The sequence below is a fragment of the Nicotiana sylvestris genome, chromosome 8 (assembly GCF_000393655.2).
Source record: "Nicotiana sylvestris chromosome 8, ASM39365v2, whole genome shotgun sequence".
Classification (NCBI taxonomy): domain Eukaryota; kingdom Viridiplantae; phylum Streptophyta; class Magnoliopsida; order Solanales; family Solanaceae; genus Nicotiana; species Nicotiana sylvestris.
The window spans coordinates 138,001,768-138,145,946 of record NC_091064.1 but is presented as its reverse complement, the minus strand read 5'-3'; the positions used below and the strand labels follow the sequence as shown (position 1 = coordinate 138,145,946).

Here is a 144,179-nt window from a genome sequence, read left to right as displayed (position 1 = left end):
AAAAATGAAGGTACAAGATTACTCCATTGTGGAGCAGTTGAGAAAGACGCCCACTTAGATTTCCTTGTCGTCATTGTTGATCCATTCAGATGAGCATCGTCGGGCCCTGATGAAAATTCTGAACGAAGTTCATGTCCCAGACAAAATTTCAGTGAACCATCTGGAGAAGATCACCAACAAAATATTTGAGGTGAATAGGGTCACCTTCTCTGATGATGAGTTACTTGTGGAAGGTACTTAACACAACAAAGCTATCTATCTTACGGTAAAATGTGAAGATTCTATGGTCACCAGGGTGTTAGTTGATAATGGTTCTAGTGCAAACATCTGCCCTCTCTCTACTCTAAACAAGTTAAAAGTTGATGATGAGAGGATTCACAAAAACAACATTGCATCCGAGGTTTTGACGGTGGAGGAAAAGACTCGGTTGGCGATATAATGCTTAAATTAACAATAGGACCGGTGGAAGTCACCATGGAGTTCCAAGTACTGGACGTAGTCGTCTCTTACAATTTGATGTTAGGTCAGCCCTGGATACATGCCTCCAAAGCAGTCCTGTCCACGTTGCACCAGATGGTCAAGTTCAAGTGGGATAAGCAGGATATCGTCGTGCATGGTGAGGAGAATTTGTGTGCTCACAAGGATGCCTCCGTCCTGTTCATTGAGGCTGAAGATGACAAAGGGCCTTGGGTTTATCAAGTTTTTGAAACAGTGCCAGTCGAGAAGGTTCCATAAGGGAAATGTATTCCAACTCCAAAGATAGCCTCTACATGCGTCATGGTGGCCTATGAAATGCTGAAAAATGGTTTTATGCCAAGTAAAGGTTTAGGTATCACCGTTGTGGGAACATACTGCTATTGAGTCATGCCTTTTGGTTTGAAAAATGCTGGGGCAACTTACATGAGGGCAATGACTACCATATTCCATGACATGATACACAAGAAGATTGAGGTTTATGTGGATGATGTGATCATAAAATCCAGGAAGCAGTCTGACCACATCAGAGATTTGAGGAAGTTTTTCCAAAGGCTCCGCATGTACAATCTCAAGCTCAACCTTACAAAGTATGCATTTGGTGTTCCATCTGCGAAACTATTGGGGTTCATAGTCAATTGGTGAGGCATTGAGTTGGATCTGTCAAAGATCAAAGCTATCCAAGAATTGCCACCGCCAAAGAACAAGACCGAGGTGATGAGTCTACTAGGGAGGCTGAACTACATCAGCAGGTTTATTGCTCAGCTCACGACAACTTGTGAGCCGATCTTTAAGCTACTAAAGAAGGATGACGCGGTCAAATGGACTGAAGAGTGCCAGGAAGCATTTGATAAGATCAAAGAGTATTTATCGGACCCACTTGTGTTGGTCCCGCCGGAACCTGGGAGGCCTTTGATTCTTTATTTGATAGTCTTGGATAATTCATTTGGTTGTGTATTGGATCAACATGACATCACTGGCAGGAAAGAGCAGGCCATCTACTATCTCAGCAAGAAGTTCACATCTTATGAGGTTAAGTATACTCCCCTTGAAAAGACATGTTGCGCCCTGACTTGGGTAGCACAGAAGTTGAAGCATTATATGTCGTCTTACACTACTTACCTCATTTCTCGCCTGGATCCTTTGAAGAACATCTTTCAGAAGCCTATGCCCACAGGGAGACTTGCAAAGTGGCAGATTTTGCTCACAGAGTTCAACATTATCTATGTGCTCGGACCGCGATGAAAGCCCAAGCATTGGCCAATCATTTGGCCGAGAACCCGATTGATGAAGAATATTAACCATTGAGAACTTATTTTCCCGATGAGGAGGTGATGCATATTGACGAGGTGGAGCAGGTTGAAAAACCAGGTTGGAAACTTTTCTTTGACGGGGCCGCTAACATGAAAGGTGTTGGAATAGGGGCCGTGCTTATTTCCAAGACAGGGCACCACTACCCTGTCACACCTCAGCTTCGTTTCTATTGCACCAACAACATGGCAGAATACGAAGCATACATTTTGGGTTTAAGATTAGTAGTGGACATGTGAGTCCAGGAAGTGCTAGTTTGGGAGATTCAAATTTGTTAGTACACCAGATCCAAGGAGAATGGGAGACACGGGATTTAAAGCTCATACCGTATCGACAATGTTTGCATGATCTTTGTCAATAGTTTCGATCAATAGAGTTCAGGCATATTCCAAGGATCCATAACGAAGTTGCCAATGCTTTGGCTACCTTGGCGTCAATGTTGCACCACCCGGATAAAGCATATGTCGACCCTCTGCATATTCAAGTTTGTGATCAGCATGCCTACTATAATATGGTTGAGGAAGAACTTGATGGTGAACCGGGGTTCCATGACATTAGGGAGTATATCAGGATGGGGGTATATCCGGTACAAGCCACAAATGATCAAAAGAGAACACTTCGGTGTTTGGCTAGTGGATTTTTCTTGAGCGGGGGAGTCTTGTACAAAAGAACTCCAGATCTTGGCCTTTTAAGGTGCATCGATGCTAAGCAAGCCATGACTTTCATGACCAAGGTACATTCTGGAGTTTGTGGGCCGCATATGAGCGGGAATGTTCTAGCAAAGAAGATTCTTCGAGCAGGGTATTATTGGCTCACCATGGAACGAGATTGCATCAGCTTTGTGCGTAAGTGTCATCAATGCGAGGTACACAGAGACTTGATTCATGCTCCACCATCTAAGTTGCACACAATGTCCGCATCATGGCCTTTTGTTGCTTGGGGAATGAATGTCATTAGACCAATTGAGCCCGCGGCATCAAACGGGCACAGGTTCATTCTGGTGGCCATTGACTATTTCACCAAGAGTGTTAAAGCTCAAACTTTCAAATCTGTGACCAAGAAGGCAGTGGTCGATTTTTGTTCATTCAAATATCATTTTTCGGTTCGGAATCCCAAAGGTGGTCATCACAGATAACAGTGCTAATCTTAACAGCCATCTGATGAAAGAAGTATGTCAAAAGTTTAAGATTACGCATCAAAATTCCACCCCGTACTGCCTCAAGGCGAATGGAGCAGTCGAGGCAGCCAACAAGAACATAAAGAAGATACTTCGGAAAATGGTGCAAGTTTCCAGGCAATGGCATGAGAAGTTGCCCTTTGCTCTGTTGGGTTACCGCACTACTGTTCGCACTTCAGTAGGTGCAACTCCTTATTTATTGGTATATGGCACTGAAGCAGTGATACCCGCGGAGGTTGAAATTCCATCCCTTCAGATTGTTGCCAAAACCGAAATTGATGATGATGAGTGGGTCAAAACCCGTCTGGAGCAATTGAGTTTGATTGATGAGAAAAGATTGGCAGCAGTGTGTCATGGCCAGTTGTATCAAAAGAGAATGGCAAGAGCATATAACAAGAAGGTGCATCCGCGAAAATTTGAAGTGGGTCAGCAAGTATTGAAACGCATCCTTCCACATCAGGCCGAAGCAAAAGACAAGTTCGCCCCAAATTGGCAGGGGCCATTCATTGTAACAAGAGTGTTGTCCAATGGTACTTTATATTTAACAAATATAGAAGGCAAATGTGTAGATATGGCTATCAATTCTGATGTAGTCAAAATATACTATGTATGATTTCTTTAGTTTGTCTAAATTGTTGTTTGAACTTGGCATATTTTGAAGATTGGAATGACAAAGGCATTTTATTCTGCTATCTAAATACTTTATCCCTTGATACCCTTTTGAGCCTTATTTATTTCCTTTCATACCCCTCTTTTGGAATCAGTAGCAAAATTCAGAAACACGAACGCAAAAGTTAAGTAAAGAGAAAAAGAAGAGAAAAAGAGAAAGAAAAATGGAAAAGGGGTAAAGAAAAAAAGAAGAGAAAAGTACAAAAAACAAAGCAATTCCTATGACATGAACTACGTTCGACCTGATTCCTTTTAAGGATACGTAGGCAGCCTCACGGTTCGGTCCCATCAAAATAAAATTCAAAAGTCCCCATGTAAAGAAACTGGGGCAGAAAGTTGTGGTTGTTGTAAGAGATCTAATTCCAAAAGTTGTAATTCTGAACCCATTCAAGCTATTTTTGAGCCTTTGTGATATCCTCTCTTTCTAACCCTATCCAAAAGCCCACATTATGGCCCAAATAAAGACCTTCCAATCAGTCTTCGAGAGATGCCAAGTCGATCAAGTAGAGGTGCGATTCATATCAAGGGCAACACTCCGATCTAAGTAGGAAAAATGAAAAATGAGAGAGTCTTATTAGTGAAAACCCTCACGGGCACTGTAAGGCGATAGAAAGTTGAGGTAAAATTAGAAAAAAATGAGAGAGTCTTATTAGTAAAAACCCTCACGGGCACCGTAAGGCGACTGTGAGTTGAGAGATGAATAAATGAGAGAGGTTTGCTGGTGAAAACCCCTTCAGGGCACCGCAAGCCGAACAAGGTTGTTGACTTTGCAAAGGAATCAGATTATAGGAACCCTAGACATAAAGTGTGAATACTGAAATAGGATTGACTGAATGGACTAGGATGATTACTCTGAAGTGCATGTCATGACCATTGATGCCAGCAACTTCACTCAGATAAGTCATTTTTCTCTTTCCTCCTTAAATAGTCTTTCTGTTTTGATTCTCTTCTCTATTCATAACTCTTGAAGTCATTGCATTTTATTACCTTTTGGGTTTATTACTCTAAAACTTTCTCAATGTTAGACTTGCTAAGCAAAAGAAAGAATCGCAAAGCTCATTAACAACTTCCAAATTGCATAAAGCAAAGTGCAACCACAACATGCCAAAAATAACATGATGCGAGATGGAAAATAAGGTGTTAGCTGGGGTTCAAATGATCAAGTGGTTTCGTGAATTGTGGGGAGAAACACAAAGGTTCATATGGGAAATACAGATATGATAAAATGGCATATTGACGATAGAAGCACTTGGGTCATTCAGGGTTTCGCGGTTAAGATTCAATCAGAAGGTGAAATAACTCTTTGCCAGTCAGATGCAGCTGAGCAGAACAAAGTATGGCAGTAAAAGGGCCACCTACAGCAAGAATGCCATAAACTAATCACCACATTTTCAAACTGACAAGATTTTTCTTTGATTGAAACAGGGGCAGGAAATTTCGTTTGTTTCGGAGAAACCCACCGTAAGGAAAGCAGGTGCCAGACAGGCTCGGCAATAAGTTCCAATACCCTCCTGGATAACAGGATTTAGTAAGTTTTGAGACCCTCACAAATGACAAGGTCTAACAAGAGGTCTACTTTTGGGAAGTATAATTTGGCATTTAAGTTTTTTTTTTTTTTTTACTTTTGAGATGAGGCTTGGTTTGAAATTTTCAGGATAAAGGAATTTAGTTTAGAATTTATTTTGATAACAAGAATCGGTTAACACTCACAAATGTTCCCAATATCAAATTGGAGCAAAAAATTTCTTTTGTTTTGTCTATTTTGTCAAAATCAGGCACCCACCTAGAGAACAAGGAAAGACAACACGAGTTTCAAGAATAGAAAGCAGTTCAGGTTCAAGCAATCAAGCCCCACCTGGAGAACAAGGGAAGACAGTAGAAGAGGACAAGTCAGGTTAGATAATCAGGCACCCATCTGGAAAACAAGGGAAGACAGCTCCAAGGAAAAGCAGTCTCAAGAGAAAGCAGTTCAGGTTCAGCAATCAGGCGCCCACCTGGAGAATAAGGGAAGACGACACAAGTTCAAAGGAAAGCGCGTCAAGCTCAGCAATCAGGTGCCCACCTGGAGAACAAGGGGGAACAACTCAAGTTTCAAAGGAGAACGGTGCGAGTTTAGCAATCAGGTGCCCACCTGGAGAACAAGGGAAAATAGTACAAGTTTCGAGGGAAAACAGTTCCAAATGCAAGAGAAGATGGTTCGAGTGTTTGCAATCAGGCACCCACCTGGCAAACAAGGGAAAACAATTCAAGTTTCAGAGGAAAGGAATACAAGTCAAATGTTGGTAATCAGGCGTCCACCTGGAGAACAAGGGAAAGCAGCTCAAGTTTCAAGGAAAAGCGGTTCAAGTTCAGCAATTAGGAGCCCACCTGGAGAACAAGGGAAAACAAGTCAAGTTTCGAGGGAAAAGCAATGCAAGTGTTGGAAATAAGGCACCCACCTGGAGAATAAGGAGAAGCAGTTCAAGTTGCAAGGAAAAATAATGCAAGTGTTGGAAATCAGGCACCCAACCGGAGAACAAGGAGAAGCAGTTCAAGCCTCAAGGAAAAACAGTTAAAGTTTTGGCAATCAGGCGCCCACCTGGAGAGCAAGGGAATACAGTTAAAATTTTGGCAATCAGGCGCCCACCTGGAGAGCAAGGGAATACAGTTAAAGTTTTGGCAATCAGGCGCCCACCTGGAGAGCAAGGGAATACAATTAAAGTTTTGGCAATCAGGCGCCCACCTGGAGAGCAAGGGAATACAGTTAAACTTTTGGTAATCAGGCGCCCACATGGAGAGTAAGGGAATACAGTTAAAGTTTGGCAATCAGGCACCCACCTGGAGAATAAGGAAAGCAGTTCAAGTTTCAAAGGAAGACATCACAAGTTTCAAGGGAAGACAGTTTATGGTAACAAAAGGAATACAAATCAAGTTTTGGTAATCAGGAGCTCACCTGGAGAGTAAGAGAATACAGTTCAAATGTTAGCAATCAGACGCCACCTGGAGAATAAGAGAATTCACTTCGGAATGCAATTCAAGTTAGCGACAAAGGAAGCTCATCTGGAGAGTACAAGTCAACAGAGCTGCAGAAACTGCAAGATCAAGTTTGAAGATGTGTAGATAGGACTCTTGTAATTCATAGATCATAGTTCAGTCTAGCTTCTTTTATTTTGTCTTGGTGTAATAAGGAGTTCAACAAGCAGTAGCAGTAGCAGCAACAGTGAAATCACAGCTTCCTGGTAGTCCCAACTATCAAAACTTCCCAAACTACATTGAGCTGATTCCTTTATAGCCAAGGATATGTAGGCAACCTCGGAAGCAAGATGCGGTCAAATATTTCAAAAATACTTCTCACGGAGTATTCAAACAGGCAAAAATCGCTCGTATTCGCTCACTTTATCTTTGCACAAAAACTCTTCATGTTTCCGAGCAAAGAGGGGCAGCTGTGAGCACGTGATTTTTGCCCTATATGAATTGCTACCATAAAATAAATATTTCCCATAATTTGCAATTTTTATAGATTTTTGTAGAATTTTGTTAATTATTTGCATTTTTTGTGCACATTTAATTTCCATTAAAAATCGTGAAAAAATACAAAAGAAAATATCATGCATTGCATTTAGGTTTGGTTTTACATTTTTTGGAATTAATTAGTAACTATTTCTTTATTAAAAAATGAAAATAACAAAAATATCTCATTTTACACCTTGTAATTTTTAGCTTATTAACTTTTTTATTTTCAAGTTAGGACTAAATAATTTTTATTATGATTAGTTTAATTTTTCAATTCAGATAATTTAGGATTTCAATTCTAGGATTTCATTAATTAAAAATTTTTTTAAAAAAAAGAGAGAAAGGGAAGAAAAGGGAATTTAAGAATAAAAGGTTGTTGGGCCAAAATTGTGGAAGCCCAAACCATTCTTCATCCCAAACCCATCCCAAAATCTGAACTTAAAACTACCCAATTACCCGCCCCACGCGTAGACCCACGCCCGATCCACCTGTGACCCGCCCCACTCCTATTTAATACATAAACCATGTTCTAACATTTTCCCCCCTAAACTAAACCCTAAAACTAGAGACTCAAACGGCGCCTATCTCCCATGCCCGGTTCTGTCTTGCTTCAACTCACCAAATCACACCCAAAATCTGGCGTTTCAACTCGCCAAGCTTGATGGTCCCCCGTTCATCTCTCTCCTCGTGGAATAACCGTTTCTGATAGATTCCCTCTCCCTCATATGCTCTCTTTGATTTATTTTGGATTTTTAGCCCTTCGGATGAAAATAAGGAAAAATGGGGAGCGTTGGATTAATTTCGATTTGATCCACTCCCTCCATTTGTCCGTTTTTTCATCAAAAGAGGGATAAAATTTCAGATTCGGGGAAGATATTTTTTTTGAAGATTTCTTGGAGAAGAGGGCAGAAGGTTCGAGAAGTTTGAAGGCCTATATAAGAAGGGTGATATTTTCAGAAAAGGGGGATTTTTCGGAGAGGATTTTAGAGAGATTTCGGAAGAAAAATTAAAATTAGGGTTCGAAATTTTCTTCTTCCTTTCTATTGTTCTTTTTTATTTCTGGTACCAGAACAGAGGAAAAACGTTACAGAGTGTTCTATTATTTCATTTTGATGTCGATTATTGTCTAAAATTTCGAAATCTCTAGAGTCTATCTTTTCATTTCGATTCTGGATTTTTGTGTAAAAATGGAAGTCATTTGAGAAGTTCGAGTCTGTTGCTACTCGAGGGTTGATTTTCAGCTGCTGGTTGTTTTCTTTTGGTCGATTTCAGTGTTGTGACTAATTCAGTTTTTATTTCTAGGTTCACTTCTTTTCCTTTCCTTTATTTCAGCTATGAAGCAAGTCATGGATGAATTGTAAAATGACTAAGTTTAAGATAACAGCTGAAGTTCTGTGTTCAATAGGCGTGTTATGGATTCTGATTCTTCTTAATGATATGTTTATACTATTTGTTTTCTGAATTAAATGGTTGGTTTCTATTTGGATAAAAATGTGAACGTAGAAATTATAAAATTAACCGGCTCATAAGGTTTTCATTTACAAGTTTCTATTCCTTCATGTCCGGTGTAGATGCAGTGTGTATTTGGCATGAGTCTCTTGCCTTCACTACTTTACTAGTATGGTTTTGAGTAGTTTTTCTAATTGAAGAAAATATGAGAGCTGGGGGTTTAATTGAGTTATAGATTACTCGACTCTATGTTATGAATCTAGTTGAAATTGTTAATTCCTTAAAGATTCAGCAGTGTTGAAATTTACGTGACCAGTTTTGTTTGATTTCACAGTATTCTGTGTTGTTTTGCCGACTTCATCGTATTGAAATGGAGGCTTACTAGTGCGAATTGAAGTGTTATAAGTTGGGGTCAAGTTTTCTACAAAATTGATTGGTCTTTGTTTATCTGATGTTCCTTTAAGCTGCTCATAACTATTGTTGTTTAATGGCGGATCTCTTCTTAGTTTGTGATTAGTTTTATTTTTAGCAGTTAGATTGGCTGATTCATAAGAATTTTCTTGTCTCCATTGTTTAGTTTTGGACAGCTTTCCCTTTGTTATGTTTGTGTATGAGGCGGGTGCATAGATTTGTCGAAACATTAACCTGAGTAATTATAGTTCCTGGTGTTTGTTTCTCCATTAAACCATGATATTATTCTGCCTTTTGAATTTCAACTTGAGTTAATTTTGATAGCAAGCTAGAGTTGTAGTAACAAAGTTTGAGGATGGTAGTGTTTAAGTTTAATGCTTTATTATGAATTTAGTGGTCATGAAGTTGTTGGCTCTTGTTCACCGTGAAGTTCCACGAATTGCCTGATTTAGGTGAAAACTAATTGATATATGCTGCCAAAGTTCTGAGCAAAGAAATTGCTTTAATTGTAAAGATAATCGTTCATTATGTTTAAAGGTTCGTGATATGCTTTCAACATAATGTATTTCTAAGAAATCAAGGCGGCAGTGGGCATGGGAATATCATTATTGCTCCCATCATATTTGGACTCACATTATTTCCTCATTGCCTTTCCTCTCTTTGTTTTCTTATTTGATGCATTTGTTTGGATGAGCGCTTCTGGGGAGTCAAGCTAGCCTCGCATGATTAATTTGACCTCCAAGGTTTGTTGGGCCATGGGAAGTGGGGAAGATCAAAGCCCATTAGTGATTAATTTACTCCCGCCCTTTAGGATATGAGCATGAATTTTTTGCTAGTAAAAGTGCTCCATAAGCACAATTGCCTTTCTTTAAATAAGTGGAGGTGCGCCATCCAATCACGTAGCCCATGACCCTCACAAATATTATGATTAGTTATTAGAAATGAACACTCATATAAAAGCCTTTAGGCACGTTTAAAATGCTATTGTGATTGTGTACACGTTCGCGTGACATAATTACAATTCTAAAAACTAATTCGGAGTATGCGTTCGCACAACTTCGATCTAACTTTCTTAATAATAAAATAATTTTTAATAGGCCGCTAAATTAAAATTAGTTCATATGGTCCGAGGTGTGCCATCCACAAGTTAATCATTCATGGCCCTCGTTTTAATCTTATGATCTAGATATAAAAACGACAAATGTTCGTAGTTTGCTTTAGGCCCGTTTAATATATCATTGTGATTGTGGACACGTTCGCGTGACATGATTACGATTTCTAAAAACAAAATCGGAGTATGCGTTTGCAACTTCGGCCAAACTTTATTAATAATAATAAAGCGTTATTAGTTGTGGACACGTTTACGTGACATGATTTTTGTCGCGCCAAACAAATGGGTACACATACGCGTGACCCGTTTCAAGATAATTTCTTAATTAAAAGAGGCAAATGCACATAGGTTCTAAAATTTGTAATCAAACAATTTAATAAGCCAAGTATGATCAAAGCGACCATGCTAGAACCACGAAACTCGGGAGTTCCTAACACCTTCTCCCGGGTTAACAGAATTCCTTACCCGGATTTCTGTGTTCGCGGACCATAAATAGAGTCAATTTCCTCTATTCGGAATTTTAAACCGGTGACTTGGGACACCATAAATTATTCCAAGTGGCGACTTTGATTTTAGTTTAAATAATCTCGTTTCGATTGTCACTTAAATTTGATAAAACTCCCTTATATCCCTCCTCGTGGTGTAGGAAAAAAGAGGTGTGACAAGAACTACTTAGGGCAATTACTGGGAAGTCAAAATAGGATCAAACAAGTTACATCACAGTAAATTTAGAAACAAACTTGTTACATACTTGATGAATACATTCATACCTATCCAATTAGTCTATACAGGGAGATAGGAGAGCATGTTCAAATAATAGGGCTAACAGCAAATTTGAACTTTCAAGAGGTTGATATCAGTAATACATAGGCTAGGCAGAATTAAAGAAATTAATCAACTCAAAACATGTCTAAATATGTCTCAAACTACAAACGTAATGGCATTTAGGTTTGAAGTAACACATTGAACAAATTCTTCAGAAATGAAAACACATGTGCAAATCAAAATGAAGTGATAAAGGCTTTGTCACTCACCAGTTAAATGAAAATTGAAAGAAAGGAAGCCCACAGTGTTGTGAATATCAACGAAAAAAAGAACCTAGAATTTCTGGCTTTGGCTTTCAGCCGGCCAGGAACCAAAGTGCAAAATAAGATTGTTTAAGAGAAAAAAGCACACAAGCCTTAATTTTGTAGTTTTCTTAATAATTCAGAGCTGTTTCAAAGGGGAATGGGGAGGGGATTATATAGTGTAGGAATCTAACACATATACATGGAAAGTCATCAGTCAAACACTAGAAAGGAAAGCACTCAAAATTAGTAAGGAAAGAGAGAAAACTTCAAAACCCTAATTTTAGGTGAAGTACAAAAATCGACAAAAATAAAAGGTAAAGAAAAATCACATGTTGCATAGAATAAGATGAACATAGACATGAATACTATTTACAATCAAAGAATCAAACCAAATTTGGTTCGATTTAAAAGAATGTTAAACCCTAATTTTAGGGTAAGTAAAAATCGGCAGAGAAGAACAAGCTTACACATAATAGGATACATATAGACGAGATAACATTTAAAATCACAAAATCGAACCATATTTGGTTAGATCTAAAAGATATTTGAAACCCTAATTTTTAGGGTAAGTAAGAATCACAAAGATACACGGAAATCATAGATATTCATACCATAAAAGAACAAGAACGAACACAAATGGAAAAGGTCAAGAAATTGAACCAGATTTGGTTCGAAGTTGAAGAGTCCGCTTGCCATGTTTAGGCAAGCAACTAGATAACACCATAGACGAGTAACTAGTAGTGAGAGGAGGTCAATAAGGTAAGTGAATCAACGATTGATTCCATTTTTGAGTCGGAATCAAAGAGGATTAGAGGTTACGATGCTAGGGTTTGCAGAGACGAAGAGAGCATTTGAAAGAGTTTAGGGGCGGCGGATTATAGAGAATAGTTTAGGGTTAGGGGGGTTTGGGTATAATTAAAAGGGTTAGGTTAGTTGTGGGCCGTTGATCTCTGAGATGAACGATCAGGATTTTAAAAAGGGGTTGGGGCGGGTTAATTAAATGGGTTACCGGTTGGGTTATTGGGTTAGGGGTCATTTGGTTTGGGATGGAGTATTGGGCTGGTGTATTGGGTAGTTTAGGTCCGAAAATAGGTTTAGAATTAGGCTAGTTTTTAAATACCCTATGGTTTAATAAATAAATAATTTATAAAAGTAATTAATAAATAAAAAAAATATCGTTTGTGCACTAAAATGATTAAAAATAATTACTCAACATTATAAAAATATAAAAAGTGTTTCTGCATAAATAGTGTAATTATACATTAATATAGGCTATTATTGCAAAAATGTGCAATTTAGCCTTAAAAATACAAATGTAATTATACAAATGCACTGAAAAATATTTAAACATTATGTGGATATAAATTATAAATTTATATGATTAAATCATCATAAAAATAATTTGAAGGGTAATTATTTGATATTTATATATAATAAAAACGCAAGAATAAATTGGTTTAAAGCCTTTAAAAATTTTCAAAAATATTTATGTAGGCTTATAAATCAAATGATGATGCCTATGCACTATTTAAAAAGTATATGTATATATATTTAAAATATGAGAGAAAAATTGGGTATCAACAAAGTTACCCTCGAGTTTTTTTATATCTTCATCTGTTCATCAATCCTTCAAATCTTCATAACTTGTTCTTTATATCCTCATAGTTCATATTCAAACCTTCATACCTTACCTTCAAACCTTCATACCAAATCTTCAAGTCTTCATATCGAGTCTTCAAATCTTCATATACTTAGATGGAAATGGCGAAGACCTCTCGACACCACAAAATATTGCACCGACGACTTGTTCCTCGGCCACTAGCACCGAGGCAGTGCCTCCGGTAGTAGCCCTGGAACCTCCCTTTACAGGTTTCATCCCTGGCGGGTACTCCATAAATAACAACTTTAAAGTCGAGAAAGCCTCCGCACAAGGAGATAAGGGTGGGGAAGTGTGGAGGTATGTTTGCTCCATTACCGAGGAGACGCTCAAAATTGTCCGAGAGGTCTGCAAATGGGAAGGCAAGGACATAGTCGTTCTCAGTCCCGATGAGGACATCATGACACATGTGGAAGGATACTTAAGTGTCTACACGTATCCTTTCACATTTGGTCCTGTTGATACGGTGGTTCTCGAGTTCTGTAAGAGGTATGAAATTTGCCTCGGGCAAGTTCACTCGTCCTTTTGAAGGATCATGACTCGTCTCCGCCATTTTGCGAACAATATGGAGGATCCACGATTCACGTTCAATCACTTTCTCCGAGTATACAACCCCCAAATCTTTCGAGGGGGTTAATCAAACTTGTCTGTCGGGCAAAGAAGGCTCCCTTCTCCTATATAGAAGAAGAAAGGGACCGAGGTTTGCAAGGAAGATAAAGTGAAGAAGAAAAAGAGATCCCTGACTCCTAGGATGCTCCTTCCAAGGTTAAGCAGAGAAAAAGGATTGTGCTCACGGTCAGAAAGAGCACCAAAAATGCTTTTGATGCCCGGGTCCTAGATTTTGAAGCTCTTCGTCAGCTCAAGGACTTTCTCGAGGATGACGAGGAAATGGAATTAGTCACACATGAGTCGATTGACGTCAATCAAGAATTGGTGGCCCTGAGGGGGATGCTAGTAAGGCTGAATCTTTCTTAGCTCGGGAGCCTGAAGAAGAGCATGTGGCTACTGCTTCGCAAGAAGCCCCTCCGATCCCGGGGAGGGCCGTTTCTGAAGGCGACGTCGTTATCCACATTCAAGAGTCACCACCTCGTACAAAGGCGACTTTAAATGAAGCTCGAGCTACCAAAGAGAAGTCGATCTAAGCATCCTAGGCTGTGGCCGATTCCATCAACTCATTTTTTGAGGGTGTTGATGTTGGTGTGTTGGAAGACTATGTTGACTTTGTCCACTTAGAGATCCCGAAAAGGCTCGCACAACCGGGATCAGGTGGGCCGAGTTTGAGCTCCAAGCTTGAGAAGCAGTTTCCTACCCCGAGGGTGGATGTCACGACCCAAAATCCCAACCCGTCGTGATGGCGCCTAACACACTGGTTAGGCAAGCCGAAACATGATAACAAAGGCAACAAAATAACGAAATTCATAGAAATAGCATAAGTCTGAGGTCTCATTACATTAAAGCTGCTAATACAAAGTAAACGCCCCCCAAAACTGGTAAAGTACGGAATCACGAGTTTCTACAACAGAATAAAAGTCTGAAACTGAACCATAAATACACTATCTAAACTGTAACAACAATATGAAAGGAAAAGATAAGTCAAACTACGACCAAGGATGCAACTCTACCTCGCCACTATCAGATATTCCAACAAGCAAGCCTACTGTTGATAATTGGTCCCCACGCCTGGATCTACACAATTAAGTACAAAGTGTAGTATGAGTAAAACTGACCCAATGTACTCAATAAGTATCATAAATAAACACGGCAAGGTAAGAGAAGCACAAATTATTAATGATACTAGCTATCACCTGCGTAATTTCATCCTTTAAACCGATACAGAACAATATTGGCATCAAATCATAAAGTTCAGTAAGAAAACATCTGTGTGTATATGTGTACAATTTCTCAAATACCCTACTCAGACATTATCTTGGCATTTGAGGTTGATATGCAATTAAATCAGATAAATGATCAAGGAAATTGCAAGTAAAGATGAAATGCAAAATCCATCAAAACACTGGCCAGAGTCCCTCAACCTTTCCATATCCATTCCAAACCACTAATAAATATTCTCAATAACCGCGTGTACACCATCAAGAGAGAAACATGAGAGGGTGACCCTAGGGGATGGATCCATAACCACACGCAAGCACGGCCAATTCAACGTGCTGCCAGCCCAGCATGATCACATGCTCAATATCATAACCCCTCTGACGTGGTCACAAGTATATCAGTACAATCCGTCCGGCGTGGTCATATGCATAAGAATACAATCCGCCCGGCATGGTCATATGCACCTATTCCAATAACATCATACAGGGCAAATAAACAAGTATATATGTATAAAACGAGTGAATAACAAATATTATGCTCCTGGACTGGTATAAACAACATGCTAAAGTGTAAGCATGTGCAAGTGTACGATCATAGCTCAAACCTGCAAATTTCATCAAAGAATAACATTTATGAGTTCATTCTGGAATTAAACCCCTATGTAGCCTCAAAACATGGCCCAAATAGTTCACAAAATGTCACAAATGTGCAAAGCATCATAGCTTAAGGTTTAACGGTCAAATTCTAGGCTTATGAGACCCTGAGTACAACCCGTACATGAATAAATAACCTCGGTATTCGCACATGGGTTCATCCCCACATCTCGGAATCCAACAAAATTTACAAAATCCGAAACCAATTCAACAATAAGTCCAACCATAACAAAATCATCCAATTTCGACCACAAATCGCCTTACAAATCCCCAAAATTTGGTTTATGACGTTTCTACAGTTTTTCCAATCCAAAAAACTAATTAAATGGTAAAAATAATGATAGATTCATGTAATTCAACCAAATCTGAGTTAGAATCATTTATCCCAATCAAATCCTTGAAAATCTCTTCAAGAATCGCCCAAAACCGAGGTCTCTAGCTCAAAATATGAAAAATGGGTTCAAACCCTCAATTTTGAAATTTAATAACTGTCGTCGAGAGGTTCCTCTTCGCGATCACGGGAATCCCCTCGCGATCACAAAGAACAAAATCACTGCCCTCCAAAAATAGCCTACGCAAACGCGAAGAACCAGTCGCGAACATGATAATTACCAGACCCGACTCTCCGCGAACGCACAACACCTACGCGATCGTGTATGCTTAAAGCTTGACGCTCCAGCTGATCACTTCTCTATGCGAACGTGTGAACCTCATCACGTCCGCAATGACCTGAGCCTCACAAAGATATGCGAATGCAGGCTTATTATCGTGAACGCGAAGTATAAATTTCCAGCTGCCCACAACAGCTCTTCCCGATCGCGTCCCTTGCTTCGCAATTGTGAAAGAATAAGCCAGATACAAAAATAGGTAGTCCAACAAAGTCTAAAATGAAGCCAAACTTGATCCGACTCACAGCTGATGACTCCGGGACTCCATCCAAACATACCAACAAGTCCTAAAACACGATACGAATTTAGTCGAGGCCTCAAATCACATCAAACAACATCAAAAACACGAATCACATCCCAATTCAAGCCTAATGAAACTAATGGATTTCCAACATCTACAATCGATGTCGAAACCTATCAAAACAACTTTGATTGACCTCAAATTTTTCATACAAGTCATAATGACACAACGGACCTATTCTAACTTCTGGAACCAAAATCCAAGCATGGTACCCACAAAGTCAACTCTCGGTCAAACTTCTCAACTCTCCAAAGTTCAACCTTTTCAACTTTCTCCAATTCAAGCCAAGATCATCTACGGACCTATAAATCAATATCTGACATGCTCCTAAGTCCAAAATCACCACACAGAGCTATCAGAATCATCAAAACTCCATTCCGAAGTCATTTATACATAAGTCAACATTCGATCAACTCTTCCAAGTTAGGCTTCCAACCTTGGGACTAAGTGTCCCAAGTCATTCTAAAACATCCCTGAAATCAAACCAACCACCTCGGCAAGTCAAATAATGACAAACAAACATAAATAAGCAATACCTGGGGTAACAGGGCTGCAATACTCAAAATGACCAGCTGGGTCGTTACATTCTCCATTTTTTAGACAAATATTCGTCCTCAAACGAGTCTAGAATCATGCTTTGAGTCTCAAATAGGTGTGGATAGCTGCTCCACATCTCCCGCTCGGTCTCCTAAGTAGCCTCCTCGATTGGTTGACCTCTCTACTATACTTTCACTGAAGTTATATTCTTTGATCTCAACTTTCGAACCTGCCGACCCAAAATGGCCATCGACTCCATATCATACGTCAAATCACCTTCTAACTGAACCGTGCTGAAGTCCAAAACATGAGATGGATCTCTGAAATACTTTCAGAGCATGGAAACATGAAACACTGGATGAATACTCGATAGACTAGGTGGCAATGCAAGCTTGTATGCCACATCTCCAATCCTCTCAAGCACCTCAAAAGGGCCAATATACCGAGGGCTCAACTTGCACTTCTTCTCGAACCTCATAACACCCTCCATGGGCGAAACTCTGAGCAATACCTTCTCTCCCACCATGTAGGCAACATCACGAACCTTTCGATCGGTGTAACTCTTCTACCTACACTGAGCCGTGTGAAGCTGATCCTAAATCAATATAAACTTGTCTAAAGCATCCTGAACCAAGTCAGTACCCAATAGCCTAGCCTCACCTGGATCGAACTAACCAACCGGAGACTGACACCGCCTCCCAAACAAGGCCTCATACAGAGCCATCTGAATACTCGATTGGCAGCTGTTGTTTTAGGCAAACTCTGCAATGGACAAAAACTGATACCAATAACCCCCGAAATCCATAACACAAACGCGTAACATATCCTCCAATATCTGAATGGTGCGCTCGGACTGTCCCTCCACCTGAGGGTGGAATGTTATACTCAACTCAACCCATGTGCCCCAACTCTCGTTACACTGCTCTCCAAAACTGTGATGTGAACTGTGTGCCCCAATCTGAAATAATGGACACTGGCACATCGTGTAGGCAAAAAATCTCTCGCGGATATAGATCTCAGTCAATCGCTACGAAGAATATGTAGTCCCAACTAGAATAAAATGAGCGGACTTAGTCAATCGGTCCACAATCACCCAAATAACATCAAACTTCCTAAAAGTCCATGGGAGCCCAACTATGAAATCCATGGTGATACACTCCCATTTCTACCCAGGAATATCAAGCCTCTAGAGCAAACCGCTCAGTCGCTGATGCTCATACTTCACGTGTTGACAATTCAAGCATCGAGCTACAACCTCCACTATATTTTTCTTTATTCTCCTCCACCAATAGTGCTGCCTCAAGTCCTGATACATCTTTGCGGTACCCGGATAAATAGAATACCGCGACCTGTGGGCCTCCTCAAGAATCAACTCACGTAGCCCATCCATATTGGGCACACAAATCCGAATCTATATCCGTAACAGCCCATCATCTCCAATAGAAACCTCCTTGGAATCACCATGTTGAACTGTGTCCTTAAAGACAAGCAAATGGGGGTCATCATACTGACGCTCTCTAATACGGTCATATAAAGAAGACCGAGAAATCATGCAAACTAGAACCCGACTAGGATCCAATAACATCTAACCTCACGAATTGATTGGCCAAGGCCTGAACATCTGATGCAAGTGGTCTCTCACCAACAGGAATATATGCAAGGCTACCCATACTCACCACCTTTCTACTCAAAGCATCGGCCACTACGTTGGCCTTTCCGGGATGATACAAATGGTAATATCATAGTCTTTTAATAGATCTAACCATCTCCCTACCTAAAATTTAGATCGTTTTGCTTGAACAAGTACTGAAGACTATGATGATCTGTAAATACCTCACAAGACACACCGTAGAGATAATGCCTCCAAATCTTTAATGCATGAACGATGGCTGCCAACTCCAAATCATGAACATGATAGTTCTTCTCATAAGGCTTCAACTGTGTAAAACATAAGCAATCACTCTACCCTCCTACATCAAGACATACCCAATGCCAATCCGAGAAGCATCACAATACAATATATAAGAACCCGATATTGATGACAAAACTAGAACTAGAGCTATGGTCAAGGGATTCTTGAGATTCTAAAAGCTCTCCTCACACTTATCAGACCACCTGAATGGGGCGCCCTTCTGGGTCAACCTGGTCAAAGGCACTGCAATGGATGAGAAACCCTCCACGAAGCGACGATAATATCCGACCAAGCCGAGAAAACTCCGAATCTCAGTAGCTGAAGATGGTTTAGGCCAACTCTAAACCGCCCCAATCTTCTTCGGATTCACCTTGATCCCCTCACTGGACACCATGTGCCCCAAGAACGCTATCGAACTGAGCCAAAAGTCACACTTAGAGAACTTAGCATAATGCTTTTCCTCTCTCAACGTCTGTAGTACAGTCCTCAGATGTTGTGCATGCTCCTCCTGGGTACGTGAGTACACTAGGATATAATCAATAAATACTATGATAAACGAATCAAGATATGGATAAAATACACTATTCATCAGATGCATGAATGCTGCTGGGGCCTTGGTCAGCCCAAAAGACATCACAAGGAATCGTAGTGACTATAGCGGGTATTGAATGCTGTCTTCAGAATATTCGAGTCCTGAATCTTCAATTGGTGATACCCATACCTTAAATCAATCTTAGAGAATATTCTAGCTCCCTGAAGCTGGTCAAATAAGTCATCAATGCGCGACAAAGGATACTTGTTCTTAATTGTAACTTTGTTTAACTACCTATAATCAATGCATTAACAGCCTATAATCAATTCACATGCGCATAGTGCCATCCTTATTCTTCACAAATAGAACCGGTGCACCCCAATGTGACATACTAGGCCTAATGAACGCCTTATCAAGAAGCTCCTAAAACTGCTTTTTCAATTCCTTCAACTCTGCTGGTGCCATACGATATGGTGGGATAGAAATGGGTTGTGTGCCCGGCACCAAGTCAATACCAAAATCAATATCCCTGTTGGGTGGCATGCCTGATAGATCTAGAGGAAACACATATGGAAAGTCTCACACTACCGAAACAGAATCAATGGTAGGAGTATCAACACCAACATTCCTCGCGAAAGCCAAATATGACAAACACCCCTTCCAACCACTCGTTGGGCCTTCAGATATAAAATCACCCTACTGGGAACATAGTCCAAAGAACCCCTCTACTCGATCCTAGGTTACCCCGGCATCGCTAGTGTCACGATCTTAGCATGACAATCCAGAATAGCATAACATGGGGATAACCAATCCACGCCCAGAATCATGTCAAAATCAACCATACTAAGCAATAAGAGATCGACTCTCGTCCCTAATCCTCCAACGGTCACCACACATGATCGATACCCACTGTCCACAATAATAGAATCACCCACCGGCATAGAAAATGAATAAACAAAGCTAAGGACTCGTGGGGCATATCTAAATAATGAGCAAAATACGATGATACATATAAATAAGAGGAACCAGGGTCAAATAATATGGAAGAATCCTTGTGGCACACTGATACAATACTTGTAATCATTGTGTCTGAAGAAATAACCTCTGGCATGGCAGGAAAAGCATAACATCAAGCCTAACCGCCACCTAATCGGCCTTTCCCTTTAGGGCGACCTCTAGCTTCCTAAGCCCCACACCGAGCTAGCTGAGCGGGTGGTGAAGCGACTGGTGTGGAAGTCATAGCCTGGGACCTCTATTGTGGAGCCCTACTCAATAACCTGGGGCAATATCTTTTGAGATGACTCAAATCCTCGCACTCGTAGCAACCTCTTTTGATGAGCTCCTAACCTTGATAACCTGAGGAACTGCTGGTAGAAACTTGGGAAGGCAAAGCAGGGTAAGAAATATGTGCCAGTAATGCATTGAAGGATGACTGACCCAAACGAGCACTATAGGAACCATGGCCAACTGATGCACCATGATGAATCGGACAAGCCATCTGAGTGGGCCTATAAGGATGACCCCTGCTGTGATGGGACTGTCCTCCAGAAGAAACACCGCTAAAACCACCCGAACCACGAGGCCTCTTGGCCTCCTCTCCTTGCGCTCCTGGTTACAAACTTGCTCTAGACGCCTAGCAATATCAACCACCTCGTCGAACCTAGCACCTAATGCAATCTCCCGAGTCATAATGAAACTTAGTCCATAGTTGAGGCCATCAATGAACCTCTTAGTCCTCTCTCTCTCAGTGGGAACTAACCATATCGCATGATGAGCCAACTCTAAAAATCTCATCTCATACTAGGTCACAGACATGCCCTCCTGGTGTAGCTGCACAAACTACCTACGCAACTCCTCCCTACGGGTCTTTGGAACAAACTTCTCTAAGAAGAGAACTGAGAACTCATGCCACGTAAGTGGTGCAGCACCGGCTAGCCTGCTCAACTAATAGGTCTCCCACCATCTCAAGGGTGCCCCGATAGCTGAAAAGTAGTAAATGAGACTCTACTAGTCTCCAGAATACCTGTCGTGTGAAGGATCCGTTGGCATCTGTCTAAGAAATTCTGGGAATCCTCTGACTCAGCCCCACTAAAAGTAGGAGGCCTGAGACTCCCAACCCGCTCTAGCCTCTTTTTCTCTTCGTCACTCATAGGTGGTCTGCCTAGGCTTGAGCAACTACAACCGGCTAGTCTAGTAATACCCCCGGTGTCTAAAGTCCTTGAACCACCTGCTCTAAAGTACGGACGGCGGGATTCTAAGCACCTTCCCCGGCTTGAGAAGTGGCTGGTGCAGTCTGAACTGAGACCACCTGAGCAAGGCTAGTGCGTAGAGTCAATATTTGGGCCAAAAGCCTCTTGAAGGCTAGGAATCACAATGGGCACAACTGGTGCTTGAGCTGGTCCCACCAGCTCAACCACATCTGGTATCTTCTCCTAAGCTGGAGCAACTGGTGGCTCCACGTGTGTTGCTCTAGTTGATGTACGAGGCTACGAGCTGCACATCGGCCTCTACAGCGGCCCGGCCTCTCGTAATTCTAGCTGGTGGTACTAGTGTTCGTTTGCTTGATCCGATAGCACATGTCCTCACCGTCTGTGAGAGAATAGAATAATAAAAGTTTAGATTCAGGAATCAACAAATTCGCACGACAATGATTCCAGAAAGCGAAGTTTTCCTAATGATTTGGTATCCTCTAGAAGATAATTGCAGACGTCTCCATACCGATCCACAAGACTCTACTAAACCTGCTCGTGACTCATAATTTCTATGAACCTAGGGCTCAAGATACCAACTTGTCACGACCTAAAATCCCAACCCGCCATGATGGCGTCTAACATACCAGTTAGGCAAATATAAAAATGATAACGAAGGCAACAAAATAATGAAATTCATATAAATAGCATAAGTTTGAGGTCTCATTACAATAAAGTTGCTAATACAAAGTAAACCCCCACCCCCAAAAAACAATTGGTAAGTACAGAGTCATGATCTTCTACAATAGAATAAAAGTCTGAAACTGAACCATAAATACATTATCTGAACTATAATAACAGTATGAAAGGAAAAGACAAGTCAAACGGCGACCAAGGATGCTGCTCTACCTCGCCTCTAGCAGATAGTCCAACAAGCAAGCCTATTGCTGATAACTGGTCCCCACACCTGGATCTGCACAATTAAGTGTAGAGTGTAGTATGAGTAAAACCGATCCAATGTACTCAATAAGTATCGTAAATAAGCACGGCAAGGTAAGAGAAGCACAAATTATTAATGATACTAGCTATCACATGTGTAGTTTCATCCTTTAAATCGGTACAAAATAATATTGGAATAAAATCATAAAGTTCAGTAAGAAAACATCCATGTGTGTATGTGTACAATTTCTCAAATACCCTGCTTAGATAATATCTTGGCATTTAGAGGTTATATGCAGTTAAATCAGATAAATGATCAAGAAAATTACAAGTAAAGATAAAATGCAAAATCCAACAAAACACTGGCCAGATTCCCTCAAACTTTTCATATCCCTTCCAAACCACTGATCGATATTCTCAATAACTGTGTATACAAAGAGAAACATAAGAGGGTGACCCTAGGGGATAAATCCATATCCACACGCAAGCACGGCCAATTCAACGTGTTGCCAGCCCAGCGTGATCACATGCTCAATATCATAACCCGTCCGATGTGGTAGCAACTATAATAGTAAAATCCGCATGTCGTGGTCACATGCATAACAACATAATCCGCCCAACGTGGTCATAGGCACATATTCCAATCACATCATACAAGAGCAAATAAACAAGTATACATGCATAAAACAAGTGAATAACAAATATTATGCTCCTGGACTAGTATAAACAATATGCTAAAGTGTAAGCATGTGCAAGTGTACGATCATAGCTCAAACCGGAAAATTTCATCAAAGAATAACATTTATGAGTTCATTCCGGGATTAAACCCCTATGTAGCCTCAAACATAGCCCAAATAGTTCATAAAAATGTCACAAATGTGTGAAGCATTATCGCTTACAGTTTAACATTCAAATTATAGTCTTGTAAGAGCCTGAGTAAAACCCGAACATGAATAAATAGCCCTGGTGTCCGCACATGGGTTCATCCCCATACATGTGCGCACCCTCGTGATCGCAAAGAACAAAATCACTACCCTCCAAAAATAGCCTAAGCAATTGCAAAGAACCAATCGCAAATGCGATACCCACTAGACCTGACTCTCCGTGAAAATACTCACACATACACGATCGCATAGGCTAAAATCTTGACGCTTTAGCTGATCACTTATCTACACGAACGCGTGAACCTCATCACGTCCGCGATGACCTGAGCCTCACAAAACTACACAAACGTGGGCTTACTATCATGATTGTGAAGGATAAATTTCAAGCTGCACGCAACAACTCTTCGCGATTGCGTCCCTTGCTTTGCGATCACAAAGGAAGAAACTAGATACAAAAACCAGCAGTCCAACAAAGTCCAAAATAAAGTCTAACGTGATTAGAATCACACCCGAGGCCTCCGAAACCCCATCAAAACATACCAACAAGTACTAAAACACAATATTAACTTAGTTGAGGCCTCAAATCACATCAAACAACATAAAATACACGAATCGCACCCCAATTCAAGCCTAGTGAAACTAATGGATTTCCAACTTCTACAATCGATGCTGAAACCTATCAAACCAACTCCGTTATACCTCAAACTTTGTACACGAGCCATAATTGACACAACAAACAATTCCAACTTTCGAAACCAAAATTTGAGCCTGGTACTGACAAAGTCAACTCTCGGTCAAACTTCTCAACTTTCCAAACTTCAACTTTTCCCACTTTCGCCAATTCAAGGCAAAATCATCTACGGACCTTTGAATAAATATTTGGACACACTCCTAAGTACAAAATCACCATATGGAGCTATTAGAATCATCAAAACTCCATTCCGGAGTCATTTACACATAAGTCAACATCTGGTCAACTCTTTCAACTTAGGCTTCCAACCTTGGGACTAAGTATCCCAATTTATTCCGAACATCCCCGGGACTAAACCAACCAGCCCGACAAGTTACATAACAACAAACAAATATAAAATAAGAAATATATAAGGAAACGGGTCTGTAATAATCAAAACGACTGGCCGGATCATTTCAGTGGACCCCGAATGAAAATTGACGATCATGTTCTCAGTGTCGGCGAACACCACCATGTTATCCGGGCTAGTCGGGGTGGCCATCTATCTCAGTTCCTTGGTAACCGAAGAATACCAAGTGAAGATGAAAGAGGTAGATGGGACAAGCCTTTTCAATGAGGCCTAGCAGGCGCTAATGTCACGACCCAAACCGATGGGCCTCGACGGGTGCCTGAGTCCTACCTGTCAAACACCCCTAAGCATGCGTCTAAGATATGAACCTGAATAACATCTGCTGTATTATGAAAATAACATACATGAAGGAAACCTGCCATCAAGGCATATGTATGTATATATGCAGAATATAGTGGGCGAGCCGGCAAGGCTGCTATAGACAACTATACATCCAAACTAAAAGCCGACAAGGCCACCTACAACCCGACTAGACATACTGTTTATAGACCTCTAATAGAAACATAACTGTACAAAAACGGGAGTGAGCCATGTCATACCTATATATATATATATACATACACACAAACGTATCGTACCAAAATCAAAGCAGCTCTGGATCAAGTGGAGCACGCCAACTCTCGTTAATCAGGAATCCTAAGAAGGGGGATTGTCAGCTTGCCTACCTGCATCTGCGGGCATGAAACACAGGCCCCATGAAATAGGGCGTTAGTACGAAAAATTTACTGAGTATGTACGACATGAAAATTAGTACGTAAAAGACATAGATGAAACATTGAATGAAAATTATTAATCTTTACCCACTTATTAGTTAACTAGGTAATGTCTCGTTATCCAGTAATAATCCAATTACCCGCATAATTTAAAAATTGCCCCAAATTACTTAAAATTCTATTTATTTTTAATATACTATATATATACTCTATACATTATACTAGCGTGGTCATATGGTACCTTCATGGTACTAGTTCATAATCATCGGGTACTATCGCTCGACTCGTATTTTATTCCAAATTTGCCACTTTCAACGAAACTCGTTTTCTTTAATTCGTGTACCCCTTTATCCTTCATAACACTTATTTATTGCTTGTTATAAATAACATAAATGTGTTAACATCAAGATGATCTCATCCCCGAATCTACGTCAATTAACCAAAGACGAAACTTTTAACATACAAAAACGCGAGATGTAACATCCTTCCCCCCCTTAGAAATATTCGTCCTCGAATGTTCAACTCCCCGAGACCTATATAACTTTGGCAGGGTCACCTTTGTAACAACACTACTACCAACTCTCCCTATAGAAGCTTAATAATCCAACACCGCACCAGACCACAGTTATCAATAACGACAATGGCCTCATAAGACCAACGACAATAACCAATAAAAGAACTTGTACACGTACCTTATGGTTATGATGTCTCCGTCGGAACCTTTTTTGGAGAAGGAAATAAGTAGAGATATCTAGACTTCATGTTTTCCTCGGCCTCCCAAGTCATTTCTTCCACATTGTTATTCCTCCAAAGTACTTTCACGGAGCCTACTTACTTATTCCGCAGCTTACGAATTTGTCGGTCTAGGATGGTGATCGGTATTTCCTCGTATGATAAGTCTTCTGTAATTTGTACATCATTCGTGGGCACCACTCGGGTAGGATCTCCAATGCACTTTCGTAACATAGATACATGAAAAACCGGATGGACATACTCTAATTTCGAGGGAATTCTAACTCATAAGCTACTTGGCCCACTCTCTGAATGATCCTATAAGGCCCAATATATTGTGGGCTAAGTTTGCCTTTCTTACCAAACCTCATCACACCCTTCATAGGTGATACCTTTAAGAATACCTAGTCATCAACCCCGAACTCTAACTCTCGTCGCCGCACGTCAGAATATGATTTCTGACAACTCTGAGCTGTCAATAGTAGATCCTGGATAAGCTTTACTTTTTCTATGGCTTGCTGAACCAGGTCTGGCCCATGTAATTTATATTCTCCAACATCGAACCACCCTATAAGCGACGTACACTTCCGTCCATAAAGAGCTTCGTATGGAGCCATCTGAATGTTGGAATAGTAGATATTATTATATGTGAACTCAATAAGCGGCAGACGATCATCCCATCTACCTTTGAAGTCTATTACACAAGCTCGTAACATATCCTCTAGTGTTTGAATAGTACGCTCAGCTTGTCCATCTGTCTGGGGATGAAAAGTTGTACTAAGACTTACTTGAGTCCCTAATCCTTTTTGGAAGGACCTCCAGAAGTTAGCTGTATATTGAGCTCCTCTATCCGAGATAATAGATACAGGGATACCATGCGGTCGTACTATTTCCTTAATATAAAGTCTTGTATAATCCTCTGAGGAATATGTAGTCCTAACAGGCAGAAAATGGGCTGACTTTGTAAGCCTATCAACAATCACCCATATCGAATCGAACTTAAGCTGGGTACGAGGTAAGCCTACGATGAAGTCCATATTGATTACTTCCTATTTCCAAGTCGGAATCTCCATAGATCTACCGGGTTTTTGATGCTCAATCTTTACCTGATGACAGTTAGGACACTGAACAACGGATTTTGCTATATCCTTTTTCATTTCATCCCACCAATATACTTTCCTGATGTCATGATACATCTTTGTCGCTCATGAATGGATAGAATAACATGAATAGTGAGTTTCTCCCATAACCTGCCGACGCAACCCTACAACATTAGGCATACATAATCGCCCTTGATATATGAGGACCCCATCTTCTATAATTTCAAACGGTGTTTTCTCCTTCTGAAGAGTGGTATCCCTATAATGAACTAGCACAAGATCCTCGTACTGGCGTTCCTTTACTTCAGTTACTAAAGAGGATGTTGTCGTATCCTGAAGAGTAATTCCAGTATCACCTGAGTCCAGTATCCGAACTCCAAAACTAGCTAGATGATGAACCTCATGGGCTATTTCCCTCTTTTATAGCCGTAAATACGACAGGCTACGGATAGATCTACGGCTGAGGGCATCGGCTACTACGTTCGCCTTCCCCGGATGGTATAAAATATCAACGTCATAGTCTTTAAGTAGCTCCAACCATCTCCTTTGACGAAGATTCAATTCCTTTTGCTTAAAGATGTACTGGAGGCTCTTATGATTCGTATAGATATCAACATGAATGCCATACAAGTAGTGCCTCCACATCTTTAGTGCATGAATCACCGTAGCTACCTCTAAATTGTGGGTCGGGTAGTACTTCTCGTGCTTTCTTAGTTGTCTAGAAGCATAAGCCACAACCTTACCATGTTGCATCAGCATACAACCCAATCCAATGCCTGATGCAATAGATAACATAACCATCGGTCCCTTCTGGAAGCGTTAGAACCAGTGTTGAAGTTAATTTGTCCTTTAATGCATGGAAACTTCGTTCGCAAGCATCAGTCTATTGAAACTTTGCTCCTTTCTGAGTCAACTTTGTTAAAGGTGCTGAAAGGGAAGAAAATCCTTCCACAAATCTCCTGTAATAGCCTGCCAAACCGAGAAAGTTACGAACCTCCATCGGTGTTGTGGGTCTAGGCCAAGTCTTTACTGCCTCAATCTTTTGTGTATCCACCCGGATACCTTCACCTGAAATAACATGCCCAAGGAAAGCTACAGAGTTCAACCAGAATTAAAATTTAGAAAATTTTGCATATAGTTTCCCTTTTTATAGAACTCTGCGCACAGTACGCAAATGATCTACATGCTCAGCCTTTGAACGAGAATATACCAATAGATCGTCAATAAATACAATTACGAACAAATCTAAAAAAGGCTTGAACACATGGTTTATTAAATCCAAGAATACTACTGGGGCATTGGTTAGACCGAACGACATAACCCGAAACTCAAAGTGCCCATATCTAGTCCTGAATGCTGTCTTCGGAATATCTTCATCCTTAACCCTTATCTGATGGTACCCGGACCTCAAGTCTATCTTTGAAAAACACTTGGCACCTTGTAACTGATCAAATAGATCATCAATTCTCGGGGCGGGTACTTATTCTTGATCGTCACCTTATTTAGTTGCCTATAATCAATACACATTCGTAAGGAACCATCTTTCTTTCTCGCAAACAACACAGGTGCTCCCCACGGTGACGTACTAGGTTTGATAAAACATTTTTCAAGTAAGTCTATTAGTTGTTACTTTAACTCTTTCAGCTCTGTGGGGGCCATTCTATAGGGGGGATAGATATTGGATGAGTATCTGGTAGTAGGTCAATGACAAACTCAATTTCTCACTCTGGCGGAAAACCCAAAAGTTCATCAGAAAAAACATCGGAAAACTCATTAACCACTAGGATGCACTGAATGGTAGGTGACTCTACTTCCATATCCTGAACCCGAACTAAGTGATAAATACAGCCCTTATTGATCATCTTCCTTGCCTTGAGGTAGGAAATAAATCTACCTTTTGGCGATGCCGTGTTACCTTTCCACTCTAAAATAGGCTCCCCCGGAAATTGAAATCGAACTATCTTTGATCTACAATAAACGTTGGCATGACAAGAAGCCAACCAATCCATACCCATTATAACATCAAATTCTACCATATCTAACTCGATTAAGTCTGCTACGGTAGGTCGACCATGAACTACTATTATACGACCCCTATATACTTGCTTAGCTATCACCGAGTCCCCAATAGGTGTAGATACCCCAAAAGGTCTAACCAATTCAAGTTTTATTCCAAACTTACCAGCAACTAACAGAGTAATGTATGATAAGGTGGGACTTTGGTCAATCAGTGCATATACATCATATGAGGAGACTGATAATATACTTGTAACAACATCAGGCGATGACTCCTGGTCCTGTCGTCCTGCCAACGCATAAATGTGGTTTTGAGGGCTACTCAAGCTAGATGCTCCGCCTCTGCCTCTACCACGACTCATTGGTTCTTGGGGACCTTGCCTAGGGGGGCGTACTGATGATGACAAACCAGCTGCAGATCCCAACGACTGAGCTATGCTTGCATCACCTCTCATTGGACAATCTCTCATAACGTGGCCCGGATAACCACAAGTATAACAAATACCTAACCCATACAGCACTGCCCAGTATGCTGCTTACCACATTGAGTACATCGTGGCAAGAGTGGCCTCATCTGATTTGACTCACCCCTATACTGAGAACCTAAGGCCCTGAAATTCTAACTAGACCCTAATTATGTAGAACGGTCAAATCTCTTACCGCCAAATTGAGGGGGCGCACTAGCCGAGGGCTGGGATGGATGCCTCGAGTACTGCTACCTCTGACCACCTCGAAACTCACCAGAAGGACCCGAAGACCTCATTCTCTTAGTCTGGGCCCTATCATGCTCACGATCGGCCCTCTATTTTTGTTTGCGCTCCTCTACACCCTGAGCGTATACCTGAATACGAGAAATATCCATGTCTAGCTGAAGTGAGACCGACATACAATCGTTAAACAAGTGAGGCTCTAATCCCATCACAAACCGGTGAACCCGATCCTCTATCTTAGATACAATAGTAGGAGCATACCTAGCCAACAAATCAAACTTAAGATTGTACTCCCGAACACTCATGTTACCCTACCGAAGGGTCAAGAACCTATCAACTCTGGCCTGTCTAAGCTCTGGTGGTATATAATGACGAAGAAAAGCTTCTATAAACTCCTACCATACCACTGAAGGGGCATCATCACCTCTGGACAATTCCCACGACTCGTACCAATTAACTGCAACATCTCAGAGTCTATAGGAAGCTAGCTCAACTGACTTAGTCAGAGTGGCCTTCATTACCCGTAACGTCCTCTGCACTCTATCAATAAATACCTGAGGGTCCTCGTTTGGATCTGCTCCAGTGAATACCGGAGGGTCTAAATTAATAAAGTCACGAACCCTCGCACTCATGGACCTATCTGCATGACCAATACCTACTTCCTGACGCCGAGCCTATGCGGCTACTAATCGGGTCAATAACTGAATAACATTTCTCATCACCTAACCCGGAGCATCCGGCTGAGGTGCTGAATGTACAGGGGCGGGCGCTGGAGCTGGTGCCCCTCGGAGCTCTTCTGGAAAGGGAGAGGTATGTAAAGTCTGAGATGGAACCTCACTATAAGACTCTCCCTGAGCCCTGGTAACTCATGGCGCTCGACTAGTAGTCTCACCAGCCATGGACTTTCCCTTCTAGGTTGCCGTACTCTTTGGAAGCATCGCTGAATACAGCATATTGTTAGGAATATGAATTCTTGTATCACACGATCTGAGATAAAAAGAGAGGATAACATCCTATATGTCCTGTAGCCTCCTATTTATAAGTGTGGTGCACAACACACCCATAAACAATACTTTACTAGACATGGTCTGTAGACAACCCTAGGACAGAACTGCTCTGATACCACTTTTGTCACAACCCAAACCGATGGGCCGTGACGGGTGCCTGAGTCTTACCTGTCAAACACCCCTAAGCATGCGTATAAGATATGAACCTGAATAACATCTGCTGCATTACGAAAATAACATACATGAAGGAAACCTTCCATCAAGGCATATGTACATATACATGCAGAATACAGTTGGCGAGCCGGCAAGGCTGCTATAGACAACTATACATCCAAAACTAAAAACCGACAAGGCCACATACAACCCGACTAGACATACTGTCTACAGACCTCTAATAGAAACATAACTGTATAAAGAGGGGACTGAGACACGTCGTACCCATATACATATATATATATATATATATATATATATATATATATACAAACGTATCAAACCAAAATCAAAGCAGCTCCGGATCAAGTGGAGCATGCCAACTCTCGCTGATCAGGAATCCTAAGAAGGGGGACCGTCAGCTTGCCTACCTGTACCTGCAGGCATGAAACGTAGGCTTCGTGAAATAGGGCGTCTGTACGAAAAATGTACTGAGTATGTACGACATGAAAATTAGTACGTAAAAGACATAGATGAAACATGGAATGGAGAAACGCATCTTTAAATCTGAATAACTTTGTAAATTCTGAAACGTTTATAATGTCATGCATGTGCGTATAAATATCGTACCATGCATAGGTATGGGTGTACATTATATCATCAAGCCACTGAGGGCATCCTATCATATCGTCTTGTCCACTGTAGGCAACATCATCAACATATACCAGTTGATCGGGTGGTGGTGCGTATATAACGCCGTAACTTTTTCCCATATCCCATATACATATATTTACATATATACGTGTATATAAAACCATTTGGTCATGGGTCAATGCACATGTATAAATGAGTGAAATGCATGAAAAATACGTAAAAATCTCAATATTCCTTCCGGATAAACTTTTTCAACTGCGTATTATTCTGAGACCCACGAACAGAAGATAATAATAATTTTCTTGGGGAATCAAGAATACATACACTACTAGTATCTCTATGAATAGAGTAATTTATAGAAACTATGCGTTTACTCATTTCTTTAGTATAATTTGGACCATGCCAAAAGAAAGAAGGGATGGCCTAAACATACATGTTCCTTGAATTATTTGCATGGAATGAAGCTTCTGCTTCTTTGAATTTGAACGAAATTCTTTGCTTGGATTCTATGAAATTCGAATAAAATGGCTTCTAATGAAGCTTTGAAATGCTTCTGCTTCAACGTCCTTGGTTTTAGGCCAAAGGCTGATTGTTGTTTGGAGCTTTTACAAGGAATTCCTACTAAATCTCATGAATAATTTACAAATATTACAAGTCTTATTAAGACTTAACTTAAGTCATGACTTGGTTACTTTACATAGTAGCCATCTAGCAAAAGTGACCAAGAGTCATCTTTTGCCATTGTGGCTTTATGTCATGTGGGAGGGTGGGTGAAGATTATTAATCTTTATCCACTTATTAGTTAATTGGGAAATATCTCATTATCCAGTAATTAACTAATTACCCGCATAATTTAAAAATTGTCCCAAGTTACTTCAAATTCTATTTATTTTTAATATACTATATATATACTCTATACATTATACTACCGTAGTCATATGATATCGTTATGGTACTAGTTCATAATCATCGGGTATTATCGCTCGACCCGTATTTTATTCCAAATTGGACACTTTCAACGAAACTCGTTCTCTTTAATTCGTGTACCCCTTTATCCTTCAGAACACTTATTTATTGCTTGTTATAAATAACATAAATGCGTTAACGTCAAAATGATCTCATCCCCGAGTCTACGTCAATTAACTGAAGATGAAACTTTTAATGTACAAAAAGCGAGATGTAACAGCTGAATTTGGTACAACCTCTTCCCTTTTTATTTTAACGGGTTCCCGTTGTCTTAACTGTTTTTAATAATTATCTCTCTTTATATCTCAGGCTTTGGTGCTTCATCATGAAATCTTTCACCAATCCAGTATGGAGGTGAGCCACCTCGAATTCGAGCTCAAGGACTAAGTCCGGCTAACAGAGATGTACTCATTGGGAGTAGAAAGACAAAGTCCTTAGGGACATGGTTGACCTCCTCGCCCTTCAGGCCGAATTGGAGAAGGCCCAAAAGGAGGCATCAAAGTCAAAATAGGACCATACGCTTATGGTTGAGAATGTAAGTGTGCTCGAGATTGATAATGAGAGGCTAAACGCCAAACTAACGCCACAACCTCATAGGTCCAGGAAAAGATAACTTTGATCGACCAGCTCAGGACCGAGATGGATGGGGTCAAGGCTTCAACCGATGAACTGAGAGGCAAAATGGACCGCCTAGCATCAAAGCGAGATTTTACCAAATAGGACTTGGCGTCGAACAAAGTGTAGCTCCGAGTGACAAAAGAAAAGGCCAACAAATGGGCTCAGTTGATTGAGGAACTCCAAGCACAACTCGACTCGGCCATCGCAGAGTGTGACGCTCTTGGCCAAGAGTATACTGCACTGAAGTCCAAATTGGAGGTGGATTCGAACGAGGTCGCGGAAGTCCAAGATATGCTGGCCCAATATAAGGCCGGTGTTAGATAGCCGAAGCCCAGATTGTAATGAAGGCTGAGTATGTGAAGTGGCTATCTCAGAGGGAAGCCCTCGAGGAGATCTAAGCCGATAAGGTCAATGTAGCGGCCAAGATTGAACAGAAGAGGTTTGAAGTTCAGGCCAAAGCAAAGTATCAGGCCGAAAGGGTCGGATAACGAGCTGGGCTATGATGAAGATTAGGCAAGGAATGCCTTGGTTAGTTTGTGTTATTTTTTGTACTTGTACATTTTGTACTTTGGGGCCATTTTCTCGTGCCTCTGTAAATATTTTTTTGTAAATATATAAAATTACCCTTCGGCTATATATTGTGTCCTTTAATTTTTCCGCATTTACTTTTTCTTAGGACATAGAATATATAACTTGTGTCTCGGACTTAGTATAACTAATATATCATCGACTCCTTAGCATAAATTTTGTCATGGCTCAAATCGTTCGACTTCTAAAGCCCGAATAAGGTCCGGGTCAAACAACGACTTTGAGTTACTTTGACTTCGAAAGATCTGACCAAAATAAAACAAAGTTGATTAATTTATCCGGACACAGTTAATCTTTATCGAAAGTGGCTCTTTCCTTGTCCATAATTCAAAACCGATTGATTTGATCAGATTGGTGTTGCAATCCATATTCGTGTACGTTAAGTCACGCCATAATTTAGTTGATGTAAATTAGAGAAGAGATTATCTTTGAGATGATAAAAATTTAATCCTATTGGTCTTAAATGGTACACGGGTGTATAAGAGTGGTTAACAAATAATAGAAGTTAGAAGTAAAATGAATCAAAGATGTTGTAACCCGTATTTTCGGGTAAACCTAGAGGTGCTTGATATGCTAAGAGGTTGTGTTTTAAGGTATTTGAATCATATAATATCCGTATAATAAGTCTTGAAGTCAAGTGAGTTATGAAATAAAAGTCGACAAAAAGGTGCTACAACTTACGTTCTTAATTTTACTTAAAATTTAGGTCTAACATTACCAAACTTTTCTATCAATGTACTTGGAATTACAGGACGATCCACCCACCAAATTGAATATCTACGAGTCTAATTTCCAATACATTAAACCGTTCATCAATACGACATCGGAGTAGAGAGATATTTGCATTTTTGCCCGAGACCGCACAAGCAGCTCTCTATGGGACCCACTTAGGCGGTTGAGATATATTGATATATTACCCTCCCACTTTCCCCTCGATAATTCAAGCCATTTGCGCTCATCGTAGGAGGAGGTGACAGCTAACTTTCAGATAAAGTTCTCGAGGTCGGGGACCGTGTGGGGAGTCCGCACAGTGGATGCAGAAAGGGTAAGGATGTTATAAGATGCGGAAGCTGAATATGAATAGACATTAGGAAGAAGAACTCCACTTAAAATTAAAGTTCCATTTCTCCGGGAACGGTATTTTATCCCTGGGGATGACATCCGAAGTCCTTACTCTGATGAATCAGCTCATCCAGCCTCGATCTTTGTCCTCATCGTTGCTAGCAAAGAAGTCTTTCTTTGTTCGATGTTGCAGCTTGATAAGCCATCGAAACAACTGGGGCCGATACAACCATATAAGATGGTTAAGGGTGAATTCAAACCCCTCGGCCTTTTCGGAAATGTAGCGCAACATGATTACGATGCGCCAAAAGGAGGGGTGAATCTGGTGACCTCGTATGTTTTGCAGAAGTCGATCTACCGGATCAAAGGGACCCAGTGTAAAGGGGTACGTGTAAACACTTAAAAACCCCTCCACGTGGGCAGTGATGCTTTCCTCGGGGCTCGGGATCTGAACCAGGACCTCGTCTCCCCAACCGTAGTCCCTCTTTATGGCTTTGAAGTACTTCTTCGATATCGAACAAATATATCGAGATACATTTTTGCATCGGCCTAGGATAACAGGGGGATTTTCAATATTGAAGTCCTTCTTAATCACGCAAGGGCCGGGGTGATTTCTTCAAGTGTCGGCAGCATCACCGGTTTGGCCGACCGGGAGGTAGAAAAAGACGACATTTTATCTTTTTTTGGGAACTGTTTTGGAAGTTTTAACCATGATTTAAAGCTAAAGAATACAGATGGCAGCAGAACGTGGTGTTTTACAAGAATTTGGCGTTTCCGGCGTTTAAAAGGGCGGTGGAAACGGACGGTGAAAGAAAAAGTTGAAGAAGAGAGATGATTAGAGTAATTGTGAACGAAGGGGTAAAGTTTTCAATTTAAAGAAGTAGCCTCGCATTTATAGATGAACGACGGTTCGGCGGTGCTAGTGGCCGACCATTAGTGGCATGCATTTAATATTTTGGGGAAGTGAACCGACGAGACGTTTCAGTCACTTTGAACGCCCACGTCACGGGAATGACATCATCATTAGAGACTCCAGAGAATCGAGGTTCAAATCGTTTCTTATCACCTTGCTCTAAGAAACGCAGGGACTATATGTATACGGTCGAAATCGGGCACACCCGATTTCATAGGCTCGAGAGATCGCCTTAGGTTCGAGTTCAAGTAAGCTCGAGTTTGGGGTCGACAGACTAGACTCGAGCTCGAGGACGGAATGCAATGCCCGAAGATAGGAGTGCGAGGAATACCGAAGTTAAGTATGCTCGACCCCGAAATTGTACCGTTATAGATTTGTAACAGAATGAGCTAGATTCCTCCCACGTCTCCAAGATCATGGCGCAAATCCCGAAATAGGATTGTACGATTCCGTACTAGGCGGTTAGACAGCTGTATCAAGAATTCCTTACTGTAAATAGAAATATACTTTATTTAGGGTTCTTCTATTATATAAAGGAGACCCCAATCATTTGTAACATCATTTCATCATTTGCAAGGATATACTATCCTACTTTTTTCTCTTACTATTCATCAAAATTGTCCTTTACGTTTATTGCTCTTACTTTATTGCTCTTAGTTCATCTCGAGGTCACTAAGCTCGAGGTCACCACTGCTTAGTAACTTTGGTTTGATTCACTTATTTCTTTCATTTCTACTTCATATTTCTTGATTATTAATTGGTATTGAGCTAAATCACATATCTTTAAAACCACAAATCAAATTTAATTGTTACTCATATTTTCGAGGCAAACAGTATGTTTCAACAACTTTCTTTGTTTCTTTTATTTCTTTTTTAAATTCAAATATGTAAACTTAAATTTATACTTTCATATTTAAATTGTAATGATTTCATTTTTAAACTATAGTGGTTTTTACGGACACCTCACGTAATGTTATACAAGGGAGAAATTTAAAAATAGCCAAATTTACAAGTGGTCATTCAAAAATAGCCATAATTTCAAAAGTAATCAAAATTTAGCCACTTCTTATGAAAAGATAAATTTGAACGAAAATACTGTTCAAAATCCAGAAAAATACTTCAACATAATATACTGGAGTTCCAGTATAATATACCGGTCCAGCATAATATACTGGAGTTTGGAGCACCGGTGCTCCAGTATATTATTCTAGAGTCAACAAAGTATACCGGTCCAGCATAATATGCTGGAAGTTCATACACAAGTGCACCGAACTCCAGTATATTATGTTGGACCGGTCTCTGTTCCAGCAAAATAGTGGCTATTTTTCGTTAACTTGGCAAATGCTGGCTATTTTTGAATGACTAATCCGAAAACTGGCTAGACCGTGCTATTTTAACGTTATATAGCATGTTAACAGAATCATGTGGATACTTCTGTTTTCCGACCAAATGGGACTAAAATATGTGTTAACTATCTTTACATTTGTTTTTTCTTGGAAAGGAAATTAATTAGTTGAGTTTAGGTCTCTGTATATTGACCCAGAAGTAGTTATCACTTTAGAAACAAATCAATGTTTTCTACTACCTGCGTTGCTAGATATATGAAGTTGGGTAAAATTACTTCAAATTCAATTACTTACTCAAGATTAACAAGCAATTTTGCGTGGATGCACCTGTCTTATGAAGATTTTGTACCTGATATTACAAACTAAAATCCAAAAGTGAGTTTTAATTATTTGACAAAAGACAATTTAAACTGTACAAAACACGAATTTTTTTACTAATTAGAAATAAGGGAAATAAGGTCTCTGAATTTACCCTAATATTTTATTAAGTAGAAAATTTCTAGTTACAAAATAATAGGCGATGCTATAGGATCCCAAAGTGATATTGTGCATTATGTCTTTTTATAATTTTAAATAAAATAATATTTTTTTAAATCTCTTATGTACAAAGGACTAATCTCTTTAAAAATAAGTTTGTATTGAGGTAAAAAATTTCCACCCAATAGTTTAGGCACATATGAAGCCGCCTGTTTCACTTACGTGTCATTAGTATAACCCGCCACGCGACATCTCTCTCTAACAATTTCCAAAGGGCAGCAGCCCCGCGGCGGGAGATACAACATTACATTTTACGTTACAGAGAAAGCCAGTTTCTTCTCTTCAACTATACCGCTCTCTGCAACTGCTGTCGAAAGGTGAATACATGATGTCACGTTTGATCAAAGCTCGACTTTCCCTCTCCAGATTCTCGTAAGCTCTTTATATACTCCTAATCTCCCATTCCGTCTCCACTTTAAAGTTAGTTTGAAAATTATAGGCACAGTCCTGGTTACTTCGTCCTTTTCCACCGTTTTACATGTTAAATTTTTTGGTGTTTATTTGTCCGAGGTAGTTAAAAAATTGAAGGCATATTGTCCAGCTATTGGAAATGACGAGCTCGTAATTTGGGTTTGAATTTGTTTGGTTTTGTGTATTTTTGAATTTTGCATTTTATCTTCTGGGGAAGTGTCTGTGTGTGTGCGCGAGAGAGAGCGTATGTTGAAGTATTTTGCATCAGTTGTTACTTCTATTTAATCCAATAATGATGAATAAATGAGAACACACTTTGAGTACTCAAGAAGGCCAATGAAGAGATCATGTTCAATGCACGTGACCTTTTCATACAAAAAGTAACCATGTTATGAGAGTCTCATTTTTGCATGATCTCTTTTTATTACTGTATTATATACAACAACTACTACAAGTTACTCAAACAAGTTGGGGTCGCCTATATGAATCTCATTTCTCCTCTTAAGCTCAACACATTTCATCATCATACTAGATAAAATAGAAGTTAAAATAATAGTAATGATAATAATAATAATAAAATTAGAAGTTCTCTAACCAGACTAAAACTTATTCTCAACTAGTAGATATCACCTATATACGTAGTTCTATAAGTAGGAGAAAAACGCACGACTAGGGAAAAAAGTGCGATATGTTCAGAACTGAAATAATATGTCCTAATTTGGGGGTTGTCTCTTCAGCATTACTCTTAAACATCTATTTCTAGATATTTGCACCGGTTGCTGCATTATTGGCATTTAGTTATGTGTACGTTGATGAATCCTCATAATACAAATATCAATACGTTATGTGTAGTATTTTTTAGTTGGCTTCTTTTCTTTGTTTCTGCTTCATTTCTTGGTCCATACTCCATTCATTCTAAGAGGAAGATCCTTGATTTAAAATTGATGAGTTCAAACCTTTAAGGTTTTTAGCATTGAACTCGTTATACTTTTAAAATTATGGGTTCAGAATTTGATACTTGTTGAAATTTTAGAGGGTTTTCATTATATATTTATTCTCCATGTTAAAAAATGTTAAAAATGCCGGGTTCTGATGAACCCGTAGTTTATAAATTCATCTGCCACTATGCATTTTTATTGTCAAATGGAACTCTAATTTATCCCTTTTTTTCGCGAATGCTGATGTTATAGTTGAGCTAATTTGCTAAGTTTTGAATAGGAGCATGACGTCATCTAGAAATCTTCTGTTTTTGTCAACCGAGTCTAATAAAACAGATGAGCCATTTAGAGTTGAGGAAGCAGAAACAGTAAATGTGCCTCCACCTCCAACGGAGAAGGTGCATAATGTTTCAAGTTTAAGCTGGACTGAACCACAGCTTCTTGCCTTCTGAAGTGACTATCTTACACTCTTTTCAGCTACTTGTGCTGGGTGGAAATGGATTTGTTGGCTCACATGTCTGCAAAGAAGCTTTGGACCGTGGTCTTACTGTTGCCAGTCTTAGCAGGTATTTCGTTTTTCCTACACAATCGCTTGTTTATATATGTAGCTGTACTTCTTAGTTGGATTTTATTTTATGTGGAGAATAAAGTACTGTAATGAGTCCATGCTTGCCACATTCAAGTTAATGAAGGAAAGAAGACAAAGAAAAGCTCTATTTTGGCAGTCTAGTAGCTAAGCTGTTTGTTTTTCTTTTATATGTTGAGTTGTTGGCTTGGCTGTCCTCTACACTCTATGTTTTTCTGATTGATCACTTCAAAGCTGAAGTAAGTACTGAGGCTACACATGGCGAACAATCAAAAGCTGATAATTTTGCTCTTCAACTTTGGATCCTGCACAACCTTTTTCGTGAACTAAAGCTTCGACTATAAATTGAGAAGGCAAACATCCCCATGACATTCACACGATCCATACTCGTTAATCTGCTTTTGCAGATTGGCTAGAGTAAAGAAATTGCATTACTGAAAAGAAATATGAAATCTATTGGCAGTCTACCTTACTAATCCAAATTTCTCCTACTTCTTGCCACCACCCATCTAAAGCACTTACTAAAAGTTATGATGAAATAATGAAGTAAAACATCTCAGAGAAACAAAAGGAAGGGAAACGGAGGTTCATCCTCAAGGCTGCTAATGGATGATAGGTAGAAGACTTGAAGGGAAGAAATAAAGAAAGAAAGCAAGCTTTCTTGCATCTGTATCTTGTTGAGATATTTGTTTGAAATGTCTTGGTCTGAGTATCCATGAGCTTTTCTGTCTCGCCCTTTGACTTCATGGATCAGAAGGTGGCGTTGGGTTAGGGATACGAGCATGGGAGAGAGATGTTAACATGGGGAAAAGTTGAAGTTGGGAGCAGAAAAGGTGGTAAAGGAAGGGTTGCAGAACAAGGAGCCAGGGAGAGAAGATATCAGGCGAAGGAGAATCATGTTTCTTAATGTGTGCTTTGCCTACATTAGAGTGATTAAAGACGTGTATGATGGAGCTAAGACACGGGTCATGATAACGGGAGGAGACTCAGAACACTTCCCGGTCGTGATGGGGCAGGGATCAACCCTTCGCCCGTTTTTGTTTTCCTTGGCGATGGATGCATTAACGCGACACATTCAAGGGGAGGTGCCGTGGTGTATGTTATGTGCGGATAATATAGTTCTGATTGACGAGACTCGAGGAGGTGTTGACGACAGACTGGTGGTTCGGAGGCAGACTCTTGAGTCTGAAGGTTTCAAGCTGAGCAGGACCAAGACGGAGTACTTGGAGTGCAAGTTTAGCGAAGTTACCGAGGAAGTAGACATGGGTGTAAGGCTTGATACACAGGTCATCCCAGGAGAGAGTTTCAAGTACCTTGGATCTATAATACAAGCTAACGGGGAGATTGATAAGGATGTCACACACCGTATTGGAGCAGGATGGATGAAACACATGCTCGCTTTCGGTGTCTTGTGTGATAAGAATGTACCGCTGAGACTTAAAGATAAGTTCTACAAGGTAGTAGTTAGACCGACTATGCTGTATGGAGTCGAGTGTTGGCCTATCAAGAATGTTGCAGAAGCCAAATGTATATAGTGTGAATAAATCACAACTACTATACCAAAAATTATGACAACCACCAAATAATAAATAAGACAATAAAACAACAATAAAGGGAACACCAGAATTTACGAGGTTCGGCTAATTTTGCCTACTCCTCGGACACAACCAATATTTTATTCCACTCCAAAAATACAAGTGAAATAATACTAAAGAGAGAAGATACAAATGCCTTAAACAGATGAGAAGGCAAATGAGAGGTGTGTTTCAATCCTAAACATTAGGCCTTCTTTTATAGGGGAAAAATCCCCCCAAACTTAACTCCCAACCAATGTGGGACTTTGGCATTTTGCCAAACTTCAACAAATCTCCACCTTGGCAAAATTCCACATTTTCAATTCTCTCTCAATAACAAATTTTGGTTGTGTCTTCATCTTCAATCTTCAGTGTTCAACAATGTTGATCAAATCCAAACAATGTTGAAACTTGATCGCAGTCACCACCTTAGTTAGCATATCAGCAGGATTCTCCGTAGTATGAATTTTCTTCACTGTGACTCCTCCTTCTTCTATGATTTCTCGTACGAAATGATACCGAACATCAATATGCTTCGTCCTTGCATGATAAACTTGGTTCTTCGCTAATTGAATAGCACTTTGACTATCACAAAAAATTGTGATACCTTTTTGTTCAACACCAAGCTCCTTTAGCAATCCTTGAAGCCAAATTGCCTCCTTCACAGCCTCTGTAATAGCCATGTACTCTGCCTCTGTTGTAGACAAAGCAACTGTTGACTGCAAAGTAGACTTCCAACTAACTGGTGCCTTTGCAAAAGTAAACACATAACCAGTAGTTGATCTTCGTTTGTCCATATCACCCGCAAAATCTGAGTCACAATATCCAATTACAGACTGATTGTCTTCCTGCTCAAAAACTAACCCGACATCTACAGTATTATGAATATACCGTAGAATCCACTTCACAGCTTGCCAATGCTCCTTCCCTGGATTGTGCATATATCTGCTAATAACTCCAACAGCTTGTGAAATGTCAGGCCTTGTGCAAACCATTGCATACATCAAGCTACCAACAACATTTGCGTATGGTACCTTTGACATATACTCTCGTTCAGCTTCATCCATTGGCGACATAATAGTACTTAGCTTAAAATGGGAAGCAAGTGGAGTACTAACTGGCTTAGTCTTGTCATCTATGCCAAAACGTTGAAGTACTCTCTTCAAATATTCCTTTTGAGATAAACAGAGTTTCTTTGAACGTCTATCTCTAATTATCTCCATGCCAAGAATTTTCTTTGCCTCACCCAAATCCTTCATCTCGAACTCCTTCTTCAGTTGAATCTTCAACTTATCAATTTCTTCCAAATTCTTGGAAGCTATCAACATATCATCAACATATAGGAGAAGATATACAAAGGAACCATCTTTAAGCTTGTGCAAATACACACAATGATCGTATTTGCTTCTCTTGTACCCTTGCCGCAACATAAACTCGTCAAATCGCTTGTACCATTGTCTAGAAGATTGTTTCAATCCGTACAACGATTTTTCAAGTTTGCACACCATATTTTCTTTTCCAGCAACTTTGAATCCTTCTGGCTGAGTCATGTAGATTTCCTCCTCCAAGTTTCCATGTAAAAACGCAGTTTTTACATCCATCTGAACTAGTTCCAAATCCAATTGTGCTACCAAAGCCAACATAATTCTAATGGAGGAATGTTTTACAACTGGAGAAAATACTTCATTGTAATCAATTCCCTCCTTTTGAGCATATCCTTTGGCCACCAATCTTGCTTTGTAGCGAACATCTACTTGGTTAGGAAATCCTTCCTTCTTTGCAAATACCCATTTGCACCCAATTGCTTTCTTTCCCTTCGGGAGATTGGCCAATCTCCATGTATGATTCTGATGAAGGGACTGTATTTCATCATTCATGGCAATCCTCCACTTATCTTCTTCTGAACTTTGGACTGCGTCTTTATAAGTGGTAGGAACATCATCAGCTACAATTGAGGTTGCACAAACAACCGTTTCTATGAGACGAACATGTTTCGTTATTGTTCTTTTTGGCCTGCTGGTTGCTATTGATTCAAGTTGTTGTTGAGGTTCCTGAGTTGGAATCTCCTCTACTGGCTCTCCTTCCAGAGGGTAATCTTCATTTGTTTCCTCCTCTGCTTCTTGTGTAGGAAAAATAAATTTTCCCTCAAACTCCACCTGCTTAGAAGCACCTTTATTTTGTTTGGTATCTTCTGTTACCTTATTTACCATAGATTCATCAAAGGTAACATCCCTGCTGAATATTACTTTCTTTGTCATAGGACACCATAAGCGATATCCTTTGACTCCAGAAGTAATTCCCATAAAAATAGCCTTCTTTGCCCTTGGATCCAATTTTGACTCCGTCACATGATAATATGCAGTTGAGCCAAACACGTGCAAAGAGTTATAATCTACAGCAGGTTTTCCATACCATTTTTCAAATGGTGTCTTGCCATCAATAGCAGCAGATGGTAGACGATTAATGAGGTGGCATGCATATGTAATTGCCTCAGCCCAAAATTCTTTGCCCAAGCCAGCATTGGACAACATACACCGTACCTTCTCCAGCAAGGTCCGGTTCATACGTTCTGCCACTCCATTCTGTTGTGGTGTATGTCTAACAGTGAAGTGTCGGACGATGCCATCATTTTCACAGACCTTATTGAAATGATCATTTTTGTATTCACCTCCATTGTCTGTGCGAATACACTTGATCCTCCTGCCTGTTTGATTCTCCACCATCGTCTTCCATTTGAGAAAAATTCTCAGCACTTCATCTTTGTTTTTCATTGTATACACCCACACTCTTCGAGAAAAATCATCAACAAAGGTTACAAAATAGTGCTTCCCACCCAATGAAGGTGTTTTGGAAGGACCCCAAACATCAGAGTGTACATAATCCAAAATGCCTTTAGTATTATGGATCGCTGTACCAAATTTAACCCTTGTCTGTTTCCCTTTGACACAATGCTCACAAAACTCCAAGTTGCAAGCCTTTACTCCTTTTAACAATCCTTGATCTGATAGAGTTTTCAAGGATTTTCCTCCAGCATGTCCCAAGCGCATGTGCCATAGCTTGGTTGCTTCTGCCTCTTTGTCGTCACTGGATGTCACTGTCACTGTCCCAATAACTGTACTGCCACGATAGCGGTACATATTATTATTCTTCCGATTAGCCTTCATTACCACTAGTGCACCGGAGCATACTCTCATCACTCCATTTTCTGCAATGATTTTAAACCCTTTTGATTCCAGGGCTCCCACAGAGATGAGATTCTTCTTCAAATCCGGTACATATCGAACATCTGTTAATGTTCTGATCATTCCATCATGGTTCCTTAATCGTATTGAACCAATGCCATATGAGGTAAGAGGGCTGTTATCCGCTGTGTGGACGACTCCATATTCTCCTTCTTGAAATTCCACGAACCAGTCCCTGTTGGGACACATATGATAGCTACAAGCCGAGTCCATCAACCATATGTCTGATGATGTTGATGACTCTGTTGTAACTAATGAGAAATCTGAATCATCACAATCAGCTACATTTGAATCCATAATGGCCTTTCCATTGTTATGTTTGGCCTTATTCTTCAACTTCGGACAGTCTTTCTTCCAGTTCCCTTTTTCTCGACAAAAGGCACATTCATCTTTGCTGGGTCTGGATCTTGACTTGGATCTTCCCTTCTTTGTCCTCGTTTGATTTTGAGGACGACCCCTCACAAATAGTGCTTCTCCTTCTCCGCCCTTCTGTTTTTCTCGCTTTCTTTGTTCATAGCTGTACAAAGCCGAACAAACTTCTCTGAGAGAAACTTCGTCATTTCCATGGAGTAGAGTAGTTTCAAGGTGCTCGTACTCATCAGGAAGTGACGCCAACAACATCAAGGCCAAGTCACCATCATCATAAGTTGTATCCATATTTTGCAAATCTGTGATCAACTTATTGAAACTGGTGATATGTTCATTCATCGTGGTACCAGGAACATAGGTGAAGTGAAACAGTCTCTTCTTCATGTACAATTTATTTTGACTGTTTTTCTTCAAAAATTTATCCTCTAGTGCTTTCCATAATTTACTTGCAGAAGTTTCCTTTGTGTATGGATATTTCTGCTCTCTAGCAAGGTAGGATCGAATGGTACCGCAAGCAACACGGTTGAGAATCTTCCAATCTTCTTCTCCAATAACATCTGGTTTCTTTTCTTCAATGGCCAGATCTAGCCCTTGTTGAAAAAGGACATCTAGAACCTCGCCTTGCCACATCCCAAAATGTCCGGACCCGTCAAAAATTTCTACCGCAAATTTCGCATTTGACACAATTCTTGTCATAAGCGAAGATGCCAATGATGACGTATTGTTGACACTTGATGTAGATTCTTCTTGTTTATTGTCTCCCATATTTGACACAAATATTATTTAATAGCTGACGACACAAATCAAGATTATTCCTTTCTGATGTAGAAGATCAGACTAAGCTGCAACCACAGAGCATACTCAGACAGAACCTTGACTCAGTTACCAAGATAAATCTTTTCTGATGTGGAAGATCAGACTATGCTGCAACCACAGAGCATACTTAGACAGTACCTTGGCTCTGATACCAATTGTTGCGGAAGCCAAATGTATATAGTGTGAATAAGTCACAACTACTATACCAAAAATTATGACAACCACCAAATAATAAATAAGACAATAAAAGCAACAATAAAGGGAACACCAGAATTTACGAGGTTCGGCTAATTTTGCCTACTCCTCGGACACAACCAATATTTTATTCCACTCCAAAAATACAAGTGAAATAATACTAAAGAGAGAAGATACAAATGCCTTAAACAGATGAGAAGGCAAATGAGAGGTGTGTTTCAATCCTAAACATTAGGCCTTCTTTTATAGGGGAAAAATCCCCCCAAACTTAACTCCCAACCAATGTGGGACTTTGGCATTTTGCCAAACTTCAACAAAGAAGTGTCATGTCCCGAAGATAGAAGATGAAAGTAGCTGAGATGAGGATGTTAAGGTAGATGTGTGGGCATACCAGGTTAGATAAGATTAGGAATGAAGTTATTTGGAATTAGGTGGGATTGGCCCTTGTGGGAGGATAAGATGCGAGAGGCGAGGTTGAGATGGTTTGGGCATGTTAAGAGGAGAAGCATAGAAGCCCAGTTAGAAGGTGCGAGAGGTTAGCCTTAGTGGGTATCAGGAGGGGTAGAGGTAGGCCTAAGAAGTCTTGGGGAGAGGTGATCATGCGAGATGTGGTGCAGCTGGAGCTGACTGACGCTAGATAGGAGGGTGTGGAGGTGGAAAATTAGGGTAGAAGGCTAGTAGGTAGTCGAACATTTCTCTTTGTCTGAGTTCGCTAGCATTAGTGTTAGTACGATATCCTTTTATTCATTCATTGATATTACTACCTATAATTTAACTGCTTTCTTGGCTTCGGTCTTTATTTTTATCTTGTTGTTATTCCTATTTGTTGCCGTTACTTTTTTCATCCGTTCTCCGGCCGAGGATCTAGCAGAAACAACCTTTCTGCCCTTCCGGCGTAGGGGTAAGGCTGAGTACATCCTACCCTCCCCAGATCCCACTTGTGGAAAATTATTGGGTTTGGTGTTGTTGTTGTTGTTATTTTTCTCTTCTTTCGGTTTTGAATATTTGAACAGGAGGTAGTCGATTCTTAGTATTATTAACAAGTACATCTTCAATGCAGGAAGTGTTTGGTGCATGCAACATGCACCTAACTCTTCTGTTTATATTAGATAGTCGTTTGGTTGCTCCAATTTTTTTTTTTAAACTTTAAATATGTTTAATTAGCAAAAAAAAAGGTTTGACGTAAAACTGCTCATTTCTTGTTAGGAAAAGTTAAAAACTTTGTTTGACTCTTTGCCTTTTATGTGAATCTTCCAATTCTTGAGATGCTGATGGTCCCTTGCATATACAATTGTCTGACAACATTCTTCCTCCAAGTTCGTTGGCCACTGCTGCACCTGTCAAACAAAGCTTTAGTAAAAAGTTTCATGCACCAGGTTGGTTGCTCTAACGGCACAAAGAAAGGTGGAAGTGGATGTAGGGTGCTTCTTAGCTAGAGTAGCTAGGGGGTGGGTTGTTATAGTGGTTAGGCTGAGTCTTCCTTAGACATAGTTATAGAATGCTTATATTATGTTAAGTGGCGGACACCTTTTCGTTGGGAAACACCATGATCATGAATGGCATAGTCACATAGCTTTATTTAGCTTCATTGACAGCCTCAATTTTTGTAAGACAGCATATTAAATTTTGTAAGAAGTTATGTTTCTTACAGACAAGTAAGAGGCTGATGTAGTCTTATGTTCTTTTCAATATTCCTAATATGGTTTCATCAGATATTTCTATGTTGCTGCCCATTCCGTTAAGTTTTGACACATTAAAGAGACCAACATATATTTACGCTACCTTATGTACCATAGCCCACTATTTGATTGATGAAAATTTTATTGCACTTATCCTTGTGTCCTCTATGCATTCTCTTCCCTGACGGAGTCTTTGTTTCTCTATCAAGATCAAAAGAAATAAAGAAATATTTTAACCTTGTAAAGTACAACAACAGAATATCTGAAATCACTTAAGGTTTTGTTTGTAATTTCTCTCAATTTTTCACACCTATTTGCAGGTTATTCTTCTGCTTCCTTTTTATTCCTAATATTAGAGCTATAGCATTTAGGTTATTGCATAAACCTTCACGATGGAAAGCTTATTCTGACTTTAGACGGTGCTAACTGTGTGCTTGTTGGGTCCTCCTTAGAATTCTTCCCCTCTCTTTGTTAGGCTGCAGTTGGTCGTGTATCGATCTCAATCTTTCTGCTCTGAAATTATTTCTTTTCCGCTTGTAGAACAGGAAGGTCATCAATACAAGAATCCTGGGCTAACAGTGTGACTTGGCATCAAGGTTTGCTATGTTCATATCTACTTTGGTTTGTTCGCCGGAGGGTCTATTTTATTTCTAGCTATGGATATGATGATGCTGGAGAGGATTTAATCATTTCCGCTTCTATATCCGACGGACAGGAAACCTACTTTCAACTGATTCGTGGAGTGATGCACTCAAGGGAGTAACTTCTGTTGTATGTACTGCCTTTGGCCTTTATCCAAGTATCCTTGTGGAACATTTCAATATCTAATGCAAACTGATGGAAAATTTTGCTACCTGTCTTTTCTTTGTTTTATGTTTATTTGTTTTGCAATTAGTATTATTTTTTTTGGCTTTTGGGCAAGGGAAAGGGACTTTGAAAAGGCTTTTTGTATATCCAGCAACATTTCCATCACTTGTCTTCACTGAAAGTATTTCTGAATAGGTTCATCAGTGTCATTTTAGTTTTCACAAGATGCTTTGTCTTTGGGTGTGTGTTTGGTGTGAAGGAAAATATATTCCAACTTATGTTTTGGTGTTTGGGTGCTGAAAAATATTTATGAGGGAGAACATTTTTCTGCCAAAGGGAAAGCGGACTTCCCTCACTTTTTTGATGAAGTATTTTTCTTCACAATTATCTCAACTCTTAACTACATATCACTGTTTAACCAATATGTTGATATCATTATCAATCTCTAATGCTCAAGATTATTATTTGAAACCTTACCAGATTTGCTATATTATTATCAAATTTTAACAAATATGTTGTCCCGAAAATATTCGGGAAAACATTTTCAGAAAATAAGTCATTTTCCTGATTTTCTTTTGAAAAGAGACTTTTGTTATGCCAAACACACACTTGAAACTGAGAAATCTTCCGGAGAATTATTAACAATTTTAGAAGCAAAGATGGTTTTGAAATATTGGAACATAGTATCTTGCCACTTATGTTAGCTTCTACTAAATATAATGGTAAGTTTAATCAAATACTGCTAAGGTTGAGAAATTTTGACGGGCCTTTTGTTACACATCGTATTGGAGCGGGGTGGATGAAATGAAGGCTCGCATCTGGTGTTTTGTGCCATAAGAATGTGCCACCAAGACTTAAGGGCAAGTTCTACAGAGCGGTAGTTAGACCGACTATGCTGTATAAAGCCAAGTGTTGGTCAGTCAAGAAATCTCATGTCCAGAAGATGAAAGTAGCAAAAATGAGGATGTTGAGATGGATGTGTAGGCATACCAGGAAAGACATGACAAAATTAGGAATGAAGTTATTAGGGACAAGGTGAGCGTGGCTCATGTGGAAGACAAGTTGCTGGAATCGAGACTGAGATGGTTCGGGCATGTGAAAAGGAGAGACACTGATGCTCTGGTTAGGAGGTGTAAGCGGTTGATCGTGGTGGGTCAGAGGAGGGGTAGAAGGAGGCCTAAGAAGTATTGGGGAGAAATGATTAGGTAGGACATGACACTACTTCAGCTTACCGAGGACATGACCCTCGGCAGAAAGATGTGGAAGTCGAGAATTAAGGTTGTGGGTTGACAGGTGGCCGTGATTTTCTCCTTTGTCTTACCAATAGTATTAGCACTAGTCTTGTATTTTCCTATTCCTAGTTCCTTGTTATTACACGGTGGGTCATTCTTACCAGTAGTATTGCCGCTATTCTTGTATTTTTGTAATATCTTTGCTATTACACACTTTGCCATTTGTTTCTATTGCCTATTACCTTGTTGGTGCTATTATTTGTGTATTCCTTTCTTTTAACTGTTCTTGAGCCGAGGGTCTATCGGAAACATCCTCTCTATCTTCATGAGGTAGGGGTACAGATTATTCTCCCCAAACCCCACTTGTGGGATTCTACTGGGATTGTTGTTGTTGAAATTTGATTAATTAAAAATTTTGGGAGACGTTTCTTCTTTTCATCTGGAGTGTGGGAAGGATGGAAATAGATAAATAAAGTGAAAGGGATGAAGCATCTTTATACATGGAATAAAAACAGTAAAACATTTTTGTTTCTATTTTTTTAATCCCATGGAATTTGAGTAAATGAATCTAATAGAAGTGTCAGATTATTGTATTTTAAAAGTTCAAGATCATCTTTGTTGCCAAAAAATTCTAAGATTAAAGCGTGCGCCTGACTAAAGTTTAAATATTACCGGTCTACTGTACTTGTCGGGTTATAGTGGGATAATATTCTTCCTTTCCCTTCTTAGACTGCCATCCAACTCTCTATTTGTGTGTGTAATCTTTGCGCAGGGGCCATACTAGTATACAAAATCCTGTGTTCCAGAAGCTGAACTGTGAACTGTTTCCTGAAGAACTTTTCACCGCTTTTGTGGGTGTTGGCATGGGGGAATGAAAATAAATATGAAGTTACTCCCTCTGCCCTAGTTATTGGTTAACGAATCTTTTTTGGACATTTATAGCATTTGTATTTTCTAGCATTGTTTAGTTGTAAGATTTGCTTTAGGGTATTAAGGTACCTTTCACCTGTACATAGGTTTTCTTAATCCATTAGTTAATGTTTAAAGAAAATTTTTAAATTGACATGGTAATCCAAAGTAAGCTGTCTAGGTGGCTGAGTAATATCTTTTCCGATCACATGAATGTTTTAATATGCTCCAGCTAATGTTCACAAGAGAACTGTTGAACCTTGTACGGATTTGTTTCTTTTTGAAGTTTATTACTTGAACCTTGTGCAAAGTCTGATCAGTACTATAATATCAATATTTATTCTTCTGTCCTCTTCTAGTGTAAGCTAGCTTGATGTGCACACAGCTCGTCGGTGAAGATCAAAATCTGGCTTTTCGTATAGGCCTTTTATAAGATGCACACAGCAGTGGCAGTTACAGATGGATTTTTGTTTCAATTACTTCCTGGTTTAATTTGAAACGTTAATTGCTAGGAGTACATAATGTCCCTCTTTGGAGATTTAATGGTGGTAGTACTTTTATTTTGGATATGATTTTCTCAAAGTTAAGAAAGGACTGCTTGGTCTGTCCAATAGGCATGTGAGAAGGAGATTAGTATTAGCTGAGTAGCAGAGATGGTTGGACTCGGAAGCATCAGAGAATTTCTCTTCGATTCTCCTTTGTAGGTCACGGGTTCGAGCCGTAAAAGCAACCACTAATGCTTGTATTAGGCTGTCTGCATCACACCCTTTGGGGTGCGGCCCTTCCCGGACCCTGCGTGAGCGCGGGATGCTTTGTGTACTAGACTGCCCTTTTCTTTCTCCTTTGTGTGAGGAGACTAAGGTAGAAATTTTTTGACCTACTGTAATGCAACATGGCTCGGAAACATGTAAGATCCTAAGCTCTACTCCTAGGAATGGCAATAGGAAATTTGTGAAAAAGAGAATTGTGGATGATAAAACCTAATGCGAGAAACTATTGGATATATTCTGATGCAACACGCTTAGAAACATGTGAGATATTGAGCGTTCTTGCTGGGAACGGAGGTTAGAACATTTGAGAAATAGAGAATACTTTTTTGTTTGTTTGTTGGATCGGTGACAAAAAGGAGAACTATTAATCTGATGAAAAGAATAGTGAAAAACACTTCTCTCAGGGTTAAATGCTGGAATTACAAAGATACACACGAGGCAAGAGAAGAGGGAAAATCCATTGGAAAAGTAGAGATATTCACCTAGGTCATTCTAGGATCTTACACGGGAAATTTCAGTTGAATAACTGAAACCAATCCTCTTCCCGTCAGGTTAAACATAGCTTGCACAAAAGCTAATCCAAACACCCCGGTTTCTTAAAAAAAGCATAATTTCACGCATATGGACTTCTATAGATGGAATCAAGAAAGAATTTCTTCGGTACTACTCTTTCAGAATCTCATCCTGAGACCTAGGTGTGTCATTCTATATCAATGTTTTGGCTGCTCAAACCGGTATAGGTACAAAAGTGCTTGTGGCTTGGGCAGTTATTGCGGACCAAGGGATTTGGTGGTCGACTATCATTCGTACTTGGTAAAGGTTGTGGATTCTTTTCTTTTTGTCCCAAAATGGAACAACAGAATAGGGACTTAGATGCACCGTGCATGCAAGTTTGGGTTTGGTTGGGAGAGCTGGTCAAAGAATGGAACCTTCAGATTTTGGCATGTCCTATCAACCTCATCAACTGTAGATTCTCTCGTTTTGACATTGTCAAGAAGATGTCGGCAATCTAGTTCTATACTGTAATTGATGCTACTATGGCTTAGATAGGACTTTTGATTTGCTCAATTGTGATTTTTTGGCTGCGAAATAATCTTCTGTTGAGCACCGGAAATCCCTTATGAAGCTGCTGTTTATTCTATCTGAAGGAACATGTGATGACAACTGAAGACAAATTATAAGTACAAGTTGCTGTCAGCTCATGGATTGGTTCATTGTTAATTAATATGGCTAACCAACACTCAGGAAATAACACAAAACAAATGCAGCATAAACAAGTTCACATGTGACTGGCTTTTATCGAAATTATGACTGGGCATTGTCTCATTCTAATTATTTGTCTTGCTATTACTTGCTATCAGGACTTCTTTCACCTTCTTTAACCGAGGGTCTATCGGAAACAGTCTTTCTGTCCTTCTAGGGTAGGGGTAAGGCTGTGTACATCCTACCCTCCCAGACCCCGCTTGTGGGATTATACTGGGTGGTGGTTGTTGTTGTTGTTGTTGCATTATCTCATGACTAGAATTGCATTTTTATGTTTTTATGGGTATAGGATCGATGTACGTCTAAGTCTGAAATCTGCAACCTTTTCCATCTTTCCTCATAATTAGAATTTTTCTTATGTGTTGTAAATTGGAACTTCAGGCACATTTTGAATAGGACTAGAGGCATATAACCACCTGTGTAGGTTTTTATCTTTGGGTATACCCCTTGTATACGGCTGCTTTTGTTTTTGGCCCTTTCATCAATGAGAACTTATGTACTTGATTAAAAAAAAAAAATATAGGACCAGAGGCATAGAACTAGAATTTTTTTTCTTATATAATTGAGCTTGAGCTGCACAGGATTCATAAGATGGAGGATACTATTTGAATCAATGTGTAATAACATTCCGTCTAGTGAAGTCTACTTGCTCCTTCTAAGGTCCTACAACATCCTTCTTTACTTTTCCATCTTAAATGCGGTATTGCTTCATATGAATCTAGTGTAACCGTCCCTTTTTTCTTTTGTGCAAGAATAAGTCCTGAGGCAATTGTATTTGCAGATCTCTTGTGTGGGTGGCTTTGGATCTAACTCATACATGTATAAAATAAATGGGACAGCCAACATAAATGCAATCAGAGCTGCTTCACAAGAAGGTATTAGCTAGTTTCCATTTTTCTATTTTTCATGGTATTTAAGCACCTCTGGCGTGAGACTCTGTGTACCCCTGCTTTTCTGTGGAAATGTTAGTTGAATACCGCGATGTCAAAGAAGTTTTGGTTTCGACTAGGATTTTTTTCCTTTTTGCCTATAAAGCAGTTTTCCAAGAATGTAATTCTTGGTGTCGTTGCATATCTCAAGCCTCGAGTATAATGGCTAGAGCTAAAATTAATCAAATAACCACATTTGGTTTTGCTTCTATAGTAGGTTGCTCCATTCAACCTAGTCTTTAACTATTTGCCTCTAGTAGGTAAATATGGGTTGAATTTGAGTAATTATGGGCCAGAAACGTATTGTTGATAGGAAATGATTTAGTAGATGCTTGAAACAGGTCAACAACAAATTGTCGATGGCATAATGTGATTAATGGCAGATATAGTTTTCAACCATGGCCAAACTTTTGCGTTGTAGGAAAAATTGTAACGTAAGATTTCCAAAACACTTCCGTCTTCTATTGTTTAGGTTGTCCTCATTTCATTGAGAGAATATGGTGTTGTTTCCTTATTGTGTAAAGCAATCTCATGCTAGCTTCTAGGGTTGAGCTAGGCTCAAGGTTCATTTTCTTCACATGGTAGCAGAGCTTAACCAGTCTTTATTTTTGGTTTATCTAATGTTAGGCCCCGACATTATGTTATCTTCACTCCAAATAAGTAGGGTTAGGCACGTGGAGGTGCTAGACTGTCTCATATTGGTTAAGCAATGAGTTGTTATCTCCTCATATGCTTTTGGCCTTTTGGGCAATCTTTATCCCATGAGCTAGGCTCAAGGTTTGTTTTCTTCACGTTAAAAATAGGAAAAAATATTCTAGGCACCGGCCAACGTGTGCTGCCCGTCCAACTATGTTTTCATCTTCTCTTTTCCTTTCGGTGTTCAGTGTCTCTCCTCTCACAGAAAACTGGTGCCTCTACTCTCCAAAAGATTGTGTAGGCATCGCTTCTCTCACCGGTGACCATTCATCCATCACTCCTCTTTGACATGTTCCGCCGTTCCCTTCTCTAAGTTCGTTCAAGCACCGTTTATCTCTCGGACAATCATTCTGGTGCCTTTATTCTATTCCGCGACCATCAGTGCTTCTTTCTATGCGACCATTGCGCTCCTCTAGATCTTATGTTTCTTGTCATTGTTATACCAATTCAAGTTATACTGATATTGTACCGGAGATTGGTAACACCATATATCTTTTTGATGATTGAGAATAGACTCCTTTTCGTGTATAGTGTAAGAATCACCTTCTTTCGTTGCGTTATTACCAATTGACTTTCCGGAAGAAAGAATTCAAACATCGATCTTCTTTCTGGTGGTTATGTGCTATTCTGGCAAGATTTCGACTTCAATTTTCTGTGTCCAAAATATGCAACTCAAATTGGGTTCTCCACTTTGAGTTTGAGGGGGCCAGTTAGAAGATCAAAGGTTTATGTGTGTAGATTCATACGCATCTAAGATTAATTATTCTTGAACAAGGAAAATCTTATAGAATGCTACTTGATGCCGTAAGATATTATGTATTTCATTATATAATATTTATTTACCTTTCTAGTGCATAGATCTAATAGCTACCACCTAAGATTCCTATATGAGGAGCACTTGTTGTACATCGTTACTAAATTAAGTCAATGACAAGTTTTTTTTCTATTTTAACATTTAGGGATTAAGGCGATTAGCAGCAAGGAGTGTCTTCAACTAGTTAGTGGACTGCAATGATCAATAGGAACGGAAAAACACATCACACATGAGTAAATCAAACTTATCTCACAGATTTAGGCAGCCTAATTCAGTTTCTTGAAGCCCCTCAAATTGTTTAACCATTACTCGCAAACTGTATTTGTGACGTATTTGTGACTATATCAAATATTTCAGCTCGAGTCTTAAACTATGCCACCATCTTTCATTTCGGTCGATAAGATGGTTTTTTCTTTGTTGTAATTTCCATTTCCTTTCGATTTAAATATAGAAGAGTGAATATGTCTCACAGTCTGTTTGGCTTGTCTCAGTACTGAACTTTTAAATGCTAAAGACATGTATTTTGAACCCCTACTCATCTCGGATTCCAACTTAATTTTTTTTATTGTACCTCCGTTGTTCCATCTCTAAGAAAGGGAGAGCTCCTCAACCTCTTTTTTCTGACTGAAGGTTTCACTTAATGTAGTATTTGGTAGAGTGCATGTCAATCACTTGTTGTGCTTGAGAGCCACGATAGTCCTTAAAATCCTAATTGATGCATTATGTGCAGGAAGAGTTTACTAGATTCATTTTCTAATGATAAAAGAAATTGTTCATGGTTGACCAATGATCGGTAGCTTTTGCCCAAATGTTCATACATATTCACTCCTCACTTGAATCTTGGTTTTTCAAATGTTTCCTAAGAGGGCCTTAGTGTAAAACAATCACATTTTAGATCATATGGGACGAGGAGGGATAAATCTTGGAATTGTTATATGAGCCTGGGTATCTTTGCAAAAGTTGTATTTGCGTACGCAACTATTAGTCTGTCAGAAAGGTAAAAAAAATCTAGCCAGATTTCAACTCATTTATATGTATGCATATTTGAACAGGAGTAATTTGTAGAGGTAGTATAATCTGTGGTCTTTCTGCTGTATTTCTCATTGAGCCTTGTATCCCACATCTTTAATTGATGCATGGATTGGTTTAAGAAAAAGGGAAAATTGTCAGCACACTTCTATAAAGTAAATCTAAATATATTTTGTGGGATATTGGGTCAGTGACACTGTATACATGGCTCATTTCTGTGTGCAGGTGTTAAAAGATTTGTTTACATCTCTGCTGCGGACTTTGGTGTTGCAAATTACTTGTTACAAGGTTATTATGAGGGAAAGGTATTTGTCTAATACTCAAAAGTGACTTTGAGGGTGTTTAGGTTAGCTTAAAGCTGGTCAAACCAGCTTAATAGCACTTTGTCTTATTTTTTTATGTTTGGTAAGCATCATAAGTGCTTTTAAACCAACTGCTTTTAAGTCAAAACAAGTCAAAAGATAGAGTTGGGGTGCACCACAAATAAGAGCTAATCAAGAGCCCCGCAATACCTTAGAAAGACATCACGATTCCTTGTGCCTATTAGATGGAATAAGTACATTCGATCTAATAAGTACCTTGGAAAAATCAAACTTCCATCGAAGAGAAGCAAATGAAAGGCGAGAATTCGCACCTACATTAGATTTTAGAGATTTTCCCCAACGAAATGAAAACTGGATTCATTTAACAGGACAAAGTTGATTGGGAATCATTCAACTAGGGATTCCTTACTCGAAAACCAACTTAATTGGTTTTTAGCCTAAAAGCTATTTCTATCTGACCAAGTAGTTTACTTTATTATTCCTTTCATATGTTCATATTCTCTGAAGCACCCTTTCCTCAAGAAAAGCCAATATTCCCATTTTCTTTCGCTAATTTCTTCTTCCTTCTTTCATTGCTTGGACTGCACTGTGGCCACCTCTTATTTGTTTTTGTAACTGTAAACTCAACATCATCAGTAGCTGATTTCTTATAAAACCATCTTATCCACACAAAGGGAAGCATTTTATATCTTCAATTTCTTTGCCGAATGTGCCTTACTCATCTAAACCCCAAGATAACGGCTCAAATAAAAGTTGTTGCAAAACCGTTTTGGCGTAGCTACTGTATGGTCTCATTTTAATCTGCATTTTTAGCATCTGATTACACTGAAATGCTTCAGTTCTGAGGTACTTAATGCTTACAACTAATTAAAAACTTAAAAGCTCCAACATGCGAGGATCTAGGAAATTTTAACTCTGGTGCTTCTGCCCAGACAAGAGGCATTCTATTTGCAGGTGAACTAATTTTTATAGGTTAACCTCCCATTGGGAATGTGATATTTGCAATTGTTAGCTATAGTAGAAGTCTTTTGATCCTTCTTTTCCTCTTGCATGGATTTTCATGTGGAACTGTTGGGTTCCTTTTCAAAATCTCAAAATAGTGGTCTTTTCACAATAAACTTTTGTCATTACTGTTCTGCTAGATTTGAACAATAAATTTAGGGTCTACTCTGTAATGTTGAATGCTTGTGATTTTTATATGAATTTTTTGCATTATTTAAGTATTTTTTTTTTTGAATTGGTAACTATTGTATATATTAAAAACATCAGTACATAGGTTGCACTGAAAACCAAATTTACATGGAGAGGATTAGTAGATGTTCTAGTTCGAGACCTAGCAAGATCCTAGTATGTCTATGATTGTCAATGTATCTTCTGTGTAAATCTGTTTGCACCAAAAACAAAAAAGAAGAATACAATTGAGTTTGATCTTCTGCACTGGATTGCTTCTATCTTCAAAACATCTAGCGTTCCTTTCCCTCCAAACTGTCCACCAGATACAAGCCGGGACAGTCCTCCATCTATCTCTACTAGTTGCTTCAGCTCCAGCTTTTTCCCAGCTATAAAGGACATCTTTAAGCCTGTATGGCATTGACCATGAAATACCCCTAGGACTAATAAAGATTTTCCATAGTTGGTCTGTAATCTTGCAATGTAGAAACAAATGTGTGACAGTTTCAGCATTTTCCCCGCACAGAAAACATCTTGAGCACAGAGAAATTCCCCTTTTTATGAGATTATCCTGGGTTAATACCGCCTCCTTTGCTAGTAGCCAAGTGAAGCAAGCTACCTTGTATGGAATCTTTGTTTTCCATATATGTTTCTGTTAGCGGAAACGTAAAAGAAAGAACACAAGATTTAACGTGGTTCGGATCAAAATAATCCTACGTCCACCAGAGAACAATTGTCCTTTTAATATTAACAAAGGAAGGGGAGATTTCCCAATTACACTTAAGAGAATTTCTCTCTTAACTCTCTACTCACTACAATGTATTGTATTATTTTGGGATGATTTCTACAAGTGAAGGAGTGCATCTATTTATAGAGGTAAAGACCTCCTCTTGATGTCATTGCTGACATCAAACTACCTCCTCTTGATGTCATGGGTGACATCAAAGGAGGAAGCTTCCTCCTAGCATCCACACCAACTCTTTCCACCAACTCTTCCAATTGGCATGCCATTGTTGACTAAACATAAACCAACATTTTCAGCATGCCATTGTTAACTAAACATAAACCAACATTTTCAATCTCCACCTTGGTTTGCGTTTCGAGCGTGTGAACAACTCTGGCCAAAACTTCTAAGCTTACTGGGCAACCCCGTTGTAAGAAACAAGAAGAATCAAACCATTGTTGAACATACCACCTCCACCTAGCAACTGTTCTCTTCGGAGTTGCATCAGTTGATGCACACCCCCGCCAAGTCCTTGCAGTGTGCAAACTTAGCGAGCGGGACTATCTTGGTCAACATGTCTGCAGCATTATCATCTGTGATAACCTTCACGACCTTGATAGTTCCCTCATCAATAACATCTCGAATAAAATGAAATCTGACATCAATGTGTTTAGTGCGCTCATGAAATCTCTGATTTTTCATTAGATGAATAGCACTCTGACTATCACATCTAAGAGTTGATTCCAGCTGAACCAAACTCAATTCCGCTACTAAACTTTTCAACCAGATAGCTTCCTTTACCGCCTCCGCTGCTGCCATGTATTCTGCTTCTGTCGTAGACAAAGCGACAATCGACTGCAAAGTCGACTTCCAACTGACGGCACTGCCAACGAGGGTAAAGATGTATCCAGTTGTGGACCTTCTTCTGTCAAGATCTCCTGCATAGTCAGAATCCACATAACCGAGAATTGAAATACCTGTACCACTTTTTCGAAAGGTAAGACCAACACCAGAAGCTCCTTTGAAATATCTCAATATCCACTTGACAGCTTCCCAATGCCTCTTTCCTGGGTTGGACATGTATCTACTTACCACACTTACAGATTGAGCAATATCTGGACGTGTGCATACCATAGCATACATAATACTACCAACTGCACTGGCATAAGGAATCTTTGACATATGCTCCACCTCATCCTCGGACTGAGGCATTTGTGACTCTGAAAGTTTAAAATGAGGAGCTAATGGTGTACTTACAGGCTTGCACGTTTGCATATTGAATCTCTCGAGAACCCTTTCAATATACCTCTTCTGAGAAAGATGTACAACATCGTCTTCTCTTGAAATCTCCATACCAAGGATTTTCTTTGCAGCTCCTAAATCCTTCATGTCAAATTCCTTACTCAATAGTTTCTTCAAAGCATTTATCTCTGTAATGTTGTTAGCAGCAATAAGCATATCATCAACATACAACAGTAAATAAATCATTGAGTTACCAGACATCTTCTTGTGATACACACAACTATCAAATGCACTCCTTGAGAATTCATGTGTAGTCATGAATGCATCAAACCTCTTGTACCACTGTCTAGGGGATTGCTTCAAACCATACAAAGACTTCTTTAGTTGGCATACGTGATCTTCTTTTCCCTCAGCTAGGAAACCTTCAGGTTGATCCATATAGATTGTCTCTTCTAGATCACCGTGTAAGAAAGCAGTTTTGACATCAAGCTGTTGAAGCTCCAAGTCAAATTGTGCAACCAATGCTAGTAGCACGCGAATTGAGCTATGCTTCACGACCGGAGAGAAAATCTCATTGTAGTCAATTCCCTCCTTTTGGCTGAAACCTTTTGCAACCAATCTCGCCTTGAACCTAACATCTTCCACTTCAGAAATTCCCTCTTTCTTTCGGTAGACCCACTTGCATCCAACTGTCCTCTTCCCCTTTTGTCTTTTCACTAAGACCCATGTCTGATTCTTGTGAAGAGACTCCATCTCTTCAGTCATGGCTAACCGCCATTGTGCGGCATCCTTGCAAGAAGTTGCTTCAATATACGAGGAGGGCTCCAGATCTTTAATCTCTTCTTGTGCAGCTACGAACGCATATGCAATCAAGTTTGCTTGATTTATAAGGCGTTCCGGTTCTCGTGTCTGCCTCTTCTCCCTCCCCTTCGCAATTGTGTATGGTTCATTGACAGCAAGTTCTTCAACGCCTACATCTTCTGACTCATCTTTAACCTGAGTCTCTTGATCCTTTTCCTTGGCAAGCTCCACCGGAAGCTCCACCTGCTCGTTGTTCTTGTTTCCTGAAAACTCCACGGAAACTTTACGGGGATCAAGTATAGAGGATTCATCGAAGGTGACATCTCTACTAACTATAAATTTGAGTAAAGACAAACACCAAAGTTTGTACCCTTTTACTCCATCCACATACCCTACGAATATGGCCTTCTTAGCCCTTGGTTCAAGCTTTCCTTCATTAACGTGATAATAAGCTGGACACCCAAATACTCGTAAGTATGAATAGTTAGAGGGTTCACCTGACCATACCTCATTCGGAGTCTTAAAGTCAATTGCCGATGCTGGAGATCGATTGACAATATGAGCAGCAGTGTGAACTGCTTCAGCCCAAAATACTTTGGACATTTTGGCTTGTAAGAGCATACAACGAGCCTTTTCAAGAAGAGTTCTGTTCATTCTCTCGGCAACTCCATTCTGCTGTGGGGTATGCCTGACAGTCCTATGTCTTGAGATCCCATGAACCTTGCAGAATTCATTAAACTCTTCATTGCAAAACTCCAAGCCATTGTCTGTGCGAAGATACTTGATTTTCCGCTCCATTTGATTTTCAATCAAAATCTTCCACTCTTTAAATGCTTCAAAAGCATCACTTTTTGCCTTCAAAAAATACACCCAAACCTTTCGTGAGAAATCATCAATAAAAATGAGAAGATACCTCTTTCCGCCCTTCGATGGAAGTTTAGAAGGACCCCATAAATCTGAATGGATGTAGTCTAGCACTCCTCTTGTCTTGTGTTTGCCAGTGCTGAAGCTGACCTTCTTCTGCTTCCCTAGAACGCAGTGCTCACAGAAGTCAAGCGTGCTGATCTTCTCACCTTCCAAAAGTTTACGATTGCTCAACATCTCCAGTCCACGTGCGCTCATATGACCCAGTCTCATGTGCCATAGTCTTGCCTTGTCATCATTAGATAACTGCACTGTAGATGCATTTGCAGAGCCAACAATGGTGCTTCCGGCCAATGTGTAAAGGCCATTCTCCAGCTTGCCTTTCAGCATGACTAAAGAACCTTTAGTCACCTTCATAGTTCCTGCTTCGCTCATGTACCTGTAGCCTTGTTCATCCAGAGTACCCAAGGAGATCAAATTCTTCTTCAGATCAGGAACATGACGGACTTGTGTAATAGTCCTCACGATTCCATCATGGCAGCGAACCCGAACTGAGCCAATGCCAACTATTGCACAAGTTGCATTATTGCCCATTACTACGGTTCCTCCACTTTTCTCGTAGCTGCTAAACCAGTCTTTTCGGAACGTCATATGCAGAGTACAAGCAGAGTCTAACACCCATTTGTTTTCATAACTACTATTATTATTACACGATGTTGTTAGTACATAATCATTATCAAAATTATGTACCTGTTCAACTGTAGATGCACTCGCCTTTTCCTTGGACTTTGACATTGGGCAATCTCGTTCAAAGTGCCCCTTCTTGCCACAACCCCAACACTCTGTATTCTTCTTGTTCACACGAGACTTTGATCTGTGCTTTGATTTGGTCTTTCCCTGTTGGCTAGTCCGGCCTCTTACAAAGAGGCCACTTGCCTGGTCATCTCTATCTCCTTCAATGTGCCTCCGCACATCACTAGAGTTAAGTGCCTGCCGCACTTGCTCAAGCTTGATAGGCTCCTTGCTATACATCATTGAATTCTCAATATCACGATATCCTGAAGTCAATGAAAATAGCAAAGCACATGCAAGCGTCTCCTCCTCCCTTTTAATTCCTGCAATCTGTAAGTCCATGACAAGTTTATTAAACGCATCTAAATGATCTTGTAACGAAGTACCTGACCCCATCTTAAATGTGTGAAGACGCCGTTGTAACAACATTCTTGTTGTCACTGATCGGTCTTGGTATAGCCCTTCTAGCTTTTCCCACAACTGTTTGGCCGTCTCTTCGGTACCCGTACTCACTTCACAAAGCACGTTAGGTGCAAGGGATAGTTGGATTGCACTCAATGCATCCCCTTCAATCTTCTCCTTGTCGGGAGCTGATATATCCGTAGGATACTTTCCGTCAATAGCATGGATTGAACCTTCCCTCCGCAGTAACGCCATCATCTGGATCTTCCAGATATTGAAGTTGTTGCGTCCATTGAATCTATCAATTTCAAACTTCATGGAACTCATATTTGCTTGTTCTTCCTCCTTGGATCGTTAAAGGATCCTGTCGCTCTGATACCAATTGTTAGCGGAAACGTAAAAGAAAGAACACAAGATTTAACGTGGTTCGGATCAAAATAATCCTACGTCCACCAGAGAACAATTGTCCTTTTAATATTAACAAAGGAAGGGGAGATTTCCCAATTACACTTAAGAGAATTTCTCTCTTAACTCTCTACTCACTACAATGTATTGTATTATTTTGGGATGATTTCTACAAGTGAAGGAGTGCATCTATTTATAGAGGTAAAGACCTCCTCTTGATGTCATTGCTGACATCAAACTACCTCCTCTTGATGTCATGGGTGACATCAAAGGAGGAAGCTTCCTCCTAGCATCCACACCAACTCTTTCCACCAACTCTTCCAATTGGCATGCCATTGTTGACTAAACATAAACCAACATTTTCAGCATGCCATTGTTAACTAAACATAAACCAACATTTTCAGTTTCCAAGGCCATGGTTCCACCTGCTGATTATTATGATTCAAAATCTTATATGCATCCTTCACCCGGTATACCCCTCTGTTGTGCCTCTTCCACCAAAGTGAATCAAAACCTTCCTGTAATCTTTTAAATGCTTCCAGCTCTTTGTAAAGGTCAGCTAATCTTGTTATCTCCCCGTCATTCAACTATCTTCTTAGAGCGATTTCCCATCCTTGATGACTCCTCATATCAGCTACTGTCTTATGCTGGTTTTGTGCTAAACTAAACATGTCGGGGTATCTTTCCTTTAAGCTTCCGTTTCCTAACCAATTATCATTCCAGAATGATGTGTTCCTTCCGTTGTTCACTCTTATGGAGGAGTGATTCTTCATTATAGGCCAAAGTTCTCTGATGGATTTCCACACACTTACTCCTTATGATGTTCTGACTTTTTTTGACACACGCTCGAAACGCAAACCAAGGTGGAGATTGAAAATGTTGGTTTATGTTTAGTTAACAATGGCATGCTGAAAATGTTGGTTTATGTTTAGTCAACAATGGCATGCCAATTGGAAGAGTTGGTGGAAAGAGTTGGTGTGGATGCTAGGAGGAAGCTTCCTCCTTTGATGTCACCCATGACATCAAGAGGAGGTAGTTTGATGTCACCAATGACATCAAGAGGAGGTCTTTACCTCTATAAATAGATGCACTCCTTCACTTGTAGAAATCATCCCAAAATAATACAATACATTGTAGTGAGTAGAGAGTTAAGAGAGAAATTCTCTTAAGTGTAATTGGGAAATCTCCCCTTCCTTTGTTAATATTAAAAGGGCAATTGTTCTCTGGTGGACGTAGGATTATTTTGATCTGAACCACGTTAAATCTTGTGTTCTTTCTTTTACGTTTCCGCTAACAATTGGTATCAGAGCGACAGGATTCTTTAACGATCCAAGGAGAAAGAACAAGCAAATATGAGTTCCATGAAGTTTGAAATTGATAGATTCAATGGACGCAACAACTTCAATATCTGGAAGATCCAGATGATGGCGTTACTGCGGAGGGAAGGTTCAATCCATGCTATTGACGGAAAGTATCCTACGGATATATCAGCTCCCGACAAGGAGAAGATTGAAGGGGATGCATTGAGTGCAATCCAACTATCCCTTGCACCTAACGTGCTTTGTGAAGTGAGTACGGGTACCGAAGAGACGGCCAAACAGTTGTGGGAAAAGCTAGAAGGGCTATACCAAGACCGATCAGTGACAACAAGAATGTTGTTACAACGGCGTCTTCACACATTTAAGATGGGGTCAGGTACTTCGTTACAAGATCATTTAGATGCGTTTAATAAACTTGTCATGGACTTACAGATTGCAGGAATTAAAAGGGAGGAGGAGACGCTTGCATGTGCTTTGCTATTTTCATTGACTTCAGGATATCGTGATATTGAGAATTCAATGATGTATAGCAAGGAGCCTATCAAGCTTGAGCAAGTGCGGCAGGCACTTAACTCTAGTGATGTGCGGAGGCACATTGAAGGAGATAGAGATGACCAGGCAAGTGGCCTCTTTGTAAGAGGCCGGACTAGCCAACAGGGAAAGACCAAATCAAAGCACAGATCAAAGTCTCGTGTGAACAAGAAGAATACAGAGTGTTGGGGTTGTGGCAAGAAGGGGCACTTTGAACGAGATTGCCCAATGTCAAAGTCCAAGGAAAAGGCGAGTGCATCTACAGTTGAACAGGTACATAATTTTGATAATGATTATGTACTAACAACATCGTGTAATAATAATAGTAGTTATGAAAACAAATGGGTGTTAGACTCTGCTTGTACTCTGCATATGACGTTCCGAAAAGACTGGTTTAGCAGCTACGAGAAAAGTGGAGGAACCGTAGTAATGGGCAATAATGCAACTTGTGCAATAGTTGGCATTGGCTCAGTTCGGGTTCGCTGCCATGATGGAATCGTGAGGACTATTACACAAGTCCGTCATGTTCCTGATCTGAAGAAGAATTTGATCTCCTTGGGTACTCTGGATGAACAAGGCTACAGGTACATGAGCGAAGCAGGAACTATGAAGGTGACTAAAGGTTCTTTAGTCATGCTGAAAGGCAAGCTGGAGAACGGCCTTTACACATTGGCCGGAAGCACCATTGTTGGCTCTGCAAATGCATCTACAGTGCAGTTATCTAATGATGACAAGGCAAGACTATGGCACATGAGACTGGGTCATATGAGCGCACGTGGACTGGAGATGTTGAGCAATCGTAAACTTTTGGAAGGTGAGAAGATCAGCACGCTTGACTTCTGTGAGCACTGCGTTCTAGGGAAGCAGAAGAAGGTCAGCTTCAGCACTGGCAAACACAAGACAAGAGGAGTGCTAGACTACATCCATTCAGATTTATGGGGTCCTTCTAAACTTCCATCGAAGGGCGGAAAGAGGTATCTTCTCATTTTTATTGATGATTTCTCACGAAAGGTTTGGGTGTATTTTTTGAAGGCAAAAAGTGATGCTTTTGAAGCATTTAAAGAGTGGAAGATTTTGGTTGAAAATCAAATGGAGCGGAAAATCAAGTATCTTCGCACAGACAATGGCTTGGAGTTTTGCAATGAAGAGTTTAATGAATTCTGCAAGGTTCATGGGATCTCAAGACATAGGACTGTCAGGCATACCCCACAGCAGAATGGAGTTGCCGAGAGAATGAACAGAACTCTTCTTGAAAAGGCTCGTTGTATGCTCCTACAAGCCAAAATGTCCAAAGTATTTTGGGCTGAAGCAGTTCACACTGCTGCTCATATTGTCAATCGATCTCCAGCATCGGCAATTGACTTTAAGACTCCGAATGAGGTATGGTCAGGTGAACCCTCTAACTATTCATACTTACGAGTATTTGGGTGTCCAGCTTATTATCACGTTAATGAAGGAAAGCTTGAACCAAGGGCTAAGAAGGCCATATTCGTAGGGTATGTGGATGGAGTAAAAGGGTACAAACTTTGGTGTTTGTCTTTACTCAAATTTATAGTTAGTAGAGATGTCACCTTCGATGAATCCTCTATACTTGATCCCCGTAAAGTTTCCGTGGAGTTTTCAGGAAACAAGAACAACGAGCAGGTGGAGCTTCCGGTGGAGCTTGCCAAGGAAAAGGATCAAGAGACTCAGGTTAAAGATGAGTCAGAAGATGTAGGCGTTGAAGAACTTGCTGTCAATGAACCATACACAATTGCGAAGGGGAGGGAGAAGAGGCAGACACGAGAACCGGAACGCCTTATAAATCAAGCAAACTTGATTGCATATGCGTTCGTAGCTGCACAAGAAGAGATTAAAGATCTGGAGCCCTCCTCGTATATTGAAGCAACTTCTTGCAAGGATGCCGCACAATGGCGGTTAGCCATGACTGAAGAGATGGAGTCTCTTCACAAGAATCAGACATGGGTCTTAGTGAAAAGACAAAAGGGGAAGAGGACAGTTGGATGCAAGTGGGTCTACCGAAAGAAAGAGGGAATTCCTGAAGTGGAAGATGCTAGGTTCAAGGCGAGATTGGTTGCAAAAGGTTTCAGCCAAAAGGAGGGAATTGACTACAATGAGATTTTCTCTCCGGTCGTGAAGCATAGCTCAATTCGCGTGCTACTAGCATTGGTTGCACAATTTGACTTGGAGCTTCAACAGCTTGATGTCAAAACTGCTTTCTTACACGGTGATCTAGAAGAGACAATCTATATGGATCAACCTGAAGGTTTCCTAGCTGAGGGAAAAGAAGATCACGTATGCCAACTAAAGAAGTCTTTGTATGGTTTGAAGCAATCCCCTAGACAGTGGTACAAGAGGTTTGATGCATTCATGACTACACATGAATTCTCAAGGAGTGCATTTGATAGTTGTGTGTATCACAAGAAGATGTCTGGTAACTCAATGATTTATTTACTGTTGTATGTTGATGATATGCTTATTGCTGCTAACAACATTACAGAGATAAATGCTTTGAAGAAACTATTGAGTAAGGAATTTGACATGAAGGATTTAGGAGCTGCAAAGAAAATCCTTGGTATGGAGATTTCAAGAGAAGACGATGTTGTACATCTTTCTCAGAAGAGGTATATTGAAAGGGTTCTCGAAAGATTCAATATGCAAACGTGCAAGCCTGTAAGTACACCATTAGCTCCTCATTTTAAACTTTCAGAGTCACAAATGCCTCAGTCCGAGGATGAGGTGGAGCATATGTCAAAGATTCCTTATGCCAGTGCAGTTGGTAGTATTATGTATGCTATGGTATGCACACGTCCAGATATTGCTCAATCTGTAAGTGTGGTAAGTAGATACATGTCCAACCCAGGAAAGAGGCATTGGGAAGCTGTCAAGTGGATATTGAGATATCTCAAAGGAGCTTCTGGTGTTGGTCTTACCTTTCGAAAAAGTGGTACAGGTATTTCAATTCTCGGTTATGTGGATTCTGACTATGCAGGAGATCTTGACAGAAGAAGGTCCACAACTGGATACATCTTTACCCTCGTTGGCAGTGCCGTCAGTTGGAAGTCGACTTTGCAGTCGATTGTCGCTTTGTCTACGACAGAAGCAGAATACATGGCAGCAGCGGAGGCGGTAAAGGAAGCTATCTGGTTGAAAAGTTTAGTAGCGGAATTGAGTTTGGTTCAGCTGGAATCAACTCTTAGATGTGATAGTCAGAGTGCTATTCATCTAATGAAAAATCAGAGATTTCATGAGCGCACTAAACACATTGATGTCAGATTTCATTTTATTCGAGATGTTATTGATGAGGGAACTATCAAGGTCGTGAAGGTTATCACAGACGATAATGCTGCAGACATGTTGACCAAGATAGTCCCGCTCGCTAAGTTTGCACACTGCAAGGACTTGGCGGGGGTGTGCATCAACTGATGCAACTCCGAAGAGAACAGTTGCTAGGTGGAGGTGGTATGTTCAACAATGGTTTGATTCTTCTTGTTTCTTACAACGGGGTTGCCCAGTAAGCTTAGAAGTTTTGGCCAGAGTTGTTCACACGCTCGAAACGCAAACCAAGGTGGAGATTGAAAATGTTGGTTTATGTTTAGTTAACAATGGCATGCTGAAAATGTTGGTTTATGTTTAGTCAACAATGGCATGCCAATTGGAAGAGTTGGTGGAAAGAGTTGGTGTGGATGCTAGGAGGAAGCTTCCTCCTTTGATGTCACCCATGACATCAAGAGGAGGTAGTTTGATGTCACCAATGACATCAAGAGGAGGTCTTTACCTCTATAAATAGATGCACTCCTTCACTTGTAGAAATCATCCCAAAATAATACAATACATTGTAGTGAGTAGAGAGTTAAAGAGAGAAATTCTCTTAAGTGTAATTGGGAAATCTCCCCTTCATTTGTTAATATTAAAAGGGAAATTGTTCTCTGGTGGACGTAGGATTATTTTGATCCGAACCACGTTAAATCTTGTGTTCTTTCTTTTACGTTTCCGCTAACACTTTGCTTTGATCACTTTGCCCCATAAAGATTGGGGTTCTTGAGAGTACTTCCATAATCATTTCATTCTAAGAGCCTTGCTATGATTCTTCAAATTCCTTATTCCTAAACCACCTTGTTTTTTATCCATTGTGAGTGTCTTCTATTTAACTAAATGAAAGACCTTTTTCTCCTTATTACCTTGCCAAAGGAATGATCTTCGGAGTTTGTCCAATCTCTGTAAAATGCCTGCTGGAATTGGGAACAAAGACATCATATAAGTAGGAAGTGAGTCTAATACCGAGTTGATTAGAACTAGCCTGCCCCCCAATGATAGGTATTGTGATTTCCATCTTGACAGCTTCTTCTCACACTTTTCTATGACTGAATTCCAGATTTCTTTTGATTTGGATCTTGCACCAAGAGGCATCCCAAGGTAAACAGTTGGTAGGGACCCAACTTCTCCTCCCAATATCTGTGTCAGTTGCTCCATGTTGTTAACTTCATTAATGGGAAAAATATTGCTCTTTCTCCCGTTGATGTGTAATCCTGAGACTCCCTCAAATAAGACCAAAATGATTCTTAGCAATCTAAGTTGTTCCTTTTCGGCATCACAGAAGACTAGAGTATCATCAGCATATTGGAGATGTGTGATCTCTAGATTGTTTGCCCCACTCCTGTTTACCTCAAAACCTTTAACCCATCCACTAACTTTAGCCGTTTTGATCATGTTGTTCAATCCTTCCATGGCTATAATGAATAGAAAGAGAGATAAATGATCACATTGTCTTAGACCTCTGTGTGAATGGAAAAAACCTTTAGGAGATCCATTTATGAGAATGGAGAATTTTACGGTAGATATGCAAAATTTCATCCATCTATTCCATTTCTGCCCAAAACCCATGAGTTCTAACATTCTGAGTAGGAAGCTCCAATTTACATGATCATAGGCCTTCTCAATATCTAATTTGCATAAGATTCCAGGTTCCTTCTTTTTTATTCTTGAATCCACAGCTTCGTTGGCAATCAACATTGCATCTATTATTTGTCTTCCTTTGATGAAAGCCATTTGTTGAGCATCGACAATTTTCCCTACCACCCTTTTAAGTCTTTCGGTTAAGACTTTTGAGAGCAATTTGTAGAAGCTCCCTATCAGACTGATCGGTCTGAAATCTCTCAATTCTTTCGCACCTGTCTTCTTTGGAATCAAAGCTATATATGTTGCATTGAAGCTTTTCTCAAACATCTCCTGAGAATGGAAGTTGTTGAAGGCCGCCATGATGTCTTCCTTCAAAATGTCCCAGCACTTTCTGAAAAAACCCATTGTGTATCCATCCGGACCTGGGGCCTTGTCACTTGCACACATCTTCAAACAGGTCAAAACTTCTTGTTCCTCAAAGTTACTCTGTAAAAGCTCCCTTTCTGATTCAGAAATTCTTGATCTATTTTCGAAATTGACCGTTGGTCTCCACTCTTCAGGCTCTTTGTATAACTCCTTGTAGAATTCAGTTATCTCAATCTCTATTCTGTCTGGATCCTCGACTACTTCATGTCGAATCATTAGTTGATCAATATTGTTGTTTCTCTTGTGTGCATTTGCAGTGCGATGGAAATTTTTTGTATTCATGTCCCCTTCTTTGAGCCACAGAGCTCTTGATTTTTGTCTCCATACAATTTCTTTATTCTTGAGTTGTTCCTCAATCCCCATTAGAGTAGCTGCTTTCCTCACTGATTCCTCCTCTGTCAGCGCTCTTAGTTGTTGTGTTGTCTCAAAACCTGCTAGTTGACTTAGCAATTTTGTTTTTTGCAGTCCCAAATTACCTTCATAAACTCTACTCCATTCTTTTAGCTTGCCCTTGAGAGCTTTTAACTTGCAAGCTAAAATGTAATCTGGTCTTCCTGAGAATTCAAAAGATGTCCACCAGTCTCTAATTCTGTCATCAAAACCTTCCACATTCAGCCACCAATTTTCAAACTTAAAGTATGATTTAGCTTGTTCCCACGCACCACAGTATAGAGCCACAGGTGAATGGTCCGAAATCAACCTTTGTTGGATAGTTTGCTTGATGTTTCTGAAGCTTTCATCCCATTCTTCTGAAATGAGAAATCTATCAATTCTTGAAGCGGCTGTATGATTGTCCCCTTTGAACCAAGTATAGTAGCCTCCTTCAAGTTGTAGATCTATCAACTCCATATCTTCTATAAAATCCGAGAATTCCACCATCGCTTTGGACCTCCATGAACATTCCCGTTTTTCAGAAGGGTACCTTGTAACGTTAAAATCGCCACAAACCGCCCAAGGACCTTCCATCAATCCCCTCACTGCACCAATTTCTCTCCATACTATTTTCCTTTCTATTCTACAATTTGGGGCATACACTCCTGTTATGTGACATTGAAAATTCTGTAAAAGAGCCTCGAACTTGCAAGTCAAAGTATATGTACCAGTCTGTAACACCTCCCCTTTCCATACTCTGCAATCCCATAATAACAAAATCCCCCCTCTCGTGCCGCTAGCTTCTAAACTTGCATACCTGACCCATCTACCACCCCATATTTGACTGACTATTTCCTTAATATCCCCCTCCACTTTTGTCTCTTGCATGCATATAATGTCTGCCCTCCAGTTCTGCACTTGACTTTTTATGATCTCCCTTTTCTTGTCGTTTAAACCCCTTACATTCCAGGAAATTACTTTGATCTTCATATTGAAATGATTGATAGATCTCTTCCCCTACTCCTTTTCCCGTCACTCTTGAATTTGACATCAAACGAAGTTAAACCTTTTAATTCCAGTGATCCTTTGAATCTTTGTTTCTTCACCTCCAGCTCTGTCTCCACCCTTCTAACCTGTCTGCAACTGTCAATTTGCATTAACAACTCCAATGCTTCTTCTTCATGGCCTTGAAAATCTACTCCAAACATTTTCCCCAATTTGATCATATTTTGATGGACCCATAGTGTTGCATCCATGTCTTTATCCATTAAAGGATTGTGTTGCTGAACTGCTATCGGATTCACCTCCTCGATTTCCCAATCTTGGATAGAGCTAAAGTGCTTTAGTTGTTCCAAAACACTTCCAACTTGATCTTCCCCCATATTTGTGTTTATGCTCTGCTCCCCTGCCTTCTGTTCCAGTCTTGCTATCTTTGCTCCACCTTCTGGCTGACTGCATCTGTTGAATGTTGCCTTTGTCATACTTTCAAGGTTTTCATTGGGGATTGGATCCCCTGGAGTGGACTCTTTTGCCCCCAGGTAAGAATGTCCTCCCATTTCCTCAATACAAGGCTTCAGCCTAATATCATCAGCAAACTCACACGAGAGATCATTAAAAATGACTTGTGCAGCCAAGTCGGAGTTATAGGATTTCAGCTCGTTGTTTGTCACTTTACTGTTCTGATTCATCGAACTCGAACCTTGTGTAAGTTGCACACTTGCCTTTCCTTTATAAGTGTTTTGCAATATGGTGCACCCCACTTGATTGTTCAAATATCTCTCTATTTCAAAACATTGTTCGTTTTTTTGCATCTTCAGCTCATATCTTGTCTGTCTTTCAGGTCAGATTGGGATGAAAAATTTGATACCGTCTCTTACAATCCCAACCTCATTGGGAGTCTTTCTGCCATCACCAACAATTTTAATTCTTGCCAACTTAAGATGATTTTTGAGATCAGTTTCTTCTTCAGTAGCTATCCATCCCCCACAGAGATCTCCTATTTCTTTGAAGATCTTTTGTGACCATAGATGTAAATGAATCCCCATGGCTCTAATCCAGCATGTTTCCTCGATTTGTGAGTTTGGAATGCTTCCAGCAGTATGACTCCACCATTCCAGATGAAGCTTGAACTTTTTCCAACTCCATTCTCCTTGCATAATCTGCTCCGCCATGAATCTGTTTGGAAATTCAAAAAGAAACATGTTGCCTGTCATTTCATACATGTTTACTCCATATGCTTTGTTCCATGACACACTAGCCCATCGCCTTATGTCTGCTAAAGTGGGTCTCTCATTGATTTCTTTCCCAAAAAACCCGACAATGCATCTTTTTAGTAAACCAGAATCCTCGCTACCTGTCGGTTCCACAACAGAGATATCTCCATTGTTTATGCTGACCTTTGCCTCTCGAAGGGTATTGGATTGCCATTTAGTCTCCTTGATTGCTTTGACATAAGGGTAGTTGTCCACCGTGATTCTAGGTGGGACTGTGGGATTCATTTTGGGGGTCTGATGTATGAATCTTTCTATCTTAGCTGCTATGTCATTCCAACCTGCATTCAAGGCTAACTCTGGAATTATAATAACAGACCTCCCTTCTCCCTTCAGTGACAGAATGCTCATGTATCTTCCGTGAACGTTGAATTTCCTGGTACAGAAATGTTCTGTCATATGTTCCTTTCACTTCCATCGCTTCACTAAATTCATTTGATCTTTCGACGCTTCTTTAAGTACAACACAAATCCATTCCATTACCTTTCTGCCCATGGATGAACGTCTCATCATGCTGCGGCTTCTCTCCACCCATTCGAACCATACCTCTTTGTTGGAATTCCATCTGGTGATGTCAAAAGATTTGAATCCTGCGTTGAAATAAATCCGGTTGTCTCCCATATTGTACAACCCAGCTGTTCAGGTTATGGAAATTATAAGGAGTATTTGATGGTCATCACAGTTGAGCTGTTGAGGTAAAAGAAACTGAAATTTGGGCCAAAACAGAGATTTCCCGCTCCCGGAAAAATAAAAGTCGTCGGAAATCTGAAACAATTGTACCAATCTGGTCGGAATTAGCAGTAAAGGAAGCTGTCCAAAATTTTTTTTTTTGAAAGCTGCCGGAATTTGGCTCACGCGCCCGGCGCGTGGGGGAAAGGTCGCCGGAAAGAGCCGCGCGTGGAGGCTGCTTCGTCGGAAGAGATTCAGTGGAGTGGTCGGAATCTTGGGGGCTGTCTAATGGTGTTCATGGAAAGCTAAAAATTCTTTTTAAGTTTTTTTTACTTGCAAACTTAAATCAAAATTGTATTATCTTATGCTATTTAAAGAAATGACTTATCTTTATGGAAAATACTCTTATTTAATCAATTTGTAACCTAGTAAATTAGAATACGAATTTATTTTGAATTTGAATTAACTTAAAATATCAAATGTTGCAATAATCAGCTCGTTTTTAGTGTTGAACAGCTTCAAGGCCATTTTGTTTGTTTTAACAGAAAAAATGTTTATCAGACTTTTTAATCAAACATATCAACTGCTTATTTTCAGCACTTCTATCCAAACACGTACTGCTTATTCATAAAAATCAGCCCCAGTGCTTAAAACGTGATGTTCAGCACGTGGTGTTTAAAACTATTTAAATCCAGCTGGACCTGAACGGCTGAACGAGCATGCACGTGGTGCTTAAAAACTGCTTAAATTCAGCTACCCCAAGGGGCTACGTTAAGATTGTGTGAAGGACATCAACTTGTACTTGGGCAATAAGAAAAGCCATCAAATGTGGATTTCTTGCCATTTACTAAAATTAACTCTATAGATGGGGAGACTTCCCTAGTCTCACCTCTGCAGGGATTCGAACCTATGTTCCTAAGATTGTTATTCATGTCTTCAATTGCTAAGCCACCCCTTTGGCGCACATCAATTCAGAAATACTTCGAAAGTGAGTAGTTTGTTTCTTTATCCGTTCTTTTCTGATAAGTTCATATCTGTATCATGTCATGCAGAGGGCAGCTGAAACTGAACTGCTGACCAGATATCCATATGGAGGTAAGCAAGCTGTGCTCAGTCGTATTTCTCCTAACAATTTTCTGGTGTGCCCACTATATCTGCTTAACTTGATGACTTGTCAATTGGAGTACTCAGAATCTCTGGTGTGCCCGCTATATACCAAACCTGTCCACTTGACATCCTTAAACTTTTCTGGACAAAAGATGCATGAGCTATTTAATACAGAATTAGAGCTTTTCTATTTTTGTTGTACTTTTGCATGTCTTTTAGTAGGCATATGAGCCCATCCCTTTAGAGGCAAATTGTTCAACATGTGTCATTTACTCTTGAAAGGATCAGATGAAGTCTTGGTAGGAGCATGCTGGATTGCTTTTATTTGCTATAGCTAATTGTGTGCTAAGGGTTGGTTCAGTAACCCAAATGGGGTTTAGAGGCGTTTGGACATGAATTGGTTGATATTTTAAAAAAGGTAGTATCTGAAGTTAAGTAGAAAAGGGTATTTGAAAGATGAAGTTGTTTTTGGACATGAAAACATATTATTTCATTTATACTACATCTCTTAGCATATTGGTGTCTGCATTGAATACAAAACCGAAATTCTTATGTGTTGTTTTCGGGAATGTCGTCTCGAAGTGGTGAATTAGAATTTAATCATCCCTCGGGGTAAGGTTCAAGTCAACTATTTCATTCCTTCCAATATAGGTCTAGGGTATGCATTTTTCCCATTTCTCTGTTTTCTTCTTCTTCCTCTCTCAGAGATTCATCTCTCCACCAGTGAATTACTTCCCATTCCAATATTTTCCCACATCCCTCATATCTGGTTTCTTTCCCTCTCCCTATCCGGATCTCTCTTCTCCCTCTTCTTGGTGTCTTTCTTCCCCTTCCTTAACTGGTATCTTCTTCCCCTTAACCGGAATCTTACCTTCCCCTTTGTCCTGGCCTTTCTTTTGTTGGGGAGGAGGGGAGGAGTGATCAAGATTTCTGGTACTGTTTCTTGTTCCTACCTGTTTACCAGTTTTTTTTCTCCGCAAAGTTTCCCTAAACTCGTTGATTGTTTTGCTACACACACACACACACAGAGGCACACACACATATATTTATATATTGTGCTATTTTTTGCGCAGTTGATGGATAACAAAAGTTTATCTCAATGTGTTGCAATAATTATGTGTGGTGAGAAACTTAAGCTACATGTAAATTCAAGCCAAATGAAAATTTGGTACTGAAGTTTGGGGCATGGTCATAATGGAAAAGGAAATTGGAATACCCATACAAGTGCTTGACAAGGATAAAACTACCTGTGTTAGTTCCCTCAGTACAATCCATAATATCGGACAATCTTTTGAATGGATAACTATAGATTCTCCAGAAACACTTATCCTATTATGTACGGAACAGTAAATGGAATATCGATGTTGATCCTTTTCATCTTTATTCTATTCATACCAATATTGAAAATTCATTTATTTTAATAGTTCAAGAGCTCACTTTGTAACGGCTTCTGTCTTTTGCAGGAGTAATTCTGAGGCCTGGATTTATTTATGGTACGCGTCGTGTTGGGAGCATGAAGCTGCCTCTAGGTGTAATTGGTTCTCCTCTAGAGATGGTAGGTGTCATTTGATCCCTGGCATTCGAACTCTTTTATATATGCATATACTGCTGCAATTAAGGAGGAGACGACTTGCACTGCTTCCTTTAACGTTTTCACCCTTGCGTCACTTAGGCCATACATAGAAGTTTTTACTTTTTTCTATTAGGTATCCCCTCATATATAGATAACGAATAGGATGTGCGTCGCATTCCTCTCTTGCTAGCGGAAAAGGAGAAGAAAAACTGTGGGAGAGGTCTCCTTCAAAGATATATGCAATAGTTGGCTGTATATGCAAATCTAATTATGTTCTCCTGCATATGCTGCAACATCTATGTTATAAGTTTCACGTCCATTATTAATCATAATGTTTACTTCCCTCAGATCCTGCAACATGCAAAACTGCTGAGTCAAATTCCCCTTGTTGGCCCGCTGTTTATCCCTCCTGTAAATGTCACTGCGGTAGCAAAGGTTGCTGTCAGAGCTGCAACAGACCCTGTATTCCCTCCTGGTGTCATTGATGTTCATGGAATCTCACGCTACAGCCAGCAGAGATCCATGTAGGTGAATGACTGGCATGATAGCATGATGCAAGCACATGAATCCTTCTCTTATTTTTCCTTCCCCTTTGGTATTAATGAGTAGTAAATGGGGTAAGGTGACCGCATCTTTTGCAAGTATTACAGTTTCTACTTCAGAATCACATCTGGCATGGACCAAAATATTTCACAGCATTTTTATGGCTGCAAGGCGCATGATAAAACAATGAGTTTGAAAGTCAGAGTTTGCAGACATGTTAAGGTATCGAAAGTTTAGATTAAGTGGTTTAAAGTTTGGTCAAATATTCTTATGGGTAGAGTTAGTTCAGTTTTCTTTACAACTTTACACCATTTGGTCTAAATTTTCCTGTTGACGTGTGGGGAACTTTTGAATTAACTCCGGTTCAAATGCTAAGGTTGGTTATTTTAATATGTAGTTCAATTTCTTCAACAACTTAAGATCATTGTGTGGGACTTATTGGATGACTAGTTACAATTTGTTATCGGTAGTCCAACTTGTACTACAATTTTAGTTATAAAATTTGGTCGGAATTAGGAGTGCAGAACCCTCAGGAATGACAATAACGTATCCTTAAACAAAATTATCATACATTAGGTTGGTAGTAAAAATGACTTTGGAAGCTCTGTCTTATAGTTTCGTCATGGTCGGTAATGATTTTCATTTCCTTAAATTGAACAACTAGAAGCTTAGTCATATGTGACTTTGTTTGGTTTGGTTGATTGCTCCTTGATGGTAGAAATAAACACTTGCAGATAAGAGCAATTCTTGTTACATTGCGTAGTTAAGATTTGTGCGGAAAAGATGAGAAAAGGAGAATATTAAGAAGAAGAGCACCGATCGTTAGTCGTTTTGCTTATGAAGCAGGAGGTTACATTTGCTAAGATTGTTCGAACAAGGTACAATATATAAAGAGTAGCTTTAGAAAAAAACCTGCATCTAGCATGCCCCTATGGCTAGTTTTTATCTGAAAATGAACAAACAAAAGGTATATGCAAAATGAATGACTTATAGCATATAATTAACAAGATCACTTGGGATATTTCTGTAATTTATCAAACAAATCTTGAGGCGTTCAACTACCATGCATTAAATTACAGTAGTGTTTCGTTTACATCTGAATCCTCAAGATCCCAAGTTAAACGGCATTTTTAATATCTTTCTATAAAAATAAAGAAAAATACTTCATATTAATAAAGAGGAGAGGAGGTTTGAGCTCAAGTTAACTCTATAATTGTTGAAATAAATAGTGGACTGATGAGGGGTTTGGACTTTTTCTAATACTGAGCAACTTATTCTATGTACTGATATTTTATCAGTAATATGGTTAACGAGGTTAATCTATATCTATCTATACTATATTAAAAACACGAATGCCCTTAGCGAAATGTCGTTTGCCTTTTTTTCCCTTTAAAAAAAGTTTTCATACTATACAAAATAGTCATTTTAATTATTTCCCTAATATTTAGGAATAGTCATTTAATTATTTTCCTAATATTTAGGACTGTAAAATCAACTAGATTTTGTATCCCAAAACCTTCCTTATTTAACATATGCGTAATATAACAGATCTACAAAAGGAAAAATAATAACAAGCTAAAAGAAAAGAGAAGAAAGAGATGGATAAGTCTTCAATTGTTTTTTGTTTCGCATTTTGGCTTTCATTTGTTTAATTTCGAAACCAAAAATAAAATACAAATGAAATGTTCTAGATTCATTCAAAATAAAATAATCGTATTGCTATCATCCTTTCTTTTTCACTAAATTAATAATATTTTACAACTAAATTTTATCACAATTACAAAGATTAATATTATAAACCTAATAATTTGTAGGAACGATACAATTATATTGTATTAAAATGTTCACACTTTGAAATCACATATAATTTCAAAATTATTAGTAAATATTTTCTTATTTGAAATATGTTAGAAGTCCTCTAATATTATTAAAATTTTAAAATCAATTAGAATATTAACTTATATAAATTTTTTCTTGTTTGAACTACGTATAGAAAAATTATAATGCATATTACTTTTCTTACTATTTGTAACTTAATTAACTACTTTTATTTATTAAATACATGCTTATTAATAAATAATTTTAGAACGTATTCTTACATGGTATGTCAATCTTTAATGACTCGACATAAATAAATAAAAATCTTATTGTATATCATTAATTGACTTTGCCCATATTAATATATTATAAATTTTGTGAATTTTTTTTAATATCAATTATTTATAATAAGCCCTGTCTTTAATAAATGCAAAAGGAATTTTTTTAAATTTGATAGGAGTAATATTTATTTATTGCTTATTGATTCTTCTTTTATGTTTTTATAGATAAAAAGCTACTTCTTTTGTTCATTTTAAGCCACGTTATATTGATTGAGGATTATGTTTATTTTTTGCTAATATCTAATACTTCTACTAAATACTTTTAATTATAGAAATTTTATTTTCCCAATACCTATAATTTATAATATAAAAATTAACAAACTGACATATTAAGATGAAAATTAAACAATTTGACTTTCGTATTGAGAAGTCGATGGAAAAGTACAATAGATAAATTTCTACTTTGATCTATTTAACCAATATAAATTCCTTAATTTGCAAAGTTTTTTTTCTATTTTGAATTATATCTATCTGAACTATTGTTCTAGAATGTTAACTCAATATTATTCATTTTAGAGACTTTGTATTCATCATTTTCATGATCTCATTTGCAAGATCTCCTTATTCGGAAGAGGGCTTGTGAAGCTGCTCTTTCTTCAGGTGGAGGTGCCTCCTCTCGGAGTCCCCAATCCAAGGATAAGAAACCAAAAAGAAAATGTACCTCTACGGCTGAGACTCAGGAGAAAACTTCAACAAAAGAAGCTCCAATTGGATCAACCAAAGTGGTCATTGATGAAGAAGAAACTGATGATGAAGCGATTCCTCTTCAAAGAAGAAAAAGGCATTCATCAGCTCAACCAGATGCTCAGTCGGAAGAACTTCAAACACCCCAACCGGGAGAGCTTCAAGGACTTTTTACGAAAATAAAATTAGTTGAAAATGCCGAGTCTCGTTTCCAGGCTCCTATCAGTGCTTCCCTTTATAGGAGTTCTTCCCCTGAAATTCCTCCTTCATCAACTCCTACTCCAACCGCAACACCTTCTACACCAAATGCTACCTCTCCTCCAGCCTCAACCGAATAGACAGAAGATGTTCCTTCCCCACGGTCATCCGACCATAGAAATTTAGGAAAAACTTACCCGACATCCATTCAAAACCCTAGTGGAAAACAAAGTGTCATTCTCACGATTTTGAATGAGTGCCACCTACTGCCCAAACCATCGGAGGTTGAAAATTACTTGAAACCCCTGGCCACAGACAAAGATTGGAGAAAAATGGATTCTCTTTCTGCTGAGTGTCTGATCAACAACATCATGCATTGTTCAGCTCAGGTATCAATTTAAACTTCTTCTCTTCCCTTTTATCTTGCAAAATTTTATTCTCTTTATTTTAATTTTTACCCCCTTCTAAGATAATCTTATTGCCTCCGAGGGCCTACAAAAGCTAATCTTGAAAAAAGAAGAGCTTACAATTGAACACAATCAGCTTGTTGCCGAATAGAACAAACTTGTCGAGCGCCTCTCGGTTTTGAAAGCAAAAGTTGCTCAAATGGGCAAACTCGAAGCCCGACTGGAGCAATCTGAGCAAGAAAGGATGGCCTACAACCAAGAAGCCGCTCAACTACATGAAGAGCTTAAAGATTTGAAGGTCATGTGGGATGAGCTGCAGGATGTCGTAACTGTTACGATCGAATGTGAGTCTGCATCTATGGAATGAATCAACAACCTGGAATGTAAACTTATGTTCAAAAATTGAGAAGGTTGATGCTGCCAAAGAGAAGAGAGTCAAAATGGAGGAAATGTTCAAAAAGGTGATAGAGAAGAACCGCAAGCACGGAAAGATAAATACGGATATTCAACCGAACCTATGGCATTGTGAAGACTGAAAATGATCAGTTGAAATCCAAATTAAGTGGCTCCAGGCTCGACTCCAAGATCATGAAGACTCCTTACTCCTCGAGAAAACATATGCAATTTACCAGATGTGGAGGAAGACTTTGGAAGAAGCCAAATAGGGGATTCTTTTTGCATCTGATAACTTTAATCCCGAGCATTTATACTTTCGGTATCTACCCTTTGACTATGAGGGTTATATAAGAGAGTGACCTTATGTTTATGGTGCTATTGAAGAGGATGTCTCATGTTCATTCTGACACGAGTATTTGAAGTTTATTAACTTTCAATTGAAAAAGAAATTAACTTATCATTTGGACAAGAAATAAGATAAAAACAAAAGGGCTTTGATTTATTCCTTCAATTCTCAAAAGCACATTTACATTAACATTTATTTACTTAAGTAAATAAAGTTGCCAATACACGTGGCTAACTTTGTACAACTTATTGCTACGGGGTTGATCATGCAAGTCCTGACAAAATATAGCTCCCGATTCTAACAGTCCCCGGTCTTCGTGACACTTTTAGTATTCTAATATACTATGGTTCCCCCCTTGTTCGAATGCTGAGCATAAGAATTCGAAAGCTGGAGTTCTTGACATCGTTGATGATCCTTCCTCGTAGTATGCTTTACGTTGCTGCCTCATTAAAAACTTTGCCAGAAAAACCCAATTAGGACAAAAACTGGATGAAGGGAAAAAAATGAAGCACATACTTTCAGTATCAGTAAGGATCTTTAACAATAATACCTTTTGAGGTGAATCACATTTTGATTACTTGGCAATTTAACTCCATCTTGATTTCAACTGAAATGAACCTTTCATAGTTATAGCTAAAACCCGGTAAGGTCCTTCCCATGTTGGTCCTAGCTTCCCGACATTAACCTCTCGAGTACTTTGAATTACTTTTATCAAAACCAAATCTATGACTTTGAAATATCAAAGATTTGCATTGCGGTTGTTATATCTTTCCATTCTTTACTTTTGTGCCACCATCCTCACATACACTAAATTTCAATGTTCTTCGAGCAGATCCAACTTAATCAACATTGCTTCATTATTCTCCTCCTCGTTTGCTCGGGAATACCTTATGGTTGGTTTCCCAATCTCCACCCAGATCAAAGCTTTTGTACCATACACAAGTAAAAATGGTGTTTCTTCCGTGCTCGACTTTCCGTCGTTTGGTATGCCCATAGTACTCCCGGTAGCTCTTCTGACCAGTTACCTTTTGCATTTTCTAATTTCTTTTTGAGGTTTTAATTATAACTTTATTGGTTGACTCCGCTTGTCCATTAGCGCTTGGATGATATGGAGAAGTTGTAATCCATTTGATCTTTAATTCTTCCAAAAACTTTGTAACTTTGGAACCTAATAATTGTGGCCCATTATCACAAGCAATTTTTTTGGTACTCCAAACCGACAAATAATGTAATCCCATATGAAATCAATCACTTCTCGCCCTTCTATCTTTTTGTAAGCACATGCTTCAACCCGTTTAGTGAAATAATCAATTAGAACCAAAAGAAAAATTTTCTGCCCGGTCCCTTGTGGTAAGGGACTAACTATGTCCATCCCCCATTTCATGAATGGCCATGGTAACACCACCGAATGTAAAAGTTCTGCCGGTTGATGCACTAATTGTGCGTGACACTGACACTTATCATATTTTTGTACAAATGTCTTCGCGTCTTATTCCATCGGGGGCCAATAGTAGCCAACCCTTATTAATTTGAGTACTAACGAATCTGCACCGGAGCGATTCCTACATACTCCTTCGTGAATTTATCTCATCACAAAATCAGATCCAATGTCCCTAACACCGAGCCAATGTTCCTTGAAAAAACTTTCTGTATATTTGACTGTCAATAAAGCAATAACGAGCAGCTTTAGTCCGAAGTGCCCGGGGTGCTTTTAGATCTTTAGGCATTTTGCCCTAACTTAAATACTCTATAAACCCATTTCTCGAATTCCAAATTAGGTTGGTTGGTTAACTTCAAAATATTCGTCCACGTCTAATACCGATTGCAATAATTGAACAACCACACCAGAATTAGCTCCTTTCATATTCGTGGACGACCCCAAATTGGCCAATGTGTCTGCCTCAACGTTTTTTTCTTTTGGAATGTGGATGATCAACCATTAACTAAATTAGGAGAGTAATATTTGAATCTTATTCAAGTCTTGTTGCATGCTCTCCTACTAGTCCTCGAACTAACTCTAGTCCTGCAATCAAATTCTCGTACTTGGCTTTCATTGTTGGTTAATGGTACAGTTCTAACGGCCTGTCTCAGGTTTTCTCCCGAAGGAGTGAGTAGTACTATACCAAGACCAGACCTTTTTATGTTGGAAGCTCCATCCGTAAATAAGGTCCAGACAACCTGATATAGTTCCCTGTACCAGTACTGCTTCTTTAGCAGCTAAAAGCATCAGTCCCGGTTTAAAGTCAGCCATGAAGTTGGCCAAATATTATGATTTGATAGTTTTCTGAGATTTATATTCTATATCAAATTCAAAAATTTCTATTGCCCATTTAGCCAAACGACATGATAATTCAGGTTTATGAAGGATGTTCATCAAGGGAAAATTCGTCATAACGACTATTAGATGGCACTGAAAATAAAGCCTTAAGTTTCAAGAGGCAACTACGAGAGCTAGAGCCAATTTTTCTAGGTATGGATAGTGTGTCTATGCTCCCGGTAAAACTTTAGTAATATAATAAATGGAAAATTGTGTACCTTCCTCCTCTCGGATCAGAACAACATTTACCGCGACTTCCGACATCGTTAAATAAATTAATAACTACTCACCTTCCCTCAGTTTTGACAACAATGGAGGAGTAGACATGTATATTTTTAAGTCTTTCAACGCTTACTAACATTCCGGAGTCCACACGAAATCATTCTTCTTTTTCTAAAGTGAAAAGAAATGATGACATTTCTCTGAAGACCTTGATATAAACTTACTTAGGGTCGCCAACCTACCGGTCAACCTTTGCACTTCCTTCACATTTGTTAACTGGTCTGGGATATCCTTGATGGCTTTTATCTTATCATGGTTTACTTCGATTCCTCTTTGAGAGACCAAAAACCCTATAAATTTTCCGGAACCAACTTTAAAAGTATATTTTTCAGGATTGAGCTTCATGTTGTATTTTCTTAGAATATCAAATATCTCTTGTAGATGAGCCAAATAATTTCCTGCATTAAGAGACTTAATTAACATATCATCAATATAAACCTCCATCTTTTTACCAGTTTATTGTTCAAATATTTTATTAGTGAACCTTTGGTAAGTGGCTCCTGCATTCTTAAGCCCGAAAGGCATCATATTATAGCGGTATGTGCCAAAATTTGTGATAAATGAGGTTTTTTCTTGATCTTCTATGTGCATCCTAATTTTATTATACCCGGAATACGCATCAAGAAAGCTCATTAACTAATGCACGGTTGTAGCATCAATGTTTGGAAACAGGAAAAGAGTCCTTAGGGCATGACTTATTCAAATCTTTATAATCTACACACATTTTAAATTTATTATTCTTATTAGGTACGACCACTACGTTAGCTAACCAATCGGGATAATATACCTCTCGAATTCAACCTATATGCAGTAACATGGTTACCTCTTCTTTGACAAACCTGTTTCTGACCTCTGCTATCGGTCGTTTCTTCTACCTTGCCGGAGGGAAGTTAGGATCCAAAGTTAGTTTGTGGACAGCCACTTCCAATGAAATACCTATCCTATCTGAATGTGACCACACAAAACAATTGACATTATATTTAAGAAAATCAATAATTTTTAGTCTTAGTTTGGGGCTCAACCCCGTTCTTAAGTGGAATTTCCTTTATAAGAACTCCATGAATAAGGCAACTTGTTCGAGCTCCTATGCGGTGGATTTGGTTGTGCCTGTTTCCTCTGTTACCTGAAAAGACCTCGGTACCTGATAGAAATCCGATAGACTCTTCTTCTCCATTGTCTTCAATTGGGATGGAAGAGGGAACTAGCTCTTGCAGTTGTTATTTGCTTGTTTCTTTCCCTTTGCTACTTGACAAGGCAACTGCATTCATTTCTTTTGGAGCTGGCTGATCTCCTCTAATCTATTTGACCCCTTTCGATATGGGAAACTTTAGCAGTTAATGATAAGTTGATGGCATAACCTTTATTTCATGTATCCATGGCCTTCCAAGGATCACATTGTATCTCATGTCACCATCTACCACTTCGAACAAAGTGGTCTTCATTGTGACTTCGGCATGCGTGGGCAATAAAATCTCTCCCCATGTCGTTATACTTGTTAGGTTGAACTCGGCCAGAAGCTTTGTTGTCGGAACTATGTTTCCGGTTAACTTTGCTTGTTCCAATCTCTCCATTGAATGATATTGGTTGAACTACCTAGATTAACCAACACATGTTTAATTTTAAAATCTAAGACATTAAACAATATTACCAGAGCATCGTTGTATGGCAAAAGGAGGCTATCAACATCCTCTTCCGTAGATGTGATTTTATCATCTTCTGATGCTTCTCAGATCCTCTTGCAATGAGTTATCGATATCTTCATCTTCTTTGCTGCTAAAAGGGATACTCCATTTACTTCATCACCTCCAAAGATCATGTTTATCCTTAGGCGAGGTGACCATGCAGCCGGTTTGGATGGTTCCGCAATGTCTCAATTTTTCCCATAATTATTCTTGGCCTGATCAGTTAGAAATTTCCCTAAGGTGACCATTCTTCAGTAGTTCTGCAACCTCTTCCCGAAGGTGTCGGCAATCCCCAGTCCTATGACCATGCATTCCGTGGAACTCACACCATCAATTAGTATCCCTTTGACTAGGATCCAATCGAATTGGTTTCGAAAATCTAGCCTCCTTAATGTTTCTCATAGCCGACACTAATTCTAAGAAACTGATGTTAAATTGTATTCGGATAAGTAGGGGTATGCTGAATCTCGCGACCCCGATGTTTTATTATTCTGTAACACTCTCCTACTCCGACCATGATCCGCCCTTCTATCCGAAGCAAACCTGTCCGATGACTGAAATATTTTATTTCCTTGCCCCTCAACCCTTTCCGTAAGGCTAAAAGTGACTCGTCTAAGACCTCTGATCTGCATCAAAATTATTTTTGAACTTTTCCTGATTCTGATCACGAGTACGTCCTTTGGAAGGCACCGAAGATCTCAGTTGATCATATTCTATTCTAATTTTTGATTCATCGCGATTGTGAACATCTGCCCATGTGGCTACTTGAAATTCCAACAAACATTCCTTCAGTTTCTTAGAGGCATCAGAGCTTAATAGATTGAGACCTTTGGCAAATACTTCAGCTTCCTCTCCTTTTAAAACCGGGTCGTGAACTCACATAATAGTTTAGATTCTACTTAGGTGATTCTGAATATATCCGCCCTTCTAGCTTGTACCTTCTTGCCCCAACATGAGGTTTAATGAAAGAATTTGCAAGTATTTCAATAGAATAAATTAAATGTTCAGGTAAAAGAGAATACCAAGTTAAAGCACCCTTCGTTAGGGTTTCATCAAATTTCTTCAATAAGACAGATTCGATCTCATGCAGAGCCAAGTCATTTTCCTTTACAGTCGTGGTATAAGTTGTTATATGCTCTTGTGGATCCGAAGTCCCGTCATACTTTGGAATATCAGGTATCTTGAATCTCTTCAGAATCAATTCTGGGGCCGCACTTGGTTTGAATAGCAACTGCGTATACTTCTTTGAATTTGGTCCCTTTAACACCAGTGGTGCTCCCGGGATCTGATCCATCCAATAATTTATTTTCCGCATGAATCTCATGAACTCGATTTTGAAAGGATCATTAGAATTATTGTCATTCCCAGATCCACTACCTACACCACCTGTCTTATTTTCATTAAAATCGAACTCTTCCCTTAGAGTGACATTACCGATCCTTTCAACTGTCTGATTTGCAGGTACGCTAGAAGGAATCCGAACTCCTCCATTGGAGTTATTGGAAGCAATCGAAAGTGTATGCTTCAATTATGTCATCACCTTGTCCTGCATTGCGAGATGCTTCATAATTTTTGTTTGTTGCTCCTTGAAGATTTTGATCATTTCGACATGTTCCTCATCTGGATCATCAGAAGTTGGACTTCTCACATGTCAAGGATTTTGTTCTTCGCGAACCGAAGTTGTTTTATCTCCTTCGTTGTGAGTTTCACTAGTTGAATCATCACGTTGGAATATATCCTCACGCTCGTTGTTTGTTCCAACATTCTAAGAATTGTTCACATCGTTAGCTGCCATATTTGATTTTTCTTTAAAAAACATCAAACTGCATTAGTAACAGACGAATGAATCAAAGTAATTACATAATTGCCTATGCCCCAATGTGGGCGCTAAATTGTTTACCCGTAAAACGGTACAGTTAAATTTGTAACGTGATTTATAGACATGTAAATTAGTTTGATCCAAGAATATGAAATAGTAAAAACAGAACTAAGATTATTATAATACTTGAAGAAAAAAGCCTGGATATGGATTTAACTTCTCCGGAAGCAGTAATAAGAGCAATGTTAAGAACAAAAGAAAGAGAGCAATTTTATATAGTAAGAGAAAAATATAGCCTTTGAGTACAAATAATTTTTCGTGTCCAACTATAGATACAAATTCTCCTATTTATAGCTTTATTTAGAGAGACAAGATCCCCAAATCAAGTTATTCTTTAATGAGAATAAAATCCCCCTTGATGACTGCATAACAGTTGACTATTAATACATAGAATCTTTGAAATGGCTACCCATCGGATGTTGTCTTTTCCAACCAATGTCTTCCTTTCAAATCTTCGTTCTCGGTTCCAATACCTTCGGAACTTATTCAGCACCCGTCACATGTTTTTATCCGATACAAACTATTTGCTGACTCATACCATACTTGTCTTCAGTTTCATGTGTCAACTCATCGAGCGTCCACCTGGCATTGATCAATGACACCCTATACAATTGTCTTTTCCCTTTTTTGAGCAATAAATTAAAGTATAAATAGTTCATTAGGAATCCGATGTCTCAACTAAATAAGAACTAATTCTTCATGGAATAAGTAACAAAAATCCATTATAGTCTCTTGATTTCACTATCAAGTCTCATGGGTGATTTTGACAATTGCACTCCGCTTGTTTCTCTATTTGAATTTACTGTTATACTTTTACCTTAATTTCGAGGAAAATTTATTTTTTAACATACAAATGTTTTTGTGCACAGTACAATTTTCTCACAAATAGATTCAATTGAACTAGTCCGATAATAGGAGGACGAGTGCACACAAATAACATACGGACAAACAAACAAACAAGCTAGTAGCGGTAAGTATAAAAAGACTACGGTTTCAAAGCAGCAGCAATGTTACATGCTTACATATCCTTTTCTGCCAGACAAAAAGGAGAAATGAGGCCAGGACTAAGATCAATACAAAAATTGGAAAAAAAGAAATAATTCTAAAATTGGTAGTAATATAGGGAATAAAAACGATAATTATTTTCCAGTTTGAAGCTTGTAAAACCACAATCATATCATTCGATCTTTGCTTCAGCTATTTTAATTTTTCCAGGACTATTAATTCTTGATTGTAAATTCTCCCAGTATTTTACATAACATTTTCTAAATTACGTGAATTTTTTTTCTAATACTAATGCAGCTATTTAAGTATATAAAATCCTATACTCATACAAGTTATAACATTGCTTTCTTTCTTGTAATCTCTTTTAGGTTTGAGTAACATTTCTATTCTTTCAAGTTTTTCCTAAGGATTATTATATTGTTTGTAAGAAAACTTTCATTTTAAAAATGTTTTTATGAGAACTTCAAACACTACTAAAAAACGACCCATTTCCGACCGAAATATTCCGACGGAAAAAAGTAGTCGGAAATTTCCGACGGAATCGGTCGGAAAATGCATAAAAATATATTTTTTAATTTTTAATAATAGTTACGACTAATATCCCGTCTATATCCATCGTAAATTTTGGCGGAAAATTCCGCATCACTGTTAGCGATCAATTCGGTCGGAAACAATTTTAAAAAAATTAAAAATAATAATAATAAGTAGCGACCGATTCGGTCGGAATTTTTTAATAAAACGAGGGTTGACTACTTTGACCAAATTTCTGACCGAATCGATCGGAAAGTTTTTTTAAAAAACCTTCCACCGACCTCATTCCTTTCCTTCCCCTCTTTTCTTCCTTCTCTCTTCTCTCTCTCACTCAAACTTCCCTCACCCAAATCCGCCGCAGCCATCAACTAGCAGGAGTCGCCGCCGCCGCCGCCAGCTGCAGGTCCGTCGACGACCCTCCACTGCCAGGAAAGTTTCCCTCACCCTCCTTTGTTATTTTTTTAAAAAAATACACTGATTTTGTTTAATTGCTCCTAGTTTGGTTTGTAAATATTGATTGGTGTTAGCTAAAGTAAATCTATGACTATTGTTAGTAGTTAACATCAAAATGAAATAAATGGTATTTTTGAGGTTCGATCAGTTTTGCGGCCCATAAACTAAGATTGGTAATTACTTATAAAAATTTTCTTGGTTTTACATATAGAATTTTATGTTTGTAATGTCTAACTCATACTTTTTGTTATGAAGGAAAAGGAAAGAGGGCGAGATATGAGTCACACTGAGGTCTTCGAGGAGACACATAAGAAAAAGAAGAAGGATGGTACAAGAGAACACTGGGTGGAGACGCGTGGGTCAGACACACATGTAAAATACTAACTTCATAATTATTTATGATTTATTAATACTAGTTTCTTTACATAATAGTTATGTTTTCATTTCAGGAAGATTATCATAAAAGGGTGGACGAATGACAACAAACTCAGCCTCCTTCATTGTGGACAGAGGCAGCGGGTGGAGTAAACAAAAGCAGAATCTACGGACTTGGAGTACGTCAACGACCTACAGGTCATCCAAACCCACTCTTAGCCAATTCTTCTTATTCTCAAAATCAAAAACATATGGAAGATATGAGAAAGAAAATTCATGATTTGAAGCAACAATTGGACTCTCAATTCGGAACATTTGTAAAGATGCAAAATTCATGAGAAAACATGGGCATGATCTATCTGATGATGAGGATGAATAAACTGAATCTAATGTGTAGTAGTTTAGGTGTGATGTATTGGTTGATTGATAAACTTGATTGTGAGAGATAACTTTATGTTTTGTTTTTAAAATTTAAGGTGGGATACTATTTGGATGTTTTTATGCCCAAAATAATTAGGTTTAATAGTTGGTATTGTTGGTTTAAGTTGTATTAATGATTGGTATTATTAGTTTAGATTGTGTTAATAGTTGGTATTGTTGGTTTAAAATGTGTTAATGGTTGGTATTGTTGGTGTTATTGTATTGTAATAGTTTGACAGGTGGTGTAGCTCAAAATTGGGCAGAATTCTGCCCAGTTTTACAGAAAATTCCGACTGATTTCCGATGGAAACAGTCGGACAGCAGCCCAATTTGTTTTTTAAAATAATTAATATTTAACCATTTTCGATGGATTCCGTCAGAAATTAAATAAAATTTATTTTTTTTAATTATTTATCTGACCAATTCGGTCGGAAATTATATATTTTTATTATTTAATTTTAAATAAATAATTATTTTTATTTATATTATTACGACTGATTCGGTCAGTAAATTCCGACCACTTTGGTCGGAAATTTGAGAATATTTGGTCGTCTGGCCTTTTGAACGTTCCGACAATTTGGTCGGAAATCACCAACAGATTCGGTCGGAAATTGATTTCCGACCAACTGTTTTCCGACCGACCAATTTCGGTCGGAAAGTAGTCAAAAATTCATGATTTTTGACCGATTTCCGACCATTTTGACGGTCGGAATTCTGCCATTTTCCAGTAGTGAAAAGACTTTCATTTTAAAATCATTTTTATGAGAACTCCAAAATATAGTATGAAGAATCATGACAAATGTTATATCAAATGATAACGGCTAAGTATATAAATATAACCTATGGATTTTTATTAACTCTGATTCTATAATAATTCTAATGGGATACAGTCAAATCTCTCTAGAACAGTCTCGTTTGTTCCAGATTTTTTTAGTTGTTATAGCGAAATATTGTTATAGAGAACATTTTTTACCGTGAAAATGGTAATAACAATTAAATTTGATCTAGTGGTTCTAAAAATACGTGATCTATTTTTATGCTAGTCCTTAGGCAGTTGATGCTATGTGAAAGACTTAGAAACGAGATAACAACTTAAAAATGAGATGTTAATCAAACCGGATCGCTGCCAATCGGGGCCTCGAGCTTTCCTGTTCGAGGGCCTCGGGGTCGAGTCGGAGGCTCAGCTGGGAGCTATCGAAGGTGGTCGATAGAGACTAACAATTATAAATAAATCAAGAGACAGCTCTTTATGGTCAATAATAAGCAACAAATGATGAACTTTTAGTGGAACACAATAAATACGAGCAATGAATGAAGTAATAAAATCAAGAGAATATGTTAGAGAGCAGAGAGAATGTTCTTGTATATTTAGTATGGAGCAACAGATGTCTACAAAATGACAAAGATCCCCTTTATATAAGAGGGGAAATCCCAACATAGTACAAGTGCATTTAGTACAAAGATATGGAGATGGGACAGCTAGTTGATGCCACGATACGGGCTCGGACTAGCCTGACAGACTTTGCTGACTCTAGCTTCATGCCTTGGGAATTCCCCGCTTTCTTTCCATAACCGTCGATCTCATACTGCCCCGAGGTCGAGTGTCGATGGCCCTCGAGGTATAAAACTTGACCGTGATTTTGAGCCTTCGAGACGTTATAACGATGGAAAATTGGACCCTCCGATTTTACCGTATACAGATAGTCCCCGCGTTTCTTAGGGTAGAACGATAAGAAATGACCTTGATAACCATCTTTCCGAATTTCCCACAATGACATCATACTGATGGCGCAAGCCTCCGTGACAACCGAGATGTCCCGTCATTTCAACTTTCCAAAATCATTCAAAGCATTGCTGTTTCTTCTTCTTCAAAGCGGTAATGTCACCGCCGGTTCAGCCCCAATGATGCATTAAATGTGCCTGCTGTTAGTCTTTCAAAGACAATAATGGCGCCATCGGTTACGCTGCTGCCCCTCCTATAAATGGGGGCCTCCTAGAACCAACTTTTTGTTCAAGTGCTCTTCAATCAGCTTTTCTCTCATTTCTTCTCTCCATCCTTATCCGCTGTCATTTCCCATGTCTGAGGCCCATGGCCTCAAGGCTGTCTGGTAGCGTTCTCATCATATATGCCATGGTTTTTTCCCGGGGCTCTTCCCTATCGAGCAAGACTATACCAAATTGTTGTTGTTGTTGTTGTTGTTGTTGTTGTTGTTGTTGTTGTTAATGTTGTTATCGTTGGCCCAAGACGAGGAGATAGGGGGACTGATTCTCCCAACTCATGAAAGTATTTTGACTCTACACCGCTGCTCACGAGGGAGTTCGGACTTTACACCGCTGCTCACCTCCCCTGATCACCCGGTGCGACGCCTCACTCCTTTTGCTTTTTGTGGAGTGAGGTGGTATTATATACTAACTGTTGCATCCCACATCAGGGCAACATCCCAAGAAGTAGTTTTACAATAGTAGCACTGGCGAAATCCATACTAGCCAGATTTTTCACCCAGCCACTTCTTCGTTCCTTTCTGCTTCTTCTGCGTCACTTTGCTCTTCTCCACCACTTTCCTCTTCTTCATCTTCGCCCTTGGAGATATCATTATATAGGATCGAGATGAGACTCCTGAGGAGATGGCGCTCAAAGATACTCCCACCGAGGATGCACCCTCGAGAATAGGCTAGGCTCTAGGCTTTTACTATATGTGTACCTTTTTGCTTCTTTGTTTTTGTGTAAGGACCCCCAGTAGGCTTTTGTAATCATATGTAAGGACCCCTCATTGGCTTTTGTAATCGAATGTTTATGAATAAAAAATATTTCTTTAATTTGTCTCTGGTGTATGCTATTTTCCCTTTATTTATGCTTGTGTAGAATCTGAGTGCATGACCCCATCAGTTGGTGCAAATATCGAGCCCAAGCCGGACTAATAAACTCGAGTTGTCGGGACCCCAACTTCGAGTCGAATGAGAGCAGGGCCTCGAACCCCCAAATCAAGACTTAGCCTTTAGACCTTGCAATAATCTCCAAAGGGGGATTTGCTCGGAAGCTCGAGAATAAAGACTGCTTTTATGCTTTCGAGAACAGTTCCTGAGTGGGGGTTTGCTCAAACTCGGGCCGTTTGGAAACTTGTCTTGAACTTAATGTAGATAGCCTTAAGGCATTTTAGATAGATCTCGGATGAGGGACTGCCCAGGTTTAGATGGCACCCCAAGGCCAAGCCCATATGAGTGGAGTTTTAAGTGCTTATTTTTTCCTTGAGAGGAGCCTTCGAAACCGGGTACCATCTCAAGTCTTGTAATGACATCGATGGCCCTTTGGAGAGATCCCCGAGATCGGATACCCTCTCGAGACTGGTGATGATGTCAAAGGCTTCCTAGAGCCTAACTTCTTTTTGATGGAGGTACTCGAGGTCGGGTACCACCTCGGGACTTGTTTGGTACGGGGGTCCCCGGCCCCAAAATGTCATATGGCGCTTGTCAAATGGGCGACACGGCTGTAAAGTGACCGAGGAGACCCTACCGGCATATCTTCCCAAAGTGACTTCGGCCAGCATTTTAATCGGCCTCTGGGGCAGGCAAATTGTCGCCGTTTTTTTCCGTATATAAGGCTGCTTCCGCCATTTCGGAGATTCTACCATTCTAAGAAGTTACCCTTTTTTCATGTATTAGGCTTATCATTATTTCAGTATTGACGCTCTGGCTTAAATTTCGGTAGTTCTCTAATTTTGTTGTAGTCATGACTGCTACATCAGGATCTGTTTGGCAGGGAGGAGAGAGTTCCGCCTCCGGTTCTCGCCTTGTTGGCTCGGGGCTCTTTACTTCGAGAGGGGACTTTTCGTTAGAAAAGTGCCCCGATGCTTAGGATCAACGGGAGCATTCCTTGAAGTTTACTTCTTTGATAGGAGAGGGACACCTCGAGTTGGTGAGGAAAGACTGTAAATGGGGGGAAAAGGTAGTATTGCAGGTACCTTCCATAGATGAGAGTATTACGGATTGTGCTGAAGGGTTTCTGAATGTGTTCACGTATCCCTTCATGCTGGGCCTCCTTGATAGGGTTGTGCTTGACTTCTATCGAACGTATAAGGTTACCTTGGCCCAGATTCACCCGTCATTTTGGCGGATAGTGATGATGGTGAGGTTCTTTGCGGAGAAGGCATGGCTTGAATTTACATTTAGCTATCTTATCAGGCTATACCGGCCCTTTCATCATCAAGGTCTGCTAACGTTACGATGTCGGTCGGCCACACCTTTTATTACTACTTATGAAGAAGACGGGGGTCGGGAGTGGATGAGTCGATTCATCCGAGTATGAACCATCGATATTATCCCTGTGGAGTTTATACCATTCCTTGAAGAATGGAATTATACACGTAAGTGGTACACTCGTGCCTTCACAGCTTTTCATTTATGGTGAAGGGGTGTTCTTTAAGTGTGCCTTCTTTTCTTTTTCTGCAGCGACTTTGTGGTTGCCGGGCGAGGTTCCCGATTTGCCTGATTGGGTGTGGAAGTTGGCGACCCACTCAACTTACAACAAGCGTAAGTGGCGAGCTTTATCTAAGGATAGGTGGGAGGCAAAATACCACGGTATGTGATGTCCAATTTGTTCCCTTCTTTTAGTTGGAAAAAAACTTTCTCTTTCTGCGTGCTAACCCTGTTATTGTAGGCATTGGGGAGCCTTCTGAAGCGAGGTCGTGCCCCCTTGGGGGGAGGGGAAGGATCGCTAGCTTCTGGGATAAAGAAAGATAATGATAAGCAAGAGATACCTTTGTAGGGCGATGTCGCTCGAAGTAAGGAAACCTGGACCGGGGGCCCGGAGTGGTAGTATTGATTGAGCCTACCGCGCCCATGATTTCTAGTTTTGGAGAGGCTGTTTATCCTCCACTATCATCTTCTTTTTCTGTTGGAGGTACTTCGAGGGATACTCGAACCCCGGGATCATATGCACCGAGCGACTGTGCCTCGGCCGGGGTTGACTCTTTCGGAGCTGAGGGAGCTAGGTTAGCAGATCTGCATTCGACCTTCTAGGAAGCACAACGGCTTCACTCTGTGGTGAGTTTTTCGCGCAGGCCTTTTGAGTTTCGCGCCTTCCCAACCTTACTGAGTTTCTTTTGCAGGCCTTCGATAAGCTTAAGTCTGAGCTGCTTCACCGTGAGGTCAGGCTGCGAAAAGCTCTGGATGAGGAGAAATCCCTGAGGCTCCTTTGCGATGAAAGGGAAATCGAGTTGGCATACTTACGGTATGAGGCGAGTCAGAGCTCGAATCATGAGAGCTACTTGAAGGAGCATGTAGTTTTATTTTCGAGTGAGCGAGCATTCCTCCTTCTAGCTCCTGAGGCTAATGTTTCATTTTTTTCAGTTTCAGAAAAAGGCGAAGGGCTTGGAGTACCTTCGAGACGAGGTTGGCCGAGCCAAGCACGAGTATGATGAGTTAAAGGCTCAGGCGGATGCTCAGGCTTCGACAGAGATGGGTGCTCTAGCTAAGGCTTCCTCCCTTGAGGTTCAACTTCGCTTAGCTCATGATAATAGTTTGGTTCGAACAGATATGATTACGAAGCTCGAGACTGAGCTCTCGAAGATAAAGGCCAAGGTTGTGGATACCCGGGCTAGAGCTGTAATGAACCGAACTAAGGCTGACCAGAAAGTGGCAGTCTATTTGAAGGACGCTGCCGATGCTCAAACTAAGCTGAGAAAGATCTTTGACCGCAAAGATAGGAGCAAAGAATACGTTTGGTGTAAGTCTTGGCGGAAAACCCTCGAGGAGATCTATGCTAGGGGATTTGACCTCTCGGAAGAGTTGACGCAGGAGAGGGCGGACGAGCGTGGTGCTCAGTTACTTCTGTTCGACGCCGAGGATAGCGAAGATGAGGCCGACGAGCCATAGCTCCCTGGGGGGTGTAGATTTTGCTTTTCGATTTTGCACATAGCGTTTTCAAAGCACGTTCATAAATGGAGCTTGTATTTTTCTACATGTATGTGTAAAGAGGAAACCTCACGGTTTTGTTTCTTCTGCATTTCGTTTTGCCTTGATTTTAGCCAGATGAACTGGTCTTTGAGTTAAGGTGAATCCTTAGATTCACGGTATGGCCTTGAGGCTCATTGGGCTGGCCCGTAAGCTCTTACGCGTTTGGTCGATGCGACCTTTACGTATAAGCTGGCGACAATGGCTCTTACGCTTTTGCTCTTAGGCATATTTAAGTCAACTATTTTGGACTCAGTCCTTGAGTCGAGCATCGACTTGAGCTCATTTGACCCTCAAGTTGTTGGGTTTAGTCTCAGAATCAGGTTTCGACTCGAGTTCGTTCGACCCTCAAGTTTTTGAATTGCAAGGTGGCCCTTAGGCTCTTATGACTTGGGTCGGTACGACCATTTATGCATGTGGGCTGGAGACAGTGGCTCTTACACCTTGGGTCAATGCGACCTTTTATATATGTGGGCTGACGGCAGTGGCTCTTACGCCTTGGGTCGATGGGACCTCTAATATAGGCTTTAATTTTCCCTCGTTAAGGACTTTTTGAAGTAATGTTTGCCTGACTCTTCGACGACTTAATAAAAAACCTCAATTGTGAGTTTTTATATGGCGATGATCGAACACCTCGAGAGGTTTGGCTCGGAGGCTGAGTATCTCGAAACCAGTGTGTAAGAGCTGACGTGGTCGAAGATGTTTTGCCTATGTCGAGGGTAGCCTGTTTAACCGGTTCTTTCCGAAGTATATTCGAAGTAATTGAAGGCATATGATTTTATAGCGACGATCGGGCGTCCCCGAGTCGCGTTAGTTTGGCTGGTACAACCTTGTGACCAGAGTCATTTGTGTTCGGCCGGAGCCTCTAAGTACCGAGTGAAGTAGTTTCGACATCTATATCGAGGGTATGCCTTTTTAGGGGTCTTACAAGTTCGATATATAGTCGAAACTTTGAGATCGGGTTTATGCCTTTAGTAAGGTCTTATAAGTTTTACATGCCTTTGAGGTCTTACAGTTTTACATTCCTTTAAGGTCTTACAGTTTTGGATACTTGGTACAAGTATGGTTCATGCCTTACTTGAGGTCATACAGATATTTCTGTTGCCTTATATAGGTCGTACGAGACCGAGGCTGCCTGTATGTGGTCTTATGGCCTCGGGTTTTGAAAAGTCGACGGAGATGGAGATTGGAGGCATTCCCCGAGTCATCGAGGGTTTCTTGGCTTGGGAGCCATTACTTGTGAACTTGGTATTGCCTCATTAAGGGCTTGCAATTTTGGAGTTTCCAACCCGGAGATCGCGTAGCCTTGAGTTTTCGACGCTAGTCCCCGAGTGTTTGGGGCGTTTTTGGCTCTGGAACCACTTTGTGGTCTTGATGTCGCCTCATTGAGGGCTTACGAGTTAGGAGCTCCGACCTGGGGGCCGCATTGTTTCGAGTTGTTGATGCCAGTCCCCGAGTATTCGGGACGTTGTTTTTTGTTCTGGGGCCATTTTTTGCAAAAATATCGAGCTTCCTTGAAATGCAAAAATGCTTTTGGGAAGTATTCTTTGATTACTTGGTATAAGTATACATGTTTTTGCTGTTGCAGGCTCGATTGTTCTATACAGACACGGTTCGTTTGACCTTTTGGCCCGGTACATTGTTTTCCTACCGAGAGCCCACTTAGCGCATTTTGTCTTCTCCGAGTGGGTGACCTTCCGGGGGGATGCCCCCTAGTGTTCGAGGTTGACTGCAAAAGAAGCCTTGAACACTTGTTGAGTTTTCCTTAGGCAGCATATGGATGTTGCCTCGTTAAAAACCTCGCCGGTAAAACCTTTTTTAGGATAAAAACCCGGTCGAAGGAAAAGAGTGCAACGCATGCTTTTGAAGCCTAAGGCCTTCGAGTTGGAGAGTGCTTCGGCCGTTTCGATCGGATACCTGCACTCAGGTCAGTGTAGAATATAATTGAAAGAGAAAGGAAACGACCATACCTTAGTATAGAATGTGCCGGTGATGTTTCGAGCCCTGATATGTTTTAGTTGCTTGTGATGAGGACGCGGTACAGTCCCCTGCTTTGCTTAGTCAGGGATAGTCGGGAGTGTAGTTTGTTATCGCTATTTTACTGTTTGCTTATCCTTTAGCTCTTTCGAAGGTGAAGGTGCCGGTGTCGGGGCCACATCGTGTACCGCAAACATTTCCTTCGCTGTATGTTGTTCCCCATAGACGATATTAATCCAATACTTTGTAGGGAATTTCATCATTTGATGGAGGGTGGAAGGTACTGCTCTTATGCAGTGTATCCACGGCCTTCCGAGTAAGTCGTTGTACCTCATGTCTCCCTCGATGACATGGAACTTGGCATTTTGGGTTGTGCCGGCCACGTTGACTAGAAGGGTGATTTCCCCTTTTGTTGTTTTGCTCGCCATGTTGAATCCATTGAGGACTCGAGAGTCGGGCACGATTTGGTCAAGCAGTCTGAGCTGCTCTACCACCCTTGACCTGATAATGTTGGCCGAGGTGCCTGGATCTACAAGTACACATTTAATCTGAAATGTATTTACACGAAAAGAGATTACAAGTGCATCGTTGTAGGGATTAGACAAGGTCTCGATGTCCTAATCGCTGAATGTGAGGGCATCCTCGAGTATGTAATCCCGAGTTCGCTTTTCTCTGGTGATGGATATTTTTGTTCTTCTCATCATGGGTTCTTGTGGGGCATCGATGCCTCCCTAGATCATGTGTGTCGCACCTCCTTCTTACCGCGCCCGCGGGGCGCGTGGGGAGTTTTCTCCAATTGAAGGACAGTCGAAACGGGATTTATTTAATTATTTCAGAGTCGCCACCTGGGAATTTTAAGGCGTCCCAAGTCACCAATTTTTAAATCCCTGATTCGAGGAGAATATGACTCTGTTTGTTATTCTGCGAACCAGAAATCCCTGAGTAAGGAATTCTGTTAATCCGGAAGAAGGTGTTAGGCATTTCTGAATTCCGTGGTTCTAGCACGGTCGCTTAACTGTTTTTATTATTGGCTTAATTATCTTGATTTTTTACTAAATTCGTTTTTATTGCATGATTTTAACTACCGCTTTTACTTATTGTTTATGACGAATTACGCGTACGCATATTCGTATTATATCTCTTTTATAATTACAGAGGATCGTGTCACGCATACGTGTACACAATAAAATTGTCCATGTTATAGTTTTTTATTAAAAAAAAATATGTTCGAAATTTAAAATAAAATCCGGAATATCATCACCCTTGTATTTAGACAATGAACTGCACATCTCGGGTTATATGGAATTATTTTGACATCCGCGGAGAAATCTTTTTTATTAAATTCGCTCGGAATTGCGCGTACGCATAATCCGAATTTGCTTTTAAAATATAATCAGGGTACGCGAACGCATCCCTAATTGTGCAAAGTATTTATAAAGGTATTATGGTTTTTCCACAAATTGTTTATTATATCTACACGTTTTATATGAAAATCCTGAGAAATTCACATTTTTAAGGATGCCTTTAAATTATTTTTTAAAAGGATTCATAATTTATTAAATGTTGCCCGTTGATTATAATTCCCGCGCATAAATTATATTTATCAAGACTATTCAAATTTAAAGAAAGGAATAAAAATATGATTAACACTATTTCGACAAATCCAACACATATATCTATATGCCCAATAATGAATTGTATATGAAACTAAAAATGATTTATAAAGGGAAGAATATTTTCCAAGAACTTTTATTATTTCTATTTAGTGCAAGTTTTATTTCTACTTACCCTTGATATAAAGTGTTGCGATTCGTGTTTATATATCTCGTCTCATTTTCATATACTTGTTTTAATCTAATAGGCGAAATTAATTTATTTACGATGGTAGATAGGCATCAAATTGATAAGAAAAGGAATTATAAATCGATTAATAATATTGCCTTACATGCAATATAGATGTACGTCTAAAACATTCATAGCATTTTAACATCATAATCAACTCACCATCCACTAATGATTATATATATACCAGTTATCATGCCATATATGAACGTATAACTCACATCATTCAACCCATAACCAAATCAGGTATTAGAATAAACTAACAATATGGTTTTTGACATTTTTATACTACTCTTTATTCAACTAACAACATCAAACCTTTATCTACAACCAAACGATCAGGCGTACCCTAACCATGCATTTTCTTGATATTTCAGAATACTCTAATCCTGAGTAATAATGTCATATGACTTAACTAATATCCAACTTCCTGCCATGTTCCCTATCTTAACAATTCAATCATAACTATACTTTAATGAAAATTTAGAAATTAACCTTGTTACAACACTTATACAGTCTTCAATAAAGGACATTTAACTTACAGTCATCCTGTCAACATATACTACTTATTTGATAAACAAAACTAAATTTTTAACTAAAGAGCTCAAATGAATAAAAGATAGTATTACAATTCAAACTTTATTTATTTGTCATGTTGAATCTCTTTCCAACATAGAATTTAAGAGATATGTACCTGAAAATGAAGGTAGAAGGAGTGAATTTCAGCAGTTACAATAGTAACATAATCAGTAGAATATACCAATAACACAGCAAGTCTGAACAGGAGCCGTTAACCCAGATGAACAGTGACAGAAACTTGAGGGAAAGATTTCAGATTCAAACTGAATAATATTCAAAAAAAAAAACAACGGGTAGATTCTAGAAGGATAACATTTTTTCAGATTTCAATTTCTTCCTATTTCGGATTCCTGTTTCTGACTATTTTTTTGTTTCTGTTTTCTTCTTCCTATTTTTTGAACTCTCCTCTTAAAATCTGATTTTTTCTTCTCCTTTCTTTCTTTCTGTCTTTTTTCTTTCTTTCTCTCTTAAAGACTGATCTTTTTCTCTCTTAAAATCTGCTCAAATCTGCCTGAAAGCTCTCTTTTTTCCTTGTTTTTCTTTCTAAAAAAGCCCCTTTAAATCAGTCCCAATCCCCCTCTATTTATACAGGGTTGTCCTGTACCCTTATAGTGCTGCCAGGACCCTTTTCTCCTTTTAAAAATCAGAAAGTTTTCCATTAAAACTGCTTTTGAATACTTTAAATCTAAGTGCTCTTATCCTGATTTTCAGCAGCCCATTACCCTTTGTTTCCCATTAGTATCTTAAATTATAGCCAACCAACATCCCACTTTCAGTCCACTTATTCTATCACATTACCCTCACTATTCTGTCCCAAAAAATGTCCCAGATTTCCTACTGTAATTACTGTTATTACTGCCTTAAATTCAGAATCTAACAATACAGATTTTAAAATCTGTTTAAGCAGCTATAACCAATCCTAAAGTTTTTGGACTGAATCCTAACTAAGGATGTAATTTTCTAACACAATTACATCTAATCAACATTTGTAAAATCACACTGAATTCAGAACTAACATCATAACAACATATCAATGAAATCATTATAACAATTCAGACTGGACTTAAACATTGAATCAAGATCAAACATACACAGGAGCATTGTCAATATACTGACAATGCCCTGTTCAGAAAACAATATATACACATCATACATTTGAATTTACTGATTTGCAAACAAACATGATTTAATTGAAGAGTATTAATCAGTTGACTATTTACAACATTTGTCCATAATCAGTCTAAAACAATAGAAGCAGACTGTTTCAATCAGCATTATCATAAATGAGAATTCATAATATAACTAATCGACGAACTTAATCGAGTCGATTACTTACATTGTAAATAATCACAACCAACAGAAACAATTTACATTTAGAATCAAGTAGACGGGTAGGAGACAGTATAACAGAATGAACTAGAAAATTATAAAAATTTAAACAAACTAATGAAACGAACATAGAATACATGTAGAATACACATAAGAAACAGAAAATTACCTCCGAACCTTCAAATTCAACCGGACTCAACTCAACTTGGATTTGGACTTTGTTTGAAATCAAACAGACCTTAGTCGAAGTATTTTCTACTGAAAATACTTTGACTAAGGTCGATTAAACCTCAATCTTTCGTCTGAAGTGAAAAAGATGCCAAGGTTGGAAAATTTAGGGTTTCAGAAGGTTCGATTTTGGGTTTAACCATTTCTGGTTAGATTCGAGGGGAACCAACAATAACACGAGGGTGAAGGTAGCCTAGGGGTCATTTGGTGTCAGTTTAGAATTGATCTGAGTTTGTTCTTGTTTGGTCCGAATCTTCAAAAGAAGATTCGAGAAGCTCGGAACTGATTCGAGCCAAGCAAACATCAGATCCATAACAAGGCATGTTAGAGGGTACTATGGTGTCAACTAGGGGTTGTTTGGTTTAGATCTAAACTCGGCTCGAATCTTCAAATGAAGATTCGATAACCTTCAAGAAGATTCGAGCCAAGTGGCTAGCATATCTGGATAGAGGATGTTCAGGGGATTCTAGGGTGTTATTTTGGTGACCGGCGGCGTTGATGCCGCCGGGTTTCAGGCGGTGGGATCCTAGGGCGGCTAGGGTTCGGGGTGAGTTTTGGAAGGGACGATGAACATGGAAGGAGGGGGGTGTTTGGCTAGGGGGCCGGGGTAGGGGTTTGGTCCTTATATAGGGGTGGGGTGGATTAATCTTGACCGTTGGATCAATGAGAATAGATGGCCAGGATTAATTCACTTAGCCAAACGGTGTCGTTTGGTTTAAGCTGGGGGGACGGGTTGGACTGGGTATCAGATCGGGTAAGGATTGTGGGTTAAGGTTCGTGGGATCTCAGCCGTTGGTTGGCTTTGATCCAATGGCCCCTGATAAACTACGACCAAACGATGTCGTTTTGACTCGTTTGAATTGGACCGGTACCTGGGTTGCCTGGATTGGGCTGAGGGGGGTAATTTAGTTTTGGGCCTGGATTTTAATCCATGTCCGATTCTATTTCTACAATTTATTTTATTTTATTTTATTTTATTATTTATCATAAAAAAATCCTAATAAAAGTTATAAAACAATTTTAACCTTACACAAAAATATTAATTACTTTATAACAACTATTTAACACATAGTCAAAACATTAATCACACATTAACATATTTAAAAATAAAACGAATGCATATTTTTTGTGATTTTATTTAAATTATCTTTCAAATACATAATTAAATCCTATATGCATGCAACATGTATTTTATTTTATTTTTCATTTTATTATGACAAAGTAAACATTTACGGACATAAAACAAATATTTAACACCACGCAAATTCAAAAATTACACAGTAAAAGAAATTTATTTTATTTTTTTATTTATTTTGGAGTAGTTTTCGTAAGGCAAAAATCACGTGCTCACAGCTGCCCCTCTTTGTGCGGAAACTCGAAGAGTTTTCGTGCAAAGATAAAGTGAGCGGATACGAGCGATTTTTGCCCGTTCAAATACTCCGTGGGAAGCATTTTTTGAAAGATTTGACCGAACCTCTGCTTCAAAGGTTTCCTACATATCCTTGGCTATAAAGGAATCAGGTCAATGTAGTTCGGGAAGTTTTGGGTAGCTGGGACTACCGTGGGACTGTGATGTTACTGCTGCTTCGTGCTGTTTTTACTGCTTGCTGACCTCCTTATTACACCTTACTTCAAAGGAAATACAAAAAAGCTAAACTAGACTATGGTACATGAATTATAAAAATCTTATCTAGATCAAACCCTTGCGTTTCTTGTTATCTTGATATCTTGGTGATTCTTGGGCATTTGACTTATTCCATTTTCCTTTTCATTGTGTCCCGTATTTTCTTCATCTGTTTGGGACTCTTGTTGTTTCTTGCTGGGGATTTTGTTGGATTCCTCTGCTTTATTGATTCTAAGTGTGCTCCTTTCTCATATGAGTGGGCTTTTGACTTCCATACTTCAATTGTATTCCCTTGTTCTCCAGGTGGACGCCTGATTTCTTTAATTCCTATCCTCATTCTCCAGGTGGACACCTGATTTCTTTAATTCTCATCCTCATTCTCCAGGTGGATGCCTTACTTCTTCTTTTCTCATCCTCATTCTCCAGGTGGACGCCTGACTTCTTCTTTTCTCATCCTCATTCTCCAGGTGGACGCCTGACTTCTTTTAATTCTTCATCCTCATTCTTCAGGTGAACGCCTGACTTCTTTAATTCCTATCCTCATTCTCCAGGTGGACGCCTGACTTCTTTAATTCTTATCCTCATTCTTCAGGTGGACGCCTGACTTCTTTAATTCTCTGTCCTCATTCTTCAGGTGGACGCCTGACTTCTTCAATTCTTCATCCTCATTCTCCAGGTGGACGCCTGACTTCTTTAATTCTCATCTGCATTCTCCAGGTGGACGCCTGACTTCTTTTTTTTCTCATCCTCATTCTCCAGGTGGACGCCTGACTTCTTCTTTTCTCATCCTCATTCTCCAGGTGGACGCCTGACTTCTTCTTTTCTCATCCTCATTCTCCAGGTGGACGCCTGACTTCTTTAATTCTCATCCTCATTCTCCAGGTGGACGCCTGACTTCTTTAATTCTCATCCTCATTCTCCAGGTGGATGCCTGACTTCTTTAATTCTTTGTCCTCATTCTTCAGGTGGACGCCTGACTTCTTCAATCTTCATCCTCATTCTCCAGGTGGACGCCTGACTTCTTTAATTCTTATCCTCGTTCTCCAGGTGGACGCCTGATTTCTTCAATTCTCATCCTCATTCTCCAGGTGGACGCCTGACTTCTTCTTTTCTCATCCTCATTCTCTAGGTGGACGCCTAACTTCTTCTTTTCTTATCCTCATTATCCAGGTGGACGCCTGACTTCTTTAATTCTTATCCTCGTTCTCCAGGTGGACGCCTGACTTCTTTAATTTTCATCCTCATTCTCCAGGTGGACGCTTGACTTCTTCAATTCTTTGTCCTCATTCTTCAGGTGGACGCCTGACTTCTTCAATCTTCATCCTCATTCTCCAGGTGGATGCCTGACTTCTTTAATTCTTATCCTCGTTCTCCAGGTGGACGCCTGATTTCTTCAATTCTCATCCTCATTCTCCAGGTGGACGCCTGACTTCTTCAATCTTCATCCTCATTCTCCAGGTGGACGCCTGACTTCTTTAATTCTTATCCTCGTTCTCCAGGTGGACGCCTGATTTCTTCAATTCTCATCCTCATTCTCCAGGTGGACGCCTGATTTCTTTAATCTTCATCCTCATTCTCCAGGTGGACGCCTGACTTCTTCAATTCTTATCCTCGTTCTCCAGGTGGACGCCTGATTTCTTCAATTCTCATCCTCATTCTCCAGGTGGACGCCTGACTTCTTTAATTCTTATCCTCGTTCTCCAGGTGGACACCTGACTTCTTCAATTCTTATCCTCATTTTCCAGGTGGACGCCTGACTTCTTTAATTCCTATCCTCATTCTCCAGGTGGACGCCTGACTTCTTTAATTCTTATCCTCATTCTTCAGGTGGACGCCTGACTTCTTTAATTCTTTGTCCTCATTCTTCAGGTGGACGCCTGACTTCTTCAATTCTTCATCCTCATTCTCCAGGTGGACGCCTGACTTCTCTAATTCTCCTCCTCATTCTCCAGGTGGACGCCTGATTTCTTTAATTCTTTATCAGGTATTTCCTGACACAAATATTGTCTTTGCCCCCGTTTTAAATCAAAGAAAACTTCGTTAGTTCAAAGCAGGGTGGTTAACTGGGGTATTCTTGCTGATGGTGAGGCTTCTTCTTCGTCTTGTTTTATCGTCTTGGAATGGTTGAAAAAGACCGTTTTGTCTTTGTAATTGATCCTTGACTATAGGATTCCCCTCTGTATGTTTTCCTTCAGACCCTTTTAACCGTAATTATATGTCTTTCCTGACATTGTTGATCCACTTTTGATTTTACTTTTCTTCCTCCCATATCTTATTGTTTTTATCTCCCGCCTTTCATGGACTTATTTTGCATCATGAAACCTTGAATCTTGGTAATATACCTTGACATTCCTTCTTATTTGTTTGGAATAAAACTTATCTCAAAGCTTTAGAAAAGTAAGATTATTAGTGACGAAATACGCTGATTTCGACAATTATAGAATGAAAAGAAAAATCCAAATTTGGATGACTGTTGGAAAAGGAATAAAGGACTTATCTGATTGGAATCACTGGCGCCAATGATCAGGGTATGCATTTTGGATTAATCAACCCAGTCTTTAATCAATTTCCTCTTAATTGTCTCATTTTTGTTTTCCCCAGAATTTCCGTAATCCATCTTCATTTTTCCTTTTACAGACCTGTTGGACTTGTAATATCTCAAAGAGTTTTCACCGATAAACCTTCCTCATTTGTTCATTTCTTACTTCTTTTTCGCCTTATGGTGCCTACGAAGGTTTTCACCAATAAGACTCTCTCATTTTACTTTCTCTCAACTTCCATCGCCTTATGGTGCCCGTGTGGGTTTTCACCTATAAGACTCTCTCATTTTTACTTTCTTTTCTTGTTTGTACCAGAGTGTTATGAACCATCTTCATTTGTTTGACTCAGCATTTTTCTAAGATTGATCGAAAGGTCTTTTTGGTACGTGGTTGGAAATGGAAAGGTATCAAAAGCTAAACAGTTGTGGTATGAGTTTAAAATTACAACTCTTGGAATCTTTTCTTATTTCCAATACAATTCTTGCCCCAGTTTTTTTTTTGATTGGGGTCCCTTGATGTTTCTTCTTGTGCACATTATGTATATTGTGCACCCTATGACCGAGCCGTGAGGCGCCTATGTATCCTTCTTTGAGGAATCAGGTCAAACGTAGTTCACTAGATAATAGTGATGATTTTTTTTATTGATTCCAAGAGAGGGTAAGAAAGAAACAAATATGGCTCGAAGGGGAAACAAATGGTATAGTGTTTGGATAGCAGAATAAATTGCCTTTGTCATTCCAATCTTCGAAATAATACTAAATACAAACATTCAAAAAGTTATGCATAATATCTCTTTACCGCGTCAGAATTGATTGCCATGTCTATGCATTTGCCTTCAATGTCTGTTAAGCATAGTGCACCATTTGATAATACTCTGGTCACAATGAATGGTCCTTGCCAATTCGGGGCAAATTTGCCTTTTGCCTCAACCTGATGTGGAAGAATACGTTTCAGCACATGCTGACCCACTTCAAACTTCCGTGGACGCACCTTTTTGTTGTATGCTCTTTCTATTCTTCTTTGATATAATTGACCATGACATACTGCGGCCAATCGTTTTTCATCAATCAAGTTTAACTGTTCCAGACGGGTTTTGACCCATTCATCATCATCAATCTTTGCTTCAGCGATGATCCGAAGGGAAGGAATCTCAACTTCTGCAGGAATTACTGCTTCAGTGCCATATACCAACAAATAAGGAGTTGCTCCTACTGAAGTGCGAACAGTAGTGCGATATCCCAATAATGCAAATGGTAATTTTTCATGCCATTGTTTTGAACCTTCTACCATTTTCCGAAGTATCTTCTTTATGTTTTTGTTGGCTGCCTCTACTGCTCCATTCGCCTTGGGCCGATATGGGGTAGAGTTGCGATGTGTAATCTTAAACTGTTGACATACTTCCTTCATTAAGTTGCTGTTAAGATTAGCACCGTTATCTGTGATGATCACCTTTGGGATTCCGAATCGACATATGATATTTGAGTGGACAAAATCGACCACAGCTTTCTTGGTCACTGATTTGAATGTCTTGGCCTCAACCCATTTGGTAAAATAATCAATAGCTACCAGAATGAACCTGTGCCCATTGGATGCTGCCGGCTCAATTGGTCCAATCACATCCATGCCCCAGGCAACGAAGGGCCATGGTGCCGACATTGTGTGCAACTCGGATGGTGGAGAATGAATCAAATCTCCGTGTATTTGGCATTGATGACACTTGCGCACAAAACTAATATAATCTCGCTCCATGGTAAGCCAATAGTAACCAGCTCAGAGGATTTTCTTTGCCAACACATATCCACTCATGTGGGGTCCGTAAACTCCCGAATGTACTTCAGACATGACAGTTGTAGCTTGTCTGGCATCTATGCATCTTAATAATCCAAGATCTGGTGTTCTTTTATACAAAACTCCTCCGCTTAAGAAGAATCCATTTGCCAATCGCCTAATGGTCCTCTTTTGATCTCCTGTGGCTTGTGTGGGATATATATCCATCCTGATATACTCTTTGATGTCGTGGAACCATGGTCCACCATCAAATTCTTCTTCAACCATATTGCAATAAGCGTGCTGATCGTGGACTTGAATATGTATCGGATCTACATAAGCTTTGTCCGGATGATGCAACATTGATGCCAGGGTAGCCAATGCATCGGCAACCTCATTACGGATTCTTGGAATATGTTGGAACTTCACTGATTGAAACCGCTGACAAAGATCATGTAGACATTGTCGGTACGGTATGAGCTTCAAGTCTCGGGTTTCCCATTCTCCTTGAATTTGATGTACCAAAAGATCTGAATCTCCCATGACTAAGATTTCTCGGATACCCATGTCTGCGGATAGCCTTAACTCCAAAATACAAGCTTCATATTCAGCCATATTATTGGTGCAATAAAATCGCAGTTGAGCCGTAACAGGATAGTGATGCCCTGTTTCAGAGCTGATTACAGCTCCTATCCCGACTCCTTTCATGTTAGCGGCTCCATCAAAGAAAAGTTTCCAGCCAGGTTTTTCAATTTGCTCCACCTCCTCGATATGCATTATTTCTTCATCAGGAAAATAGGTTTTCAACGGCACGTATTCCTCATCGACCGGGTTTTCAGCTAAATGATCAGCCAGTGCTTGGGCTTTCATTGCAGTCCGAGTCACATAGATGATGTCAAATTCTGTGAGCAATATCTGCCACTTTGCAAGTCTTCTCGTTGGCATAGGCTTTTGAAAAATATATTTCAATGGATCCAGACGAGAAATGAGGTAAGTAGTGTAGGATGACAAGTAGTGTTTCAATTTTTGAGCTACCCAAGTCAGGGCGCAACATGTCTTTTCCAGATGAGTATACTTAACCTCATAAGCTGTGAATTTCTTACTAAGGTAGTAGATGGCCTGTTCTTTTCTGCCAGTGAGGTCATGTTGCCCCAATACACAACCAAATGAATTTTCCAAGACCGTCAAGTAAAGAATCAACGGTCTTCCTGGCTCTGGCGGGACCAACATGGGTGGGTTCGACAAGTACCCTTTTATTTTATCGAACGCTTCTTGACACTCATCGGTCCATTTGACCACAACATCTTTTTTCAACAATTTGAAAATTGGCTCACAGGTTGTTGTGAGCTGAGCAATAAACCTGCTGATGTAATTTAACCTTCCCAACAAACTCATTACTTCAGTTTTGTTCCTTGGAGGTGGCAATTCTTGGATGGCTTTGATTTTTGATGGGTCTAGCTCGATGCCTCGCCGACTGACTATGAATCCCAGCAACTTTCCAGATGGAACTCCAAATGCGCATTTGGCAGGGTTAAGCTTGAGGTTGTACCTGCGAAGTCTTAAGAAGAACTTCCTCAAATCCCCAACGTGGTCGGCCTGATGCTTTGATTTTATGATCACATCGTCCACGTATACCTCAATCTCCTTGTGTATCATATCATGAAACACTGTGGTCATCGCTCTCATGTAGGTTGCTCCGGCGTTCTTCAAACCGAACGGCATTACCCGGTAGCAATAAGTTCCCCATGGTGTGATGAATGTCGTCTTTTCTGCGTCTTCTTCATCCATTAGAATTTGATGATACCCAGCATAACAATCCACGAAAGATCCTATATCATGCTTGGCACAATTATCGATCAAAATATGGATATTGGGTAATGGGAAATTATCCTTCGGACTGGCTTTGTTGAGATTGCGGTAGTCGACGCATACTCTAATTTTGCCGTCTTTCTTTGGCACAGGAACGATATTAGCTAACCAAACAGGATATCGAGTGACTCGAATGACCTTTGCTTCCAATTGTTTGGTGATTTCTTCCTTAATTCTCACACTCATATCAGGCTTGAATTTTCTCAGCCTTTTTTTGACAGGAGGCACCGTTGGATCGGTGGACAATTTGTGAACCACTAAATCAGTGCTCAGGCCCGGCATGTCGTCATATGACCATGCAAAAACATCTTTGAATTCTATGAGTGCTTTAATTAACTCCTCTCAGATCTTTGGTTCGAGATGGACACTTATTTTAGTTTCTCGGATATTAATCGCGTCCCCTATATTGATGTCCTCGGTATCACTCAAGTTAGGTTTGATTTTTCCCTCAAAGTGAATTAACTCTTTACTAATCTCTTCAAAAACCTCATCTTCATCATATTCTGATTCATAATCACAATATATTTCTTGAATTATTACTTCGGAACCAGATTGATTTTTAAGACTGGGCTGAGGATTCCTCATGCATGCCATATCACTAGAGCCAGCGTAAAAAGAACTGTACAGAAAAAAGAAGAAAAAGAAAAGAAAACTATCAGGAATGATAATAAAAAGGAAACTGTTTTTTTATTAGATGATGAAAGATAACAAGGTTTGCACACTTCAAACAAACTGTAAGATAAGTTTTGGGATTACAACCCTGAAGTAACCCAAACAAACTTGAAAGAAAATCAAAATAAACTACCAAGACTCCTTTCGAATTGGGAGAGGAGTGGCTTTCCAATTATTGAGCTTTTTTTCTGGCCCAACGAATTGAACTTCTGCGTTGCTACACCCTTCTCCACTTTCCAACATATTCACATCATTAAACAATTTCTCGAATCTTTCAATTAATTCCTCCTCAGGATTGACCCGGGATTTAGGAATTGTTATTATCGGGCGGTTTTTAACACCGATCTTGACAAAAGATTTTGACAGACGTGGGACTGGTTTTGGAAGAACCCATGCTTGGTGTTTCAACTTCCTGGCTTTTATTACATCATTTACAGTGGGTGTGAACCCCAAACCGAATGTTCCCCAGTTCTCGGGGAGAGATACTGGTTGTATAATTCCTTGCAAAGATAAGCCCAGACCTTTGCCGGGTATAAAGCCATTTTTTAACATTTCATAAGCTACCATGACTGATGCAGAGGATATCTTTGGATTCGGAAGGTATTTCCCCTCTGGAATTTTCTCTACTGACACTGTGTCGGACACTTGGTATACCCATGGTCCCTGGTCATTTTCTGTTCCCTCGACCGGTACAATGGTACTTCTGTGAGCATTTAAACTTTCTTCTCCATGCACGACTATTTCTTGATGATCCCATCCAAACTTGACAGCCTGATGTAGTGTTGACGGGACTGCTTTAGCAGCATGGATCCATGGTCGACCCAACAACAAGTTGTAAGAAATAGTTATGTCCAACACTTGAAATTCCATTGTGAATTCAACTGGCCCTATAGTTAGTTCCAACACTATGTCGCCAAATGAATCTCTGCTTCCACCGTCAAACCCCCGTACGCAGATACTATTCTTCTGGATCCTCTCCTCTTTAATTTTTAATTTGCTTAAAGTGGAGAGAGGGCATATGTTTGCACTTGACCCATTGTCAACCAATACCCGGGTTACTACGGAGTTTTCACATTTCACGGTGAGGTAAAGAGCTCTGTTGTGCTCGGTACCTTCCACAGGCAATTCATCATCAGCAAATGTAATTCTGTTTGTCTCAAAGATTCTGTTGGCTATTCTTCCCAAATGATTTACAGTGATTTTTTCAGGAACATGAGCCTCATTCAGGATTTTCATCAAAGCCAGACGGTGCTCTTCTGAATGGATCAGTAATGACAACAATGAAATTTGAGCGGGTGTCTTCTTCAATTGATCCACAACAGAATAATCATGGAGTTTCATTTTTCTTAAAAACTCTTCAGCCTCTTCTTCCGTCACAGCTCTCTTTATTGGTGTTGGATTATTTTTAGTTTTCCTTAACTCTTCGGGCGTAAAACATCTTCCCGAACGAGTCAAGCCTTGTACCTCACACACTTCTTCCTTGACTTCTTTTCCCTTGTACATTACAGTCACCCGTTCATAGTTCCATGGGATGGCTTTGTTGTTGATGACTGGCAGCTGGGTTACAGGTGTGATAATAACCCGATCTGTACGGGCTCCTTCCACGAATACAATGGGTTTGTTAGCAACCCCTGGTACTATCACTTTCGGCCTTTCTTGTTTTGTGGCAACTTTGCTCGATGATTCCTCCTCGACTATCATAGATGGTTCATCACCATTTCTGTTTTGCTTAGGTACCGGCTTCTCCTCTGTTAACTGCTTATCTGGCTTGGCTTCATGAGACTTGATCATCATGACAGTTTGTGATGGCTTCTTTGTCTCCCCATCAGCTTGTATGATTTCTATCATATTGGCCTCTTGATGGGTTGGCATTGGATTTCTATTGATATTTGGAGCTTCGGGGGTTTGAACCTCGATTTTATTAGTATCAATCAGCTCTTGTATTGCATTTTTCAAATGGCAGCATTTCTCCGTATCATGGCCTGGTGCACCGAAGCAATACTCACAGCTAATGTTGTAATCCAGATTCTTTGGAGGAGGATTGGGTAGCTTGGATTGTATGGGTCTTAGCATGTCTAGCTGTCTCAGCCTGTGGAACAGACTAGTGTAAGACTCTCCCAATGGAGTGTAAGTTTTCTTTTTCTGTTCCCTTTCTCCTCTGAATGCCGGCCTAGGCCTGAAACCTGGTCCGGGATAGGCTCGTGGGTAAGTACTTGGTATGGCAGGAGCACGCCAATTGGTGTGAACAGGTGGCTGATTGTATGCTTGAGCATGGTTAATGGAAAAATGAGGCCCTGAAGGGTGATAGTAGTGTTGGGATGAATCGTGGTGATAAGCTGATTGGCGAGGTCGTTGTTGATTATAGTAAAGTGGTGAACCTCTGGGTCCCGACCAAATTCCTGAATCTACTACCGCTGCTTCCTCCCTCTTCTTTCTTCCGATTCCTCCTACCCCGCCTTGAATGGCTTGAGTAGTCGCCTTAATCGCTGAATAGCTCATGATTTTATTTGTCTTGAGGCCTTCTTCCACCATACCTCCCATCTTCACCACTTCGTTGAATGATTTCCCAACCGCTGAAACCAAATGGGCATAGTAAGTTGGTTCCAAGGCTTGGAGGAAGTAGTCTACCATTTCACTCTCCTTCATAGGAGGATCCACTCGTGCTGCCTGTTCTCTCCACCGAAAACCATACTCTCTGAAACTTTCATTGTGTTTCTTCTCAAATTTTGTCAAAGATAATCGATCTGGGATGATTTCCAGATTGTATTGGAAATGGTATGCGAATGCCTGTGCCAGGTCATCCCAGGTGTACCATCTCCCATGGTCCTGGCGTGTATACCACTCCAAAGCTGATCCGCTTAAACTTTGACTGAAGTAAGCCATCAATAATTCATCCTTTCCCCCAGCTCCTCGCATCTTGCTACAGAAACCCCTTAAGTGGTCTACTGGGTCGCCGTGCCCATTGTATAGGTCAAATTTGGGCATCTTGAAGCCAACTGGTAATTGTACATTGGGGAATAAGCACAAATCTTTGTATGCTACACTGACTTGCCCACCTAATCCTCGCATGTCTCTGAACGATTGTTCTAGACTCTTGACCTTCCTGAACATCTCTTCTTGTTCAGCATTTTTGGCTGGCTTGTCAATTTCGGTTGGGAGATCAAAACGAGGAGCAGTTGAATGGATTTCGGAGGCTTTGAGGGTGGGCTCCGGGGGGTAATATTGGTTGTCCTGGGCCTGGAATGTAGGCTCACTAGGAGATTTGTGGAATGTAGCAGGGGGAGGTGCTACGAAAACAGGAGTCATAGGTGGAGGAAAATATGGAACTGGTTTCGGAGGTGGAGACTGCGGTGTCTGAGAGGTGGTGCCTCGGTAGTGCTGGTAAATGGGGAAATTTGGGGATAATTCAGTGGTAATATTATCCTGAGTTTGGGTCATTGATGGAGCAGGGTTAGTTGAGTAAGACGGGGGTAACTGTCCTGTAGACCAGGCTTGGTACATCTCAGCCATTTGCTGCTTGAGTTTAAACATCTCTTCTTTCATTTTCCCGACATCCATCTCCTCTAGCTCCATACCTGTGTCAACATCTGGGATAGACATACTTTCGGGTATTGGTCCTTTCGATCTTGTGTGATAATGATAATATGCTAGTATACTCTTTAGAGAAACTAACTGCTTGAATTCTGAAAATGAACAAACTTGTTAGTTTTGAGAGTTTAACACATAATCACACGTTGAGATGCAATGCTCCTAGACAAATAATCTCTTTCTATTATGCATTTGCTCGGCTGCTTGTGTCGTCCCGGCTTTCTTGAAATTTTTATTGTTATTCACTTTTGTTTATTATACAAAGATGGAATTACATTTGAAAACTTTAAGAAAATGATTTGAAACACACATACTTAAAAAAAAATACAAGATACAACTCTTAACATCTCACAACATGCCCCACTTTCCACTATTGTTGTCAATTATTGGATTATCTGCTCAATGTGGGGCTTGACCTGGATGGCCTCCCAGCGTACGATACATCCTTTCCAACTCCATTGCTAGATGAAGAGCAAAATTGGGCGCATGCTCTGTAAACCTTTCATAATCCATTCCTTGGCAGTTTACATAACATTGAGATGTGAAGATTGCCAGGTCGTGGATTTGTGCCCTGAAACCTTGGAGACGTTGGTCTTGGTCCTGAAATTGCTGCTGACGAGTGGTGGCTATATCTCTGACACGGTTTTCACGATCTAGAGCTGATTCTAATAGAGCTCGGAGTCTGGCCTGCTCTAATCTTGTTTGCGCTCTTTCCCTGTCGAGGTCTGCTTGTTGATGTTCTCTGTTGCATCTTCTTGCCTCTTCTAGTTGTGCACGAAGCTGGTCTTCTGATCGTATCTAATGGTCTTTTTCCTTCTTGAATTGTGCCCTATCTTTTTCGGATTGCCTATCTTGGCGTTCCTTATTAGACATGGCTTCTTCGTTTAATCGTTGGATCCTTTCTTTTGCTTTGCTCAACGCCCTTTAGTTTTCTGCAAGAATGGAATCATAATCTTGCATTCTTTCAAAAAGATTGGCGATGGTTTTTTGATCCTTCCAGCTCCTCTTTGGTGTTTCAGAAACTCTTTTCATTTTTTGGAATCGAGCATGAAGATTTTCATTCTCACAAGCTAGACTCTTCTTCTCGCCTTCGGCTTCTTGTGCTTGCAAATCTTTCTCCAAACTGAGGCTTCTCAGATTTTCTTTTAGGGCATGGATAGTTGCTTTGTACCCTTTTTCCTTTTCTCCCCAGATCAACCGCTCTTGGATTTTATCATTGAAGTTTTGAACATGGGGTCTTTTTGTTGGCCTTCTTAGCTCAGGCTCTGGTACATCATCCACGCGAGACCGTTTTTCAAACCACCTTGCATATCCAGGATTTATCTCACCCTTTGTAGTGTCTGGGACTTGAGTATCACTTTTCAAGTATCGACATCCATTCCACATCTGCTGAAGTAGAGCCTCGGGAATAGTGGCTTCTGGGTGTAATTCGATTACTTGCATACTCAAATCTTCATCATCAGGAACTACTTGATATCTCCCTAGTTGTCTTAGGACTCTTAGTGGCGCATACGGCTGGATGCTTCTCAATCCCAATAGTAGTAGATAACTATTTGAGGTTGACATGTGTATTACTTCCCTCATCGGGAGCCATCCCAAAGTCCATTCAATTTGATTTGCCGTTAAAGCCCTTAGATGAGATACCCATGCTTCTATTCCTTCTGGAGCCTGATAATTTTTTATTCTTTCCTCATAACTCTCCATGTAATTATCATTGTTTGGCCCGTACTGTATGATCTTGGGCTGTTGTTGGAGATGTTCAATCACCCACATTTGCAACAAAATTTTGCATCCTTCGAAGACTTTTGCTCCTGATTTACATAAAGTCAAAGCCCGATAAATATCTGATAGAATGATGGGGATAAGGGTGTGATTTTCTTTGGTGGTGAGGATTTGCACAACTTTCGCGGTGCGAATATCAATTGTTCGCTCTTTGTTTGGGAAGACCATGACTCCTAGAAAAGCCACCATGAAGGCAAAGCGACGGTGAATCTGCCAAGTGTCTTTGTTTTGCTTGTTAGTAAGGCCTTTCTCATGAATTTCGAACCCATCTGACTTTCCGAACCTTGAATACAAAAAGTTGAAGGAACAACATCCATTGATGACATTGTTTTTCCTGATTTGACTGCTGATGTTCAGAAGACCGAAGAATCGATGTACCGAAGGAGCCTTTGTGAATATCAAGCTTTGATTTCTTAGACTTCCGTCAAAACCAGCATATCCAGCTATCTCCTCTAATGTAGGAGTAAGCTCGAAGTCAGAGAAACGAAAGACATTGTGAACAGGGTCCCAAAAAGTTACTAACGCCGCAATCAGATCATCACGGGGTTTAACTTTCATAATGTCCGTGAGATTTCCCAAATGCTTGACGACCCATTTTTGACCATCTTCGCCTAAATCATACCACCACATTTGAAGCTGAAATAGAAATTCTTCTGTACTCGTGGATGAGGGGCTTTGTGTGGTGCTCATTTTTTATCTGAAATTTAATTTGATAAAGTCAAGACTCATTTTGAAAATATATACTAAAACAAAATCATTTTCAAAGAAAAAAAAATTAATTTATTAAATACCTTTATTTCAAGATTTAAAACTATTTTTTCTTTTCTTTTTTTTTTTTGAAATTTTTAAAACAACCCATTTTATTCCTCTCTTCTCACCATGATTTTATTTAAGCTGGTCAACAAGCATGTTCGAGGCAAATGAATGCACAAGTAGCAAGTAGGATGCATCATGATGGTCTTTTTATTTCGGGTTCACCTGTCCTAGACAGACCCAACCCCTGTGTTGAGTCTCCAAGGCCAAATGTACATGATGCAAATATACGTTCCTACTAGGGATCCGGTACATGGCTGAGTTATTCTAAGTGAAAAACCTGAGGTTGATTGTTCTAAACCTGGCTTACCCAAACGGACAGTTTGAGCCGAAGCGGGGGCAACGTACCGGGAGCACGAAAGTCTGCCCGGCCTAGTTACTTGTCCCAACTCCGTCTTATTTGGTATGACTTTAACAGAAAGGTGGGTCACGCGCACGTGTACACCATAAATTCAGAAGACTCAGAAAGAAGGGGGTTTCGTAGCAGTTGTATATATTCACAATTCAAATAATATTAAAGCGGTAAAAAAACATTTAGCATGTTAAGCATATAAACAGTTAAAAAAAATCATATAGTAAATAAAGCCAATTATCGCAGTTATTTTAAGCTTGAATTCTTTAAACCCTGAACCAATGGTTCTGGGTTACAGTACTTTTTGTCCCCAGCAGAGTCGCCAGAGTTGTCGCACCTCCTTCTTACCGCGCCCGCGAGGGTGCGTAGGGAGTTTTCTCCAATTAAAGGACAGTCGAAACGGGATTTGTTTGTTTGTTTCAGAGTCGCCACCTGGGAATTTTAAGGCGTCCCAAGTCACCGGTTTTAATCCCTGAATCGAGGAGAATATGACTCTGTTTGTTATTCTGCGAACCAGAAATCCTGAGTAAGGAATTCTGTTAATCCGGAAGAAGGTGTTAGGCATTTCCGAATTCCGTGGTTCTAGCACGGTCGCTTAACTGTTTTTATTATTGGCTTAATTATCTTGATTTTTACTAAATACGTTTTTATTGCATGATTTTACTACCGCTTTTTACTTATTGTTTACAATTATATGGACGAATTACGCGTACGTATATTCGTATTATATACTTTTTATAATTACCGGGGATCGTGCCACGCGTACGTGTACACAATAAAATTGTCCATGTTATAATTTTTTATTAAAAAAAATATGTTCGAAATTTAAAATAAAATCCGGAATATCATCACCCTTGTATTTAGACAATGAACTGCACATCTCGGGTTATATGGAATTATTTTGACATCCGCGGAGAAATATTTTTTATTAAATATGCTCGGAATTGCGCGTACGCATAATCCGAATTTGCTTTTAAAATATAATCAGGGTACGCGAACGCATCCCTAATTGTGCAAAGTATTTATAAAGGTATTATGGATTTTCCACAAATTGTTTATTATATCTACACGTTTTATATGAAAATCCTGAGAAATTCACATTTTTAAGGATGACTTTAAATTATTTTTTAAAAGGATTCATAATTTATTAAATGTTGCCCGTCGATTATAATTCCCGCGCGTAAATTATATTTATCAAGACTATTCAAATTTAAAGAAAGGAATAATAATATGATTAACACTATTTCGACAAATCCAATACATATATCTATATGCCCAATAATGAATTGTATATGAAACTAAAAATGATTTATAAAGGGAAGAATATTTTCCAAGAACTTTTATTATTTCTATTTAGTGCAAGTTTTATTTCTACTTACCCTTGATATAAAGTGTTGCGATTCGTGTTTATATATCTCGTCTCATTTTCATATACTTGTTTTAATCTAATAGGCGAAATTAATTTATTTACGATGGTAGATAGGCATCAAATTGATAAGAAAAGGAATTATAAATCGATTAATAATATTGCCTTACATGCAATATAGATGTACGTCTAAAACATTCATAGCATTTTAACATCATAATCAACTCACCATCCACTAATGGTTATATATATACCAGTTATCATGCCATATATGAACGTATAACTCACATCATTCAACCCATAACCAAATCAGGTATTAGAATAAACTAACAATATGTTTTTGACATTTTTATACTACTCTTTATTCAACTAACAACATCAAACCTTTATCTACAACCAAACGATCAGGCGTACCCTAACCATGCATTTTCTTGATATTTCAGAATACTCTATACCTGACTAATAATGTCATAGGACTTAACTAATATCTAACTTCCTGCTATGTTCCCTATCTTAACAATTCAATCATAACTATACTTTAATGAAAATTTAGAAATTAACCTTGTTACAACACTTATACAGTCTTCAATAAAGGACATTTAACTTACAGTCATCCTGTCAACATATACTACTTATTTGATAAACAAAACTAAATTTTTAACTAAAGAGCTCAAATGAATAAAAGATAGTATTACAATTCAAACTTTATTTATTTGTCATTTTGAATCTCTTTCCAACATAGAATTTAAGAGATATGTACCTGAAAATGAAGGTAGAAGGAGTGAATTTCAGCAGTTACAGCAGTAACAAAATCAGTAGAATATACCAATAACACAACAAGTCTGAACAGGAGCCGTTAACCCAGATGAACAATGACAGAAACTTGAGGGAAAGATTTCAGATTCAAACTGAATAATATTAAAAAAAAACAAACAACGGGTAGATTCTAGAAGGATAACATTTTTTCAGATTTCAATTTCTTCCTGTTTCGGATTCCTGTTTCTGACTATTTTTTTTTGTTTCTGTTTTCTTCTTCCTATTTTTTGAACTCTCCTCTTAAAATCTGATTTTTTCTTCTCCTTTCTTTCTTTCTGTCTTTTTTCTTTCTTTCTCTCTCAAAGACTGATCTTTTTCTCTCTTAAAATCTGCTCAAATCTGCCTGAAAGCTCTCTTTTTTCCTTGTTTTTCTTTCTGAAAAAGCCCCTTTAAATCAGTCTCAATCCCCCTCTATTTATACAGGGTTGTCCTGTACCCTTATAGTGCTGCCAAAACCCTTTTCTCCTTTTAAAAATCAGAAAGTTTTCCATTAAAACTGCTTTTGAATACTTTAAATCTAAGTGCTCTTATCCTGATTTTCAGCAGCTCATTACCCTTTGTTTCCCATTAGTATCTTAAATTATAGCCAACCAACATCCCACTTTCAGTCCACTTATTCTATCACATTACCCTCACTATTCTGTCCCAAAAAATGTCCCAGATTTCCTACTGTAATTACTGTTATTACTGCCTTAAATTCAGAATCTAACAATACAGATTTTAAAATCTGTTTAAGCAGCTATAACCAATCCTAAAGTTTTTGGACTGAATCCTAACTAAGGATGTAATTTTCTAACACAATTACATCTAATCAACATTTGTAAAATCACACTGAATTCAGAACTAACATCATAACAACATATCAATGAAATCATTATAACAATTCAGACTGGACTTAAACATTGAATCAAGATCAAACATACACAGGAGCATTGTCAATATACTGACAATGCCCTGTTCAGAAAACAATATATACACATCATACATTTGAATTTACTGATTTGCAAACAAACATGATTTAATTGACAAGTATTAATCAGTTGACTATTTACAACATTTGTCCATAATCAGTCTAAAACAATAGAAGCAGACTGTTTCAATCAGCATTATCATAAATGAGAATTCATAATATAACTAATCGACGAACTTAATCGAGTCGATTACTTACATTGTAAATAATCACAACCAACAGAAACAATTTACATTTAGAATCAAGTAGACGGGTAGGAGACAGTATAACAGAATGAACTAGAAAATTATAAAAATTTAAACAAACTAATGAAACGAACATAGAATACATGTAGAATACACATAAGAAACAGAAAATTACCTCCGAACCTTCAAATTCAACCGGACTCAACTCAACTTGGATTTGGACTTTGTTTGAAATCAAACAGACCTTAGTCGAAGTATTTTCTACTGAAAATACTTTAACTAAGGTCGATTAAACCTCAATCTTTCGTCTAAAGTGAAAAAGATGCCAAGGTTGGAAAATTTAGGGTTTCAGAAGGTTCGATTTTGGGTTTAACCATTTCAGGTTAGATTCGAGGGGAACCAACAATAACACGAGGGTGAAGGTAGCCTAGGGGTCATTTGGTGTCAGTTTAGAATTGATCTGAGTTTGTTCTTGTTTGGTCCGAATCTTCAAAAGAAGATTCGAGAAGCTCGGAACTGATTCAAGCCAAGCAAACATCAGATCCATAACAAGGCATGTTAGGGGGTACTATGGTGTCAACTAGGGGTTGTTTGGTTTAGATCTAAACTCGGCTCGAATCTTCAAATGAAGATTCGAGAACCTTCAAGAAGATTCGAGCCAAGTGGCTAGCATATCTGGATAGAGGATGTTCAGGGGATTCTAGGGTGTTATTTTGGTGACCGACGGCGTTGATGCCGCCGGGTTTCAGGCGGTGGGATTCTAGGGCGGCTTGGGTTAGGGGTGAGTTTTGGAAGGGACGATGAACAGGGAAGGAGGAGGGGTGTTTGGCTAGGGGGCCGGGGTAGGGGTTTGGTCCTTATATAGGGGTGGGGTGGATTAATCTTGACCGTCGGATCAATGAGAATAGATGGCCAGGATTAATTCACTTAGCCAAACGGTGTCATTTGGTTTAAGCTGGGGGGATGGGTTGGACCGGGTATCGGATCGGGTAAGGATTGTGGGTTAAGGTTCGTGGGATCTCAGCCGTTGGTTGGCTTTGATCCAATGGCCCCTGATAAACTACGACCAAACGATGTCGTTTTGACTCGTTTGAATTGGACCGGTACCTGGGTTGCCTGGATTGGGCTGAGGGGGGTAATTTAGTTTTGGGCCTGGATTTTAATCCAGGTCCGATTCTATTTCTACAATTTATTTTATTTTATTTTATTATTTATCATTAAAAAATCCTAATAAAAATTATAAAACAATTTTAACCTTACACAAAAATATTAATTACTTTATAACAACTATTTAACACATAGTCAAAACATTAATCACACATTAACATATTTAAAAATAAAACGAATGCATATTTTTTGTGATTTTATTTAAATTATCTTTCAAATACATAATTAAATCCTATATGCATGCAACATGTATTTTATTTTAATTTTCATTTTATTATGACAAAGTAAACATCTACGGACATAAAAAAAATATTTAACACCACGCAAATTCAAAAATTACACAGTAAAAGAAATTTATTTTATTTTTTTGATTTATTTTGGAGTAGTTTTCGTAAGGCAAAAATCACATGCTCACAATGTGGATGACATGTTGTGTCTTATTCGTTTCATTCTTCTTGGCTTCCTCTCTTTCCCGAAACTGGTTTTTGGCCCGATCGCTAAGGAATTCTCGGAGGTGACCTTTACTGAGTAGTCTGGCTTCTTTCTCTCGGAGCTAATAGCAATCCTCGATCCTGTGGCCATGCGTGTTGTGAAACTCACATATTAAGTTATGATTTCTTTGCGAAGGATCTGATTACATCGATTTGGGCCACCTGGCGTCTCTGATTTTACTGATGGCGAACACGATGTCTGATACATCTACATTGAAGTTGTATTCTGACAAGCGAGGCGTCTCCGCTGGCCCCGTGTTCCTGTCGAATCCGGCTTTGTTGACGAATCACCGAGGGTTTTGGCCTCGGTCTACCCCTCGGTCATTGCGAGGTATGTTACGCCTTGGGGCATTTCTCCTATCGTCGGTGTATGGCTGGTACCTTTCCTTGTTTGGCTTTGGCTCCTTCGCCAGAAGCCTGCTTGGGTATACCGAGCCTGAGGGGGCTCCTAGTTGGCCATCCTTGACCCTAATTTTCGATTGATGTCGGTTGTGAACGTCCGACCAGGTCATGGCGGGATAGTCAACCAGGTTTTGTTTCAATTGCTTCGAAGACGCCGAGCTTCGCTCATTCAAACCTTGAGTGAAGGACTGTACTGCCCAGTCGTCAGAGACTGGTGGTAGTTCCATTCGTTCCATTTGAAAGCGAGATACAAACTCTCGCAGCATCTCGTTCTCCCTCTGCTTGATATTAAAGACGTCAGACTTCCTTGTCACTACTTTGATGGCACCGGCATGTGCCTTTATGAAGGAGTCTGCCAGCATGGAAAATGAGTCTATGGAGTTAGGAGCTAGGTTGTGACACCACATCTTAGCCCCCTTCGAGAGTGTTTCCTTAAACTTCTTTAGTAAGATGGACTCGATCTCGTTGTCCTTTAGGTCGTTGCCCTTCACTGTGCAAGTGTAAGCAGTAACGTGCTCGTTGGGGTCTGAGGTCCCGTTGTATTTTGGAAGGTCTGGCATTCTGAACTTCTTTGGAATAGGTTTTGGAGCCGCTTCCTCTAGGAACGACCTTTGTATGAACTTCTTCGAATCCATACCTTTCAGGATCGGGGGTGCGCCAGGAATCTGGTCGACCCTGGAGTTGTAGGTCTCGCCTTTTTATCGTTGGCTTCTATCTTTTTCTTGTCCGATTCAATCCTCTTTGTGAGGTCCTCGAGCATCTTTATGATGGCGGGGTCGGCTATCGACCCGTTGTTGCTTGACCTCTCCAGTACCTGCTCGACCGGGGGAGCCGTCCCCGGCGCAACTGTGCTGGGAGTTTTCTGGTGACTTTGCAGCTGAGCAATCTCTAGCTGTTGTGCCTATAACATTTCAAAAATAACGTGAAGTCTAACCTCCCGTTCTTCCCTAGCCGGGGTTTCCTAGGCTTCTTGTTGGTCTCCTTGGTGCACGCTCTTGTTAGTGTGGGAGCTTACATCAACGTGTTGAGCATTGCATGAGACCGCGTCCACGGAAATCGATTCTTGTGCGTTCTCATGGTTTCGTGGCTGTACACCAGCACCTGGAACATCTACACCATTTTCTCTGTGGTTCTCAAGAATGTTGTTCACCAAGTCGGACATTTTGACCTGAAATCAAAGATCTCGGGCAAGAAAAACATGAAAGATAACTTGCGTTATGTAGTTAAACCAGCAAGAAAATAATCACTATTATTTTTAGCCCCACGGTGGGCGCTAAACTATTTACCGTGAAAATGGTAATAACAATTAAACTTGATTTAGTGGTTCTAAAAATACGTGATCTATCTTTATGCTAGTTGTTAGGCAGTTGATGTTATGCGAAAGACTTAGAAACGAGATAAGAGCTTAAAAATGAGATGTTAATCAAACCGAATCGCTGCCAATCGGGGCCTCGAGCTTGCCTGTTCGAGGGCCTCGGGGTCGAGTCGGAGGCTCGGCTAGGAGCTATCGAAGGTGGTCAATGGAGACTAACAATTATAAATAAATCAAGAGACGACTCTTTATGGCCAATAATAAGCAACAAATGATGAACTTTTAGTGGAACACAATAAATACGAGCAATAAATGAAGTAATAAAATCAAGAGAATATGTTAGAGAGCAGAGAGAATGTTCTTTTATATTTAGTATGGAATAACAGATGTCTACAAAATGATAAGGATCCCTTTTATATAAGAGGGGAAATCCCAACATAGTACAAGTGCATTTATTACAAAGATATGGAGATGGGACAACTAGTTGATGCCACGATACGGGCTCAGACTAGCCTGACAGACTTTGCTGACTCTAGCTTCATGCCTTGGGAATTCCCCGCTTTCTTTCCATAACCGTCGATCTCATACTGCCCCGAGGTCGAGCGTCGATGGCCCTCGAGGGTTGAAACTTGACCGTGATTTCGAGCCTTCGAAACGTTATAACGATGGAAAATTAGACCCTCCGATTTTACCGTATACAAACATATATTATAACATAACATGAAAATTGATTCAAAAAATAAAATTATTTTTATAGTAAATAGCTATTATATACCGATGTTGTTATAGAAATGTCTGACTGTATATACTTTTTCGGAGCATACCTAACATGTCATTAATTCTAAAAATGCGCTTAGAAAATGGCGTTTTGTGTATGATTGAATCCATAATAGATGCTAACAAACAAAACCTAAATAAAGTAAATTAGTAGCTAAATGCAAAGCCAATATGTCCCAAAAAAGGGATGTTGGTTTTAAAAAGGTTACATGTACAACTAAATTAGGAGACACGAAAGGCAACCATCATCAACTTATCCACTCATTTTTTATTAACTAGTACAACGTTCATTGCATTTTGAGGTTTAATTGGGATTTGATCATTAGATTTAGGATATCTTTGACGCAATATGGACCTTTTAAACAGCCACACAAAAAAAAAACTAAAAATTGCTATAAAGGGAAATGACATAACATAGTAAGAAATTCTACACATACACAAAAAGACTTTAAACCAAATTTCAAGAACAAGGAAGATTAGAAGTTCATAAATATAACAAGGCATGAGTGAAAAGTATGAGCTGATTTCTAATTAGTGTGGAGCTGGTACTTTCTTTAATTGGTAATTAATGTAAATACTATGATCTTGGACCTTTGGTTTTGTAGACCAAATTTTATCTATGGAAATTTGCACCTTTAGTCCCTCAAATATTGACGAATTTTAATTTGGGTCCCTGTGATATTTAACTAAGCAAATTTCATCTTGATCCCTTACTTGTGGATCTTCAGAGGTCTAAAGAATTTTATTACATGATTTGACTACTAATGTGTTATGTTCAAGGGTTGATGTAGCGTAGAAATGCTCGGTTCATCTGAATCCAGTACTTTATCTACGAAATAAAAATTTATATGTAAAAAATCTACTAAAATTACAACAAATAGTATATATATATATATATATATGAATCTATTAACTTATGACTTCAATACTAAAAACCTTGTAATTAAACACATAGAGTTTAAGTCCTAGATGTGTGGTTAGTTAAATTTTCATATTTACGGATAATATCGTTCTAAAAATAGTTTAAAATGAAATATATTTCATATGTAAAGAGGCAACAAAGCACAAATTTAACAAAGTGATGGTTAAATTTGCTTAGTCAAATATCACAAGTAGGGGTGTACAAAGGAAACCGACAAACCGCACCAACCCGATAATTCGAGTCAAACCGAGAAAAAAAAACCCGACTATGGTTTGGTATTGAAAAAAAAACCCGACCATAATTGGTTTGGTTTGGTTTTAACTAAAGAAAGTCAAACCGAAACCAACCAACCCGACATTACATATATAAAATTTTTAGATATATCTCATATATAAATATACTTATTATGATGCTATTTATAAATATTTCTTAAAAAAATTCATAATTTTATCTTTTAAAGTATTATTTCAAGGTTGGACTTAGAACTTTTGAATGTTCCAATAAATTTTATAGTCATTAATATTAGTAAACTAAATAACGCTAACAAAAGCCCAAACCAAAATCAAATCAATATTAATGCTAACAAAAGACATTCAATTCAATACTACAAACAAGAATGTATTGAATATCTATTTTTTGTACCTATTTTTATTTTTTCTTTAGCGTTTAGTAATGTAATTAATACTCCCTTATTAGTCTACTTATTTTAGCATGACTTAGTATTTTTAGATTATGTTTATTTTTATTATGGCTTTTTAATTAGCAATATTGATATTATATATCTATATTGTTGAATATTTTAGGATAAGCCATGACACATATCATATTTTGTATTATTTTCTTGAAAAATACTTTATATAGTTGTATCTTACTAGGATTAAAGAAATATTTTGAGCACAAGTTCTGTGTTTTGTTCTACGAAGATTTTATCGGAAAAAATCCCGAAAAAATCCGAAAAACCCGAAAACTCGAAAAAAACCGAGATTGAAAAACCCGAGTTTTATTGGTTTGGTTTGATCTTTAGATTTAATAACCCGCCACAATTGGTTTGTTTTGGTAATTATAAAATCCGAACCAACCCGACCTACGTACACCCCTAATCACAAGTACTAAAATAAAGAATTTGCTGAGAGACCAAAATTGTTACTATTCATTTTATCCAAATGTTAATTTACTTTAAAAGTACTATTCGATAGAAATAGATCTTACTCGTGTTTTGCTTGATCGAAAAGGGGGATTTATCTCGATCAAAAGGGGCCTAAACTATTGAAATCCTCAGTTCTTATCACAATTGGATAAGCTGAAAGTTTTTATTATCCCTGTTTATGATTTTAATATATAGACACTATACTCCTGGATTCACTTTTTATAAAATCTTTAGTTACATTTGAAATATTTGCTATTGAGTGCTATCCCCGATATGAAGGATGACAATGACTGCATACTTTTTTGTCCCTCCAAAGCTAGTCTTACATAAGCTATAAAGCAGTGAAAATACTACTGTAGCACTTGGTAAAAACTTCTTCCCGGTTGGTAAAAACTTTTTCCCCTAAAGTGTTTACACTAAACTAAGTTAATTTACTATAACTATATATATAATTTAACTATGGATTGATGATAATTATGTTTGGAAAGATTATGTGAGCGTTTGGAGTTTGGACATAAGAATTGTAAAGTTTCAAAAAAAAGTGAAAAAAAAATTTCAAGTGAAAATGGTATTTAAAAATAAGAGTTGTGTTTGGACATGAAGATAATTTTGGGTTGTTTTGGAATTTTTGTGAGTAATCTGAGTGAAAATTTTTAAAAACGGCTTTTGGAGTTTTTCAAATTTTCGAAAAATTCCAAAATTCACCTTCAAGTGAAAAATGAAAAATTTATGGTCAAACACTGATTTTAAAAAATTGTAATTTTTCGAAAAAAATTAAAAAAATTCTTATGTCCAAACGGGCTCTATATCATATATTTATTGGTTTGGGAGAGGCGGGGGAATTTATTAATCCTTGTTTATTTGTGAATTTGGGGCCCTGAGGCAAGAAAACCTGGAGATGTGCTGCCCACTATCCATGTTTTGGACATTTCGATGGGGAAATTAGCTTCTTCATTTTCTTTTATTATTTCATTCATGCAAATTTAGAACACCTTTTTGCCTCAGGTGACCTAATTAAGCTAAACACAGACCAAATGAAACAAAGTTTATACAAATCAAAGTCGAGTAGAGTGCGAATACTCTTTGCATTGCTTATACAGATAGACTGATGCGAGCCGGCTCGAGGCTCAGATCGGTAGACTCGATAGTGTGTACTATGCATAAGTTTTAATTCAGCTAAAACTCATAATTATGGATGCAAATGGCCAACAAAAGCATTCGACGATGAATATTTTTGCAAAAACTCAATTGCATGCTTTGTCAAAAGAAGCTTTGTAGTTTTTCGATTTATGCAAAATTAATTCCATTAGGATTCAAAATGCAAAGAGTAACTTGAATTATAATTATCCGTCTTAATGTTTAACCGATAATTATTTAAAAATGGATTTCTAATTCTCTCTGCAGCTTCAGGTAATATGGTTTATATCAGCAAGTTTCTTTTGAGAGAATGCAAAAAGTAAAGGATCAAACATCGTGACATACTTAACCTATATACAAGATAGTGATTAGGGGCTCTTTCGTTAAAAGATTTTTTTCTAGCACACAAGGGATCAGGAAAGGAAAAATGAAAAATGAAGGAGGCCAGTTGGTGGCAAAATGGATTTAAAAAATAAAAAAATAATTATTCATCTATATTACCCACTAAAAAATATATGGTTGGACAATGAACTTTTTAAAAATCGGTCAAATATAAATAAGATCCATATTATCCACTTAAAAATGGATAACCAATGAGTTTAACTTTTACATTTACAAAGATTCAAATTTGGGGTTCTTCAAGTTTGGGAGACTAGGAATTCTTCCAAAACAATCATATTCAAGAAGGTATGGATAATATGGATATTCATATTATCCGTCAGTTAACTCATTTTCTGTCCATACTAAATATGAGTCGAATCGAATAATTTATCATTTTTACATTACCCATATTTTCAACCAGCTCATATTCAACTCGACCCGTCCGTTTGCCACCTCTAAATGCCAGCAAGAACTGAATCCATACTTATTGTGTAAGATATTCTTATCGGTATCGCTAGATTGTAACGGTAAGGTGATCAAGGGCTTGTCTTGCAACTAATCTTCTTCTCATTCTTCTTGTTCTACTACCATTATTATTATTATTATTATTATTCAAAGAGGCACCATTATATTCAACTTCCTATTCGGATTTTAGAAAGTGAAGCGCAACTCAAGGAAGCCGCCGCCCATAACATGTATATATGGTGTTTTCAAGTGTCACATCAAAACAAAAGAGCTTTGTTATGAAATGCTGGCTTTCACTCCGGAGTTTGTGGGGGTTGTGTTTGGAAGTACATACGTATATGTGCCCCCCGTTCGGCAGCCACCACCTGACCCCTTACCGACCATTTCCTTTCACTCCTTTCTTTATTCATATCAATCAAAATGCCCTACCGACCATTTTTTTCTAAATTACAAGTGCAGGCGTTGATAGTGAGAATACAAAAAATTTAGCATTGAGACATTGGGAAAACGAATTCGGAACCAAAATATGGTTCTTTTGAACTAAAACTACACAAATAAGTGGTAAAAAAAATTACATTTTTATATATAACGCCATAATACCTGGCGCTATACACTAACAGTAACGGCACCGTTAATGTATAGCGCCAGGTATTGTGGCGCTATACTGTAAAATCTGTCACGCCCAGGTATAGCGCCACAATACCTGGCGCTATACATACATCATTAATGTATAACGCCAGGTATAGTGGCGCTATACTTCTTTTTCCTGGCCCCGCCAATAATTCGTGACTTCAATAATTCAAAAGTGTATAGTGCCAACTTTTTGGGCGCTATACCTATATATATAAAAAATCCCGGCGAGCCATTTCCTATATAAAGAGGTTAGGATTGTATAGAAATTCATTTAAAAAATTTTTTACCTCTTGTTGAAACGTTTATTGTTCTTAAATTCTCCAGCATTTTTTCATTATGTCTGAAGAGCGTAGAATAAGAGTTTCATTATATTGGAGGTGAGGTTGTGATGGAGAATAACTCTATGGGCTACAGTTTACCTGCTCAGTGTCATGTTAAATTGCCACTTACAATAGAGTACGATAAATTGATATCGTTGTTATGCAAAAAACTGAGTGTGAGGAAACGTTCAGTGATACTTAAAGTAACCGGAAGATATCCGTATTCCGTCACTCCGCAAGGGGTTGCTTTTTACTCGGAGTTTAACATCGACGATTATGAAACTTTGAGTGATTTTCTGAGGACTCCGGACGAATGCCGGGAATTTCTTGTAATCACAATGTTGGAGATGTACGTGAAGGTCGAAGACGTTCCAAAAAATGAGGTTGTGCGTAGCAGAGATAACCCCTAGTCATCGGGTGGTTATTCTGGAGCAGTTTTTGCCGGACAGGTTCTGGATGAAAGAGTTTTCCTTGATTTAAACTTATCACCGCCGGCGAATGAGCAGCGAGAAAATAATTTATACCCTGCTTTTCATAATTCACAAGACGAGTGGTAAACTTCAATTTTCATTTGTGTTAATTATGTATATTTTTGGCGTATTGAATTTGTATTAACGCTCATATATTTAATAGGGGGTACCGGCCAGATATGAATTTTACAAGTGGCTCATCCGGTAGTCATCACTTAATTGAAAATGTCCATCATGAAATATCATCACATTACGACTTGTAAGTGAAGTGATATAGCCATTTGGAAATCATTTATTAATTTAGTAGCTTATATTTTTGTTGGTTGTGCAGTGAAAACGAGCAAGTTGAGCCACCCGTACTCACTTGATTGACCGAAACGACGTATTACATCGGGATCTGGAAGATACACAGAGTGAGGAACAGAATAGTGATTACGATAACAATGCCGATGAATCCGGAGACGAGACACTCTTTTTTCGTGAGGATGGTGATGAGCAAGATGAGGAGGAAGGACCTGATTTGAAGAGAGACCCCCATAGACGAAGAGTGTATGAGTCCGAAGTGTCGTTTCATTCAAGGGAGATTCCTTACATTGATAACTTTCCAACCGTACCGGATGTGGAAGATCTAACAAGGGATTTTGATGAAATACGGACAGCAATGTGGGATGAGTCTAGACCAACGGTGCTTGCAAATGGGATGCTTTTTCCTGATAAAACGCGCTTAAGCAGGGCTTGTAAAATGCACAATGTAAAAGAGTGTCGTGAGATGCAGGTATGGGAGTCAAGTCCGATGGTATACAAGGTTGTTTGCCGCAGATAGTTTTGGCCATGTAATTGGATGTTGCGTGCGACCAAGAAGAAGACAGGTATGTGGAAAGTGGGTAAATACATTCCCACCCACACATGCGAAATGGACACATTTAACGGAAATCACTTCAACTTGGATATTGACTTGATTTTTCTTGTACTTATTTCGCACATCGAAGCGTCCATAAGGTATACAATCAAAGAGTGCATTACATCGGTCCACCAGGATTATGGCCATACCATTACGAAAAGAAAGGCATTTATCGGGCGCAAATGAGCGTTTGAAATTGTCTACGGTAATTGGGATAAGTCATTTGCATCTTTGCCAAAGTACATGGCCGCACTGCAACACTTTAACCCCGGGACAGTTGTTGAATGGAAGCTTGAGCAGAGTCCGGGAATACCAGAATACATATTCAATTACGTGTTCTAAGCGTTTAAGCCAGCAATTGATGGTTTTTCACATTGTCGGCCAGTAATATCTATAGACGGAAGTCATGTCTATGGAAAGTACGATATCAAGCTATTGATAGTTGTGGCAGTGGATGCTAATGGACAGATATTTCCTCTAGCTTTTGCTGTTTGTTCCAATGAAAGCACAGAGACGTGAACGCTATTTTTGAACCACATGAAAGAGCACATTGTCAAACAGCGTCAGGTATTTGTCTAATATCTGATCCACACGGTGGTATATTAAGTTATATGGAGAACTTGCATGTATGGAAAGAACCTTATGTATACCACCGTTACTGTGTGAGGCACTTTAAGACCAATTTCTAGAAGGCACATCCCAACAAGGATCTACATGATTTGATGTGGATGGCAGCAACAGACCACCAACAACATAAATTCCGGAGGCATATGGATTCTATCAGGCAAGAAGATGAGGCAACCTATTGTTGGTTAATGCGACATGACCCTGAAAAGTGGACGTTGCATGCGGATGGTGGCAGACGATGGGGAATTCTTACTACAAACGTGTTAGAGTCCTTCAACGGGTTATTGAAGTCGGCAAGAGGATTGCTCGTTACAGCCATGGTGCGGATGTCGTTCAAGCAGATGGCAGAGAGGTTTGTTGAACGGTCTGCAGCTGCAACGGAATTGATGGAGAGGGGTGTTGAATTTATGCCAGTGCCTCTGAAGAGATTTGAGAAATACATACGGTGAGCACATTGGCATTTATTTTTGCAGTATGATAACGAAAGAGGTATTTTTGAAGTTCGCACTGCTATCCATAATAATCGGGGTAATAATGTACATACTGTAAATGAATCTGTAAGGTTATGCTCCTGTGGGAAATGATCCATCTACCACATGCCTTGCTCACATGCCATCAAGTGTTTTCAACGTGTTGGTTATGCGGAGACCAACTATGTTGATCAACAATATAGTGTTTCCAAGTACCTAAACACATATAGTGGTCAGTTGCAGCCAGTGGGTGCTGAGCATTATTGGCCTCTGGAACCATTTAAAATGGTGTGTAACAAGTCCTATTTGCATAAAAGACAGGTGCAGAAGAGAACTCGTATACGGAACCAAATGGATGTTAGTGACACCGTTTATGCGCGCAAATGTGGTATATGCTCGCAAACAGGACACGACCGTCGTAAATGTCCTTCAGCTGGTTTGGGTGGCAAAACTAATCAAGCTCGTGGTAGGTGTTCTTCTAGTGTACCTAACTACCCATGAGTTGATGTTGTAATAATTAGTTGTTATGTCTATGTTGCAAGATTTATAAAATAAAATTATGCTTGTTAACTATGATTTGTACTTTCCCATTTTACCTATTTAAATAATAATTTAATAAAATTATCTGTATATTTATTATGTGTGTGTTGTCTTGTCGAACTGAAAAAGTTGACCAGCTGACATAAAGTTGTCTTGTCAACATCATGATATTTAACACGCAAAGTATAGCGCCATTAGATAGTACGTTATGTGTGCGTTGTCTTGTCGAACTGAAAAAGCTGACCAACTGACATAAAGTTGTCTTGTCAACATTATGATATTTAACACGCAAAGTATAGCGCCATTAGATAGTACGTTATGTGTGTGTTGTCTTGTCGAACTGAAAAAGCTGACCAGCTGACATAAAGTTGTCTTGTCAACATCATAATATTTAACACGCAAAGTATAGCGCCATTAGATAGTACGTTATGTGTGTGTTGTCTTGTCGAACTGAAAAAGCTGATCAGCTGACATAAAGTTGTCTTGTCAATATCATGATATTTAACACGCAAAGTATAGCGCCATTAGATAGTACGTTGTGTGTGCGTTGTCTTGTCGAACTGAAAAGGCTGACCAGCTGACATAAAGTTGTTTTGTCAACATCATGATATTTAACACGCAAAGTATAGCGCCATTAGATAGTACGTTATGTGTGTGTTGTCTCGCCTATAAATAACGGGCTTATTGTAGTTATGTTGTGTGCTCAAAATTTACTAAAAGCAAATATTTTATTAAAAGTAAGTTTTTTTTTACTAAAATCAAATATTACACAAATGGCCCAACCTCTTCGTCTGCCAAAGTGCAACTGTGGAAAAGCATGCTTGATGCAAAATTGTTGGGACGGTGGTGAAGTTGGATGCCGCTATTGGCACTGTATGAACCAGTTTTACAAGGTTCCCAACGAACCTATTTGTGATTTTCAGGAATGGGTTGATGAACCATGTTATCAGGAATGTTACAGAGAACAACTGCAGTTTCTTCATAATATGTTTTAAGACAACAGGAACATGAAAAAGAAAGAAATAGAATTATTGCAACTTGAGGGCGAACCTGAAAGGGGTGGGAGAAGAAAAATGGAAAACACAATGGAATTGTGAAGCACAAAAGGAGTAAAAAAAATATAAACTGGAACTTGCGGAGGTGAAGGCGAAACTGAAAGAGGTAGAAGAAGAAAAAGAACAACTGGAAGAACGATTTAAGTGGTTGGAGCGGAGAATAAATAGCAACCGGGGCTAAACATTGGCATGTATGTGTTTAGTGTATTTTTCATATTTCATGTATTTTTATTATGTTGGCCTGCTATGTTTGTGTTTGTGATGTAGTAATGTTTTCCTTGTTTGTTGTACTAAATTTTATTTTAATTGAAGTAGAAGTTAAGTTTAAGTGCTTGTGTTGTACTACATTTTATTTTAATTGAAGTGAAAGTTAAGTTTAAGTACTTGTGTTGTACTAAATTTTATTTTATGAAACTATCAAACGAATGAAGAACTAAAAAAAGTAATGCGCATATTCGATTAAATAATGTTGTTAATGTATACAAAAATATTATTTACACCATGTCAATGTGTCCCGCATCCGGTGTGTCTCAATGCAGCCGCTGGCCTGAGGCGCATCCCCTCCCGCCTGGGTACGCTATCAGGATCATCATCATCAAGTCGTCTCCTTATAGCCGGATGCAGTGCAGGATGACATGTATCGGTGGTGCTGTCAGCTCCAGTAGAAGGCTACATAATAATATGAAACTTAGTATAGAAAACTACATAACAATTCACAACAATTTATATTGTCTTACCATCATCGTCTCTAGATCCTGAATGTAGTCATCTGTCGTTACATCGCATGAAGCCTTAAAAAGGAAATTAATAAAGTTAAAAAAAAAAAATAAGTTACAATTAAAACAAATTCAAATTCAATACTAATAAACTCATACATGCGCATGTGATGTGGAGCCATAACTCAGTCGGTGCCCACTATAAAAATCTCGGGTCTGTCGATCCTCAACAGTGGTATATGGGCCTGGGAAGTATCTACCCCAACCCACTCCTTGAATATCTGTGTCCGTGATCAATAATTGACCCGATGGGGTCACCTGCGATGGCACTGGAGTGCGATAAATTCCAAGACTGTAAGACGGCATGTCCGTCTCATGCATGCCACCTGCCATATCAGCAGGAGCCTCAACGCCCCCTTGCTGGGGACCACCTCCTCTACGCCCACGACCACGTCGTCCGACACCACCAGCTCGTCGGCCACCACCAACTCGTGGGATACCACGACCTCGATGGTACTGCGCTGGGTCCATATAATCAGCCTCGTGTGCCAAACACTGATTCGATCGGGCTCGCTGCAGTGTCTGGGCAGCCACATCCATGAATCGACGACTATACTCTTGCATGGCCACAAGATCGTGGACATAACTTTGCATTTGCTGCCCCATATGATAGACGGTATGCAATCCAATCGCCTGCACAAAGTAAAAAATATAAACTACATATTTGGCACTAAATTACAACTATATAACTAATAATAACAGAAAACATACCAGGGCCTCGTGTCTCCCGGCGTATGGGACGTACCGACCGTATGCCTGATGAACTGCGTTCCCGATAAAAAGTCGGGAAACAGCGCGGTACCATGCCATATAACGTTGAATAGGAAAGTGTTGCGGAGGTGGGGTCAAGTCCCCTCGCCTGTCCCAAGTACCCAACTGTTCGTTAAGCCATGCCATAAATGTGTCGTCCGCCCTGGACCGATCATCCCTCTCATAATGTAAAGCATGCCATGCAGGAGGATTCGGTATAGGTTGCGGCAGGTGAAACTGACGAAATACCCGCTCGGAGGCATGGTGCTCGACAATATCGAGGCATATGAGCGAGACAGAAGCCCTCTAAATATGTCGGCTGAACGTGCAATACGCTGGTAGGGTACCTATCACCTCATCGCTATACGGCGTCCAGATGAACTATCAAATAAGAACACAAACCATTAGTATGCACAACACTAAGTTAATCTATAACAAGTAAGTTTAGTTAGATATTCACCTGTGTGTCTTCCAGCAGATCCAACACATCCCTGCAGAGGGGGAGATTATGATGGGCATCATACTCTCGTGCAAGAGTACGATGCATAACCCACTACAGGTTAGAGGGGGTTTCGAAATTTCTACATTAGCCGGTAGCTGTGGTAGAGGTGGCTGAAACTGCAAAAATCGCTCCCAGACCCAAACCTAACATACAAAGTTGACGTAAAGTATAAGATTAACTAAAACTAGGTAGAATTGTAACTAATAGACATATTATTTGAATATGTTGTCACCTGTAGAAGCGGCAGAAAGCCACCAACATCTCTCTGTGAGCCGATGCAAGCCCGACATATCTGCCTGTACAAATATGAGATGACAGCACCACCCCAGCTGTATAAAGCTGTATCCTTGAACCGGGCAATCTGATGTAGAAAATGGAGGCTCACTAGGTTCCCCGAAGTGTTCGGGAACAAGACCCCCCCAAATAGAAGGAGCAACAGCAGCCTCGTATATCGCTGTACATCCACCTCCGCTGACTCATCGGTGATAGTATGGTGGATTTGCACCAGGTGGTCTCTAATGGGGACCAACTATATACGACTGGACCCAGACGCTACCGCCTCGTCCTCCAGTATGAAACCCGTGAGCATGTGCAGTATATCCCAATATGCCTGCCGCGAATAATATCTCATGGTCGCAGGCAGTAAAACTGGCAAGCCATCATCGGACAGGCCATATAAAATCTCAGCGTCCTGGAGTGTGATGGTGGCCTCACCGATGGGCAAATGGAAAGTGTGCATTTCCGGTCGCCACCGCTCAATCAAGGCCGTGATCAAAGCATAGTCGAGCTGTATCTGCATATCTTAATAATCTTATATAATCCCATCTCCTCCAGGTAATGGACCACGCGGGGATGTAGAACGCGGGGAGGACTCAAAAACTCCCACAATAGATCCACTCTCCTAGCCCGGAAAGTCTGCATAAGCAATTGTCCGTCCCATATATACTCGGATCTATGCTGGGGCTGTAGGGCTAATAGATCCAACGTCCGAGGGCCGGGTTGTATAGTCGCGTCCATGTCGTCAACTGTAAATTCATATTTTTTAATAACTTAATTGTACAAATTATATATATATTTATGGGTTCAGGGCTCGATATTTTGAGGACCAATGACTCCAAACTATCATTAATAATTATGTGTTTTTATTATAATTTAAATTCATATTTTTTTAATAACTTAATTGTACAAATTATATATATATATATATATATATATATATATATATATATATATGTGTGTGTGTGTGTGTGTGTGTGTGTGTTTATTATAATTTAAATTCATATTTTTTAATAACTTAATTGTACAAATTTTATATATATATATATATATATATATATATATATATATATATATGTGTGTGTGTGTGTGTGTGTGTGTGTGTGTTTTTATTATAATTTAAATTCATATTTTTTAATAACTTAATTGTACAAATTATATATATATATATAATTATGTGTTTTTATTATAATTTAAATTTATATTTTTAATAACTTAATTGTACATAAATATATATATATATATATATATATATATAATTATGTGTTTTTATTATAATTTAAATTCATATTTTTTAATAACTTAATTGTAAAAATTATATATATATATATATATATACATATAATTATGTGTTTTTATTATAATTTAAATTCATATTTTTTAATAACTTAATTGTAAAAAGTATATATATATATATATAATTATGTGTTTTTATTATAATTGAAATTCATATTTTTAATAACTTAATTGTACAAATTATATATATAATTATGTGTTTTTATTATATTTAAATTCATATTTTTAATAACTTAATTTATACATAATTATATATATATATATATATATATATATATATATATATATATATATATATATATATATATAATTATGTGTTTTTATTATAATTTAAATTCATATGTTTTAATAACTTAATTGTACAAATTATATATATATATATATATATATATATATATATATATATATATATATATATATATATGGATTTTTATACAATTATTAACTTAATTGTACAAAGTTTGCATTTTCAACAACCAGTATAAGATACTTAAACAAGAGGAATTCTAAGCTAAAATAATACACATTACTACGCTACAAGGCTCTAAATTTTACTACGCTATAAGGGTCTACGTTTTACTACGCTAAAAAGGTCTGGATTTTACTACGCTAAAAAATAATCTAAACTAACCATAAACAACAAATAAATTTAATTGCAAATAAAATATAAAACAGCATGAAAACACATATATATAAATCGGGATATTAACAGACAAATTTATTTTACTAATTTATATTTTTTTAGAAAACACTAATATTAAATCCGGATAAATTTAACATGCTAATTTCGAAAAAAATATAAACCGAAATAGAACACATACAAATCAAATAATATACCTTATTATAAATGTTTCAACTTAAAATAAATCGAAATACCTCGATTTAGAATTTTGGGAAAGCAAAAAAATTGAAATTTTGACTCCGGAAGTGTGAATCAACAATAACACGAAGCTCTACTCGAATGTGAGACCTACGTTCTTCGAGTTTTATGTGTCGGGAGGGATCCAAATTTTCTTTTTTTTTAAAACAAATGGCAGAAACGGGTCTGGGGTGGGGGGCCAAGAAAAGAGGGGAGTTAAAATAATGGAGGATGAATCGACATGGAAGACGGAGGGGATATAAAATATCTATGTATAGCGCCACTATACCTGGCGCTATACATTAATGATGTATGTATAGCGCCAGGTGTTGTGGCGCTATACCTGGGCATGTCAGATTTTACAGTATAGCGCCACAATACCTGGCGCTATACATTAACGGTGTCGTTACTACTAGTGTATAGCACCAGGTATTATGGCGCTATATATAAAAATGTAATTTTTTTTACCACCTATTTGTGTATTTTGAGTTCAAAAGAACCACATTTTGGTTCCGGACTCTAGGGAAAACAATTTAGAATATCCTCATTAATCAAATGTAAAATCATTCTTCATATTTTGGTGTTGAGATATGTTTTAGTTAGATAAGCATTTTGTTATTGTTAGTTAGTAAAGTTAATTGTAATAGCTGAGTCAGCAACTTTATTTTTACTTCTTTTACTTTCAGCTACAACACGTATACATATATACACACATTGTAATAGTGGAGAATTAATGCGAGACATATTTTACAATTTCATTTCATCTGCTCTCCTCCCAGATATTTTATCTTCCTTGGAATATTCTAGAATTACCATTAAAGCTCTTGTACAAGCTTCATCCTCTGTTCAATGTAACAATCTCGATATGGTATCAGAGTCGGCGGAATACGTTCGCCTGAGATCTACCAGAGTTTTTAATCAAGTCCTATTTCTCTCTGTCATCTGCTAGGGTTTGATTTCGCGATTTTGAACTGCAATTTTGTGTGAAGTGAAGGTATTTTCTGCAAAATCGGTCAGTCTAATCACCGTATTACTTAGGATATTCGTCAATTTTATCATTTGGAGCTTCCCTTATGGCTATCGATAAAACCGAAGAACTCACCCCCAATACGAGCAGTAATGATCAAGCAGTCATCGATGTGAGCAGTTCTTTATACATTCATCCTTCGGATATCCTGGAGTGACTCTAGTACCAGTTCCTTTTGATGGATGGGTATAGGTCATGGAAGAGGAACGTATTGAGAGCCCCGTCAGTCAAAAATAAATTAGGGTTCATAAACGGGGATTGCAGGAAGCCTCCTCCCAATTCTCCTCAATTTTATCAGTGGGAGAGATCTGACAACATGGTAACTTCCTGGATTCTTAAGTCCCTTGCAAAAGAAATTTCTGACAGTGTTGAGTATGTTAACGTTCAGTGGAATTATGGAGAGAATTGGAAGATCGATATGATCAAATGAATGGTGTGAAGCTGTATCAGATTCAAAAGGAATCAATGATCTCGTTCAAGGATCTTGGGACATCACTGCCTATTACACATGAATGAAAAGGTTGTGGGAAGAATTGAGCAATCTCGGTGCCAAATCCCAATGCACCTGTGTTTGTATGTGTGGGTCAAAGGATACTATGCATAAGGCATAACATGATAGACGACTTATTCAATTTCTGATGGGCTTGAACGAAGTCTACACAACAATGCGAGGAAGCATTTTAATGATGGAACCCCTACCATCCTTAGCACATGCCTTCTCCTTGTTAGTGCAAGAGGAAAAGCAAAGGGAGTTCAAACCAAACAATCAGATGAGCCTAGAGTCTACTTCACTTCATGTGAATGTTGCACCTTCACAACATCAGAATCCTTTTGGAGCTCGGAATTTCAAAACACATTACACTACCAACAGCAAGGGTCGACCATTCTACGACTATTGTAAAAGGCCAGACCATACAAAGGACAAATGTTACCAACTACATGGATATCCCCAGAACAATCCTTACAACAATCAGAATTCAAATCGCACTAACACTCAACAATTCAACCAGGGAAATAACTCAGGTCAAACTCAAGGTCACAAATTCAATAGAGGGAAGGGAGCTGTGGCAAATGTACATGGAGTCCCAGCTGATCTGTTGCATGAGAAGGAAGATGATCCAATCCTACATGGTGAGAATCAGAATGTCATATTGACAAAAGAGCAATAAAGTCAGATAATGAACTTGCTACAGCATTTTCAGATAGGAGGAGGATCTCCAGCAATGCCAACATCACCTGTGGTGCTGTTGACTTTGCAGGTATTGTGGTCTGCACTTCTTCTATTGATTTTGACAAACCATCGTGCAAATGTTTCGAATCTAAGACTGACTTTTGAATTAAAGACTCAGGAGCCTCTAACTATATAACTTTCAATAAAACTGCAATTGGTAATATAACAAAATTACCATACCCTGTGTTGATAAGCCTACCAAATGGATATAAGGTGAAAGTGCTTGAATTTGGGGATGTGATACTCAGATCTAAAGCTACTCTACACAAAGTCCTTTATGTTCCATCCTTTAAGTACAACCTGATTTCTGTCAATTTTCTTGCAACACATCTCAAGTTTATTGTATTTTTCATGTCTATTGCAGGCCCCTTCAATGAAATGGTCTCAGGTGATTGGTTGTAGCAGAGAGGGATTATACTACCTCTGTTTCAGGTGTCTGAAGGGTAAAAGTATTGTTTCAAATACTAGTCTACCAATATTTTGTTGCAACTGTTCTGTTTCTACTAGTGCAAATAGTGAAGTCTTTAGTAGTCCTCCTCATTCACAGTCTCATTCAACAAATGTAAATACTTCGATTCACAATAATAAGAATGCCTCTTTAGATGAGTTAGACAAATATGATGTAAATGTCTTGTGGCATAATAGGCTTGTTCATGTTCCCTTTATCAAAATGAGAGGAATATCCTCAATACCTGTGAATTTCTCACCTAAACAACCTTTCAGTTGTTCCATTTGGCCCATGACTGGACAAGCCAGACTCCCATTTCCACAAAGAACTAGCACATCTACTCAAATTTTCCAATTAATACATGTTGACATATGGGGCCTCTACCATGTTGCTACACACAATAACTACAAATACTTTCTTACCTTGGTGGATGATTTCAGTAAGTCCGCTTGGACTCGTTTGTTAAGTAACAATAGCAATGCCCTACAAACCCTTAAAGCCTTTGTAAACATGATTGAGAATCAATTTGACACCACTATGAAAACCATCAGATCTGATAATGGACTGGAGTTTACCAGTCATGAAGCCACCACCTTCTATCAAACTAAAGGCATTATTCAACATAAAACTTGCTCTTATACTCCACAATAAAATGGGGTAGTAGAAAGGAAACACAAATATCTCCTTGAAACTTCCAGGTCACTCATGTTTCAATCCAAATTACCAACTAAATATTGGGGAGAATGCATTTTGACAGCAACTTATTTGATTAACAGATTGCCCACTACCTACTTGAACAACAAGTGTCCTTTTGAGCTCCTACATCACAAGAAGCCCAATTATTCTCACCTGAGGAGCTTTGGGTGTCTTTGATATCCTACTATGCCTAAGGTGCACAGAGATAAATTTGAGCCCCAGACAACTCCTCATGTTTTTGTGGGCTATCTCTTTTGGACAAAGTGTTACAAAGTGTTAAGCCTAGCCACTTGAAAGATTCATGTTTCTAGAGATGTAGTATTCTATGAAAGTGTCTTTCCTTTATCTTTAGGGCCTAAGGATGTCTCCCTATATAATATCATCAAGTCAGGTTCCTTTCCTACTCACACTGACAATAGCAGTCCACACTCCAATGTTCAAACTTCTATAAGTATCACATATCCAGATATGCATCAATCCCTTAAATCCTCATCTGCTAATGATACCACAATGCACACATCAGATATTCAGTCCTTTCACCATTCTCCTATCCCTGAAACTGCACATGAGATTACCAGCCCTCATTCACCAACACTACCCAATCAGAAACACCTCTACTAAGAAGAACCAGCAGAACCCATAAAACTCCTACTTACCTTAAGAATTAAATTTATAAGTTGACTAACACATCACATCCTGATGCACCTCAGGATTCACCTCCTTTGAGTGCACTCTTCTCTAATTATAGTTATGTTACACCTGATGCCTTATGTTCTGAAAGTCAGAACTTAGTGGCAAATGTTTGTCATGATAGTAAGCCATCTTCATATGGAGAGGCAACACTCAGCCCTGCAAGTCAAGCAGCCATGACACATGAGTTTGAGGCTCTCTATGCCAATAACACTTGGGACTTAGTACTCTTGCTAGATGGAAAGCAGACAAGACTGCAAATAGGTCTATAAAATTAAGCACAAAGCAGATGATAGTATAGAGAGATTTTAAGGCTAGATTATTGGTAAAGGGGTACACTCAACAAGCATGCGTTGACTATATAGAAAACGTTTCCCCTGTTGTCAAGATGACAACAGTTAGAGTCTTGGTCACTGTTGCTGTGAAGAAAGGCTGGGATATATTTTAGCTTGATGTAAATAATGCATTCCTCCATGGTGATCTATATGAAGAAGTGTGCATGAAGGTGCCACCAGGTCTCTTAATTTATCAGACTGGTCCACAAAAGGTGGTTTGCAAACTCAACAAATCTTTGTACGGGCTGAAGTAAGCCAACAGGCAATGGTATGCCAAGTTGACTGAAGCCCTGTCATCAATAGGGTACAAACACTTTGAGAATGATTATTCACTCTTCTCCAAGAAAACTTCTTCCCACATTATCTTTGTAGTTGTCTATGTTGATGATATTATCATCATTGGTACTGATTCAATGGCGATAACCAATTTGGAGTCATTTCTTGACAAGTAACTTCACTACTTCTTGGGTTTAGAGGTCCTTTACAAATCAGATGGTATCATCATATCTCAAAGAAAGTTGACCCTAGACTTGATGAAGGAATATGATTGTTTTGCTTATAACATCTTGTCATCTCCCCTTGATCCTATTGTGAAGTTGAAGGCTGATGAAGGCACTCTTCTTCCAGACCCTACATATTACAGAAAATTGGTGGGAAAGCTGAACTACCTCACCAATACCAGACTTGACATAGCCTACAATGTACAGCTTCTCATCCAGTTCATGCAAGCACCTAGAGATACACAGTTAACAGCAACCTTCCATCTTCTCAGGTACCTCAAGACAGATCTCACACTTGGAATATTTTTCTCCAACAATACTGATTGCTCCATCTCTGCCTACCGTGATTCTGACTAGGCATCATGCCCTGACTTTAGAAAGTCTGTCACTTGCTACATTGTTTTGGTTGGAGACAGTCCCATTAGCTAGAAATCAAAGAAACAAGAAACCATTTCCTTGTCCTCAACTGAAGCTGAGTACAGGTCCCTCAGGAAAGTGGTTGGAGAATTGGTATAGTTAAACAGGTTGTTTGAAGAGTTTACTATCCCACAGTCCAGTCCTATTACTGTCTTTTGCGACAGCTAATCTGCTATCCAAATTGCTCAAAATCCTGTTTTCCATGAACGGACAAAAACATTGAGGTCGACTGCCATTTTTTAAGGAACAAACTTCAGGAAGGCTTGATCTCTCTTCAACATGTAGCCACTACTGACCAATTAGCTGTCATTCTTACCAAAGCACTCACAGTAGTTAAACACCATGCTGTACTCAGCAAGTTGGCTGTGAGATCCTCCCATCCAACTTGAGGGGGGGGGGGGTATTGAGATATATTTTAGTTAGATAAGCATTTTGTTATTGTTAGTTAGTTAAGTTAATTGTAATAGCTGAGTCGGCAACTTTACTTTTACTTCTTTTACTTTCAGCTACAACACGTGTACATATATAAACACATTGTAATAGTGCAGAATTAATGAGAGACATATTTTACAATTTCATTTCATCCGCTCTCCTCCCAGATATTTTATCTTCCTTGGAATATTCTAGAATCACCATTGAAGCTCCTGTACGAGCTTCATCCTATATTCAATGTAACAATCTCGATAGCGACGCCACAATTTCACAGTACTTATAATCTGTATAAATTGATACCTCGAGTAGGGGTAAAAACTCAGGCGCACAACGGGTATACATCAAATAATATTAATTTATTATGATTAAGTAATTTAAGATAAAAATGTGTATCAATTAAAAATCATGATTCTTTTATAACCACGTTTTTAAAAACATATATTATGTATTTATTGAATTTATGTGAACACCCGATGCGCTAAGTTTTTACCCCACAAACACATACTAGTAGGAAGATATCAGCATAGAAGCTAGCGATAAACTCAGAAATTTAACTTGAAACTACTCGGTCTCGATCGACATCTGCACGTCAACTAATGTGTATTTTTTTACCTGATTTACTATGGGATTATTTACCTGGTCTAAAAATTCAATTTTATGTGTAGTTAGGTATAAGTTGTTGTGACGACCCAAAGGGTCATCACCGTAGTTCTTCCTTGTTCCGCGCTTCCGAGTCCTTGAAAACCTCGCTTTTAGTTGCCTCGATTTGCGTGCGTAGTTCAGGCGCATAGCCGGAAAGTTTTTATGTTAGAATATGTGAATTATGTGAAAAATTTGATGGATTTTGATATTAACATGCATAATATTGACTTCGGTCAACATTTTGGGTAAACGGACCCGGACCTGTGATTCGACGGTCCCGGAGGGTCCGTAGAAAAATATGGGACTTGGGCGTGTGCCCGGAATTAAATTCCGAGGTCCCAAGCCCGAGAAATGAAATTTTGTGTGAAATTGTTTTCTAAAATTAATTAAGGAAAATGAAGAAGGAAATTGATCAGAAAACTGTGGTATCGGGCTCGTATTTTGGTTCTGACACCCGGTACGAGTCTTAAATATGTTTTAAGCACTATCTGTAAAGTTTGGCTAAAAACGGACGTCATATGACGTGTTTCG

General features: G+C 39.1%; 2 protein-coding genes across 3 annotated transcripts; both read left to right on the top strand.

Annotated features, from left to right (window-relative positions):
- Nucleotides 1-37,685: 37,685 nt before the first annotated feature.
- On the top strand, nucleotides 37,686-76,586 carry LOC104238566 (uncharacterized protein At1g32220, chloroplastic-like). 2 transcript variants are annotated; one of them, XM_070154343.1, is made up of 10 exons: nucleotides 37,686-37,853; nucleotides 39,111-39,228; nucleotides 39,308-39,396; nucleotides 47,832-47,887; nucleotides 48,007-48,062; nucleotides 53,054-53,147; nucleotides 55,966-56,045; nucleotides 74,002-74,044; nucleotides 75,520-75,611; nucleotides 75,978-76,586. In XM_070154343.1, the coding sequence occupies exons 1-10, from the start codon at nucleotides 37,807-37,809 to the stop codon at nucleotides 76,155-76,157; spliced, it is 855 nt and encodes a 284-aa protein (XP_070010444.1). In that variant the 5' UTR covers nucleotides 37,686-37,806; the 3' UTR covers nucleotides 76,158-76,586. The 2 variants fall into 2 exon arrangements, with proteins under 2 accessions (XP_070010444.1, XP_070010443.1); XM_070154342.1 differs by having other exon boundaries at nucleotides 37,717-37,853; nucleotides 47,837-47,887.
- Nucleotides 76,587-79,545: 2,959 nt separating this feature from the next.
- On the top strand, nucleotides 79,546-95,177 carry LOC138875732 (uncharacterized). The gene is made up of 5 exons (XM_070154595.1): nucleotides 79,546-79,602; nucleotides 79,772-79,945; nucleotides 80,031-80,081; nucleotides 94,412-94,540; nucleotides 94,653-95,177. Exons 1-5 carry the CDS (start codon nucleotides 79,546-79,548, stop codon nucleotides 95,175-95,177), a joined length of 936 nt encoding a protein of 311 aa, XP_070010696.1.
- Nucleotides 95,178-144,179: the final 49,002 nt, after the last annotated feature.

What these genes read in the sequence shown, in the direction of transcription:
- LOC104238566 (XM_070154343.1), top strand. Translation starts at nt 37,807, where the DNA reads ATGATGTCACGTTTGATCAAAGCTCGACTTTCCCTCTCCAGATTCTC. An exon ending in CTTTCCCTCTCCAGATTCTC is followed by an intron (nt 37,854 to 39,110) that starts GTAAGCTCTTTA and finishes AGTTTTGAATAG; the next exon opens with GAGCATGACGTCATCTAGAA. An exon ending in CAGAGCTGCTTCACAAGAAG is followed by an intron (nt 53,148 to 55,965) that starts GTATTAGCTAGT and finishes TTCTGTGTGCAG; the next exon opens with GTGTTAAAAGATTTGTTTAC.
- LOC138875732 (XM_070154595.1), top strand. Translation starts at nt 79,546, where the DNA reads ATGGATTCTCTTTCTGCTGAGTGTCTGATCAACAACATCATGCATTGT. An exon ending in TCATGCATTGTTCAGCTCAG is followed by an intron (nt 79,603 to 79,771) that starts GTATCAATTTAA and finishes GTTGCCGAATAG; the next exon opens with AACAAACTTGTCGAGCGCCT. An exon ending in TGGCATACTTACGGTATGAG is followed by an intron (nt 94,541 to 94,652) that starts GCGAGTCAGAGC and finishes CATTTTTTTCAG; the next exon opens with TTTCAGAAAAAGGCGAAGGG.